The sequence below is a fragment of the Equus przewalskii genome, chromosome 16 (assembly GCF_037783145.1).
Source record: "Equus przewalskii isolate Varuska chromosome 16, EquPr2, whole genome shotgun sequence".
Taxonomy (NCBI): Eukaryota; Metazoa; Chordata; class Mammalia; order Perissodactyla; family Equidae; genus Equus; species Equus przewalskii.
Genome location: NC_091846.1, coordinates 51937340 through 52081518, shown reverse-complemented (window position 1 = coordinate 52081518; position 144179 = coordinate 51937340). Strand labels below are relative to the sequence as shown.

Here is a 144179-nt window from a genome sequence, read left to right as displayed (position 1 = left end):
GTCCCCATGCTTGCAGCTTTTCACTGCCCATGGGTCCTGTCCCCATGCTAATCTCTGAATTTAAAAGAGCACTACTACCAGACCTTGAGAGTCCAAGAAATCTTTCCTTTGACTCCTCGGCTCGCTGAGCCCGCATCAAAAATGTTCTTACCAGCTTACAAAAGCAGCATATAATGCACAAAGAGGTCAAGACTGCACTTTAAAATAGCAGAAAAGCCAAGGACAGAATCTGAAAATGAAGATTAAACATTACCATCAAGGAGGCAAGATGAGTTTGACAAAGCATAGTTCCTTCTTCATGGCACATAGACGAAACCACAGCCCCGGCACCGACCTTTCCAGGTATCCTCTGGTCGTCAGCCATTCCCTAAGGTCACTGAACCTCTCTCCTGGAGAGAACATCCAGTGCCTTCCTCGTCACTCCACAGGTCAGGAATGGGGTCCCTGGCACCCAGGAGAATAACAGTGTTATCTACTTAGCACAATCTCGTAGCAGTTTTTTTCAGAGAATACTTGAATTCAGGTTCAACACAAATTACAGCATAAAAACAAGATGATTTGGGAGGGTAACAAACTATGTTCTGCAGTTTTTATCTATGGTAAATTGGTCCTTTAAAGCCACAAAGTTTATACTAGAACTGCCATGAACATTCATGTAAACAAGAATTGTTTTGTATTTAGGTTTCTTTTCATTGCCTTAATTTGCAGGTAATTATACTCCTTTGTTCCACCCCAAGTAGCACTTTACCTTTCTTGGTATTTACACATCCAAATAATTGCAGATAGTTATCAAGGCCTATCTTTGCTGTCTCTAAGCCAAGGTGAACCCATTTAATTCCTTTAACCTGTCCTCCTAAGTCAGTCCCTCCAACCCCCTCAATCATCTTCCTGACTTCTTGTCTGAACTTTTTCCAAGAAAATGTCTACATCTTTCCTGGTCTCAGGTTCCCAGAACAAGTGTGGTTTTCAGGTGTCATTTCATCTGAATCACTTCCCTACCCTGGGGTAAATCTCTTGAATTCTTCACATCCCTTTGTTCTTTCCCCCTCTTCCTATATCCAGGGTGGGTCCAAGGTATTTCACTGCTCAAGGCAAAATGATTCTTTTCCTTTCCTTCTATGCCACATAATTGGATTCATTTCAGAAAGCTTCACGCTCTCTCCTCCACCCTTCTCCTTTTCACTTCTGAATTATAGATACTCGCTAAATTATCTGGCTACAAGAGACCATAAATAAATCCAAAGTCTTGTAGTATTTGGAAAGGTGACAGGCTCTAGGAGGCAGAACTGTGAAATCTGGCAATTCACTTAATTTCTAAAAGCCTCAGTGTCCTCATCTTAAAAGTGCACAGTAATGAGAAAATGTGTACAAAAATAAGAAAAAGTACACAAAATTATCTGCAACATTTAAGGGGTTACATAAAGTAAGGTTTTTTGTTCTTTTGTTATAATCATTCAGCATTTGTTAGAACAATTAGGTAACAATGACTTAGAAAAAGCAAACATGGTGTAAGGAAGAAATGCTATAGGGAATCCAGACTTCATGCTTCCTCCCTCAAAAGTCTTCAAAATCATGAAGGATCTGTTGTATAAATATATGTTGAGTCAGCTCTAGTCCTACCACGGAAGAGTAATTCATACACTCCTCAGAGTCTGTGTGTTGTCCCTTCCATTACTCCTAAGAAGCAGCCTTTGTGTATCTACCAAACCTCACGTCTTCAAAAACCATGGTACAAAAGCTAATTTTTCAGTCACGGTGCAAAGGGGAAGGAATTTAGAGTATACAGATTATCAGACTCATTTTTTAAAAAGTTATTTTTTTATGCAGAAAATTTTTAAATATAAAGCTGTTTGCTATAGCTAGCTTTAAAAAAGTCAGACCATTTTACTAAACACACTCAATGTTGAACACTCTCGGCTTTTGTTCGAGTAAAAGCATTTCTTTTCCACATCTTTTCTGAGACATTGCTCACTGTCTCTAACACTCACATTGTTAGGATTATCAGCCTACTTGCAATTGCACAGCCTTCCACAGGAGAAAGACTAAACCCAATAGTAAAGGAAGACTCTCTTACCTCTTCACTCTCACTGAATGTTTGAAAGTGCTGGGTGCTGGCCCAGATCCTGCTCCAGGATAGAAGCGCTCACTCTTCACTTACTGGGTGTGTTGATGACCAACAGTTCTCAGTTGCACCTGTCTCCAGTAATTGCCTTTCATTGAAGACGGTCCTCTCACCAGAGGCTCACCGCCCCTTACCTGTGTCCAACGATTGGTCAATTAAGACGTTAAAGGCCTTAGAAGTGGCTGAGGCTTTTGTTGCAAGAGTGTTGTAGTCACCTTCTCCAGGAGCCCAATCTTGCTTCATTCATTCCCTCTAGAGGTTGAACTCACACACTCTCCAATGAACTTCCTGCACCTGATTCTCTGTCTCAGATTCTGCTGCCCAAGACCCCGGTGTGGTCTGAGGAAGGAGACTCTGAAGTGGGATTTTGTATAAGGATGAAGAGTTGGCCTGCCTGCCGTAAGGACCCCCTCACTGGTAGGGGAAGCATGGAAGGCTCCTCGCATAGGTAGCAGTCCAATTGTTAAAACTTTCACCAGTGGAGATCTGGGCCTGTGGACTCGTGGAAGGGAACACACAGGCTGATGCAATATGTCAGCTATTTGGATGCACATTGCTGGGATCAATCAATGATTTAGGGGCAGACAGTAAACAGCTGAGTGATTAATCACCAATTAAAGTGTTTGTGTCCAAGCGGGGGCCTCCTCAGCAGTGTATAAAAATGACTGTCATCTTTTACAACCAGAGGACAAGAAAAATTTGGGATTAGATCCAGGACTTAATTTGAGAGTATCAGAACTCAAGGAGAGGTTTTGTTCTCACTTCGTTGGCCCATTTACTACTCCAAGGTCAGGACCCTGATTGGGAAGTAATGGAAACCTAAGATATGGGGTGGGGATATCTGAGTTGATACATTAAAAAATCACGAGTACCCAGATTTTCCTGAGCCCTCTGGGCCTGCGGAAGTGCTCCTCTCCTCCCTGTTAACGACTAGTGACTGACCTCCCTTTCCTAAAAATTACGAAGAGACGTCTGCCCTACAATACCACACAAACACACACACACACACACGCAGACACACACACTCGCAGACACGTACACACAAAGGACTCTTGATCTACTCCCACCTCCTGGCCACCAGAGCAATAATTAGAGTTAAGTCAAAATATAGTCCCACTGAAGAAGAATTGGGTCTGCTAAAAAGGAAAGAGATTATACCTTAATACTGCTGCAGGATCCCAGGGTGTACCAGCAGAAACTGGAAGAGTACATACGAGACTGAATTCCGAGATTATAGAAAATATAGAATTCTACGTCTATAGAAGCAGAACATACAATTGGCCTAGAAAGAGTTTCTGTTATGGCAGCACTCTCCTGTGATCCAAAATTTAACACCCTGGCAGGATCCAGAGAGACAATACTAACACGTTGCTAGGATGGCTCTGGGAAGCTTGGAGAGAGTGATAGCCCTCATTAAATGAACAGAAATGCCAGAACTATCATGGTTAATAGTGAAGAAGGAATCAAAAGACTCGGAGAGTGGGCACTCTATAGTGGAATAAATAAATGGTAAGAATGAATGAATAAATGACATTGATCTTACTTTCCTCAGTAAGGTATATTTACACATGCTGCCAGAATTATAGTTCTAAAATTCAAATCTGATCACATCACTCCTTATTATCACATACCAAACAAAATTCAATTCAATTGTTTAGATTTATCATACATATTTCTTATTATATGTGCCTGACATATTGCTACTCAAAAAATACTTGATGAATAAATCAACGGACCTAACAAGCTCTCAAGACTCAGCTCTTCCCACTACCTTCTCTTCCAAAGCCTCTCATTTAAAAGGACAGATACAATGACTTTCTCACCATCCCTTAAATACAACAGCCATCATGCCTGTGCCTTTGTATAAGCTGATTGCTCTGCCTCAAATGGTGTTTCAACATTCTTTGTGTTTTTGTCAAATCTAGCTATGTATCAGAATCATACTTTTTTAAACTATAGCTATCTGGGTTACCTACCAGTCAGCCAGATAGATTCTGAATCAACGGATCTGAGATAAAGCCTGAACATCTGGATTTTTTTCAGTTCTCAGGATCATAGTGATGCAAAGCTAGAATTGAGATCTAGAAAACTGCCAAGCACTCCTATCTGAATGAATTTTTTCTCTACCAGTTATCATGCAGGCAGCTATTTTAATGTCCATTATGTGAGATAGAAAACTTCAGCTAATGTTGAAGAGATGGTTAACTTTGTCATAAAGATATACTTAAGAAATGTGACATATTTCCATATCCAAGAGTTGGGGAATTCATGACAATCTGAGAACAGAACCCTCTTGAATGTCAAGAGTCTACTGTCTTATAAATTTTGTTTAAGACTGCAATGGCGGCTACATTATACTTAAAATTATTGAATTTTAGGACTCAGACTTGTGAACTCATTCAGTCTAACTTCCTCATTTTACAGAAGAGGAATCAGAGGTATTGGTATTAACATATTAATGGATTTCATTCCGATGGCAAAAGAACTCTGAAATGTATATTTTACTGTAAATTTTTCAAATTATGCTTTGGTGAGCTCAGCAATCTCCTTAATCACTAAAGTCCTTCAAAAATACTGAAACTGATCCGTGGAGGCCATTGTGCCATTGGGTCAATAAGGAGCTGATTCCATCTATAAGAACCTCTCAGTTGTCAACCATGACTTCTTTCCATCTGTTAAAATGGTCAGTTGACCCAATCATTTATAAAACATCTAACTTGAAAAACAAGGATTCTAGAAATCAAGTTGAAAAATCTTGACAAATTTATTGTGTTGTGTTCCAAGATGGAGCATATTCTAAAACAGGGTGGACCATGACAGGTTTGTGGCTCAGGTTTACTTTCAGGAACCATTCAAGGCTTCTTAAGTTTGATTAGTGAATCTAAGCAGAACACGTAACTTTCTAATCATAACAAACATAATGTTCAAAAAGAATACTAGTTATTGGCTTTCAAGAGAATTCCACCTCAAGTGAAACTGATAAAACATTCTTTGTAGACATGCATACATCAGTTTATCTGTATACAGTGCCAGTTTCTGTAACACCAAGAATAAATACACTGCAAATGATACTAGTTCTTAAAAGTTATCTTTAAATGTTTACTGCCTGCCTAATTGAAGATACTTGTGACCTTAGGTTTTTACAGTACGTCGCTATTTTATATATCGACACTCCAAAGAAATCTGTCAAGTTTAGACTAAATATGTACAAGGCAAGATTTAGTATGAAATATATCCCAGAGGACTTCAGACATCTTTAGCGTACATATGAAGGTGCTCAGAGACAGAATGCCCACCATAGATCTTCTCCTGCAACTCTGTAGGGTTGTGGTTTGGTTATAAAACCTGAAAGTCACATTTAGGTAGCATCTATCATCGGTCAACTATGCTTCAGACTGTGAACAAGTAGGTGAACTGCTAATTTGTAATGGAGGGAGAGAGAGAACCAGGCCTGAAAGGACCAGAGTTCGAAGGGAGATTATTTCTTTTACTCCTTAGTTCATTTATTCAATAATCCTATGTTAAGCACATTCATTACAAACACAAACTGAGAACTTTCCATTGATAAGTTAACAGGTTATATAGTGTAGCTTTGTCTGCTGGAGATTTACTGAGCTGGGAAAAAAGTTATTAGTTCAATCTGAAAATTGATTTAGAGAAAGAAAAAAGATATTCTCAGTTAATTATCATACTATAGAGATTATTGAAACTATTATTTAGGAACCATAGTGAGGCTGCCCTCTGGATGTTTCTAAATAAGGAAAATAAATTGCCCTCTGAGCCTCAAATCAAAACCAAAAAGTGAAAAATCAACAAGCAACAGGTCATCCCATGTATGAAGGAGACGAAAATATTTTAGGCTGGCATGATTCTAGAGGCCATTTGAATATATGGTCAACTCTGTTTTCAGGCAGTGGATAACGTATCCGAGCATTTTTAGGCAGTAACTAATTCACCCTGATTTAAGCCTTAGGGCTGAGTCAGGGGTAACAAACAGGAAGAGATCCTGAGCATCATCTAAGTTTAACAAGAGCAGCTCTTTCCAGGCCCTTCAACTCCCATCAGTTTTTCTAACTGTTGAATTACATGCAATATTAATTAATTTTCAACACAAAAATAGTAAGGTAAGAGTTGACAAGATATTTTTAAATAGTCACATAATACAATGTGTATACCTTCTATTACTTATTTCGTAATTTCATTATATCACATCTGAAATTTCAAAAATAGTAATTTTTTTCTATGCCATCACATTTACTTTTTATTAACTCATGAATCATATCAGAAGTAATAAATGCTGTATTTAGGAAAAACAATGGCACATATTATGCCAGGAAATTCTAAAAACAAAAGAATGGTTTGGAAAAAATAGATCTCAACATCACATTAAAGAAATATTTTTTTTTCTGAAGAAGACTAGCCCTAAGCTAACATCCATTGCAAATCTTCCTCTTTTTGCTTGAGAAAGATTCGCCCTGAGCTAACATTATGCCAGTCTTCCTCTGTTTTGTATGTGGGTCACCACCACAACATGGCTGCCAATGAGGGATGTAGGTCTAAGCCCAGGAACTGAACCCAGGCAGCCAAAGTGGAGGACACGGAACTTAACCACTAGGCTGTGAGGGTGGCTCCCCAAGAGATTTTTTTGTTCTAACTATATTAGAGTAAATATTTGGAGCTTACATGCTCATATTTCTGTTTGAAATTTTTTTTCAACTCTTTCTACTCAGTCAACAACTTTGTCATTCTGAAAGATCTCTAACCTCTCCTAGGCCATATAATTTTTTATGAAAGCACTCAGCTCTCAAAAATTCTAGTGTCCCAAACCTTCATATTTGAAAAAAGAACAAAAGACAAAAAGAGTTTAATCAAATCATTTGAATTTCTTTTTTTCCTATCCGGAAATAAGAAACATTTATAAATAGTTAGTGACATATGGAGAAAACCTTGTGCTATATTGCACAGTATAGAAAATACTTAGGACCTTTATAATACAATATTATGTTACCTTAAAATGTTTTAAGTCCTTTGTCTTTCTCAAAAAAAAAAAAAGCTTGAAAGAACTCACAAACTCACAGTAAAAGATATCTTAACATCTTAACAATAAGCTTACGAAAAGAAATTATAAAATAAAAACTAATAATTGAGGAGAAAACAAATGTGCCAACCATAACCATAAACATAACTGAGAGCAAAATTCATCTGTGATCTTCCTGAGAGAGAGAGCTAAAACAGGAAATACAGTCACCTAGGTTGGTCCTTTGAACAAAGAAGTGGAAACACATCAATTTCTTGACTAAAATAGTAAATATTATTAATATCATCTAGCATTTTATACATGTACATTATGTGGCTTAATAGCTAATGTTCTTGACAACAGTTTTCCAACAAATACAGAAGTCCACTTTAAATGACTCTGATATAACCCCTATTTTCCAGAGAGCACATCCTGGAGATAAAAATAGGGTCAACATAGCAGTAGTCTCCGATTCCATCCCAGTTAAGAAGCACAACCCATTTCAAATTCCCCGACAGAAGAAAAGTTCCCAAGAAGAACCTTCTTGGCCACTATTTGGTATCCACCATTTTCTTTCTCTTCTGTTTCTCTACCGATAGCTCCTATCACTGCTGAGGCCCAAAATGGCAGCTGTATCACTGTAACTCACAGACTGGTCATCAGCAATGGTTGAGAGTGACACTGATATTACTGCTGAGATCCATAAACCTCCAAATTGAGATCACCTCATATCCTCAGTTCTGACGTCTGTTCTGAAACTGCCAGCTCCCATTTCTGCAGAGCTGCTGGCACTACCAGTGATGAATAAATCATTGGGGACTTTATTGAAAGTGTTTACTTTAATTTTTATTGAGGATGTATTAATATCTCCTTTATCCCACAACATGTGGACTCAGCCAGATGATAAGGTGCTACATACAGGATCACCAACGCTCTCCAACTCTGGCCTGTCTTCGGTCAACCAAATGAGAGCATCTTGACTTCTCTTAGGACAGTTCTTTCTCAAGAGGCTTCTGAACACTCACGTAAATAGATCCCCTAAGGAACCGCCCACCCATCCTCCAGGCATACACCAGCGCATCCGAACCCCCAACATCTCCCTCTTTATGCCTCCATGTGGATTTGTCCAACATAAACATTGCCAACTCCACCACAAACTTATTCTTGCCCTAATCTTCCTCATCTCAGGAAACGGCACCTGCATCTACCCAGTTGATCAAGCTAAAAATGTAGAAATCACCTATAATTCCTCTCTTTCCTTTATCCTCTATAAATGATCCCCAGCAAGACCTATCAGCATCATGTCCAAACACATCAAATCCAACCAGTTCACATTTATCCTTCTGTAAGAGTGTCCTGCTTGGTTGTCCTGCCTCCACTCTTGCCCCGAGCTGTCGGGTCTCCACACAGAAAGCAGAGCGATTTTTTTGAAAGTGATTATATCCTTCCCTGCCCTATAATGAGAGAGCATCCGAAGCCATGACCATAGCCTGTAAATCTCTACATGATCTGGCCCTCCCCACCTGTGCTGTTTATCTATTGCTGCGTAACAAATTACCCCAGAACTTAGTGGCTTGAAACAACGGTTTTTATCTTGTAGTTTCTTTGGGTAAGGAATCCAAGGGCAGCTTTGCTGGGTGCTCCGCTTCAGGGCTCTTCCAAGCTGCACTCAAGGTGTTGGACAGGGCTGCCGGTCATCTCAGTGCCGGATCCAGGGGGGGCCTCTTCCCAGCTCCTTCACACGGTGGTTGGCAGGATTCAGTGCATCGTGGGCTGTTGGTCTGAGGGCCTCAGTTCTTTATTGGTTATAATAGGCCAAAGTCCGCCTCTGATTCTGTACCACATGGGTCTCTCCATAGGGCAGCTCAAAATGTTGCAGCTTGCTTTACCAGAGGGAGGGGTAGAAAGAGGCAGAAAAAAAGAGAGAGAGAAAGAAGGGGGTCGCAGTTTTTTACAACCTAATCTCAGAAGTGACATTCCATCACTTCCGCATGTGCTATTGGTTAGAAGTGAGCCACTCAGTCCAGCCCACATACAAGGGGAGGGGATTACATAAGGGTGTGAACACTAGAAGGTGGGAACCCTTGGCAGCCGTGTCAGAACCTGCACACCACAGCTGCTCTAACTTCATCTCAATGCCTCTCACCTTTGTTCTCCAGGCTCCAGACGCACTGGCCTGCATCCTGTCCTGTGAGTACAGCGAGCTCGGCTTTACCTTAGGGCCTTGCCCGAGCTAGTCCTCTGCCTCGGAAGCTTTCTCCTCAGATCTTCATGTGACTAACCCTCGTGAGTCCATGTCTCTGCTCAGAATCCTGCCTTTCTGTGAACCTACCAGCTAAGGTTATGAGCATCCCCCTGTCCCTCTCTGTCCCCTAACCCCTGTTTTATTTGGGGTTTTGGACTAAGTCACCAAAACAATTATTCCTTGTTTCTGATTCTTCCTGGAGGACCGAAAAACAAAACCAATCAAACAAAAACAAAGAATAGAAACACTTAGAACTGGCCAAGTTAATGGGCAGATAGCAGAAAGAATTCCCCAAAAGAGTAAAGCATCAAGTAAATCAAGAACAGCCAATGCTCCACTTCTGTCTGGTCAGGAAAGTCATGCTGACTTCTCTGTTCCCATGGGCCCTGATTGCACCCCGGGAAGCCATACAGCAAAGAGTAAGAATGTAGCAAGTGCGTTTCAGGATTTTTTTCCCAAATTAAGTATCTGCACAAATTAATAAGGTTAATTTATCACTAAGCTTGAATTTTCCATTTGTCCCCAAAGTACAATCAATCAAACATATTAAAAAAATAGAAAACATGCTGATCTCCAGAATAGAGGCGTTGGCATATGTACTGCAAATAGGAATAATTTCAATTAAAACAAGTCCATCTCTAAAAAACAGGCACTCTTAAAACTTAAAGCAGTGAAGAATCAAGAAAGCTTGGTTTGCTGTGAGAGGAAGTTCTTTACTTCTCGGCGAGTCAGAGCACGCAGAGAAGGCAGAACTATTTCATCAGATTTGCACAGTGGCTCCTTACGGAACTGAAAGGACTCTGGCCATAATCTATGTACTTCCCAAAACAATGACACTGTGATTACAGCACAGGCCCAACATTGATAAGGATGTTTTTATTACCCAGGGAGTTGACTTCAAAAAGGTTCGGGTTTCACGTGCAGAATTTAAGACAAGATTTAAACAAGTAAATAAGCATTTGTTTAGGTTGTTCTTTTCGAATGTTGGCAGGAGAGTGAGGCTGGTTATGAAATGTTCATATGCTGCTTGCCATGGTGTCCCGTTGCTGTTGGAGTCCCAAGGCCACAGCAAGGTACATTAATCCTTGGAAAACACAACCACGGGATACATTAGCAGGCAGAACTTGCAAAACACTACTGTGAATGAGCAAGGACTCCTTTAGTGAGTATTTACAGTTTGTTTCATAGCCAAGTCTCTTTGGACAACAAGCAGACTTGGCACCACTGGGATTCACCTACTGGCGCAAACTGTCAGAGACTTCATGAGAGCAAACTTCCCTTTATTTCCATTATAACGTCAGTCACAAAATTGGTGAGTGATTTCAGAGGGACATTTTGACCAAATCTAAAGACCAAAAATCAAAAAATTCAAATTACACTGTTTCCTATTTCCTAAAGACAAATTTATCCTGAGAAAGAGAATCAAACATCTTTAGCTTAAAAACAAAAACTGGGGGCTGGCCCCGTGGCCGAGTGGTTAAGTTCGCGTACTCTGCTGCAGGCTGCCCGGTGTTTCATTGGTTCGAATCTTGGGCGCGGACATGGCACTGCTCATCAGACCACACTGAGGCAGCGTCCCACATACCACAACTAGAAGGATCCACAACGAAGAATATACAACTATGTACCGGAGGGCTTTGGGGAGAAAAAGGAAAAAATAAAATCTTTAAAAAACAAAACAAAACAAAAACTGGACCAAAAAAGTGCAAAGATACACTACCCCCTTTGATAGAACGGCAAAACATCAACAAAGATTTCCTGTTAGTTTACAAGTTTAGCTTAATTCTAATAATCAAACACACGAAATTCTGTGATTAGAAAAACTAAATGAAAAACAAAGAAAAAATTTTTAAATAACTACAAAATTTCTGAAATAATAGCGGTAGTCACAGAGACTAACCCTCCTAGATATTAAATCAATTATAAAGCTACAGTTATTACAAACAGCACGGTACTGTCATATGAACATGCAGATGGATCAACATAACAGAATAGAAATTGCAGAAATAAACGTGCTTAATATTTGATAAAAGTGATACTTCAAATCTATGGATAAAAAATATTCAATAAAAGGTGTGAACACAAATAGGCAGCTAACTAGGGGGGGAAAATTGGATTCCTGACTTCATAACGTACATTAAAAGAAATCCCAGTTCAGTCAAGTATTTAAACATGAAAATAAAACATTAAGAGCATTGGAAAAAATATTGAAAACATTGAAATAATCTTTGAGCAGGGAAATCTTTCTAATATTGATATAAAAAATCCAGAAATCATAAAATAAGGCTTTAAATTTAATGACATATCAATAGAACATTTCTTCATGGTTAAAAAAAGAAAAGAATACCATAAATCAAGTCAAAATGCTTAAGAACAAACGAGGAACAATATTTGCAAATCATGTCAAAAAAGTCTACTTCCTCTAATACCAGGAGCTTCTAGATATCAATAAGAAAAGACTAGTAAAAAGTAAGCCAAATTTAGAAACAGACAAGTCACAGAAGAGTAAATACAAATTTCTCTTAAAAATATGAAAAGGTCTTCAATTGAAGGATAATTTTTAAATGCTGATTAAAACTAGATGGAAATTCCATTTTTTACGCATCAGATTGGCAATGTTTGAAGAGTATGATTGCCGTATGATGGCAATGGCAAGTATATAGTGAAGCAGGAATTCCGTTGCTGCTGGAGTGGAAATGAGCCCAGCTTCCACAGAGAGCAAGCGGCAATATCTATCAAATTTAAATGCACATACTTATGACCCAGAAATTCCACCTCTAGGAATTTATCCTATGGAAATACTTGCACATGTGCAAAATGACATTTGTATAAAGATCTTCACTGCAGCACAGTTTGTATTAGGAAAAGTTTAGAAATTGCCATCAGTAAGGTATTGCTTAAATAAATGACCAGTCATCTAAACCATGACAGATACTCTTACTTGTCTCTCCAATAATCACTCCCTGTCTTCTGTCTTGCTACAGGCCATATTTTGCTAATCCTCTCCCCAGCCCTAGGAGATTAATCTTGAAGAGTCTAAATGGATCGTGGTCATTCCATTCTCCTTGTTGGAATCAATAAAATCTCCAGACCAGTGTCTCTGGGGGAACCCAGTGCCTGGAGGATAAGGACCAAAAGAAGCTTTACTTTTCCCTTAATACCTTTTTGAACTCCGAATTTTGCAACAAGAACATGTATGTATGAAAAAAAGACATAAAGTTTGTAAATACAAAAAAATTAATTAAAATACAAAGAGTTTAATTAAAAAACTGTCCTAAAGAATAATTTTGTTTGTTTGTTTTGAGGAAAATTAGCCCTGAGTTAACATCCACTGCCAATGCTCCTCTGTTTGCTGAGGACGACTGGCCCTGAGCCATCATCCATGCCCATCTTCCTCTCCCTCATATGTGGGACGCCTGCCACAGCATGGCTTGATAAGTCACACTAGGTCCGCACCCAGGATTCGAACCAGCAAACCCTGGGCCACCAAAGTGGTGCGTGCAAACTTAACCGGTACACTACCCGGCTGGCCCCCTAAAAAATAATTTTTGTAGGTTTTGAAAGCAGTAGTAGAAATAAAACCTAAGCCTACTGGACTCTAGCTGTGGAGTGAGTCCCAGCAAGGCCCAGCCTTTTTGGATGTGGGGTTTGCTGTTGTTTGTCTTATATCATCTCTTCTCTTCCCCAGCGACTACGCAGAATGGTTAAGAAGCTGACGACTCTGTCAGGCAAACGAGTTCAAATTCTGTCTCTGTCACTCCTTACCAGATATATGACCTCAGGTAGGTAATGTACTTATGTGGTTCATCATTAAACAGGACAATAATGACCCTCAAGGTTGTGAGAATTCCATTAGTTTAAATGAGATAAACTAGATAAAGCCATTAACCCTGTGCTGGGCTTTAGTGAGCGCTGTAGTAGATGTTGGTTTTTGTAATGTGCTTATTTAAAGTAGATTTCAATGAATTTTTGGTTCAATATTGGGGAAATTTTCAGACTTCTGGAAATAACTGGGAACACGCATTAAGGGTCATAAAACTAAGACTGGCCTAATTCTTGTTGAATTAGCAAAAGAAAAGTATTCTAGACAGTGTTTTCACATGTCTGCCTTGCCTAAACATTGGAATCACCTGGTGAGCTTTTTTTTTTTTTTTTAGGAAGATTAGCCCTGAGCTAACTGCTGCCAATCCTCCTCTTTTTGCTGAGGAAGACTGGCCCTGAGCGAACATCCATGCACATCTTCCTCTACTTTACATGTGGGACGCCTGCCACAGCATGGCTTGACAAGAGGTACCATGTCCGCACCCAGGATCCGAACTGGAGAACCCTGGGCCGCTGAAGCAGAACACGCAAACTTAACCGCTGCGCCACTGGCCCGGCCCCCACGTGGTGAGTTTTTAATTATACTGATGCCTGAGTTCCTTCAGAGATTCTAATTTAATTGGTTTGGGCTGCAGTGGGGGCAGCAGTATTTTTAAAGAATCTTTAAAGTTCTAATGTGCAGCCAAGGTTGAGAACCCCTGGCATAGACTCCTCATTAAATCACCTGCTCTTAATTAAGCCTTAGCTATTCTCATCATATTGGTAGAGGTTTTGAGGGCATAGCCATTTCCCCCATAGATTAAAAGTTTCATCAGGGCAAGAATTATTACCTCTTTCTTTCTTTATTTTTATTATTATGTTTTTAACCTCCACCTTCTATCTTCCCTCTAAGTATCGCTAAGCGCCATTGAATCTCAGTCTTCTCTGTTCATTGATTGGCTATTAAAAATTGAAAACTGTGGGAGCAGCTGGCAGCCTCCTTCCACTAAGGTCTTCCTCCTCAGGTGGTAAACCTGCTCAATAAGAATCGCAATCAGGTTTGCCACATCTGCCGCATAGCTGTTGCTCCTTCCACAGGCAAATATTTCAGAAACAGGTTCCATTCCCAGCCAAGGTGGTTGTGTTTCCTACTGTTTTTCTTCCCAATTGTTTTCAACTTTTACTGGCTTAAATAATGATGCACATGCAATCCTGCCCAGAGGAAACCAAATATTTTGTTTTTGCTTTCATACATTAAGAGAAGGACTACAGTAGAGCCAAAGAGTGCTGGATGTGAGGCCAGGACGTGGCTTCGGGTCCTGGTCCGCCTCTTACCACTGGGGAGTCACTTTACATCACTGCTAGGCCTCGATTTCCTAATCCATAAGGTGGGTGATGATAATATAGGGTTGTTAAGACAACGAGATCATGTGTGTGAAAAGCACATTATAAAATACAAAGCACTTTTCAAATATTAATTACAGCATTATGATTAAAAAAGGAATAAGTGAAAACCTTAGGCTATTGATTAAGTTGATTCTATATAGCAATTACTTAGCATCCCTCATTTAGAATAGAAATAATTTGCCTTAAGTCTTTGCCTAATCTTTCAGATCCCACATCCCCGTCTAAAATTTCACTTGGTTACCTTTATTCCTAACACCGTAACAGGACTAAATTTGTTGTCTAAACTCAAAGCAGGTATGTCATCATTGAGATATTCCTTTTCCCAACAAGCTCTTTGGGAGACACAATACAAAAGGCAAAGTGAGGGAAGCTAACAGGTATTGTTCATTCATTCATTCTCCAGGTGGGTAGTGAGAACCTGCCAGGTGGCAGGCGCTGTGCAAGGATCTGTGGTTGAAGTAATGACCAGGACAGACACTGGTGGAGCTTAAGTCTAGTGGGGCAACATGTGATAAATGTTACAACTGGGAAAGATGGTGATCGTTAGCAGGAGACCTCACACAGTCAAAGGTTAGAAGAGTGAAGCTGAAGGAAGTCTCCAGCCTGAACGGAGCTGGGCAGGATCCGTGCCCAGGCCTGGAGAACGGAAGGTCTGGGCGAGAGAGAACATGGTTCGTTAGAATAACTGAAAGAAGTTCAGTGTATCTGGAGTGTGTGAAGGAAAGTGGTGAGAGAAGAGGCTGGAAAGGTAAACATTAGCCATAAGGCGTGGAACCCTGTCAAGAAATTTGGATTTTGTCCTAAGGGCATTGGGAAATCATTCAAAGATTTGAAACAGGAGAGTGATGTAATCAGATTTCTAGGGGGTTTGTTGTTTGTTTTGCTGTTTCTTTGGTTTCAACGTGGAGCATGCGTTTGAGGGGAGAAGCAGTGAGACGAGGAGACCGGATGTAATACTTCAGGGGGAGAGAGGCTTGTGGCCTGGTCTTGTGTTGTGACAAGTGGGGTTGGAGAGATGGAAGGGATCAATCTTTGTAAAACTCAGATCTGAGCACGTCACCCCCGTGCTTGACACTCTTCAAATTTTTCCCATTGTTCTTAGATAAAATTTCAAAAATTCTTAACATGGCTTGAAGGGCCCTTCGGGAACCAGCGCCCTTCCCCCTGGACACTGACCGTCTCTGTTCCTTCTGTGTACTAAGCTCTGTGGACCTGAGGATGATCACATATGACCTGCCTTGAAACTACACACAGGTCATAACTGTTTGCTTCACTGAGGAACAAACGATCGAAGTGGATGATTTAAGAGACTTGTAGGAGGTCAGACCAATAAGACTTGGAAGGAAGAAGGACACCAAGGATGAAACGAAGGTTTCTGGCTTGAGTAACTGGTTGGTTTAGGGAACAATTAGAGAGGAGGCAGAGAAGATGGTTCGATTTGGCTTACACTGAGTTTGAGGTGATCTCAAGTTATCCAAGAGGAGATGCTAAACAGGCAACCGGATATAAGTACTTAGCATATGCCAGATTCTGTGCCAGGCACTTTCACGTATATTATCTCATGTAACTAACTAAAGCCAAATGTAGATAAAAACAATTACCTATGTGACCTAATTTTAAAGTAGGCCCGACACTAATTATGTTAATCCACACTATGAACAGCCCACACCTATTCATCTGGGGAAATAAGCAATTTATCCCTGGGGAGTTAAAAACCGTCTAATGATTGGAATCACTTCATTTCCAAAGTACCCCTATGGCTCAATTATGGGAAGACTTAGAAAACAAGTATAGATGGGTTAGTGAGTAATTTTATTCCCATGGAGCAGTTTTAGCCTGTCCCAGTCTTTTTCGTGAATAGTCATGGGGCCCAGTTCCTTTTAAATAAGCCCAATAGAGGTAAAGAGGAAAATACTCAACCACCATCACCTCCAACAACACTCCTCATTTCATATTACCTTTTACACCAATTGCTATAAGGGGTCCCCCTTCCTGCTTTTGGCAAGGTATTAAAAGCCAGATGCGTGAAGTATTTCTTCTACCTAGTTGATATATTTTATGCATCTTTGTTGTATGTCTAGGGGTAACATTATGCATTCCAGAATGCATTTCCACTGCATCCTTCACACTTTCAGATTGTAAATTCCTCAGCTATAGAATTAAGTTCTTTGCTCCACAGTGTTTTAGAACAATGTTTCTCAAAGTGTGATCAGCAGCCAAACACACTGGAATCAACAGGGCTGCTTTCTTAAAACACAGACTTGGGTCCTTACCCCGGGAGCTACTAAGTCACATCCAGGAATCTACTTTTTTAAAAAGTTGCCCAGGTACTATTTATTCACACTGAAGTCTGAGAATTTGGATAATTTTTTTTTTCCTTTTTGAGGAAGATTAGCCCTGAGTTAACTGCTGCCAATCCTCCTCTTTTTGCTGAGGAAGACTGGCCCTGAGCTAACATCCATGCCCATCTTCCTCTGCTTTATACGTGGGATGCCTACAGTGTGGCTTGCCAAGCAGTGCCATGTCCGCAGCCGGGATCCGAAGTGGCGAACTCCCAGGCCGCCGAATTGGAACGTGCGAACTTAGCTGCTGCGCCACAGGGCCGACCCCCTGGATAATGTTTTCTTAAGTAAGGTACATGATTCTCATTACACATCTTGCTATCAGAAATAGTTATGGAATACCTTCTCACAGAGAAGCAATATACCAGAACATTAAATATGTTAAATAAATTAACAAAAGTTCGAATCCTTAGGTAAAAACAAGAGACTGTTTGAACACTCTGAACTGGACTCCATGAAAGAAGGTTTAAAAAGATTTCACTCAGCTATTGCTGCCACTAGAATAATTACTGGAGAAATGAGTTACAAATGCTTCACGCAGAACTACTAAATACCAGATAAGTAGTCGCTGATTACAAAAAAATAAGCTGATTGCAGGCTGCTTTATAATGAAGATGTTTTACTGAGAGGAGGGAAGACTCAGTTACAGGGTCATTCCTACGTGATGAGGTTTTTGGTTTTAGTTTTTGTTATCTCTTTTGTTGATTTTTTTGTTCCGCTTTTGGTAAGTGCTTTTCAAAGAAGTTTCCTGAAAGGGATGGCAGAGTTGATCCACTGAATTAAACTCTCAATTATTGCCCACAAACCTTTATTCAATGTCTGTAGCATTACTCATAGGATGACTGTGTGTGTATATGAGCATATGTGTATGTACATATAATATCTCTATTTACATTTATTATATATTTGACTATTATATAGACAAAATATTTCTATTCATACATATGTAATAACTTAAGTATTAAATATATATGTGTGTATATATATACATATAGGATATATATGTACATATAGATAGTAAGTATATGTGTATATATATATTCACACATATATATTTCACACTCAACACAAATAAAGATATTTCAGTGTTGCTAAAACTCTTTTGTTTTTCAAGATACATATTGTTATTTGAAAGATACTGGACAAATAGAAGTATATGAGACTAGATTGCTGCTTAATCTGTATTTCTCAAATTTGAAAAAGAGAAGAAAAAATCATTTCTGTGAACATTTTTCATCCACAAAGCTACAGTCTTTTTTTAGTCAGATACTAAAATATTAATTTTTAAGTACTTTTCTTTTGCAAAATAAAGTGAAAATTTTATTATCCATCAATTAAACATAGGTAAGAAGTAACAGACATTGAATAGAAGAGAGATACATATTACGCATGCAAAGAAAATTAAAACTTGCGGTGTTGGGGGGAGGTGTGCGCTTTGATGTACAAAAGAACCATTGTTAATGCAGGACAAAACCTCCCCAGTATGGAAGAGATAAAAAGGAGGGAGTTTCTAGCAGATCAAGGTCAACTGAGATCTATGAATAACATAAATGCTATTAATCTAGCACCAAATGAATCGCAGTGGTTCAGCAGGGTATGGTTATGTGGCGGAGTTCGTGGCAGGCGTGTTTTATGTCACTTTGTATTAGATAATGAGCATATTCATCAAGATTCCTAAATACTATCCAAACTGGCATAGAAGAAGCTTTAAGGAGCTTGAGAGAACAAATCAAAGAACTAGATCTGAGGCTCAGAAAGGTAATAGGGATGTTCAAACAGGGCAGCAAGTTTAGATATTTGCCCACATCCGTACAATCTCACTCTGCAGGAAATAGCGTGAGAAAGGATTTCTTAGTTGGACGGCTAGCAGCTTATTATGAATAATGTCGCCTCCCTCATTATGCCCTAGTTTAATAGAAGAGATGCAGATAGTAAAACCTTAAAAGACTGTGTGCTAGAAAACATAGAATTCTTTTCCTCTTATGGCTAATTTAATACCCAAAATAGTTGCTTCTCTTTTCTTCAGGGAAACTCAGTATAAAACCACTAAGTAAATATCATTCCTTTTTTTTTTCAGTTTCAAATCTACCTAAATGTTTGAGATCTCCTTGGCCTAAGTCTTAGCAAAATATATATTTGTTGAAATATACATTGAAATATTTATATTTACATTCCAGACCCATATCTTTTCAGAGCACAATTGTGAGGAGTTGAAAAAGGGAAAAGACATGAAAAGAAGAAAAGGAAAGAGAACTGAGAAGAAAGCAGATGACTTGTAACCGGTAATAGTAGACTAATCCAACAGAAAAGAGGAGAAAACAAAAGAAAAAGAAATGAGAGAAAGTAAAAGTAAGGACATAATATAAAGGTGAGTTTTTTTAAAGTAGACTGCAAAGTAATACACTTTTCACTAATGGATTGCATTTCCATCACTCCATAACCCATAGAATCCTATATAAATACATTGGAAACTAATAAAGAGCAAGCACCCTAGAAGTCTGGCCCAGGAACGGTATCTTAGTTTGAATGTAGCTGGCAATGTGTGCTGAATACTTACCACTTAGACCCTATTTCAGCCTTATTCATTCATTTATTCAACGAATATGAAATGCCTTGACTTAGACACTGAGGATACTGCAGTGAACAAGACAAACATAATTCCTCCCCTCATAAAGCGTACTGTTTTAAGATTTATTTGGGTAGTTATAGTGGGTTGAATAATGTTCTTTAAAAATGCATGTCTAGGGGGCCAGCCCGGTGGTGCAGCGGTTAAGTTAGCACGTTCCACTTCTCGGCAGGCCGGGGTTCGCTGGTTAGGATCCCGGGTGCAGACATGGCACTGCTTGGCACACCGTGCTGTGGTAGGCATCCCACGTATAAAATAGAGGAAGACGGGCACGATGTTAGCTCAGGACCAGTCTTCCTCAGCAAAAAGGAGGAGGACTGGCAGTAGTTAGCTCAGGGCTAATCTTCCTCAAAAAAAAAAAAAAATGCATGTCTACATGTAACCTCAGAATGTGAACCTATTTGGATATAGGGTCTTTTTAGATGTAACTAGCTAAGGATCTGGAGATTAAGTCAACCTAGATTTAGGGCAGGTCCTAAATCCAGTGACTGGTGTCATTATAAGAGAAGCAGACACAAGAGAAGGCAGAGATGGGGAGATGGAGGAAGATTGGAATGATTCATCTGCAAGCCAGGGAATGCCAAGAACTGCTGGCAGCCACCAGAAGCAGGGAGAGAGGCACCAGACGGACGGTTCTGCCTCAGAGCCTCCAGAAGGATCCGGCCCTGCTGGCACCTTGATTTCAGACTTTCTGGCCTCCAGAGCTGTGAGAGAATAAATTTCTGTTGTTTTAAGGCACCCAGTTTGTGATCATTTGTCATGGCAGCCCCAAGAAACTAGTAAGGTGGCGAACAGAGTTAACGCAAAAATCAGCACCCGGACTTCAGTTTCCCTTCTCACAGAGTGCACTGAGCATGTGAGTGGCCTGAGGAAACAACGGTGCAGAGGTGGCACTTTATTTATTTATTGTGCATGCATGTTTGTGTGTGTGTGTGTGTGAGGAAGATTGGTCCTGAGCTAACATGTGTGCCAATCTTCCTCTTTTTGCTTGAGGAAGATTGGCCCTGAGCTAACATCTGTTGCCAATCTTCTTATTTTTGCTTGAGGAAGATTGGCCTTGAGCTAACATCTGTTGCCAATCTTCCTCTTTTTGCTTGAGGAAGATTGTCCCTGAGCTAACATCTGTGCCAATCTTCCTCTATTTTGTATGTGGGATGCCACCACAGCATGTCTTGATGAGAGGTGTGTAGGTCCATGCCTGGGATCCAAACTCGTGAACCCTGGGCCGCCAAAGCAGAGCACATGAACTTAACCACTATGGCACCTGGCTAGCCCCTAGCTGTAGCACTTTCTTAAGAATTTAACAAAATTCTTAATAAAGGACCAAAGAGTAAGGGTGGGTTCACTAACAGAAAGGACTCAGATCATTTGGAGTGACCCTATTCATTTTACAGCTGAAGAAACTGAAGCGATCTGCCTTTTGGCTTCCTTTCTCTTTTGCTCAAGCGAGACGCAGATGGTCTGTCCTATCTCAGCAGGAAATCTCTGTCTGGCTGACACCCTGAATGATTCAGCTGGATTCCCTACGTGGGGTGGGGGGAGGATTTCTTGCCAGGAAGATGGTAACTATAAACTCCATTTATTCGACTGTTATTCTAGAGTACCTATTCTGTAAGTCACAACGGGAGAAGCAAGAAATATGAACTCCTGTTCTTAGAAACACAAACACAATCCCAAATACGAAAGCTATTACATTTAGACTGTAAGTCAAGTCACGCAAGTATTATTTTTGAACCTTGGATTAAAACTAAAGGCTCAAAAGAAGGGAGAAGAAAAGAAAACTGTGGAACATTTCCACCAGTGGCATTTAAAACAAGGGCAAGGCTTAGCTATCTGGCTTAAAGCAGACCAATTCTCCTACTTAGAAAAGCCAGAAAAGCAGGACGAAACACACACACACACACACACACAGCCCTCTATTTAATGTTGTTGAAGAACTGTGAAAGTAGCCAAAAACTTGAGAGGGTCAAAGCCCTTAAAAGAAGGAAAATGAATTGAGCCTGGGCAGAGAGGCTGAGAAGCTGGGCAGAAAGTGGCTCCTGAGGTGCAGAGAAACCGAGTGTAGCTGTTTGCAGGATCCTGGGACTGAAGAATCCAAAACAAGTTCAAAACTGTCAAGAGACCCAAGATGTAAGAAACCAAAATCCTAGAGAGAAGACAAACATGGGAAAATCTGCCTGATTGTCCAAGCCCCTTTTCCTCTTGAGACAGCCATCCATTTGTCTGTGGTGTGGGCCGACAGAGAGAAGCTGATCCTGCAAATGCTCCCTAAGAGGCTGAGATGCTAAGCACAGCTTTCGGCAGTCTCAATGTGCTGGGGACATAAAAAAGAAATGGAGGGTAGGGGCCGCCAAAGTGGAGGTGCCCAGGCAAACATTCCAGGATTTCAGCTGAGACTTCCTACACCTCAGAAGTAAGGGCCAACCCCACATAGACAGAGCCTTAAAGACTGAGATGCTGGCTCAAATCAGCTTGCTCCCTGATGGGATTAAGGCGATCTGCTCCTACACTAACTGCCTTCCAGAAGCTGAACAACATTCTCTCTGAAAAAAGAGAAGAGCATCTAGACCTACAATTTTTCGTACACAGTCCAGTCTTCCCTGGAAGATTAGCAGACACACCCAGAGAGACTAAGAAAAAAAAGCCATAGTAGAACCAGACCAAGCAGTGATTCAGATATTGATGTTATCAGACCCAAACTTTAAAACAAAGGCAGATTTTTTCCCCCTGCCACAGATAGTTCACAAAGGCTGACAGACAAACTTGCACCTCATGAAACTAGAATGGGACCTGGCGAGGAATCTCGGTAACTCAGAAATGACCTCCTCTGGAGGCTGTTGTTCTGTGTGGAGAAACCTGGAGTAAGAGCAGGGAACTCTGACCGTCGCTCAGGGCCTCATTCCTTCACCCCCAAGTGATCACTCAGATGAAGCCAGTATCTCCCAAAACTCCCGGAGTCCTGAATTCTTGCACTGTACTTGAATTTTTGAAGAGTACAGCCAAATTGTGTGTGAGGAAAGGAGATGGGGGAGCCTGGGTTAACGGTCAGGTGAAAGAGAGGGGTCTCTGAACATCACCAGAGTTTCCTGTGAGTTGCAGTGGGGGTCAGACCCTGACACAGACTGTGGGAAGAAAGAAAATGGAGTTCCTACAGAGATTTCATTAGTATCTCTTTATTTTTATTAATCGGAGTTTAGGGGAGAACACAGGACAGGGAGCATTGAGAATTTTATTCCCTCTCCTGTCTTTTCCTGCCCCCACACTCATTAAGTCCCAAATTAAAGAATTAATAAAATTCAGACAAGCCTCCCCATTACCTAATTCAGTTTACTTGCTTTGGTCTTTTCTCCTGTGTTTCGCCTTCCCAGATTTCCTCCACGGATACTGCATTTTATCCTTTTCCCTTAAAATGTCCTAAAAGCCACGCATACTCCCCCCTACCCTCCCCTAAGCCCTGGCACAGGACTATTCCTAATTATCAGCTCTGGGACCAAGACTAAGAGCAGAAGGGAAACTGAGGGGGTGCCCGGCTTTCTCCCGGGCAGCATCAAGCTGGCTCTCAAGCGAGGGAGAGAACCAGTCGCTTCATTGTTCTGGGACCGACGACAGGCTTTGCTCTGGTCACCACATCTGTGCTCTGAGTGCCTTTGCAAGCTAAAAACAAAGGAGAGGGGTTTACCCTCTCGCTCCCTTCCCGTAATTACTTTTAGTGGTGAAGCAGTTAATGCGGTGTTCCTCCTCTTGGCTGGAGTTTTCATTTTTTATTGGCACCGTCTTCTCCCCGGAGACAATAGCAGATTGTTTCTGGTGTGTGCAGAAGGATCTTGTTCTGGCAGGCAGGCTTCCAGGCAACAGGCTTCACATCCTCTGCAAAGAACGTGCGTGTGCCTTGTTCGAACCTGACTTTCAAGTGTCTTTTAGAACAACGATCCTCCTAATCACAAGCTGCACCTGCATCAGGAACTTGCACAAAACTGAAACCAAAATCCTCTTCCCAGTTGAAAGGAGCAGCAAAGAGAGAGGGAGCCCCAGAGGGTACAGGGGAAGGTGTCAGCAACTGCAACGCTGGGACCAAAATGCTCCTGACCTCAGAGGAGCTTCATGTTACCTGATTGGAAAAAGCCCTTTTTTTCCCTCATACCTCTGACCTGGTTAACAGCCTTAAAACAGCTATATTGGGTAATCCCAAAGGCAGCAATCACCTCAGAGGGGGAGCTTTCCTGGCAGGAAGGAAAGGAATTCAAAGCAATACAGAACTCCCTACTAGGGCCTGAGGGTCTGTCCCAAGCCAGCTCCCCGCAAGGCCATAGTTCCTCCTCCATCAGTGGCTGCTCCACTGTCACTGACAGTGGAAAGCACCTCATAGATAACCTCCAGGAAAGGCTCTCTTGGGGGACAAGAAATCTAAACTGAGAGAAAAAGTACTATGCCCTTTATATAGTCACAGTTTATAAAGCACAAAGCATTGTGGCCTCCCACGTCTCACAAATTTATGTGAAGAAGACAGATTTTAAAGATAAGGAAACAAACTCATCCAGGTAAAGTGACTAGCCAGAGGTCACATGGCTGGGAGACGACAAACTGGTGATTAAAATAAACTTTCCAGGGGAGAAAAGACAAATCTGTCATGCAGAAAAATTCCAAGTAATTTATGGAGATGCTCTGCCCTCAAGGAGGTGGAACGTAACTCCCCATTTCTTACCTGGGGGCTGTGCATAGTGACTTCCTTACAAAGAGCACAGCAGGGAATGTCGGGGGAGGAGGGGGCGAGGAGTGGAGAAACCTGACGAACACAAGCTCAGGCAGGCGATCAAGGTCAATATTAACAGTGATAAGTCATATTGATAGCGTGTGCCCTTGATTTGACATGATGAGAACAGTATTCTACCTCTGTGGCCTTCCTCCCCAAAACCCATGATGTCAGTCTAATCATGAGAAAAGCATCAAACAAATTTCAACTGAGGAACATTCTACAAAATACCTGACCAGTACTCCTCAAAACTGTCAAGGTCACCAAAGACAAGGAAAGTCTGAAAAAGTGTCACAGCCAAGAGGAGCATAAGAAGACATGATGACTAAATATAACATGGTATTCTAGATGGAATCCTAGAGCAGAAAAAGGAGATTAGGCAAACACTAAGGAAATTTAAATAAATTACGGACTTCAGCTAGTGATAATATATCAATAGTGGTACATTAATTGTAAAAAATCTACCATACTAACATAAGATGTGAGTAATAGGGGAAACTGTGCTGGGTATTATGGGAATGCTCTGTACTGTCTTTGCAATTTTCCTGTAAATCTAAAACTGTTCTAAAATTAAAGGTTTATTTATCTAAAATATCAGGTTCTCTGCCCCAACCCTCAGATCTTTCCATAACAGTACACAGTTCTGCCTCTTATTAAGCGTTTTCTTGGAAGGTCTGTAATTCAGTTAATAACTAGCTTCCCTACCAGACACTAGATTCTGAGAAGCCAAGGAACTATGCCTGGTTTTGCTGAGCACGAGACCCCTAGCACCTTGCACACTGCCTGGCTCATAGAAGGTGCTCAATAAATATTTGCTGAATGAATGAAACTAGATCCAGGAGTGTTTAGAACTGGTTTGTCTAAATACATTAAATTCAAATATTTAATCCTAGGGCAGAAAAGATGCCAAAATATTTAAAGTATCAAAATAAGAAAATAGGATGCCAGAGCCTATTTCAATTGTTTAAGTGTTAATTCCGATGGTGGGGTTGAAGGACATTTAAGAACACAGCATTAGCTAGAGCAAGGATAGAAACATGAGTTGGAACCCACAGTAGAAAGAAGAGGAATAGAAGAGTCAATGAACTTCATGACTACAAATAGTGTGGTGTCACGTTAAAAGTCATTTATATCAGTGTGTACTCACAGAAATACAACATTTGTAGGCCCACCAGTTATTTTCACTCTCTTGACTTCTTGGCTTTATTTAAAACACTGTATACAGAAAGAAGACAGACTATTAAAATGATCACAGAATAGACAATACCCCTATGAAGAAAAGTTACAAAGTTGAGAAAGTTCAGAAAAAGGAAAAGCTATTGAGTGACTCATTAACAGTTACTTAATATATAACAAGTTTTTGTAAGGAGAGAACTGACCCCTTCTGTGGCTAGAAAGAAGACCAGACAAGAGAAAAATGAGCTTAAATTGCCATGAGGCTTTATCACCAGAAACTTCCTCTTTTATATCCTGGATAACTTTAAAATTCGAATGGCCAACTATCTGGTCTCCATGGCCCACCAAGAAAGGTAGCCCTCAAGAAAGTCTTTTATACTCTTATCAACCTATGATTCTATTATTTGACTCTGCCTTGACTCTGCCCTTAAATAAAATGATGGCCACAATGCTTTCTCCCATTGCCAACCAGACCACAATTTTCATGTAGGCTGAAACCATTTCTGTTTTGTTCACCTCTCTCCTCAGCATCTAACTTTAGTGCCTGGCAGTTGGTATTCTATAAATACTTGTTGAACAAACAAATTAACAGGTAAATCAACCTTGAATCATGAAAAATACGACCAATGATATTCTGCTTTTTTAGATTTATGAGAACATGAAGTAGAACAAGAACAAAACAATGTTGCTGTCATTGATTTCTATTCAATCATCTAAAAGAACTTAAAGGGATATTCTAAAGAAAGCCTAGGAAAAGGCATTAACTCAGTGCCTGACACATTATAGGCACTGTGGCAAATGTATTTTCCAAAGATGACCACATTTAATATATAACCCATCCTACATGCTCTACTTACAAAGTGACCTTGACACACCTCCATTAGGGTCTACGTTCCCTCTCCTTGAGCCTAGGCACACCTTGTAGCTGTCCCAAGTATTGCAAAAATGACACTGCTAGACTTCTGAGGCCAAGTCACACAAGGCAATACGTGGCTTGTGCCTCTCTCTCTCTCTTAGGATTTTTACTCTTGAAACCCAGCCACCATCTTGGGAAGAAGCCCAGGCCACATGGAGAAGCCACACATGGTCACACCAATGTCAAGCACTAGACATGTGTGTGAATGAGCATGCAGAAGATTCCAGCCCCAAGCCTCTGAGTCTTCTGCCTGGGCCCCCAGTCATTATGAAGCCATCTGTCTCATGCTATGCCAAAATTTATGACCCACCAAAATTGTAAAAGATAATATATAATTATATTGTTGTTTTAAACCACTAAGTTTGAGGTAATTTGTTACACAGCAGTAGATAACTAATATGGGTACTTACTAAATGTGAGTTTAATTGGTTTAATTGGCTTGAATATTCCCAGTTCAGCTAGACAAAGTTGCTCAATGCCTATTCCCACGTGACTGGCACAGTGTTAGGCCCTGGGAATATACACAATTGAGTAAGACATGACCCCTCCTTTCCACCAGCTTCCTGTAAGGGGAATATACACAAAGTAAAAAGCTAACTTCAGAATAATATGATCTATATTATTTATTCTACTAGTTAGTCCCTCCTGGCTCAAACTTGGATCCTGAATTGGAGAGCTGGCAACCCTTGTGGGCACTTATTTACTTGAACTGATTAGTATGTGGTCTTGTAGCTTTTCTTGTGAAGGGGGGACAAGAGATGCAGCTAAAGAAGGAGGCAGAAGTTATGTTTTCAGTGGGGTGAGGCGCCTGAGAAGAGGGGAAGAGATACTGAATGAGGATTGGTATCTGTCACACACCCCAGACCTGATTCCAAGTCTCTCTGAGAGAGGAGTCAATTGAGAAGCAGAGGGAGGTAAGTTCCTGAAAGATCTTGTGAGACCCTCAGCACGGTCAGGGCTGTTTCAGGGGCACAAGTGGGAAAGGCACAGTCTACAAGACTTCAAATATTATGTTACTGTGTTGGTTATTTCTTTCTCTTTTTTTTGAGGAAGATTAGCCCTGAGCTAACTGCTGCCAATCCTCCTCTTTTTGCTGAGGAAGACTGGCCTTGAGCTAACATCCATGCCCATCTTCCTCTACTTTATATATGGGAAGCCTACTACAGCATGGCTTTACCAAGCCGTGCCATGTCTGCACCTGGGATCCGAACCGGCGAACCCCGGGCCGCTGAAGCAGAATATCCGGACTTAACTGCTGCGCTGCCGGGCCAGCCCCTGGTTATTTCTTATTGAATTAACACATTCAAAATCTGGGGGATTTTATTGTGGTAAAATATACATAACATAAAGTTTACCATTTTAAATCGTTTTAAGTGTGCAGTTCAATGGCATTAAGTACAGTCACAATGTTGTGCAACAATCACCATCATTTTTCATCATCCCAAAACGAAACTCCATAGCCATTAAACAATAACTCCCCCCCACTCCCCTCTGCCCCTGGTACCTACCATTCTACTTTCTGTCTCTATCAACTTCACTATTCTACGTGTTTGTTCACAAACTCGGGAGCTTCCAGGGTGAAATCTGAAACTGGTCCGTGTAGACGGAGGGCAAGGAGAGACTGAAGAAAGACGCAGACCGCTCCACATTGGTACGTGGCAGGTTTCATAAGCAAGGGAACTTACTTGTGAGTCTTGTCTTGCGTGCTGCAGGATGAGATGTCCACATCCGCCCGCCAGAATCTTAAAAGTCTCTGGAGGCCTTAATGGGGTTCAGTCACCTATGCCGTCCAGTTAGCCTCAACAACACATTGCTCTCAAGTCTGTGTCCTTGAAAACGGCTCCCACTATGGAAGCGGTGGGCGGAATGTACATTCGACGAACAGGAGAGGCGGTGCGGAGCCTCCGATGGCCCATCTCGGGTCAGCTGGCGGTCACGTCCTCCCGATGACCTCCTTCAATGTTCCACTCCGTTACCGGCTTACGATCTTACCACGCCCCACTTCCGCAATGTGCCCTGAACAGTCAGCAAGGGGCTTCCTTAGCATGGAGGTGGTTCATTTGGTGGATCTCTGGCTGCGCTGGAGGCAGATACCACAGCAACGACATAGGCACATGCAAGAGAAAAACACAGATTCCCAAAATAAGTAACAGTTTTTTCCATTAAGAGCCCCATGAGCTGAACTGTTGATTTATTAGGTTCCCTAGGCTGGGTGGGAGTCGGACCACTCGGCGTTCACTTGTGTCCTCCTGTGATTTAATAAAGATGATACATTAGCAGACTCATCAGATACAGACACACAGCATTATGTTTGGATAATGGCACAGGTGCCTCCTTGAAAGGTAGTAATAATGTCCAAGGCCATCCCCTTTTGGAAGACAGCTTTTCTTTTTAGAGACATTTTGGTGTTCAGTAAAGACAGGCATTGCTGGCTATCATTTAAGGCTTGCTGGGTGAATTTAGTAAGGGCTTCTCTGTGTGCTGTTATGTTCTCCAAGCCAATAGAGGGGATAAAGATGGTAGCTAAATGATCGTACCACTGGACAAGAGAATATGCCCATCTGGCCTTGAGGAGAAGGAGGCTGGCAATTTTTGTTGTCATGGGGCAGATTTTCCCCTGCGCCCAGGGAAAACCCAGGGTGCAGCGGCCCAACCACCCAGGTGGAAGCAACAGCCAAAGATTTGTGCCACACAACTATTGAATCCCATTCAGGGCTACCCAATAAATACCTTGGCCATGAGACCAGTTAGTGCCAAACCAGTTATTATCCTTCAATGTAACAGAATTACTACACAGTTGTAATGATATCCATCCTATATCACTGGTACAGTTGGGGTGGTTCTGTTTGGAGTGATTTCTCTGTTCCCAACATAGGGCTACCCAGATGTCCAAATGTCCATAACCCAGGATGAGCCACATAGTCCCATCCCAAATCTGAGTGTACACAGCCATGGCTCTGATGCTTGTATTTTTAGGACCCTTCCATTCAGCAGTTTGATAGGCTGCCTGTGTAGTTTGATTAACAGAAATACCCATGCCCAGTCTTATTGACAGTCTGTGCCACAGGCCAGGTTTCTGGATCAGTATTGGCAATGTTAGATGAATTAAGAGTGCTAGTCCTAGCTTATTCTTCCTTAAGGTACTGCTTTAGGACCTTCCAATCGCTTCCCTAGAGTAGTGATACCTACCTTGACAATCTTGACGAGCTAGAGAGGGGCAGCTGCCCACACACCCAACAGCTGGATTGATTCCTTTGCTGGGCATATGAGTGGGCCCACTGTAGTAAAGTACTTCCATCAGGTGCCCATCCCATGACCAACCACCATGGGAGAAGCAGAATTCTGAGGTCGAAAAGACAGATATTTAGTAGGAATTTGTGTGGGAAGCACTTCCCCTTCTACAAGAATTACACTTGTGGCCTGATCCTTAGATCTTAATGTGGCTGCAGCCTTAAGAACTTGACCTGGCTGTGCATACCTTGCATGTTGGTAAGGGGAGGCAGCACTGTCAGGTGTGAGGAGATGGAGTGGAGGCAGGATATGTCAGACCAGGAACCCCACCTTCTCCCCTCTTTCAATGGTGTATGTTCCATTCCAGGTATAGTGCGTTTCAATAGGTCTGACCAGCAGCCTGACAATAGGACCCCTGTGGTTATTAAGTAGTTCCCTCTCACCCAGGAGTGCAAAGTGGGACACCCATTGCAAATCCCAGTAGGTAAACCTGTCTCGGTCATGATGGGGCTTCATGTTCTCGCAGCATAGCACATTGATCACTGTGAGAGTTGGAGAAAAGGCTGTTTCCTGAGACTTCCATACCTTTACAGCACTGGATGTCTTGCAGGGGTCCCCAGTCTGGCATATGGAGCAACAGGCCCTACCGATTGATCATTTGAATGTATCAAAGCCTGGGGTAATACTTTAGTCCACCCAGCCAAGGTAGTTTTACTTCTTAGTGATTTAATCTGTTGCTTTAATATTCCATTCTTCCTTTCTACCAACCCTGCTGCTTGTGAGTTATGGGGGAGATGGAACCTCCATTCAATGTCATGTTCTTTTGCTCAGTCTTACACATCATGACCTTTGAAACTGTGATTTCCAATCACTGTCTATTTGATGAGGTACATGGTACTCAGCTTCTCTAATCCTCTCATAGTGGCAGCCTGGTTTGCATGGCAACAGGGGAAAGCTTGGGTTAGGCAAAGTGTCCACACAAACCAACATATTTAGTACCCTCTCTTGGAGGGAGGGGCTGACATAATCAATTTGCCAATTCCTCACTGGTTGGGAACTCTTGTGAATAGCCCCAGACTCCTTTGGCAGTTGCCTTGGGCATTATTTAGAACACACAGGACATGCTGTTACTGTATTAACCAAGTCATTGTATTTCAAAGGCAATCTGCCAACCTCATCAATATGCCACCTGGGCGCTATGGTGGTAGCTCTTTCTAGACACCCAATTCGCTGTATCTACTGAAGGATCAGGTGCTTATGGCTCATACCTGAGCCATATCAGGTATCATATCAGCTTCCTGATTGCCAGGGTGGCCAGCACCTTGTCAGCCAGAATGTGGAAGACAGTGAGGAATGCCTCAGGATCTTGTAGGCAAACCCAAATGTCTTTCCATGTATCTTGACCCTACGTGGGCTTATTCTGACTGTCCATCCTTCGGCTTTCCATAGTCCAAGCCATAGGCTTAATGCCTTTAAAAGAGCCCACCTGTCAGTGTCATGTCCTCTTGATAACCTCCTTCAACACTAGTATTAACATAAGCGGAATCATACAATATTTGTTCTTTTGTGTCTGGCTTATTTCACTTAACATAATGTTTTTAAGGTCCATCCATGCTGTAGCATACATCAGAATTTCATTCCTTTTTAAGGCTGAATAATCTTTCACTGTATATATATATGCCACACTTTGTTATCCACTCATCTGTCAATGGACATTTGGTTTCATCTACCTTTTGGCTACTGTGAGTAATGGTGCTATGAACATGAGTGTGAAAATAGCTCTTTGTGTCCCCTGCTTTCGATTCTTTTGGGTATACACCCAGAAGTGGAATTACACTGTGTGGTTGATCACTTGGATCACCTTCTCAAAGGTTCCCTCAACTTCCCTACATCTCCAACCCTCACGCAAACTCTTCCCACAAAACCCCACCCTGGATCCAGGCTGCCTTCTTAGTCCTTATTGCAGGTGGCTGAGCTGCTGGGACAAATCTTAAAACCAAACAGATTGACTAGAGTACACAGTCTTATGTCTCCAGCCTCAGCTGGGCCCACCACACTGCTTATTAATTTTTCCATTGTCCTAGAACTCCATGGCTCACCCCTTCAGTGTCTATTCCACACCTTCACCACACCCCTCAAGCCCCACTCCTTCCTGGGCTCTTTTCTCTCAACACCTCACTTCGCCTCTTGTATCCAGTTTCCCCAACCTCCACCATTCACCAACATCTTCATGATTTTTACCCTAATCATTTACCCTGGAATTATCACTTAATATTTTTCTTTAAATCATTGTGTCTTTAATTTTTGATTTATTTATTAGCGATAACATCTAGAAGGTCTCAATTGTGCTATACGAGGTATCTTTTCTATAACACAACTACTAAAAATAGTCATCCACACACAAACTTAAAATTATTACCCTCAGTAAGTATACTAGAATTTGGAAAAGTGTCTCCTGTAAATGAGGAGATTAAAGGCATCGAGCAAGCACCTGCTCAACCTCTACAGGTTCTCCTACATCCATACACAGAAGAGTCCACCACCTGGGATCTTGATTCCATCACCCACTATCCTACTAGGAAACTCGATCCTTCAGGAGTCTCCTCACTCCTCCACCCTCCCATGTCTTGACCTCTTCCAGCTCTCCTGGTTCCCATCTCTCGTACTATGACTTCATCATCTGTCCCTGCTGAAGTCTCCAGGCTCCTCTCCCATTACACCCTCCCTCTGACTCTGCTCCGCAACACTAAACTTCTTGAGTTTTTCACATGTATTGTTTTCTCTCACCTTCTCACCATTGCTCAGGCTCTTTTCTCCATCTGTAACTGCTTTCCTCTACCTCCTCTCCCTATTTAAAAAATAAGAAGAAGGGGCCAGCCTCGTGCTGCAGCAGTTAGTTTGCATGTTCCACTTTGGCGGCCCGGGGTTCGCCACTTCAGATCCCAGTTGCAGACCTACACAAGGCTTATCAAACCATGCTGTGGCAGGCATCCCACATATAAAATAGAGGAAGATGGGCACAGATGTTAACTCAGGGCCAGTCTTCCTCAGCAAAAAGAGGAAGATTGGTGGCAGATGTTAGCTCAGGGCTAATCTTCCTAAAAAAAAAAAAAGAAGAAGAAGAAGAAGAAGCAGCTATGGACCTAGCAGAGGGTAAGAGGTTTTATTTATTTATTTTATGATCTCAAATTTTAAATAGAGACAACATGTGGACAAGTTATATAAGTTTGCTCAATTTTACCACAGTCCCTCATTCTCAGCCACCACTTTTTTATAAAACTCTATTATAAAATGTTTATAATATTTTTTTCCATTCTTTTCTCCTGCATCAAAATGCCTTGTAGTTCTGTAATATTGACAATAACACTATCAAGTCCGGGAACGCGGTTCTGACTTCAAGGTAAAAGAAACGTATCAAAAATTTCTCTTGAGCCAGCCCTGATGGCCTAGCAGTTAAAGTTCAATGTGCTCCACGTCAGTGGCCCAAGTTCAGTTCCCAGGTGTGGAACCACACCACTCGTCTGTCAGTAGCCATGCTGTGGTGGCAGCTCACATAGAAGAACTAGAAGGACTTACAACTATACACAACTATGTACTGGGGCTTTCGGGGGGTCAGGAGAAGGAAGGAAAAAGGAGGAAGATTGGCAATAGATGTTAGCGTAGGGCAAATCTTCCCCCGGAAAAAAAATTTCTCTTGCCACAATAGAAAATCACTCTCAGTAGATATATTTATATGTAACACAAATTAAATCTTTAAACAACATTTCATTACTAAAATAAAAGTTCTGATTTCACCAACATAAATATTTTTAAAATTTATTACACTTATAATGATCTTTTCATTACCAATTAGTAATTATATAATTACTACATATAATATAATGTTTTGATTTGTTCAGATTATTTGACCAATGTAATCTTTCCTAGAAGACTTCATATCGATGAGTTTTGTCATCAAGGTTTTTGTTCATGGTAATATTTGCCAAAAGAAAGCACTAAAATGTAAACTCAAAGCTAATTTTTAAAATAATTTGACAATGTTTATAGGAAAGATATTCCCTATAGAAATCTAAGCCTCTTAAGTATCTTATGAAATTCTTTCCTAAGTTTTATTTTTCCAAGATCACAAAGAGAAACAGAAAATTTAGTCTAACACTTCAGTTTCCAAACCTAGTAGAATGCCAGCAACTTTCTTTCACATTATTAAAGCAGCAGAAATTCTAGGGACTTTCTTTCTTCTCACAGACTTTCCATAGATCCTAGATTCCACTGGATTCTGGACAGTGGTTAATGAATAAGGCACATTTCAAATGTCAGTTTTTCACAGAACATGTCTATAAAAGTATTAATCTTTTTAATATTGTTCATAGTTGTCCCTGAAAACTGTCAAGCTAGTAGTTAGGAAATATCCCATATTTTATGCTTCAAGCTTCTCAAGCTAATAAAGTCTTACATTTTTTGTTCTTTCACATATCTCATGTTGTTTCATCTCCATCATAATCTTGTGAGGTAGACAAGGTTTGTGGCAAGTCCTCTCTTCCCCGTTCCACTTTCTTCTGAGAGAAACTAGCCTAATCCACATTTTGGCAGGCCATGTGCTTTAGAGGAGCTGGATATTTCCCCTATCTTGTTAGCCTCAGCTGCGGTCGTTATATTGCCCTCGACAGTGATTGGTTTAGGAATGGAAAAGAGCGGTGACAGCAAGTCTCTGAGGGGCCTCTGGAGGAGTTTTAAAACACATCTCAGGGGAACAGCTCTCTTTTCCTGTCTCCGGATGTATAGTCACAGAGGAATAGAGTGAGGCCATGAGGGGTCCTGTACATTAATGAGAATGAATGGGAGAGAGTAAACAGGGGGGAGAAATACTTACAAACAGTGGGCAACATATGTAAATATAAAATAAATATACATAAAACATATATAAAAGTATACAAGAACATGCTGACATAGACCCTTAATGCCTCCACCGAAACCACTCTTGGGCTCATCCACACCGAGCTTCTAGCAATCTGTCAATTATAGTTTACGTTTTCCTACCCTCGTACTGCCTTCTGCTCCCATTAAGTTACGATTCTCTGTATTCACCCATCTTTCCAGTTTTTGGGGTGTCTTGCTCTGTGACCTCAATCCTCTGACGGATCCAAGAAGAGTTGTTCCTTTTCAGTTCGTTCAGCTTTTTCTTGTTGTGAGGACAGGAGTGAGGACTTCGAAGCTCTTCGCATGTCAGACAGGAATCAAGCAGCTCACACTTCACTCTGCAAATTTTCACATTTTATAAATAAAATTTTGTAAGTGAGACGCTTACGTTTTCTTCCCTTCTACCTAAATAGTATGTTTAAAGTCCGAGAGAAAAGGAAAGAGAGACCAAATGAAAAGTAAGAAGATTGGCTGAGATGAGGGCAAGGCATCAGACTGCTGCTCCCAGATGGGTCACTCCAGAGGACAGAGCAGAGAACCGAAAAAGCAGACCCATGCAGGAGGATGTAAACATTTTCTTATAAGGAAACACATCAGTAGATATAAATATTCTCTAGAGTAGGTTTAAAATACTGTCAAGAACAGTTTCACTAAAACACACAGACAAGTTTTGGGAAATGCTCATATCAAACAATGTGTACTTTAAGGCAAGAAGTATTTTTGGAGACAGAGATTTTTCATAAAGATAAAGTATCCAATGCACTATGAGCACCATAACAAATATACTACTCTACGTTGCTGCTGGCCCCGTGGCCTAGTGGTTAAATTCGGGCTCTCCACTTCAGTGGCCCAGGTTTGGTTCCCAGGCATGGACCTATACCACTTGTCAGTGGCCATGCTATTGTGATGATCCACGTACGAAATAGAGGAAGATTGGCACAGATGCTAGCTCAGGGCGAATCTTCCTCAAGCAAAAAGAGGAAGATGGGCAATGGATGTTAGCTCAGGGCAAAACTTCCTCAGCAAAAATTAATAGTAATAATAATAACAGTACTATATGTCCAGTGACCTACTTTCACAATATATAAAACAAAAATTAGCAGAGCTAAAATCCCAGGGTACTGCAGCCAACTCACAGGGGGGCCACAGGCTGATTTAAATTTTTGAGAGAAACAGCAACATTTATCAGACAGTGCACAAACTATTCATTCAAAGTAGCTACATAACCTCAACCTTAGATCACACTGTTTTTTCCCATGACACCGTATTTTTGGGAAGCTGTTTTCAGTGATGGCTGTGATAAAAAATAAGCATGGGGGCCAGCCTGGTGGTGCAGCAGTTAAGTTCGCACGTTCTGCTCCAGCAGCTCGGGATTTGCTGGTTCGGGATCCCAGATGTGGCCCTATGCACTGCTTGTCGAGCCATGCTGTGGCAGGCATCCCACATGCAACGTAAAGAAAGATGGGCAAGAATATTAGCTCAGGGCCAGTCTTCCCCAGCAAAAAGAGGAGGTTTGGTGGCAGATGTTAGCTCAGGGCTAATCCTCCTCAAAAAAAAAACAACACACACACACAAACATAAGCATGCACCACTTGAAAAATCAATACAGAACAGGAAACAAGAGTGGTAGCGTTGAATCCAATTCCACGGTTTAAGAAGTTGGGTAGCACCCAACAGGTACATACATGTCATTGGTAAATAATTGTGGTTGTCAAAGAATAAACTGAATAGAAAATAAAATTATTTCTTTTCTCTTAAAAAACAAGACAAGAGCTAGGGCATATAGGGCTGGCTCGAGAAGCTTTGTGAGCTGATTTCAGAAAGAACACTTTGTATTGTTTGTGCTTTGTACATGTTTGAAGTGGGATATGAAAAAGTCAGGGAAATAGAGACCCACATGCGAGGCAAGACCCTCTGATGTCACCCAGGACATTGTAGTCGGGCTTCGTTGCCTGAAGTAGATTGCTTTCATTTCATTAAGTGAGGATACCGTTGTAAGCAGGAGTTAAAAGACTCTTGGTTTTAAGTATCAGAAACCAATCTAGCTAACTTAAAAATGACGAAAAGATTTTAGAAAAGCTCATGAAAGCCAAAGATTCTTGAAAACCAAGCTTTTAAGTCTCCACTCAGACCTTCTCTGAGAATCTCACCACATGAATTTACAGTGTCTCAGTTACCAAATCTCCTAGCCTCTGTATTTTAAGTCCTGACTTTCCAGAAGAGAGAATCCGATTGGCCCAGCCTGGGTGAATTGTGCACCTTTGGACCAATTAGCTATGGCGGGGGATTGTAGAAATGCGACAGCTGGATTAACACCTCCGTGGTCTAGATAGAAAGCTCTTCTCTAAGAACCAGATACAGAGTCAGCTTAACAGGGACCCAGTATTGGGGAGACTCTTTTTCTCACAAAGGGGAAAAAGCACAGTTCTAACCCATTGGCTTCTCTGAATCAAGGTCCTCATTTAAACTTAGTTTTATGTGACAATATTTTTTCTCCGCAAAGGAAACTACTGTAACAGCACTGACATTTACGTCACAAGGACGCTGTTGAAATTAGAGTGGGAACCCCTTCCAAATGTATTAAATCTTGATGGAACTCATCTATAAAATAAAAACCTCCCTCTACAGGTTGATATTTAAACTTTTATATGTGGTATTTTAAGATATTTCATTTTATTTGAATGTGTAAGGTTCTGATACAAATTTTTGACTGGGTCTTTATGCTAATAATTATGAAGAGACATTGAATCTCATAGGCTGCAAACTCAGGTGAGGCAAAAAAATATTTATTTTTCTATAACTAAACTTATTTTCTTTCTTGAGCCCTCATTCCATTAATGACATAAAATTAAGTAGAATTTCCTTAGCCAATTCAGAATGTTTTCCCATCCCTTTTCCATTTCTCCAAGATTGCATCTAAGATACAGAAGGATCTATACCATGCAGGCATAGTGGAGGTTGGAAGGCATCTGGGCCCTGCTGTCATCAGACCGTGCTGGCATTTTCTACTGGTTGTCACTCTGGTCCCTAGGGTGGGACATCTATCTGTGCTGACATCTATAGTCCCATGATCCCATCTGGTCTACAGTCTAAACTCCTTGACAGTTTCTCTGTGTCACAACTGTCCTAATCTTGGGGCTCTGCAGGTCCAACAGCTGTCTCTGTTTGTTTCCATACCCATCTTAGGGACAGGGCAAGGTTTTAAATACTCTTCATGCCACTTTGCCTAGACACCCTGACCTGCACCATAATGTGGCAGAAATCTGGAACCCCGTCCCTCTCCCAGTTCTCACCAGGAAACAAAGCAGAGTTACAGCGCACTCCTGTACCCTCACGCTTAGTGATGGAGTCTTTCATTTCCTCATATCACGCCCTCACCACAGCTCTCCCTGTCTAATCTCTTCTCCCCCCAAAGTGTGGTAACTTTATCTAGTCTTGGTAGGTGGGCTACCTGGATCTGTCCAGTATTCTTCTGTGCCTCTTGCTGGTGGCATAGGGTTATCCTTCCGTTCGTCAGAGTACTGATTTTTCACACTGATTACAAGTCAAAACCCTTTTTCTCTTCAACCACTGTCCCTGCCATGAATGTCAAATGTGTACTTGAGAACGTGAAACTAAACACAGACTTTTTTGTTAGTCAACCCCCTTACTTGTTAATCCTTGCATTGCTGTTCTAATAACCAAACACTGAAAAGTGTTAGTATTTCCTTCCCTGCTGCCTGACTGGGGAGCACATGGCAGGGGTTACAGGAATACCAAGAAAAGAAGCATGCATCAACATTTTAGGCAATTATTTGACTGCACTAAAGAAATTTTCAATTATTTTTGTTATTTCATTTCAAAATGACATTAAAAATGCGAGATGTTTTCCTTTGACTTACCATAAATAAGTGAAATGGAACATTTATTAATGACGTATCAATGAACAGCAAACTTACTCGTGAAAACTCTGATCCATTTTTATTTTGGGGTTTTATTTTAACATATTTTGAGGGTGCTTAGTTAAAGGTAATGAGGTTAAATTAAAACGTTTCTTAAATGTGTTTCCAGTGGGACAGCTATATCCAATGAAAACTCAAAGTCCCAATTTGACCTGGCTAATTTGCCCTGCCTTATCCCCACAGAACACAGATGAGAACTACAAGGATACTGTAGGCATCAACCACAATCCTGGCTCTTTCTGTTGAAGGCACAGTTGCAATTTGCACTGGGAGCTGAATATTTTGATCTATATTGGACCCATCCCGCCCCGGCTGCCTGCATCCAGGGTTTCAACGCAGTTTAATCCAGTCCCTCCATGCCGTTTCTTTGCCTGTCAAGTTACTTTCTTCTATTCTGGTTTCCAGAGCCAGTTGACCTCAGTCAGCTCAGCACAACAGTCCTTCCATATATAAAAACTTGATGGGAAAGAATAACGTCTTCAACTTGCCAACTCATCTCTGCTTATAGCCCTGCCAAATTTTGGGGTGTACTTCACTCTTGGTTTGTTCTAAATGCCAAAGAATGGTTAGGCCATCCCTGGGGCTCCCTCACTCTTTGGTCTTCTCCTCACATTCTGTCTGTCAAGTGAGGCTTTTTGTTGGGACATAACACAGAACACTGAAAGATTATTCAACCTGCTGTGACACTTAGCTTCACCATCAGGGTCCCTGGAGCTGACCAAAGAGCCATGATCAGAATCTTCATCTTTTTGGCTACTGTTGAAAGCATTAACGTCATATTCCATACCTTTTATAGGCCATGATTTACTACTCCTGGACAGTGATTGTATTCATTATTTTATTACTAGCCTGTCACGAACATCTTTATAAAGTATTTGTTTCTTCTGTTGAATTTTTTCCATGCAATAAATTCCCATAAATGAGATTACTGAAACTATTACAAATGACAATTATGACAATTGTATAAAAGTAAAATCTAGGGTAAAACATTGCTAAGAAAAAGAGAACACAATTTGCCTGAAAAATAGCAATGACTATGCATGGGGTCAAGACTCGGAAGAAATGTGCCAAAATGAACATTGTATCAAGACAATGAGATTATGAGTGATTTTTTTCCCCAAAACTTTATAAAATAATGTTAAATTTTGCTGGAAGTTTTTAGAAGACTACTGAAGTTTTCTCATTATAAGGGCACATAAGTTTCTCATTGAAAACGTATTTATTTTTATTGTTTAAAGAGTATATGGGAAAGGAATGGCTTTTGTTCAGAGCATAATAGCTTTTTAATAGCATAACCAAACTACGCTTGTATTATTTGCATTGTATTGCTGTTTCAATATTTGAAAAGTATCTAAAGAGCAATAAGCGCAACAAAAAGCTTCTCAAATTGCCCTGTTTTTATGGTACTGCTCTTTCTCATAAATATGCACATGGGGGAGGGCTGTAATAATGGCTGATCAAACAGAATTGAATAACAGTTTTTTCATATTTTAGTCTTCATTCATTCAGATTTGAATTTCATCTACATCTTGCATGTAAATTCCAGAGGAAAGACAAAATAAACAATAAGAAGGAAATAACACCAAGGATTAAGTGGATTTGCTTTGTGTGGTCAAGTAAAAATACTTCCTCTATTTGTAAAATTGTCTAAAAGATGGCTAATAGCATTAATGCATTCTAGTTGCTGACTTTCAATCAAAATACTGTTGCTTTCGTCCTTTAGCTTCCAAGTATCATTATGTATCACTTTATCCTTATTTCAACAATTAGGTGGGCTCCGGCACTTAATGAGAAACTTTTGTTCGGTGTCTAAAAACTCCCACACAGGCTAAAGTAGATACTATTTAAAAAAACAAAAAATCAAATTCATTTCATTCTGAAATCACAGTACAAAAATACTATAGACTGTTTCTGTGAATGCTCTTTTGATTGTTTTTGGTTTTTGCTTAAGAGTTTATTCTGTATGGGTGTGTGTGCGTGTGCGTGTGTGTGTGTGTGTGTGTGTGTGTGTGTTTGTGTTTCCCCTCTCGGTAGGTCCAGCAGAGGAAATATAAGGAAAAGGAAGCCATAAGGAAAAAGTTCTCTATCAACTTGTATTTGCCAATCCGGAAGGGAGTTTTACAAAAAGGTCACTCATTAAAAGTTTATATGGTAAATTCAGGAAGGCTCATCCTGAGGAGAACAAGAGTGAAGGTTTTATGGAGCATTCTGGATGGGCGGAAGTGTCGGGCAGAACCCAAAGCTTACATAAACCATCACTCTTTCAGATGCTCATCTAGCCATTCAACAGGCATCCAGTTACTACCTACCCTTAAGTAAACACATCTAATCATTTTTTTCCTCAGGAATCAAAAAAGGACAAACCTGGTTACACAATTAAACAAGTTATTCGTTTCTCATACCCCTTTTACAGATGTGTGAATGCTAATGAATGCCAGACCTGGGGGAACGGAGTGATATGAAATAAATTATTTAAGGAATTAGTAATACTTTTAAGATTTTTTACTTAAGAATGTCATCTTTTTATTTCTAAAAATTTTCAAAATTCACCCAAAAATCTGTGGGATGATCGCCAACAATATACACTAGAGATGGAAATTTTTAAGATTTTTAGAGCATTTTACATTTTTACTGATATGGGCAACTAAATAGATGATCTATTTACTTACGAAAACATAAAACATTTCTCTTAGAAAAGCTAAAAAATATTCCTACCCCAAAGAAACTTGCTAGCTTTATTTTTGAGGTACTTTCAGAAAGATTTCAGGGTATACATGTCCCATTGTACATCCGGACTCTTTAGTCTCATAATAAAGCTAGCCTCTTCATGGGTCTCTGGGTAATCTGGTTCTTTCATTTCATTCTCCTTCCAAGCCCTCCTCTCCACGGCTCTATCTTTTACAGGTTCAGCCCAGCATCAAACTCAGGGCTTAATAATCATAAGACTTTGCCTGTTTCCCCCCGTTAGCATTCCTGAAATACATTGAAATAAATAACCAGTGACTGTAATCATTTGGATTTTTCTCCAACCTAAGTTACTTGTAAGATTAAATACTTACTTGAAGAGTCACGTGAGCACTTCCTGATATTTCTTTCCTGGTTCAGATTTTAGTAACTGCACAGTTGAATCTTTGTTGTGACTAGTGATTTTTTGGATGAAACCTGGACATTTCGTATTATGTTATGAGACCCTGGATCTTATTTAAAGCTTCTGCTTTAACTAGCTGTCTCTGGCGAGGGAAAGGAGTTACTGCCAGGCAGAGCAGAAGTCCAGGTTTCTCACTCAGCCCGCATTGACACTCAAGGAGGGGGCCTGCTTGTTACTGCTGAGGAGGGAAAGGTGGTCCAGCACCCCTTGTGGTGTCCACTGACACTGAGGAAGGGTGGCCTTGTTATCACTGGATGTCCAAAGTTCTAACTCCCCACTAGGCCTCCTCTGACATCCAAGTACAATGTCCCTGCTCGACCTTCTCGGCCCAGTGGAGAGCGGGGTGCCTTGTGGAAGTCTAGGCTCCTCACTTTGTGGGTGGAGGTAGGGATGAGACCATAGTTTTGTGTGTTTGGCTGCAGTAGAATGGCTAGTTTTTTTAAAAGTTTTCTGTCTTGTTAGGTCCCTCCTTTCCTGGTCTTTTAGTAGAGAGAGCATTTTACTGGGAGCTCTCTTTGTCTGAGCTCTTTGATGTTTCCAGGTTGCTGCCTTCTTCGGCTCCATATCTGGGATACACAAGGCCAAAGAAAACTCAAGGAGCTCACTCCCACATTGTTCCCTGGGTCCCAAGGTCCCTAGCTGGTCTGCCTTCTTCTCCACCTTTTCTTAGGTCTGTTTTATATAGTGTTCAGATATAAATCTAGCGAAATATGTGTAAGATCTGTATGAAAAAAATTACAAAACTCTGATGAATGAAATCAAAGAAGAACTAAACAAATGGAGAGAATTTCCACGTTCATGGATAGGAAGACTCAATATTGTCAAGATTTCAGTTCTTCCCAAGTTGATCAATAGATTTAATGCAATCCCACCTAGGATGGACTTTCACTTATTTCGTCACAACTGCTTTGAAAGCAAAACATTTGGGCTTGAAGATAAATGAAGTTTGAATGTAAATTTTGGTCATCTCATGATGGTACAGTTTCTTCAGATTTTGTTCTAGGTAAAATAAAACTGGTTAAAGGATTTCAACTGCGGACTCCTGCTTCTAGGAAGATGGAGTAGACGTACTTTTCCCTTGCCTCCCACTATGGACAACTGCAAACCCTGCTTCCAGTACATCCTTCATCAAAATTTTGCTGCAGATTTTGATAAGTTATGTTTTCATTTTTATTTCATTCAAAATATTTTAAAATTTCTCTTGAGATTTCTTCTTTGACCCACGTGCTATTTAGAAGTCTGTTGTTTAATCTCCACACATTTTGGGATTTTTTAGTTATCTTTCTGTTTTTGCTTTCAAGTTTAATTCCATTGTGGTCTGAGAACAGACATGGTATGATTTTTATTTCTAAATTTTTTAAGGTGTGCCTTGTGACCCAGACTGTGATCTATCTTGGTGACAGTTCCATGTGAGCTTGAGAAAAATGCGTATTCTGCTGTTGTTGAATGAAATAGTCTATGGGTGTCAATTACATCCAGTAGATTGATGATATTGTTGAGTTCAACTATGTCCTTACTGATTTTCCACCTGCTGGATCTGTCAAAAAATCCTCCTCTAAAAGACTTCAAATATAAGAATTCAGACAGTCTTGCATTTGAGTCATGTATATTGAAGATGGTTAATGGGACATCTAGTCAACAGCTGATCTAATGGGATGTATATTGTGAATTTCTGAGGATCCCAATAAAGCACTTCTCTTTCCCATCTGGGTTGTGTATAAATAAGAAATAAAACAAAAGAGTGGCACATGGAGAACTAAACTATTATTACTGATAAAACTAGATTGGAGGGCATAGCTTAGTTAAATGAAGTCCAGAACTGGGCAGATGTAGCCTACACAGGTAGGGCTAGACTGTGGCTGGCTTCCCTGGGCAGGGGCAGAGCAGAGCTCGCCCTGGAGAACAGAGCACCACTGGAACTCCTGTGCGCTGCAAGCTCCCCAGAGGAAGAAGAGAAGCTGCGCAGAGCAGACCCCGGTATTTACATTTCAAATTTACCCATCAAATAAATTACTCCCCTGAGGAAGAGCTAATAAAGAGGTGGAGGGAGGTCAGGAGTTACACTAATTTCATTCCCTCCAGATGGAAGAAACATCAAAAGTGGTGGAGAACTTCCTCCCGCTTTCCAACAGTACGTTAAATCCTTGAAAAAAAAAAAAACCTGAAGTTCACAAACATGTAAGATATTAGCATTATTGGAAACATTCTCCTAGAATTTGAAGACCCAGAGATTTGCCAAATGTTGATGAATGGCTGAAGTTAATACACAGGACGGAGCTCATGTTACAAGTAATTTCTCTTCCAGAATTTTTTGTGTTTTGCCTTTACTCTTGACTTCATACAATGATAAACTAGGTTTATGTCAGCAAAGAAATGGTTAGAGAGGCAGGAGGGGATAAAGGAAGAAAGGGCAGGAAGTAAGGAGATAGCAACAAAGAAAAGAAAGAGAGGAGAGGAAGGGAAGAGAGAATCACTGTTAACAGGCAGGTGTCAACAGCCCCAGACTTTCATACGTCTCCCCTGCTATGCAGAGTTGAGAGAAAGTCAATTTCAGAATCTGGAAACTGAACAGGCAAGAGGTCTTTATTTCTGTAGGACTTCTTTCCGTTTTCTTTCTTTGACTCTTCTATGAGCAAAAATTATTTTTGTCTGGGGATAGAGTTTGGAGTGGAGAAATACATATTTCTAACTAATATTAAGGGGGAATGTGAAGCAGCACTCAAAGCTGTAGTCATCACTGTAAACATGTTATAGGGAAGTGTCTGTGCGAGGCTCTCCTGGTGTGGACACCAATGAATCTGAGTCATTTACCCTGCACTAGACCAGAGGGCAAAACTCAGGGCACATGGGAGCGAAGAGTGTGAGTGTCCTTTTGGCCCATCTGAACAGCAAGGTCCTTACCTAGAATCCTCCTTGGCTCAAAAGAAGCAGCAGACAGTTTCGTTTCTAAAACTGAAAACCAAGATCATGCAACTGGGAGCTGGATCATTGTAAAAGTCTGTTTCACCTGGGCCCTTCTCATTTGTTGTGTTACCAAGCAGAGATTTGAAAATGGCACCTGTGTTCCTTGGCAAAGTTTTGTTGATGAACAGTGTGGGTAGCATTGAATGATCTTTGAGAGAGCGGTTGAATTGTGATTGCTGACGTTTTCACCAAGCCCATCTCTAGAAGCAATTGTTGGGAAGTTAGTCACTCTGTGGGACTCCCAACTGGAGAATGAAGAGAATGAAGGGGTGGGAGGAAAGCAGATATAAACTCACTGCTTACACACTGCCACTGCAGTGACTTGATGGACAATCAATAAACCAAGTGCAAGGAGCTTAGATGGTCAGTAACCCCTGTGGGCAGGTAAGACTTGTGACTCCTTTTTCCTGTTGGTGGCTTCTGATGACCTGACTAGCTCTCCTGCCAATTTCGGGGAAATGGATGGTTATGCTTGTGTGTCAATTTGGATCACTCTTAAATATCAGTAGCCCAAAACCTGACTAACAATAACTAAGCAATTATTTTTCTCATTGAGCAAAAAGTTGGAAGGTAGGGAGCTCCAGGGCTGGTGCAGTGCTCTGCGATGTCCGCAAAATTAAGGCTCCACCTTCCTTACCACTCTTCATCCTTAGTCTATCAACTGTTGCCTCAATGGTACAAGATAGCTGCCCCAGCTCCAGATGTCACATGTGAGCTCAAGGCAGGAAGAATTTGGGAAGAAGAAAGAAGGAATTCTAAAGTCTGTTGGTTTAGCTCAGGAGCAGTGACTGCCACATCCCGGGACAGAATTTTGTTCCTGAAACAAGAGAATTAATTTTAAACCCAGAATCATTTTTGTCTTCCCTAAACCTATCCAGTTTGGATATTCTTGTCAACTCGGATCCCTCTCCTCCTGATAACCTGGTTTCAGAGACTTCTCACCAAAACGGAGCTATAAGAAGACCATAAAGCAGGAAGTTTAAATGCTGCAAATATCAGATCCTAGAATAGCCCAGTTCCCAAAGGCCTTGAAGCCACAAGGCACCCTTCACCTAGAGACTAAAGGACCAAGAAAATAAACCTTGGTTTCTCAGGAGAGACAAACTACGCTTGCAGGAAGAAATAGAACTCTCCCCTGAGAATGTCTCCTGGAATACAGAGAAAAAGGCACACTATCTCAGACATGGTACCTGAGATCATCTCACCTTTATGTGCGGCCAGAAGCTATGATGACATCACAGAACACGGGGTCATCCTAGTAAAAAATTTATGTGGAAAAAGTCTGTAAGAGTATATAATAAATAGTTAACAGTAGTTACTTCTGGTGACGCAGAGGGAGTTGGGAGCTACGGGAAAAGGAGAAATCACAATTTATCCTCTACACTTCTTGTACCAGTGTATTTGGAGCACAGGGTGCCTATACTCCTGTTGACTTCCGAAGTTAGTAATACCTGCAGTGGCAAAGTGAGCAGCTCACAATGACATGTGGGAAACCTCAGACTTAATGTCTTATAGGCCCTTCTCTGTGCTGGCACATTGGTGGCTATGAAGTTACACCAGGCGCTGTATCTTGCCCACAAGCATAAGTGATGAGGCATGAATGCAAATTACTGTGACACACAGTAGAAAGTGCCTGAATAATAAAGAGGCTCAAATGAAGTGTTGTGAGAATTGGAAAGACGATTACTTCCTTCTGAGGAGGATCAAGGAAGGCAGAGAATCACGCAAGGGATGGCAAAACATGACAGGTTTATGAAATGTTTAAACATACTGGCACACTTCTATTTTTTAAGGTCTAGTTCCACCATCACCTCTATAGTGAAGGGGGTCCTGGTTCTGCCAGAGATCGATTGCTTGGACTCATGATTTTTCTTCCTACCTCACATTAGCACATTTTCCTGTTTCTAAATCTTCCTCAATTAGACTCAGAGTTAAAGTGCAGAAAGCATTCTATGCGTCCCGGTATACACACAGCCTGGCACTAGCAGCCATCCCATTCATCACATCCATCCATTCATTCCATTTATTGAGCTCTGTGCTAGGTGTTGGGCTAGGTGTTGGGGAGGCATGCAAAGCTGAATAAGATACAATATCTACCATTGAGAATAGTAACACAAAAATCAGTGTCAGTGCAGTGTCATAGCCACCTTGACAGAAATAAGGCACAGGGCTAGGGGAACCAAGAGGACCAGAATTAGAGTGAAAGGTTGAGAGAGAAAGGCTTCCCAATATGCAATTTTGGATGAAGGTGGAAAGAGGAATAGGGTAGGGGATGGATTTCATGTGGAGGCAACAGCATCGCCCCTTCAAGAACTATGAACAGGCACTCAAAAATATTTAATTGACCCCAATTACCATCAGGGTAGAGTCTAGGGGACTTAACTCCCATCTAAGTATTTCCCTTTTGAAGTAATAGACATTTTTGAAAATAAATCCGAGATTAAGAACCCATGATTATGAGAAAGCTAGTGAAGTAATTTATCCTAGAATCAGAAACAACCTGCCCTCCAACTTTTTTTCTGATCACTTCCCAGCCAGGATTTCAGTGCACTGGCTCCCTGAGCAAAAGCAATGAGTCACCAGTTCTCAAGCAGTATCTTCTCATCAATTTACAGTGAAACCCAGGGACTGGCCTCTGGGGCCTCCCAGCTTTGCCCTGGGGAGATCTGTGTGAGCTTCCTCGCTCCCCACCACCTGGAGTGCCTTCTTGCTTGGTAAATATGAAACTCCCTTCCCCTGTTTGCGTGATTGTGTCCCTTAAAATCAGCTGTCATCTAAGCAACTTTTGCTTTAATTCCACTTGCCGCAGAGAAGATATAAGGAGCCAATACTAGGCCAACATGATCCTATTATAATCACCCTTTTCAAAAGGACTGGCAGATACAATGCCCACATCAGGCAAGAGTTTATTTCAAGTCCTGGAGGCATCTGCTAAGACTAATAGGCAGCCTGGTCAGGAAGCACACTGAGCAAAGATGTAATAATGCCTACCTTTTTCTTTTATATAAATCTCACCTAATCCTCAGGTACGTATTGTGCTTCCCAACCACCAGGTGAGGAAACTGAGGCTTTGGTTAAGCAAATTGCCTGGACTTGCCTGAGAGTTGATATTTGAGTCCAGGGTTAATCTGGCTCCAAACTCAGTCTTTCTGTTACACAAAGCTCCCTCTCTGAAAATCCATAGGCTCCTCCAGGATAGAGAAGGGAAGATGCTAGTGGCAAGAAATTGTATTTTTTTTGAGACAAGAAAAATCAACTGTATGATAATTAATCCAATTCTGTTCGCTTTGCAGGATCAGGGAGAAAATACCTGCCTTCTCAGCACAAATGGCTCCATTCTGTCACAAGGCTCCCAGCACTGCCCTGGTGATACAGCACTGCAGAGCCATGTTGTGTGTGTAAAGGCATGGAAACCAGAAGAGCTCTCATTCAGGGAGGTCAGAAAGCAAGAACTCAAGAAATGCTCATTCACTTGTTAAGATGTTTTATGTGCTTTTTCCTTTCCCTGCAAAAAGTCTGACTGATACATTGATCCTAACACTTTTAGCTTTTTATCATGTCTACACAAGAAGCTAGATATAGAGAAGACACAAGGAATCAGCAATACTACTAGACCAAAATCCAAGAACTTCAAACTACGGGAAGGAAATGTGCTGCATGGCGCAGATGTATTGCATTTGAACCTCCGGAAATTGAAGCTGGAATGTTAATTCTCCCAGAACTCCCAGTTGATTACAACGTACCATATTGAAGAACAATCAAGTTCTAGAGAGAGGTCCTAAGAATCATTCGATCAAGAATTCATCCCTGGAGATCCCACAGGATTACGGTAATGTAAGACTCAGATGTCTTTTAAAAGTTCTTAACTCTCAATGAACTGATGATGTTTTCCATAGTCTGCTCATCATCTTAAAAATCTGGATTTAGGAAGTGATACTTCACACTTACTCCATCACCACCTATTATATTAGGATGAATGGTCACCTATGCTTGCTAGCAATTAAGAATCTTTAGGTCTTATCTCTGAATGAATTAAATGGGAATTAAAATTTTAGAGCCCAAATCCCATAGATTGCATAGCCAACTGAAATCACCACGCAGGAATTCAGATGGCTGGGAAACTAAGTTTAATGAGAAAGGAATAATAAATATATTTCCACACTAGAGATTTATGCACAAGTACTGTTCTTGTACCTCTGAAGAGTTCATACGTTCCAACAAGGTTATTTGCTACTTTTCATATTTTGAGGGCAGAGGCTGCCCTCCAGATTTCTCCTGAGCTTTGGGCAAACTTTTGTTTTACTTGCTGATCTTGCTATGGCTTCTGGTAAAGGTAAAAGTAGAAAAGAAACTATGCTCTAAGGACAGATAGCCTATGCCCCTTCTTCTTGTGTCACCGAAGGTAAAGTGTTGATTTAATTAAAACAAACACAAAAGGAGTGGGAAAGTAATAAAGTGGTTCTTTTTGCAAGTGTGAGATAGGAAAACAACCTCGAAGATTCTGTGAACTGGAAGTGTATGATTTTGGCTTGCTATAAACTCAGCTGTTAAAGGGGCAACACTCTATCTCTTCTCTATTTAGCTACTGGATTTTTTTTTTAACGGTTTTCATGAAAATCAAGAGGGTTTTTTAGAAGCGGGTAGCTCAATCTCTCAAAACAAAGACAAAAAAATGAAGCTAAACTGAAAACATTAAGGTAAAACAAGCAAATATATTGAGTTCAAAATAGACATTTTTTAAACTTTTATGAGGTATGGAATGAAGTTTTTGATTTCCTTTTTTCTAAATAACTTGAGGGAAGTTTTGCACTTTAGGTGATGAGGCCCAAATAATAATACAAGCCCATAAGCAGGTCTGACCTAGGGTGACCACTGATCTTTTGCAAAGTAGAAATGAACACAATTTATTTCCATAAAGCTGGTTTTTTGCATTTATTAAAATTAAACGGTAATCTATCTCCTAACATACAAATTACTGTGACAAGTTAAATGATGTTCCACACTCCAAACTAATTCCACGCCAGTTGGTTTCATCTCAAATAAGGTCTACCAGATAAACACTTTGTGAAGCCAAGGTGGTGGTGACATATTGTGGATCTTACACTGATTTTCAAAAAGAGGCATCACAGGTTCACATTTCCACATCTATAAAACTTTATTAACAAGTAAAACACGTCAGCATGTTTTATATATGGGCAAAGATATCCTATAATACTAAATGGCACATTATCATCTAACAGTTGAACTTTATCAAGGATGAGGTTTTAAAAAATAATACACTAATATTTCATATGACTTTTAAGAATTAAGTAATCAACAATTAAAATAACATTTAACAGCAGTTTAAAAATATAAGATCTCATTGTTTACCGTTTACTGTAAGCTGCAATCATTCCAATACAACTTTTATCAAAAAAGAAAAGATACTATGCGTGTTCTACAGGCCAAGTGGTCGGGTTTTAGGAAAGGCTGTGACGACACAAACTGGCTCCTGCCCCAGTGCTCCAGTTCCTTCTCTCAAAAGGTGATGGGCTTAGGCAGTCACTGCTCAGTACAGTGCACAGAGGTATACAGGGCGATCACATATAATTTAGCCTCCACAGTAGGACACTTTCGGGAGAGGAGGCACTATTTAAGCTGAGAAAACAGAATAACCAGCACTGTTCTGAGCAAAATCAGGACACATGCCATTCTAGTAAAAACGGGATCAGATGGATTATCATTACTTCTGTGCTTTGGGGGACGGTATAGAACAGCTGAAAAACAAGTTAAATTAAGGAACCCTGAATTTTTCGGACTCCACTTTTCCTATTACAAGAGGTTTTGCTGGAAATATTAGTGATTATTAACAGGTTAAAATTTGTGAACAACCTCAAAGACGTGATATATCTTACAGACGCAAAATAAAGGGCTAGAGATTAATATTTTTTGTTAAACAGAGATTCTCATTTTAACTGAATGTAATAAGATTTGTATTTCAATTTTAAATTTATAAAATCCATTCTGAACACACTTTTTAGAAAAATGCATTTTTATCTTAGATTCAGTTTATAAAAATGAATTACCCTGGCCATAACTAGCTAATTCAAATATAACAGAAATAATTTAATAAACTTTTGCATTACTCCCAAGGCCCAGTTCACATTCATTCAAAAATTGTTTATACACCCAACAAAGATTATGATTTTCAATCTTTAAGGTACAGCGTAAGTGTGGTTAAGTGTCCCCAAAACACAACAGCAGCTCACAGGAAATGAGGGGAAGGATGCAGGGTTTGAGAAATCTGGAAGAGGTTAGGTTTTTAAAAATAATATTCTGATACCCCTGAATGGATGATGAGATTTAAGGCTACCATTGAATTGCAACAATTATGAAGGATCAGGTAACACGCACAGTGAAATCTTATAGATTTAGAGGGAAAAAAATCAAAACAAAAAGTAAACTTTTGATGTTGAATCAAAAGTGACATACTCACATTCAGAAACCAAATATAAATACCACAAAATAAAATAAAATTTTAATAAATTGATGTGTTTATAGCTGATTTAGTAATTTAAAATTACCATGTATCATAGCTTAATTTCATTTAAAAATTAATACAAAAAACAAAGTATATGTCTATAGGAAATTAACGAGATAAAGAAGAGATCCAGCATGAGTTTACATTTCTTATAAGTACATTCAAATTTTAATTTCCAAATCAGAAAACGACATTCAATATTTTGTTTTCTTTCCCCCATGCTATTGTTTTACTGCCAGGGGTGTAATATGGTACTTTAATCAACCATAAAATTCTATGCAGGAGAGAATGAATGAGAGAAAACAAAAAATAGGAGGCTCAATTAGCAAAACAAAGCTGCATGTTTTATTTATCAAAGACAATGAAATAAAATCAGAAAATACAGAGAAATACAAAAGAAGTTATAAAGCATAATAAATTTTATTTTTTCAGAAATGGAAAAATGTCCCTGAATAGTTTTAGATGTATCTTTTAGTAGTAGTCAGTGTCTAGTAAGAAACAAGCAATTTTATATATTCTATATAGCTGCATTAAATGATTTTTAAGTTTAAAAGATGACACAAGTCCCATCATTTTTAATGTTGGCATTCAAAAGCAAAGATATAACTGAAAAGAAAACAGATGAGACATAAAATGATTTGCAAAATGTAGTAGCTTATGGATGTAAAGTCGATTCCAGTTGTAATAATGGTCACATACACACATACTCTCGCAACACACACACCCCCCATATCCCTATATTCCACAGACATATTTCCAGAACTTTAAAACAGATATTTTGCATATCTCAATTTAGGATATGATTTTTACAAGTTAATCCTACAATTACAATGCAAGAAGCTGTTAATGTACAAGTTTTTATTTGCTAAGTTTCAGAAACTAAACATCTAAAGGAAAAAATTATTACAATGATGTTGAAAGATACTTTTATTGGCTTTTTAAAAGATAAATGCAAATGAGAATATCTTATCAGAAAATTAATTTTCAAAAATGTCTTAAATGAAATAAATATAATATCTAACACAATCTCCTCCTGCAAGAATCTCTACAATAGGCAATGCTAAAAACCAAGCTTCTCATTTGAGAACCCCTAAAACTGGCAAGTCCTTTAAAAAAAAAAAAAAAAAGATTATCTTGTAAAGGACATATTGAATACCCACATTTTCTTAAAATTTGTCCTAAAACAATCTATCTTTAACACCCAAATTTTCTCTATATATTAAGTTCACTTAATTTAAAATTAACGAAAAGATATCTGGACACAATTTCTAAGAAAACACTGCAGAAAGTAATTTATGTATGGTTATTTACAGAAAGAATTTTGCTAAATAATGATATAAATATCATGTTCAAAAATCTGACAAAGCCTTTCTAATAGTCAGCAATGCACGTTTCAAAACCCTTGTATATAAGAAAGGATGCTTCACGTGTGGAGTTACTACGTGAATCTAAGAGCCAGAAACTAAAGCATTCGACATGGGTAATAATTTTATTTTTATTATACTAAAAGTCAGGTCAGAAGTCAATGGCATTTCATGCTGGAAGACTGGCTATCACTCAACTCTTTCAATTATATCAAACACTGATTAACCAAATGTGATTGGACTTTACTGCTACAACTTTACGGTCTCTTCCAAGTATATGCAAATCTTTTAAATGGGCACATATGCAAATGTGCAAAACAAATGAAATACAAATATTTAAGAGAATGAACAGAAATGGCTTTTAAGCGTAAACCACCCTGCCATTCAATTTGGAAGCTCTATCTTTTCGTCACTAATCGGTCTTCTGTTTTTAGTAGTCTTCTATCCCATTAAAGTTGTAGGTTTACAGATGTCTGGAAGTTTCACATTGGTGTAAGAAAGGAATGTCTGGTCGATGCAGTCTAGGGACAAAGAAAAAATTAGTCTTAAAATGTCTTAAATTTCAATTATCTAAATGATAGTACAACAAAAACCATTTTATAGCAGTATTACATCAAGTATATAATGTTCTTTTGATAAAGATGACATAAAGTAGCATATATCAGAATATATTCTAAAGTTTAAGCTTCCATAGGAGACTGTCTAGAAAATATTTACATTATATTTTAGACTCTTGAAAATGCCAACAAAATAATCCCACTGAATACTCACAGAAGATCATTTAAATTAGTAAAATGACTTTGCTTTTTATCTCACAGTTAATACTGACAAACTCAATGTTACTGATTGCAAAGACATTTTACTGGTTAAAGAGAAAATGTGACATCTAGGGGGAGGAAAAAACCCTAATGGAACATTAAAATTGATACTTTAATATGACCTAGAAATGTATTTGTATTCATTGTACTCTTCAGCAGAAATAAGTAAATTCTGTTAGCTTATGTAAATTCATCTAAGTTATAAATAAAATTTAAGCAACCAAATCACAAACCATACAATTTATTAAAAGAATATTTAATGTTAGTAACCTTGAGCCATTTTGTACTTGTAGACAGATCGAGAAGTTAAGTGTTTTAGAAGACATGCTTATGCAGTTCAAATACTTCAAAAGTTCAAATCATTTATAGATATAAAGTGTACGGTACTTGCTTTAAAAATCGTATAAAGAGTAGAGATATGAGGTCTCTTAATGTGAAGACATTACTAGGCGCACAATAAATAAACACTATTAATATATATACTATATCCAGAAACTCACTAGATAACTAGCAAGACAACCTCTGCTCATTTCTTTATATTCCCATTTATTCAAGTTATAGCTTTCATTATTGATACAAATTGGCACACACTAAAAAAAACAAGAACAGCTCCTATTTTCTTCACACAAATTTTATTCCTTCCTCCAGTTTGTTAAGATCAGTGCATGGTAAATTGCTTTTCGATCACAGATTTTTTTATTTCTTTCACCAGATGTCTATGTGGATTTCACATTGTTTTATGCAAAATGCCCAACTCTTCTGGTTAAGTGCTTTGTCATATATTGCTTTTCAAGCTTTCAAATTTTGTGCTGGTGCTTACTCATACACATCTTGTGGTCAGTCTTTAAAAAGAAGTTTTAAAAATCTGATTTAAAGTTTCAGTTTACTCATAATATATTTAAAAAATTAAAATTTATGAAATTCAATTTTAAAAATCAAAGTTATCTTTAAAAATTCACAACTTATTAAATTTCAATAGGCTAATTAACAGTATAAAAACATTAATATGCTAAATTTGAGTAAATAATATGAGTACACATTAAGCATTTAATACGCATCTGGTAAATTTGAATACATAAAGGGAATAAAGAGAGTTTAACATATTAATATTCTTACCTCTATAATAAGAAGAAATATCTTGCTCTATGAGCAGCTGCCATGCTTTCAGACATGTTTCTGACTTTTAGATAATTAACAAATCCTCTGAAGAAAAGAAGCAGACCTAAGAAGGTTGAAATAATACAGATGTATTATGTTTTTATAGAGAGAGGGGGCATGATAAATTTAAAACAGACAATTATAAACAAGATCTTTCTGGCTTAAGGAATTTAATCTGTAGGGTTCCATTCATTCCATAATTTATTTTACACTATAATAATAATTCTATCATGAGGAAGTATAACAAAATTTTACTGCCACCCAAAACTTATTCCAATTTGTTAAGCCTCGATGTATCTAAAGTAAAGTAAAAATTGAAGTAAAGCCAATCCAGCCATGAAAATCCAGAATAACACAAAAATATATGTTTATTAAGTGATTTCCTTAAATGGCAAAGCTATCTAATGCGTTTAAACTGATTCACCTCATAGAAACCCCATATTATACCAAACTTTTCAATAACTATAACCACTAAGCAAACTAGGACATATTTACTGATATATAGTATTGAAGAAAGAATACATGCATGCAATTGCTAACAACTGTGGGATAAAACCAATAAGTCAGTCTAGCAATATCAATGCCTGTCATCTGTGAAATCTGTATTTGAAGATACATAATGTAAATAATTTTAATTATTAGTTCTTATTTTCAAGTAATAAAAAAGATAAACTTATAATAAAAATTAAGATGAGAAGAATCAGGAAAGAAGACTTGGGAAGCAGCCACTCTAGTGATTTCTTAAGTGATAAGGGATATTATCATATCTATCTCAGTGCTCCCCTTGTAAAAAAAAGTATTTTAAAATAATAACCATTTACATTATAGCTATCTTTGGTAATTAATAAGATAATGGCCGTCAAAAGCCTCAAATGAAAAATATTACCTAAGTATAGGAAGCATTACCACTATCAGTAGAGTTAAGTCTTTGATATACTTAAGCATACAATTTTAAGGGAAACATTTATTAACTCCAGTAACTTTTTAACCAGGTAATGGTGGCCAGCAAAAACGAAAACAGAAGATATGTATACAAGCAACTTTCCTCACCAGGAGGAAGAGTCTGTCAATTTAAAATGCAAAGTCCCAAACTAAATTTGTACCCCAACTCCAAGACAGTAATCACAGCACTAAAAAGAGACACATGATTATGATAGATAGGGAGATAGAAGAGAGATACAAATAATGACTTGAACAAATGGTAGAAATTTCAGCTAAATCTGATCCCTTCTGCTTCTTATATCCTAACTCCTTCCATTTCGGACTCCCGCTCTAAATTCCACCCTCATGCCCTTCCAGATGCTGTTCAAAGATAACGGTATTGTGATCCAAATGCAAAAGCATTACTGAAAAACATAAACCAAAATTATTTGTGAAATCTCTTCATTTGTCTAAGAAGCTGCTTTTTCTAAGCAAGGCATGTTCTGCTCAGGCATTTTTCTAAAATAGCCCAATTTATATCTAGAAACCAATCACTCAGCAGCTATCATTTCTCAGCATTCTACAATGTGCAACATCCTTAGGAGTATATGTGAGGGCAACATTTTTTTCATCGATTAAATGTTCACATTCCCCTAAAGGCTAGACTATGGCTCTGATGTGGAACTGGGGTTGTCCTCTGCATTTCACTCTGCCCCACAGTCCTCTTCCTAAGACTGCTCAATACCTTAATAATATTTATAAGCAGAAATGCTCATTTAATATGCTGAAATACCTAAGAGACTTCGTACATTTTTTCACTTTTAAGTAAGAGAGTCAATAAACGAGCATAGAATTCAGGTAGTCAGAACACAATTAACAATATAAAAAACTGACTAAACCCTTGTATGAGTCTGACTTCCCAAGAAAATCACAACACTAGAACGATTTCACTATAATTATTAGAGAAAGAATCCAAGCTCTTTAAGGACCTTAACTGACCACTTAGAATTTGTTTCCCAAAAGATCCTAAAGATCCAACAGCAGAACTAAATAAAAACTTAAGGAGAATACTGCCACCTACTGAAATGCTATTATTTTCTGGTAGAATGATGTCAGCGGAGAAATGTGGGCTTTTAAACCTAAGTAGAAACAAAATGTATTCTTCATGTCAGTAAACAAATTGGAAAAGTGGATTAAAGGTACAATGTGATTTTAAGGTTAACTCATCCAAAGTGAAAAACATAGGGAATAAAAAGTGGAAATCCATAAAATTCATCAATATTAATAAAAAGACATGCCTTGTAAGAAGAAATCTGAACAGAAGTCTGTGATCATTAGGCATGAAGCCCTTCCTTATGCCTGGCTGATTAATGATTAATTCAGGGTACATTTCAAACGTATAAAGAATGCTTCAATGATCCAAAAATAAGAGAATAGATAAAATATCCAACTATCCTACTCTCAACATTTCCTATGATCATTAAAAGAAATTATGCATGTACATTTTCCAAAATAAATGCTGAAGACAATTATTTTTTAATCATCTGAAGATTTTCAAGTTTTGCAGCATTCCCTTATCATTCAACCACTGATTCTTTAAACTGACAGCCTCTGGATTTTAAATCAGAAATCTAGAATGCTACGTAGAATCAGTTAAAGAGCTGAGATGATATAAGTGTTTGGATATGAGAATTTTATAGTTGAAAAATTATTTCCACGTAAGTTGTAACACAATGTATTTACATCTTACAGTTTTAGGAAAAACCAAAGTTAAACTAAATGCAAATTACCAAACTGAAATGCATTAAGAATAAACTTACCAAGTACAAGAAATATCCACCAAAGCCAATACTGTCCATTGAAATATCCAGTAAAATAATCTGAAAACTATGGAGTGAACATAAAAATATTAACATATTTATGTACCAAAATTTGAAAATCATAGATTAGCCTCACTTTCAGAATGATTTACCTCAAATAATCTTTAGCACATAAAACAGCATAAAAAGAAAAATAGAGAAGGAAAAAAATACTTAATGACATAAATAATTATTTGAGAAAAGAATCTCTTATATAATAGCAAACAAACTTATGCAAAATATTTTAGAAACAAAAATCAGTTTCAAATGTTTGTAAGAAAGAAAGGTAAATGCTATACATCTGAATCCAACACTTTCTCATTAAAGAGTTCATATGTCAGTTCTTTTTTCATAATCTCTCAAAGCCACAACTACCATCCCAAACACACTACTACAGCAACCCGCTGCTTTAGATATTAACACCAAAAGCCACATTAGTTTAATCTTATCAGATGGGGATGTTCTCCCGACCTCTAAAAAGAAGAGCTTTTGACCTTCTGTACACCCCCTACTGTTAATCACTGCCAAGAATACTAGGCACATAAAGACCTCCAACTCATTAGAGTCTTTTTATTTTCAAACTAGATGCTCCAGCATTCAGTTCCCAGCAGAGAGCTGAGAACAGCTAAATGAACCTTGAAGTGGCATTTCAACAGTTCCTGTTAGTGGCCATGGTAGACAGTTACACGTTTTCTGTGAAATGAGACTATGAACAGGCAGATGGAAGGCAGAGTTTGATGATACTGGACCCAGGTATCTTTTCCTTGATTAGACTCTGGACATTGTGATCACTATCTTAAGAAGTCAATCTAATTTTCTTCAGAGTTACTTCAGATAATTCTTCACTATTACCCTTTAGCACCTAAACAATGCTCCAAAACAGTTGGTTTTTAAGACTGTTTAATATAATCTAAAATTGCTAAAAATTAGCTTCTTTTATCTACTCTGATTCCATTGGTCTCCAAACTGAATCTGATTTAAGTAAAAATGATTTTGTTAAATGCAGATTTGTCCTCAAATTTGAAATTAATTAAAAGAATTTACTGCCAACTTCAGAGGTAATTATTTGCAACTATTCATTGGTAATTTCCATAAAAGCTTAAAAATCCTATAGCTTTGGTTATAACAAAAACGCTTACAAATTGTAAATAATGTCACTATTGAGAAAACATATCTATTAAAGATTATCTAAATCTGTCTTTTTAAAGCTTTTAAGTACTTTCAAAGGAAGTACTACAATTAACAAATGAACCATGATCTAAATTTTCAGCTTAGAGTTCTAGAAATTTTAAAGATTAAAAACTTCAAAGTACTTTTATAGATGCAAATCCCAGATATTTCTACACCCTTAAAATATGTACAATGAAGGGAGAACTAGAAAAATTAGAAAATATAGCTTGTAAAGTAGGACTGCATTACATTACTTTTTAATCAAGTGACTAATAATTAGAAATTAAAGGTTTTTGTGTAGGTTTTAGAGGCTATAAGAACAAAAAAGAATAAAGAACCAAAGAAACAAATTTTTAACTTTCTAATTTTTAAACATATTTTAAAATATACTTACTATATAATATTACCTGGCAAGAGGCAACCAGAAAATTAAGAACAATGTCATCCTTGACCAAAAATATTGACCTAAAGCTATTCTTTATTTACTCCAAAGCGAAGAATATAATTACCTCCACTTTGAAGTCAAAGAGAAAGACTCACTATGTAAAAAAGATAAAGTGCTAAGTTTTTGGGGTCATTCCTGAGTTTATCAAAAATGTTTTAAAATACTAAAAATCATACGGCTGAGCCAAGTTGTTGTTTGGTTTTATTTATTTATTTATTTACTTTTCTGAGGAACATTAGCCCTGAGCTAAGATCTGCTGCCAATCGTGCTCTTTTTGTTGAGGAAGACTGGCCCTGAGCTAACATCCATGCCCATCCTCCTCTACTCTATATGTGGGATGCCTACCACAGCATGGCTTGCCAAGCGGTGCCATGTCCACACTGGGATCCGAACCAGCGAACCTTGGGCCGCCAAAGTGGAACGTGTGCCCTTAACTGCTGTGCCACTGGGCCGGCCCCTGTTGGTTTTATTTTTAAATAAACATATCAATAATATTGATTGGCCAAACTCAGGCTGCAGAAATAAAATTTTGAAAAATAACTTAACCAACAATAAGAATTTATCTGATTTTATTTTATTAACACCAGTATTTTATTGTTTACCTCCTGTCTACTTTCAAAAAGACTTGTTCATTTTTAATAAAACATATGTGTTTTTAAACTAACAATAAAAACATCAAAAGCCTTAGACAAAAATAATATCAGAATCTTGGGATAAATATATTTACACTAGATCTGAGGTTCACGGCACCTCAGAAACAAAAAGAAAAGCAGCAGTAATGATTTATAAATTACTTATTGTCTAATAAAAGGAAACAGTAGGCTTTTGGGAGTAAACCTTTCCCTCAGCGCTGAACTCCAAGGGGAGTTTACTGCTTGGAGCATTACAATAGAAGTCAAAGTACAGTGTCACTGTCAGAGGCAGCACAGAATTAGGAGAATGGGCACTGAAGTGCGACCAGGCTACATCCTACCAACAGTGGGACATACCAACTGTGGGACACTGGGCAAGTTACTAGGCTATTTTTATTCTCAGTATCATCATCAATAAAATGGCTGGATTAACACCTGCATCACTGATTCAGATAGGCTTAAAAAAATTAGTGTTTGTAACAAATTATGCCTGGAACATAGTAGGTACTCAATGAATGGCAGCTACTGTTATTTTACACAAAAGATTTTTAAAAATCCTTTTCTTATATCAATTCTCAACATACAACTAAAGGTATAATATTAACCTTAATTCAGTAAAGGTATTTTAAAAGGAAACTAAACAGTCCTGGTGATGAAACTTGATGCTAGTACACACCTTACAGCATTGAGAAACTCCAGTCTTTGAATTTAAGTTCCCCATCTTAGCACATGAACTGATGTTGATTACTTATAGATAATCTAACCCCTTCTCAACCTGCGGTTCTATGAGAGAATCGGGCCTTAATACCCTAATGGCATAAGCTGCATATAATAGACTAACATCTTTTTTATGAATCTAGAATGACACTAGCAATTTACTAACTTTAGGAGAATTGAGAAAACTGTCTTCAAATCATCTTCTGTGTTCTGTGACTTGGATGAGAAATCCCATTTGAACAACTGTAATTAATTCTACTAACAATATAACCAAAGTGGGACATATTTAGCGCCAAGACTTTTGAGGTTTTTCTAGTAAGAGCTTCTGCAAGGGGAGGGATTGTCTCTTTATCTTTGAATGCTCCATAACACCTAACAAATTCATGCTAATGGTGGAAACCCACTTTATATTTTCGAAAACAAAACTAGAACAAGAACCTGTCAGGGGCAGTTCTTACAACAGCCCATGTTTTAATCATCTTAGAAGAAGCCAGTCCACAGATTCCCAACCAAGAATCAACTGATTAACAACCAAAACTCATAATCTGGTCTGAACAGAGACAGGGTCTGACAAGATTACTGAAACCCTGAGAAGTGATAAAATAAGTTTAAAAATAATTTAAAAAACCACATTAAATCCATAGTTTTAATATTTTGTAATGGGTATTTTTAAATCAATTTGATAATGTAGGCACGTAACTGAAGTGTCTGAAACACTTAAGAGAAGCTGACATATTAGTATGTGATTCTACTGAAAATTTCAGGAGGATTTGACTCATTCAATTAGAAATCAATGTTTAAATAAACATGATATGCAGAAATTATGTATTTTACTAATTGTATAACAGCATTTAAGTGTGCAACTTTTTTTTTCTTGAGGAAGATTGGCCCTGTGCTAACATCTGTTGCCAATCTTCCTTCTTTTTTTTTTTTCCTGCCCAAAGCCTCAGTACACGGTTGTATATCCTAGGTGCGAGTCATTCTAGTTCCTCCATATAGGATGCCACACAGCATGGCTTGATGAGCGTTGTATAGTTCCTCACCCAGGATCCAAACTGGCAAACCCCAGGCTGCCAAAGTGCAGCACGTAAACTTAACCACTCAGCCATGGGGCTGGCCCCTAAATGTGTGGGTAACTTTTAAAAGAGGACTTCTTAAAACAATAAATAAAGCCACTCTTGATTGTTCTCCTAAGCCTTATCCTAAAGAAACTACGAAAAAAAGCTTTGTAAAAAGGAGCAAAAAAGGGGCTTGAGGAGGTAAAGGTAAAGAGTTGGGGAGGATTATGCTGACAACACTAATGCGTGTACAAGAGTTAAGGAAAATTATTTTGGGGTCTAGAAAAGTTGTTGAGCCGGGAGAAAGAAAAGGATGTGTTATCATCTCCCTACACACCATCTTGTAAATGACAAGAAGCAGACAGAGGGTGACTTCCAGGACCAACAGGAAAATGAGAAGAAAGGCTAACAAGGAACATAAAGGAAAATAACGGGCTCTGATAGCCACCTCAAAGGCTTCTGCTTTACTTTTGAGCTCTTAATGTTACTAAAAGAAGTGAGAAGATATTTAAGTCCGTGACAACTTTACTAACCAATAGAAACGTTGATGTGTTAACTGATCTGAGACTTGCCTGCACTGTGCTACAACAGTGGCAGTCATGACTTGTTGAGCACATATATTTGAGCAGCAGTTGGGCAAGGTATTCTGATTTTATGTATTTCTATAACTCATAAAAATCCTGAAAGGCAGCTATTATCAGCCTATTATAAAGAAACTAATGCTCAAAACAATTTAAAAACTTAAAGTTAGAACCCTAAATAAAAAAAACAGAAGATTTGAACTCAAATTTTTCTGATTTCAAAGCTCTTTCTATGTACTAACAAGCTCTCCTATAATTATAAAATGTTCACACTACAGAGATCATTACAATAATTAAGTATATAAGTTAAGTCTTGAATTAATTGAGTTGATATACATTAAATGAACATTGATGAACCACACAGGAAATTTCACATATTTTAATTTTAGAGATAAAAGTGGTAGAGGCTATCAAGACACTCACCCTGACAATGAGGATCCATTTGATCAATGAAAGGCCAAATCCACAGATGGCACCATATCTTCCAGCTATGGTATTGGTGATACAGAAGGATAAACAAAATCCAAGCCAGTTGAAAATAAATGCCACTAAAAGCAAGAGAAATAGCTCTTTTACAAACCATACTTTGGAAACAAATTAACAGAGAGATAATATTAACAATACTTCATTGCTCAATGGAAATAACAATTCCCCTTCTTTGAACTCTTACCAATTAAGTCTTCTTTACAGACTACAGTTTATGTATTAGTTATTTACTATATGTTAACCAATGAGTAAGCTTGATTTCTTGTCAGTTTGGTCAACAGGAAACAATTCCTTAGAGCTTACCACTAACAGGTGAAACTGCATTTTTAAACCAGCTAAACACCCAGTCACAATGTAGCTCCCATGTGATCCCACCCAACAAGTCCAGCCTAAGCAATCAATTAAATTAGTTTTTTTTAAAGCAATATTAAAGATGAGCCAAATAAGTTATGAAATATCTTTCCCAGAGCAGATATTGTTCATTGCCTCTTCCTCCTACCTAACAAAACCTGTTTTCCCCCTCCCCAGGAACCCACCACCTCTACAGAGTCTTTATTTCAGGGAAGGCTGACCCCATACTTAGCTCCAAAACGTAGGTCCTGAGTAGTCTGGGAAAAATCAGAGGAGGAAGAAACTCTCTGCCCATGATATTTTTTTCAATAGGACTTGTAAAAAACATTCTTTGGCTCTCAAAAACACAGCAAGAATGGGGCCAGCCTGGTGGTGTAGTGGTTAAGTTTGCGCATTCCACTTCAGCAGCCTGAGGTTCGCGGGTTTGGATCCTGGGTGCAGACCTGCCCCTGCTCATCAAGCCATGCTGTGGTGGTGTCCCATACACAAAATAGAGGAAGACTGCCACAGATGTTAGCAATGGTCTTCCTCAAGCAACAAACAAAGAGGAAGAATGGCAACACATGTTAGCTCAGGGCCAATCTTCCTCACCAAACAACAACAACAACAACAACACACACACAGAGCAAGGAGAGGGAAGATGGAAAATAGGTTAAATAACAGTGGCTCTACATTGATCATTGTTGAAGCTGGGTGATGGATACATAGAGGTTTATTATACTCCTGCCTAGTTTATTTGAGAATTTCTACAATAAAAGCTTTTAAAAAGAAAAAGAAAAGAAATGGCTCCTCCTCTTCCACTGGATGTCATGCTTGGATGTAATACTTGGAGCTGTTGCAGGGATCCTGCTTTCAGCCTGAGGACTAAACCATCGCTCCAAGTGGGAGAGGGTGAGGAAAAGTGAAGACACGCAGAGCCACGGCACTGATACTTTCTGTGCCTGAGGTCCGCGCATCAGTGGACTTCTTGTTCTGTGAGATAACCTCCTAACTATTTAAAACAGTCGAGGAGGGTTTTCTATTACTTACAGCAGAAACCATTCTGATGCAGGTCCTTGAGATATAATCAGAGTGCCCTATTTGTGTCCAAGACATCAATATTATCAAAATAGTAAACGTAGTAATAGTAAAACTACAGATCAATTTGAGCCTAGGTTCAGTGCCCATCCCTAAATATCTTCAGCCAACACTAAGAGAGAACAAAGTAAATTACCTAGAGAAATTCTGATTTCTCAGAATTCTAAAGAGAGGAAACACGTTAAAGTTTAAATGAAATAGCTATTTCTTCGAAGCCATTCTCCTACCCCTGTAATTTCTTCCTTCCTCATTCCTTCTAGTGGCAGCTTTCTTGATCATTTATGGGAAGCTGTATTATGTGGTACAATAGTCAGAAGAAATCATTTTGAAATAAGAGACTTGTGTTTGAGTCACAGTGTGCTCACTCACTAGATACGTGCCCTTGGACTCACTGCTGACTTCTATGAGCCACAGTTCTCTGATCTGTGAGCACCTACTCCACAAGGCTGATAAGGGGATTAAGTGACATATGAATGTAAAGAGCACAGCACAGAACCCGGCACATGGTGACTGCTAAAGAATGACTGTTAGCCATCATTACTACCCACATGAAATGATCTCTTTACCTTACAGAGGAGGTCCTATCTTGTCTGCAGAAATAAATCGAGGAGACACTGCTGGAAATAAAGCTTGTTTACTCTCACTTTTTCTTTTTATAAACCTAGATACTGATCAGTATTGTGCTATCCTCTGCATCTGTGTTATCCAATGCCACTAGCCACACTGCCTCTTCCTCCTGACCCAAGAATTCAACCTACTCTACAAAGAAGGCTATTTAAATTTAAATTAATTAAAACTAAAAATTTAGTTCTTCAGTGGCACTAGCCACATTTCAAGTGCTCAAGAGTCAGTCATATGTAACTTGTAGCTACCATATTGGACAGTGGAGACATGGAATATTTCCATTATCACACAATATTTTATTGGACATAGCTGCTGTATATCTAATTGGCTAATATTTGTGTTGGCCTTGGGGAAAACATATAACGGCCAATCAAAAGATAATTTTCTATTTAAAATAAAGAATTTACACTAACAAATAGCAGCAGAGGTTCCCAACTGGTGTACCAGACATGTGCTAGTGACAGGCTGAGATATTTCTCTCCTCAGCCCTCAGGGCAGGCAGGTGAGTTCTGGGGCAGAGGACAGACTACCACCAGCCTTAAGCACCTTATTTCTTTATCTTGGTGTGCTACAAACATTCTATCGTTTTGTAAACATGTCATGTTGTTAAAACATCAGAAGCACTGATGGAGAAAATCCAAAACAGCAAAATACTTCAAAAGTGTATTTCTACCCTTGAGTATGTGCATGTTTAGCTTGGAGAAAAAATAATTCAAACTCTGTCCAATTTTTTCAAAATTAGACTTACCATTAACTATTACACATATCATTGTACCCACACCAGTAATAAGATCCAAACAACAAACAAGGACTTAGTGAGCCATCATGTTTTCTTCTGGCTCTCTGCCAGAAGAATAGATTCCTATAAGCTGTGCTCATGCAATATAACTTGTTATGGACTAAACTGTGTTCCCTCAAAATTCACAGATTGAAGTCATAAGCCCCAGTGTGACTGTATTTAGAGATAGGGCCCTTCCAGGAGGTAATTATGGTTAAATGAGGTTATAAGGGTGGAGCCCTAATCTGATAGGATTGGTATCCTTATAGGAAGACAAAGAGATTCCAGAATTCTCTCTCCATACACATGGAGAGAAGAGGTCATGTGAGGACACAGCAAGAAGACAGCCATCTGCAAGCCAGGAAGAGAACCCTCACCAGAAACCAAATTTCCCGGCACCTTGATCTTGGAATTCCAGCCTCCAGAACTGTGAGAAAATAAGTTTCCATTGTTTAAGCCACCCAGCCTCTCATATTTCACTATGGCAGCCCTGAAAGACTAATATATAACTTAACCATCTTTACTTGGTTTAAGCACCAGGAAAACAGTGAAGCTCGTGACTACTTGAGCACAGATAGATTCACTTTTTATGCCCCTTGGTCTAAAGATAGAAAGTAAAGCTGAATAGGTCTTTAAGGTAGAGAAAGGGCAGAAGCATTCAATTCTGGATCCTCTGACATGTCTGAGTTGGCAAGAAAGAGAATTTAAGAAGTGTACACTAAACCTTAAGTGTGTAAAATCCATAAAAGAAAGAACATGCAGTAGAGGCAGATGAACATATACATGCCTAGGAAAGAAGACAAGAACACTTGGCTTTCAGCTGTACTTCACTCATGTTCCCCTGGAAACCCAGGACAAAATAAGGAAGCTTAAGAGGTATAGGACACCTATTTCCCACACAGTGAGGCCCAAGATGGAACCCAAAGAAGTAACAGGCTTCAACAGCCTATATCGCTTGGGAAAAGTAAGATTTGGGAGAGCAAGCAGCAGGGAAGCAGGGAATTTAACTCAGAAAAGTTGGTAAAGAATGCTTAGTGTTGCTCTAATTACACTTCTCTGCATTCACTGTCAGAGTACCCTTGTCTCTAAGAAAGCAAACGAGGCAGGTTCAGACAGGTTAATGACATTTGAAAGAAGGCTGCTAATCACTTTAAATAATACTACTTATTATAACTAAAAGGTGAATTCCCAGTAAAGAATGGGGAAGGAGAACATTACCACCACCTTCCCTAAATAGCACTCTATAATTTATGACATTTCATATATTCTAACTCATTTGATCCTCACATTAGCCTTTTAAGATGGGCAAGGTCAAAAATAATTCCATTTTATGGAAGGGCAAATTGAGACTTAGAATGGTTAAGCTCCACATAAAGTCACAAAGCTACTAAGATGTATATAGCCAGCGATCTTTATCATTCTATCCAGTGATCTTTTGATTATATGTACCTCCCGCTCACACAAAGAGGTTAACAGGATAATCTAGAAAACAATATTGTACACTATTGTTTATCCATTAACTAGTAGGGCTATACTTTTAAATTTTCAATAGCCACGAGATACTTATTAATTACAAAGGGGAAAACATTAACTCCATGATGAAGAAGGCAGACCACCTTAACCTGATGAGAATTAACATCACCAGAAACAAGACATAGGTAGCTACATCACTGCCTCCTGATACGACACACTGAGGAAGGTACACCATTTCTGTGGTATTCTTGCAAAAAAGAAAACAAAAGAAAGAGAAGGAAAAAAAAAAAAGATAGGCATAACCTGAATCTAATCATAAGAAAACATCAGATAAATTCAAATTGAGAGACATTCTACAAAACAACTGGCCAGTACTCTTCAAAAGACTCAAAGTCATAAGAAACAAAGACAGACTAAGAAACTGTTCCAGATTACGACAGACTAACCAAACATGGCAACTAAATATAATGTGTAATCTTGGATTCCATCCTGGACCAGAAAAAGGACATCAGTGTGACAACTGGCAAAATCTGAATAAAGTCTGTAAACTAGTTAGTAGTAGTTCATAATGTTAACTTCCTGATGTTGATCACTGGACTGAAGTTACATGAAATGTTAACAATTGGAAAAGCTGGATGAAAGTTAGATAGCAATTTGTAACTTTTTCCTAAATTTGAAGTTATTTCAAAACGAAAAGTTAAAAAAGTTTTAAATTTTAAAAAATTTGATAATTGCTTTGAAAATAAACAAATGAAAATCATTAATGAATGTAAATAATATTAATATTGAGCACTTATTAATTTTTTGGAGCACAGAAAAATTCTCATTACATATAAATGCACTAGGTTTCAAAGACAATAAGTTCCCAGACAAGAATAATCAATTTCACTACACTTAATTCTGAACTGCATAGGGATTAATTTCTGTTGTATCCTTACACAATTCTCTTTCTTTAAACTGCCAATCATTAAGAAAGATAAGAAGCAAACAATTTATTAGTTTTAAGACATTTCCACTAAACGATAAGCAAGGAGATGACAGATTTATTTTTCTTGTAAACAAAACATATTGAATAAACTTTAATACTTTGCAAATTTTATATGAGTTTCTTAAGGTAAAATTACAATTCTTAGATGTTCCCTTTCTGGATGTACTTACAGTATGTAAGCCCATCTAAAAGCTATATAAAAACACAGCTTTTATGCACAGAACAAGCCATCAATGTATTGTTTTCCAATGTGCGGTGCCCAGACAACCCTTTCAGAACTGTAACTTTTATGACTTGTTCATGGTAGGTGCTCAAAAGAATTTACTGAATAAAGATGCTCAACATCATTAATCATGGGGGAAATGCAAATTAAACCACAGTGAGATACCACCACACACCTATTAGAATGTCTAAAATTTTAAAAAAATTTTCAATACCAAATGATAATGAGGATCAGAGCACAAGAACTCTCATTCACTGCTGGTGGGAATGCAAAAATGGTATAGCCACTTTGGAAGACAGTTTGGCAATTTCTTAGAAATCAGAATTCACGTTTCAAAACACTCTTCTAATTCTTTTCAATGTTACAAATAACTTAACTGCTCTTTCATTATGTTTCCCTCAAGTCTAAAATGGGAATAATGCAGGTGATCAATTATTACTACAGCACGCTGATGTGAAGATGCACACATGGTACAAACGGCTAAACTTCAGAAGAAAAGTTTTCTAAACAGAGTCCACTACATTTTTAAACCCTAGAGTTCAAGGTCATTTCTACGGACTGTCAATTATCCAACGAACCAAATTTTAATTTCTAGCTTTTAATTAACTGACTTCCATACTCTTAGAGAGAAAATCTGTTAAAAATAAGATCAGGTACAAGCACGTTAAGCAGGTATGAGGCATTCTGTGGTGACGCTTCAAGGGACTATGAGAAGCAAAAAAATTATCAGGAATTATATACATGTACTTCTTTTCATTTTCTGAACAAGAAAATGCAATTACCTTACCAAATTTAAGAGTAAACTTTTTTTAGGGTTATATGTGCTAAGAGACTGAAATGTAGATGTTTAAAACAGAGAAGGCAAGAATTAAACCAATAAAAAGTTTTAATGAAAATATTCTTATTGATATTCATTATAGTTTTATTTGCATAACTTATATAACCTGAAATGTTTAAGTTATAAACCACATTAAAGAAAATCTATTTCTGGACCTTAGAAAAATACAATAGAACAGAATCTAGATAATAGCTTCTATACAGTTTAAGGAGCATGGAAAATACAGTAAGTTGCAATTTGTAGAACAGCCACTAGATGGTAGTGATTACAAATAAATCCATGCTTATCAAAGCAAAATAAGCTTAAACACTGGCCCACAGACTCTCAGAAAAAATATATCAGGAAATGAAAGTGAAATATAATTCATAATTTTACTTCTATAATATTGGTGCAATATTTGTAGAATAGGAAGCATAAAATATAAGCTGCAGAAACATAATTTAATAAAAAGGTAGTAAAGGTCAGATAACTGACAGTAAATAGCTTAAATATAAATATATATTTACATTTTTATAAAGTAATATACCATCACTGGCCAAAAATAAAGCCAACCAAGAGTTTAGGTTATCATGCATTTAAAACACTGTTAAACCAGTAAAATCTTTTTAAATCTAAAAAAACAAAGATTAAACAGAAGATAGCAGGGTTAAGTGAAATACAAAAATAGAGAAATAATAACTAAGCTGAGTCATTTAGATAATATCAAATAACATGGGGGTTTTTTTTGTCGTTTTTGTTTTGTGAGGAAGATTGGCCCTGAGCCAACACCTGTGCCAATCTTCCTCTGTTTTATGTGGGATGCTGCCACAGCATGGCTTGACAAGTGGTGCTAGGTCTGCACCTGGGATCCAAACCACAAACCCCAGGTCACCGAAGGGGAGTGTGCAAAATTAACCACTATGCCACCAGGCCAGCCCTTCAAATAACATGTTTTTATTCCTAAGAATCAGGTAATTATCCTATACAAAGTACAAAACATTTAAATTCTTTCTTTTCCAATTAAGATTTCTTAAAAGAGGGGCCAGCCTGTGGTGTAGTATAAAACTAATAGTATAAAACAGTATTTATTTGTAGCCAAAGTGTTCATTTCCTTTTCATTGCACCTAACATCATATTTAACTACAAATTGTTACTAAAACCACAAGATTTAAATTTTGCATATACATTATTAGCTGGCTGCCAACCTGAATATAATCTAGCACATTTGAAAAGAAAAATATAACTGCCTGCTGATCCACTCAGCCATTTCTGAGTGGTTATCCACTTCTATTCTTTAGCTGATGAAATGAAAGGAAGCAAGAAACCACTTCAAAATAGAGGAAAAAGTAAGTGAATTTCCAGACTCAAAAGTAACTCAACTCAGGAAGTATGTATTTTCTGTATTTTCTATTTTTAAAGTTGAATGTGGTACTTTAAATAAGTAAACTATTCCTCAGTTTTATTATCAAAATAAACCTTATAGTTAAAATGAATTAAACCAGCATTCTATCAAAGAAGGTATGAAAGCTCGATCATTTAACCAAGTTGAGGACAGAAATTAACTACATCATAGTCTGATAAATTTACTTATATAAATATTGGGTTTCCAAAACTGAGTTTAGCAATTTAAACAGTTTGAGTGTCATAATATTACTTACTGAGTATACTACATGCCAATCCCTGTGTTAGGAATTGATATAATGAAGACTAACACAGTCTTCCCTCCAGTAGCTTAAGTCTACTCTATAAGTCAAATATTAAATTAAGAACTTTACGAGATGTTAAAAAATATCACTTAGGTTTCTAGTCTTCTAATTACTCACCATTCCACCCAAATAAGACATATTTTCTTACTTTTGTGTCTCAAATCACATTGTTCCAGTTGCCCAAAATATCTCCTTTTCCAACCCTTCCTCCTGCTTAAAGACTCTACATGGAAGTCCTCTGCTGCAAAAGCAGAATTTCGTTTCATTCTCCATGCTCCTACAGCACTGAACGGACATGCAGCATTTCTCATGCAAAAACATATTCAGCTTAAATATGCTTATATATTTCTATACAGTCAGCATCTAGCACGATGACTGCAATACATAGTTATCTGATAAGCATTTAATAAATTCTAGAATTCATACTGTAACATATGATCACACAATACAGAATCAGAAACAATTTACATTTTAAACAAGGTAGACACCCACTAACAATATTTACCTTTCCTCACTGTCTATGTTACTTTAAATACACATACAGCCAACATAACGCAAAAAAAAGTTTGGGAATGACAGATCACTTACTGAAAAACGCCAGCATAAAAATCCCATCATTACCCACTCTGAGCTGGTCTGCATCACTGAAGTCATCTCTTGGTGGACATTCTTCCTCCTGAATCTGTGAAACATATAACATTAGAAGAGCTTGCTAAAGTAATTACAACTTTATTACCTTAAGCGTAAAGATAAGAATTTAAATAAAATTTAGCATCCTCAATTTGCTGTAACATAGGCAAAATGAGATAATGACTACAATGTCTGGAACAGTATTTACTCAAAAAATACTAGCAAATATTAATTTTTCATGGGCACCCTTGAATAGTTTTAAAGATAAACACAAAAAAGATAAAAATTGAATAGCATTGAATTAATGAAAATGGTATCTAGAAAGACAGATGTGACATTGCCACATTAGTGTCAAAGGGAAAAGAGGAATTTTCATAATCTGTGGTAGAGTCTAAATTGGTAAAACCTCTATGGTTGACAATATTTACCAAAATAAAAATGCACACACCCTTTGACTCAGCAATTCTAGCTCTTGAAATATATTGTACAAATATACACATATATTCCTACCTGCAAGAAATGATGTAATAAAGATAATTCATTGCAGCAATTGCTAATAAGAGCAATAGATGAGACACAATATATGTCCATCAATAGTGGACTATTGTCAGGAGATAATTCTCCAACAGTCTTTGATGTTTCTGCATGTCTTCCAGATAGAGGCACTGGCTGCCTTTTTTCTGTACTTCCTTTTGAGGATGTTTATATAGCAGATGGCTTCGGAAGAGACAGTCTCTCCCTCCAGAGCAGAGATGTGGGCATGCTTATTAACCATTAGAAAATATTGGGTTCCCTAAACGCAGGGTTCCACACTGCATGTGGAGGCATCACTTGGCCCTCTTTGAGTTGCCCTATGGATAGCGAGGCTCAGGAAACTGGCGTGAAAAAATGCTAATACTCTGGCTACTACTACTTCTGTGAATAATAGAGTTTTTGTCTCTGATCCAGCAGTCTCATGTCTTCTGCCAGCACCCATAAAACTCTGACAAGCTAATCAGTTATTTTGCAAGTAGGATAAAATCTCAGACTGTTCATAATTCTTGACAGACCAATGAAATAAATTATTGCATATCTATACAATGAAATTCAAAAAACAACTTAAAAATTTAAAAGTAAATAAAAAAGAGAAAAGTTGTTAATATTCTAATGACAATTTCTAAAATATACTGAGTAAAAATCATTTGTATTACAGCACGGCATCTTTTGTGTACAGAAATAATATACTAACATATTAATATATTTGTTTATAAATGCAGAGAACTTCTCTGAAAGTATACACAAAACCTGTTATCACTGATTGCCTTCAATATTTAGCAAATCTTGATGGAATATCCCTTCTACACAAGATTCTGCTTCCTGGTACTGGAGATATATGAATGTAGATAAAACAAAGATGTTTGTCTTTCTGGAGCCTATATTCCAGTGGGGGGAGCCAGACAAGAAGGATATAATAAATTATTTATATAATTACTAAAAGGTATAAATACACTGCAAAAAAAAAAAAGTAAGAAAAGGATATTTAGGAATGCTACGAAATTAAGAGTTACAGTTTTTTGGTCTTTGGGTTTTTTTGCTTTTTTGGTGAGGAAGATTGGCCCTGAGCTAACATCTGTTGCCAATCTTCCTCTTTTTGCCTGAAGAAGACTGCTGCTGAGCTAACATCTGTGCCAATCCTCCTCTATTTTGCATGTGGGATGCTGCCACAGCATGGCTTGATGAGCAGTGTGTAGGTCTCTGTCTGGGATCCCAACCCACAAACCCCAGGCTGCTGAAATGGAGCACACGAACTTAACCACTATGCCACTGGGCCAGTATCTAAGGATTACAGTTTTAAATATGTTGGTCAGATAGGCCTCAATGAGGTGACACTTGAGCAAAGACTTAAGGGAGAGGTAAGAGAGCCATGCAGATATCTCATAGAGAAAGTATTTCAGGTACAGGAATAAGCCAGCACCAAGGTCCTAAGACAGGATTACAGCTGGCATGTTAGAGAAATAGCAAGGAGGCTAGTATGGTTGAAGCAGAGTAAATAAGAGAGGAAATAGGAAGAAATGAGGTCAGAGAGTCCACTTAAGGACCTTGGATTTTACTGCATGATTTTGGAAATGTTACAGGGTTTTGATCAGACAAGTGACATGATCTGATTTACATATACATTATCTCCATGTTACATATACATAATCTCAGTTGAGTGTTGATGTTTCAATTTTGTGTTAGTACACACAGAGGCTCAGAGAAGCTAAGTGCCCTGCCCAAGAGCACATAATTAGTCAACGCACGACTTGAATCCAGGACACTGATTTCCTTTCCATCCAATCATGTAGGCTCATTACACATGTAGCTTTCCTAGAAGAAAAAGATTTTCAAAACCATATTGCTCATTATTTGGGCAAAAAGATCCCTTCACCTCTGCAAACATATATCCTAGGCAACTCACTTATAGTAAACAGAATGATTGGCAATAATTAAATATATAAATAAAATTTTATAAAATTTCAAGTTTATTCAAGAAATAAACATTAAAGCACAGTATGAGGCCCCCAAAACCACTGTCAATATGATGGCAAGAATATAAATATTTCATACTCTTTTGAAACACTAGTCCACAGATTTTATCATAGGACATCATTTTAAAAACTATAGAAGATATATGCACAAAGATGTCCTTTACAACATTAACATTGGAAAACACTCACACACACAAACACACATTTGAAAATAATCTAATTGTTCACTAAAGAGGAATGGCCACTAATTTATAGTATATTGATTCCATGGAATTTAACTCATGCATTAAAATAACAGAAAAATATTTATATAAAACGTTTAAAGAATAAAAGATGGTAATTATACAATAATTTCAACTACATTCAACACTGATTTATAAACCCTAAAACTGGTAAAAGACATCAAAATATTTTAAAATGAAGAGCTGTAATAGAATCACTGTGGTATTTTCTTCTTCCTAATTTCCCACATTGGCTAACTTTTTAAAAAAGCATTCATTAACTTAATTAACTGTCATCTATTAAGAACCAAATATGTGCCAGATAAGAGCCAGGTGCTGGAAATATAAACACAAGGTCCTTGTCCTGAACTTGCTCACAATTCGTCAAGTGCTAGTTTTTATGTCAAAAGACAAGTTACTGACATACAATTTAAAACAGGGTACAAAAAACAAACCCTACCCACTATAAAGTTATAAGACTGATGAACAAGCTATGTTTTAAAAGTTTTATAAAGTGAATTATCTGGAATTCAAATATTTATCATAGAAATATTAAAAATGAGTTCATTTCCATATGTCTATTTAACCAACCATAACTATACATGCAACCCTATACATTAGAAATAGGAAACTGTAGAAAACAGTATTTCCAGGTCTCCTGGTTACCTACAGTCTCTCAATGACAATCCAGCTGAGATTCATTTACAACTGAATATACTCAGATGCCAATCAGGCCAGTTTTTTATCTGAATCAGGTACAGAAACTCATACTCAATCATACTTTGCAGAAAGAGGGTCCTGGAGCACTGAGTTACAAAGTGATGAATTTAAAAGATTGTTTACAAGGACCTCTCTCGTGTACAGTTCTGTTTTGCTTTCCATTAAACTTTCCACAATCCTTACAGGCTCGAGTTACAACGCTATGAGAAGCAGGTGGAAACAGAACACTTTTCTCTATGGACATGTTCCAATACAGGCTGGGGATCACATTACTTTCTAAAACAAGACACAGGGAATGATGACAGTGAAGGGAAGGAATAGTAACACTTCAGAGTTTTCTCTCCAAAAGGTAGAATCACCTTTATGCTTTTCTCAAAGCACAGAGAGCAAGACTTAATGCTTTCTACCTTCTCTCTCGAGTTCTAATCTATTTTGTGGAAGTTAGGGCAGTTGAGGACCCAAGGTTTCTAAGATCCTTTAAGGACCGTTGCCATTTCCAAGATCTCTAGGGAAATACTCCATGAGAAAAGGAGTTACTGTCCTTCTACTTCACTGAGAATGTGTGCATGTATACAAATTCATGAACAAATACATATGCACTGAGCAATCTAGAGCTGATTTTGATAGAAACTCCACACTTTATAGATCTATCCTCCTCTTCTATGATTCTCCCTTCCCAGTATCAAAAATCCTTACTGAATGATATATATTTATGCCACTGTTTTAACAGAGACTTACTTCCCCCTCAGAGGGAAAAGGCATAAATAACAAATTTCAGGTTTACTGTCTTTACTTATGTGCCCAAAACTATTGTTGACATTTAACTGTGTATGTGTGGGAGGATGGGCATGGGAGTAGGTATGGAAAGGGTTGTAGCTGATGAAAGAAACCCATCCAGGAAAAACTCTCACCCATAGATAGTCTACTCGCTAGGCACTGGCTGAGGGCAGGAAGAAGAGAATGCTGTACACAGCAACGCCTTTCTCTCCCTCTGCCCCTCACCTAATTCTAGCTTTCCTGTGTGAAGTGATTTTTTGTGTCCTTTTCCTGACGACATGGGATGAATCCAGGGATCTGAAATGCTATTTCTAAAGTTTGAAGCAAAAAAAAAGGGCAACAAACTTGTCTTGCTTGCAGCCCACTAAAATGTAGATAATTTCCACCTTTTACCTGCCTGTAGAATAGCATACATGCATCTCAACGATTCTTCTATACTGAGACAGCCAATCCTTTTCATCAGAATGAGTAATAACATACATGTGTATCACTGACCCTATTACTAAGACAGGAAGATGAGGAAAAAAGGGCAGGTGGAATCCTTGACTATTATTCCAAAATTCTAGGATGGGAAGTGTTAAAAGGAAAAAAACAACAAAGACCCAAAGTGAATTGACAAACATAATTTAAAGGCTTGTACATTATTTCTCTTGTAACTTAATCTACCTTGAGTTCACACATAGTCAATAGACCAGCTATGCTAATACATAAGATACGAATAGAAAAAAAGATGATCTATAATTACTTATGGACCACAAAATCTAAATTATAAAAGAAGGAAAATAAGGACACCACAGTGAAGAGGTTGATGGGATGGGGGTAACTAGAGTGAAGGAGTCAGAATGGGTAGTAAAGGTCAGGACACAAGGTGAGAGAAATCAAACTTTAGCAAGTGATAAATGTATCGGTAAAGATAAGGTCTAGGATGACCACAAGCTAAGATGGGGTGCAGGGGAAGATCAACAGAAACAGAAATGGAGATAGAAACGAGGAGACCAAGGAACGCAGAAGGTGAATGGAGAAGGAGAGTGCTAATTTCATCCAAAAATAATGACACACATAAGTGGTAGCAGAGAAAATACTAAACAAAATCTACGCACACAAACACAAAGAACTATTTTTGATATTATTAAATGTACATGTCAATTAATAAAAATAATATTCTCAAAAGGAAATGATAAAATCTTCTTACTCTTTGAGATGTTTCTGCTGCTGCAGCTGCCATTGCAGCAGCTTTGGCCTTCTCAGCTTCATCATATGTAGGAAGAGAGGTAGCAACACTGTAGGGAGGTGGCACAGGATAAAACTCACTGTAAACTTCCGTATCTGAAGAAAAAAGATTAAAAAAGATATCCATTAAAATAAAACTATTTAATACAATTTTTATAGCCAAAAATATAATTTAATAATTTACAACAGGCCACTAAAGATTAATACTGCTATTTGTAGTCCTATAAGATATATAACATACAAATTACTACTGCAATTATACATATTATTTTAATCTTACATTTTATCATAAACAGAAAAGATTAATAATATCATCTAAAGGCTGAAAGACAAAATAAGAACATCAAGAATGAGACGTGGAAAATTTGTGCAAGACAGTGGAGGTAAAAAACTCACCACATGTGAGCATCCTCTATAAGCCTATTGCCCTGGTTAAAGAATTTACTTGCCCATAACCTCACAGCAAAAAAAGTACAAATATCAGAAGTAATAACACTTAAATAGTACTAACTATTTAAAATACCATTTCTATAGACATTAATCTTAGCAACTCTGGGGTTCAAAAAGCTAAGTGATTTGCCCAGTATTACACTACCAGCAAGTGGCAGAACCCAGGGATTTCCTCACTCCAAGCACTTTTCTCTGATAATATATGAGGTTAATCTTCTACACATGTCAGTTTTAGCAACTGCTCAAATCTCATAAGCAAATTCAGTACTTGTCTTTTTTTTTATTAGTTTTTTTTTTTTTTTTGAGGAAGATTAGCCCTGAGCTAACTACTGTCAATCCTCCTCTTCTTGCTGAGGAAGACTGGCCCTGAGCTAACATCCACGCCCATCTTCCTCTACTTAATGCGTGGGATGCCTACCACAGCATGGCTTTTTGCCAACCGGGGCCATCTCCGCATCCGGGATCTGAACTGGCGAACCCTGGGCTGTCGAAGTGCAACAAGCGAACTTAGCCACTGCACCACCAGGCCGGCTCCTCAGTATTTCTTTCCTAAAAGATTAATTTTAAATTCTTCTTCACTCTTGTCCCTTTCTCCTCCCGTTTTTTTCATATCTACCTTGCTCTTTAGACTTTTCTTTTATGAAGAATTTCTTTCTCCTCAATTTGTAAACTATTGTTGAAATATGATCTCCAGAAATATATTACAATAGTAAGTACAAATTACTAATTTAAAAAAAAAAAACTGAACACTTAGTGCCAAACTTAAGTAGTGTAAGCAAAATGATACATACAGGTCAATCAACTGATTAAACTTACGGTAGAATCACGGACATGAAATACAGGTAGATTCTTAAAGTAGTATATATCACAATGTTCAACATCACTTCTGTGATTTCCTCTATTATAACAGCAGTATTTTTATATTTTCTATGTTGGTTTATAATTTTCTCTATCTTTATCAGAATTTCTTACATTTCTAACATGAAAACACATTTCACTCTAATAATATTTTTCCTATTATGTTTTAACATACAGGTTTTAAAATAAGTTTTTTTAATGCTATCAATAAGAGCTAAGGAACTGAAGTTAGGCAATTTTTAATCTAACGACAGGAAGTGGTAGTAGAAGTATAACACTGAATGTTATCCACCACAGGACACAAGAGTCACAAATTCATTGAAAAGACTTATTATTAGGATGTAAAAACACCATACACAATCAAGTAGATTTCTTTAGTACTGAAGACAACAGAAGAAGCAAAATTTAACTGAAAACAATGGTGACGAATTCTAAGGCAAAAACATTAATAATGTAAATTTTAAAAACTGGAACAATGACATACATTCCTAAGGAGATGAGATCTTTTACATTAACAACAGTTAATGTAAGTTTGTGAAAAGTTTTAACACCCAAGATGGAAAAAATATCCTCACCAGTAAGAGATGAAAGTTGGGAAGGAGCCTAAAATGCTACAGGTTTAATTTTTACATGTTAGTTTTACTTATTTTTCTTCTACCCTTTAAGGCAGTGGATCTCAACCATAGGAGTTAAAGTCTGGGGAGCTCTGGTTCCAGCTCCTCTTCTTAGAAGCTGTGTGATTTCAAGCAAATCACTTAAGCACTATGAAGTTCCACTTTCTCATCCATAAAATGGACCCAGAAAGGCTATCACTTGCTATTATGGGATGAAATAGAAAAGTATTCAAGAGGACTCTGTAAACTGTGAAGCATTATACAAATGTCACTTATTATTACTGACGTTGCTCAGATCTATGAAACCAGCCATAAAGTGACCTCCTGAAGAACAGTCTCCACAGAAAACCAGCACGACCTACGCTTCAAATACAACAGTACTGACCAAGAAGCTGCAGAAAAACAATATCAATAGTTTTCATTAAATAGAGACTCAAAATTCTAGAATTACTCAGCTCTTGTGCTCAATTATAGTTATGAATGGCCTTTTAACACAGGTATAAAAAATAAAAAAGACCAGTGATCACAGAGGAGACTGTGAGAATAACTGAACATCTAGGTACCAGGCTCAACTTGCTTTACAGTTGAAATTTATCTAATCTTTAAAAATGCCATGCCACATTATGAAAACTATTCCAGATCACAGAAAAATGAGAAGCTTCTCAATTCATTATACGTTGCTTCCATAATAATTAATACCAAAACCATAAAGACAGTACAAAAAGTTACAGATCCCTCTAATAAAGCTGCAAAAACTCTAAATAAAATATTAACAAATCTAAATCCAGAAGAGACTAGAACATGATGACAAACAGAATTTATTCCAGGAATACAGGGATGAATTATCTTAAATAAGAAATGTACTAATAATATACTTCATTATATCAAAATTTGAAGGAGAAAAACCACGTAATTTTATAAGGTACCAAAAAGATAAGTCCAAGCTTTCTGGCCTACTGGAGCCATTTATTGAAACGGGGAAGACTGCCAAAGGAGGTTTGGTGGTGGAGGAAGAGGCAGTGTGCAGTTGTGGTAGTTTTAAACCTTAGTCTAGTCTTTGAAACTCTTCCCATCAAGAGGTGGAGACTAATTCCTCAAGAGTCTTGAATAAGGACTAAATTAAGTCACTCACTTCTAACAAACCAAATGTGGCAGATGTGACACTGTGTGACTTCTGAAGCAATATCATAAAAGGTAATATAGATTCCACCAGGCTTTCTCTCAGAATGCTTGTTCTTAGAACCCAGCGTCCATTCTGTGAAACCCCAGGCCACAACAAGAGACCACATGCAGGCATTCTGGCCGGCAGCCACAGCTGAGGCCCTAGCTGAAGCCTGCATCAACTGCCAATAGGTGAATAAGGAAGCCTGAAAGATGCCTCCAGCCCCAGTCACTATCAGACGACAGTCATATGAGACCCTGGGAGAGAAGTGCATAATTGAGCCCAGTCCACCCCCAAAACCATGAGAATTAATAATAATCAATGATTGCTATTTTACTCCATTAGATCTCAAGTATTTGTTACATGACAATAGCAATGGTAGCACAACAAAGAGATTGCAATTTCACTCTTACATCCTCCATCATTCAGACACAGACATCATTAGGATTTTCCTTCCTCAAGATTACCATCAAATTTTTTTTAAAATCTAGGGTAGCAAATTCACTGCACTATACTCTGTAAACTTGAAAAATAATGAAGAAAATTTAGCCCATAATAAATTTTAGCAACCACCAATCTATCTGTTAAATATTATGGGCAAAGACCCATAAAACTGATATAAATCAATATAAAAACTGCACCAAACTGGGCACAGGACAAGCATATTGATCAACAAACATTATATACAAATAGAAGGAGTAAGCATTTACTAATTTAACTAGTGAGAACACCATGGAGATGATTTTTCATAACTGCATAAAAAAGGAAATAGATTTGGTGGAAGGAATATTAAGTCTTTTTACACATCCCATATGATCTTGATAAAATTTGGACAGGCAAAAAGGGTAACCAGAGAAAGCTGGCATGAGGCAGAGGTTATTTATAATAGCAGAGGTTTATTTATAATAATGCAGAGGTTTATTTATTTATAACAGCAGAGGTTATTTAAAATAATATACAAAATTGTATTTAAAATATTATACAGTGATTAATTTCTTAGCATTACTGGGAAAATACAAATTGTGGCCAAAGAAATAGATGAGGGCAGTTCTTTAGAATGACCTGAAAGGACAGATGAACAGTAGCAAGCAGGAATCACCGCCCTATATCTAAGAATGATTACCATTTGTATGGGATATACCCTTCATCTCCATTCACATATACTCACCACATTCCCACTCACACTCATCATCTATAACTCCTTGTTTTACGACTATGTAAGTAGATAAAAACACACACACATATATGCATGTATGTGTGTATATTTATATATGCATGTGTGCATAAATGTATATATGTTTATTTATTTCTTCCAAAAGTTATATACTAGTCCATTGGGAAAAGATTCTAGTGAGAATAAGGAAGTTTAAATAGCTACACTTTTAAATTAATTTTTAAAACAACAATATGAGACAAGTAATGTATGAAGTAAACATTTTAGAAACTATCCTTAGGAAAACCTTTTTTAAAAAATCATAAACTCAAAGAACCCCATTAACAGACTTGATTTAACTACACAAAACTACGTTTAAAAAAAAAGCTAAACTATTAAAAATATTACTGGTGGTTTCACACTAAAAACAACAATACCTGAAGTTGTAGGTACTTCCACAGTAATACTACTATAAGGTGGAGGAGAAGAGTCAGTTTCTAGTACTGCTGCTGAAGGGGTGCTCTGTACAACCTGTGGTGCTGGGTTGGAAGTTGATGGTTGCTCCACAGCAGACGATTCTGAATTATCCTCTTCATTGTGAAGCTAAGAGAACAAAGCAAAAAGGAAACATTAAGGTGACTCTGATTATTACTTTTTAGAATTTTAAGCTAATTTATGAAGATCATTTCAGGCAAGGGTCACTTTTTAGTTAAAAACAAAGTAAAACAGCAGTTAAAAAGATGAGCATAATTTCAAGAGACCTAATCAGTTCTTAAGAAGTTTAGAATTTTGAGTTTCTTTACAATAAAGATGAAGTTCAAACCATTAAGAATTTATAAAGAAAAAACATTCATGATTACAAATAGATTTAAATTCATTCAATATTACTGTAAATATTGTCTATCATTTATCAATCACTGCGTAGCGCAAAGAAAAGTAAAATCCTAATAATACAAGTACCACACCATTTCTATTACACTAGTATCTAGAATAACTGGGAATATAAACTGAATTAACGAAATGGAATAACAATGTTTAAACTTTCCAAAAACATGGAATATTCTAACAAGGTTTTCTCAAATACCAAAAGAACTACTTATAAGCAAAAAGAGTCAGTATATATATAAAATTCTGGAAAATGTTCTTCATCACAAGAAATTTACTGAAATCTCAGTAAGTGCTAGATAATATGCTGAGATCTTTTTGTTTTTTTTTTGTTTTTTTTTAAATTTTTTTTTTTTTTTTAAGATTTTATTTTTTCCTTTTTCTCCCCAAAGCCCCCCGGTACATAGTTGTGTATTCTTCGTTGTGGGTTCCTCTAGTTGTGGCATGTGGGACGCTGCCTCAGCGTGGTCTGACGAGCAGTGCCATGTCCGCGCCCAGGATTCGAACCGACGAAACACTGGGCCGCCTGCAGCGGAGCGCGCGAACTTAACCACTCGGCCACGGGGCCAGCCCCAATATGCTGAGATCTTTAATAACTTAACTCACTTAATCCTCACAACAAACCTGTAAAATAGAAACTGCTAGCCCCATTTGACAAATTAAAAGGGAAAAAAAACGACAGTACAGAAGCTTAAAGTAACTTTCCAACATCACAACAGCTAGGAAGGTAAAGCCAGGAATCACACCCGAGCAGTGTGGCCGCAGACCTCTTACTTCATTTATGGCCATCTTTTAAATGGTCATTCTTTAGGAGGCAGTAGTAACTACACACAGGCAAACTAATCCAAGGTCAACCAAAAGCATCAATACTCTAAAAAGTGACTCATCAAAAAGGTACTATAATTGAGCCTTAAATATATTTGGAAAACAGGTCTTATTAAAATATCTTTAAGATAATTTAAAAATAACTAAAATCTTGGTTTGAATAGAAAACACAGGTTTTCAACATTATGCAACTTTTGTATCTTAATTTATTCCTGTTATTTTAAGCAATTCAGTGCTAAAAATAATCCCCCCAAAAGATTTTGTCACAGAGCAAATCTGTACACATACAAATCCATGTTGTGATGTAGTGAAACGGACATGCATTTTGGAGTTTAGAAAGAGGAGCATGCAAATTCTTGCTCCATCTTTTAGGAACTTTGATAAACTCATCTTCTCTGTGCCTCAGTGTCTTCTCCACCTGTAAGTTCTGAAAGCAGCCAAACTCCCCACAGAACGGTAAAACAGTATTTAGAAAGCATCTAGCATAACACCTAACACAGAGAAGGCATTTAATAAATACTAGTTGCCTCTTCTTCCCTTTTATTTGATATACTTTATTTCATGGACTCAAAAACAGAAATTTTGTGGTGCTCTCTACCAGTCCAATAAGTAGTCATTCACTTGCCTCTAAAAACTAAAAGATAAATATGCAAAGCAAAATAGGAGGTCAATTTACTTCATTGCTGTTGGCATGTGTCTTGGTAAGTGATCACTAACAAAACACTTTTGTGAGTTCATAAATGTACTATAATTTTTAACAAAACTGTCATAAACATAGCTAAAATCATTTCTCAAGTTAGTAAGACAACTTTTTCCACAACATCAAGGTTTATACAATAAAATCCATTCACAAAGACTGAATTCTAAGGCCAAATAACCATAAAGTGAACTTTGTATGAGCTTAACGTTTACTTGCAGCACTTTTCCAAGTAGGCACTAAATGACCACCATCCTGACCAGCAACACTCCACCCCGGTGTCACAAAGCATCTTCCATGTTTCCCATTACAAGCAACCCAGGAGAATTTCTAATTTAGTCATCTTGATGATACTTTTAGGAACAAAAACGTTAGATGAATAAGTTAAGGCAAATAAAAGTAAAGTACAGATATATACTTAGCAATATCAATTAAACAAGTGACTAACAGTGAAGGTGTCAAAAGAGGAAACCGTTTTTCCATATCTACTATTATGCTGCAAAGGGAGATGAATCACACTACAGAAAACAATCCTACATGACACAACAGCTCTCCTCTAGTTCCTCACAAGAAACACTCTTTATCACATCAAATACATAAATGTGCTCTCCAGCACGGCCAACTCATTTTTAAAACCTGTCAAATATATTCAAATAACTACAATAAAAAGAATAACTACAGACACTTTTACATATGATCTCAGAAGTAAAGCTTTGGAATTTGTAAAACATACCCTATGTACGTATGTAAAACTGCCCTATGTAACACCTCCAGTTTTATTTTTCCAAAATGTCCAATTGTAGCAAAATTACTTTTGCTACAAGTCAACAGTAAAACCCAACAGCAGCTCAGTCAACAATCTCTACCCACTGCAGCATAGAATTTCCAATTTACTTTAAATGCAATATTGTAACTTTGATATCTTTAGTACCTCTATAAATTAACCTACTCTGAATACTTGGTAACTAAATCCCTACAAAGGTTCAAATCAAATTACATGTTTATCAAATTAGACAATCTATATGTGAAAATTTTTCCTTAATCATGCTGTCCAGTGGTTCTATTTTACATTCTTTAATGATTATCTAAACAGCGAAAAAAAGGGGTGGGGGGAGTAAGGTGGGACCTACATATATACAGTAGTGGACTGGGCTCTGTGTCCTCTCCACACCTCACCTCAAGTTATCCTCCCAGCTTGTCCTATTTATGATCCTTCTGAAAAAACGTGGGCAATAGCACATGAAAATTAAAATATGTCTTTAATATAGTGACTAGGGTGATGAAAAGTTGCATATTGAACCATGATTTTTTAGCCTGAAGGATGAAAGGATGACAAGAAGGCTTTCTTAAATGTATCTGCAGTTAGTCTTTAGAGATGTATATTGAGTATTTTTAATGATAAGAAAACTGTAAGCATTATGATTAACTCTAGCTGGAAGTCTAGCATTCCTGTGTATAACTATTGTTTCTTTTCCTTTAACAGGCCTGTCTCCTTTACTATAGCCCCTCATTCTATGTTAAGGTGATAAAATATTAATGTAATAACTGGAAGCTTTGAGAAGCTAGAGACCTCACTGAATGTTTTCTAAATGTACCAAGATGAGAATGTATGGAAGTGCTATAGAGTGGTGTTTGGTGAACAGCGCCCTGTAACAGAGCCTGGTGGGCCCGCCAGTTAGTATGGCCTTTTTTTCATTTTTCTTCTCATTTCTTTTCTCTTCTTTTCTGCTTCAATTTGGGCATAGGTCATAAATACAACAAAAGAACTAAGATTTTTGAAAAAAAAATTTTAAGTTGTGTTAAAAAAAAGGCACCAGAGTGAGGGGGGTTGAAAAGGGTAAAGGAGCACATACATACAGTGACGGATGGCCACTAGAACTCTGGTGGTGAACACAGCATAGTCTTATAGAAGCTGAAATATAATAATGTACACCTGAAACTTATATACTGTTATAAGCCAATGTTACCTCAATTCAAAAAAGGTATCTGAAGAGCTAACATATTTTGTATGCTACCATATTATGACTAGGTTTAGTACTACAGGGCAAAACTGGAAGAAGAGTTAGGAGCTGTAAGGAGACAAATTTTAGTTCTATAAAAGGACTTTTTAATTTTTTAACTACTAGTCCTAGCTTTTCTGTGAAGCAACAAATAATTTCAGGCAAGGCTGATGTATAATTAGGATGACCATACAGCTGTTTTCCCTAGAACAGTCCCACGATATGCCTGTTGATCCAGGGCTTCATTCAATTTAGCATTTTCTCCATCTCTTCATTCTCAAAAAAAATTATATGGTCAACCTACATATAATGGAATTCTTGTCCTCTGTATGATATTAATAGATGACAAAGGTTCCTTCCAACTCTAAGATAACATAATTCTAATAAAAACTTATGTTAGTCTTGGGGCTGGCCCCGTGGCCGAGTGGTTAAGTTTGCGCACTCCGCTGCAGGCGGCCCAGTGTTTCCTTGGTTCGAATCCTGGGCGCGGACACGGTACTGCTCATCAAACCACGCTGAGGCAGCGTCCCACATGCCACAACTAGAAGGACCCACAACGAAGAATATACAACTATGTACCAGGGGACTTTGGGGAGAAAAAGGAAAAAATAAAATCTTTAAAAGAAAAAATTATGTTAGTCTCTATCATTCTATATTGCCTTATTAATACCTAATTTAGAGAAGAAAACAGATTAGAGCTGCAATAAAAACCTACTGGACGAGTCAAGCGACTCATTTTCATCACCCAAGAAGAAAGTGAGCTACCTTATCTATGCTCCCGAGGACAAGGTAATAGCAGGTGCTGAGAAATCTCTGCAGATAGCCCCAGGGCTCTAAATCAACAGCTGAAGAGACAGATTCCCACAAAACACTGCTGCTTGACAAATGGAGCTAAATTTTCTACCAATAAAACTGAATTACAGCAGTCTTCCTCATGTACACACACATGCCACTAAGCAAATTAACAGAATTTTCTTAAATTTAGGGTTTTTTCCCCAAATATGGTTTCCACTAAACCTTTGCTGTCTCTGGATACTTTTCTATAAATGAGAGCTATCACATGACAAAGAAAAAATACAAACAATTAGGAAAGAATGTCTAAGCAACAAATGACTGTTAATGAAAAACCTCAGAGTTGGCAAATCATGCCTACTTTTCAGCTGCTTCTTTCAAAAGTATCGAAGTTTGGTTGTGGTTTCATATTTCATAACATAGGCATATTTCTGCTAGCAAACCTTTCTTGTTAGCATGAAAGAATATCATTATCTCATGGTGCTCCACAAAGAGCATCATGAGGTCCAGATACTCCATCACCCGAATAAGTTTACAAAACAACTGTTTAAAAGCAAGTGTCATCAGATATTTTATCAAGGCAAAACTAAGTTGCCTTTTAAACAAATAAGAGTTTCTGTTTCATTTTAAAACTGCTATTGTCTGCTTACAATATGTCAACTGAAAGAAAGGTGTAGAAAAGTATATAGAGAGCATAATTGGATTTTTTAAATAATAAGAGAGATGTTATTTGGGTAATACATATGTACAATCAAGAAAGAGCAAGGAGCCGCAGGTAGGGGAGAGAGACTTCATAGTTCTCTACTACTTGAATTTGCCACCCTAAACATAAACTAATTTGAAATTTTTAATAAATAAAACCAAAATGTAATAAAATAAAACCTCTAATTTCTGGTTTGGTATGTCTTAGAAGCAAAAATGTTAAGGTAAACACTATATTCTATGATAAAAACCTTCTCCAACACAAAATACATTTTATAAATCACTACAATAGCTTCCCTAGGTTTATGTGTATGCGATTTTCTGTTGAAAATGACACAACATGGAATTGTAACCAAACAAAAAGTATATTTGAAGAATGCAAATCAGAATCTGTATCTGTCTTTTTAAGGAAAAATAAAGAGTGGCATAATTAGAGGTAATAGAATGATTAAAGAATAGAAGACCAAATTTATATTGTCAGACCAGACTGTTTTTCTGAGCTTCAGATCTATATATCTACTCATTAATTCATTTCTTAAAACATTAAACATAACTCACATATAAAAAAGGGCTCTGGGCTATCTATGTTCAATTCTTTTCCTCCCATATTGCACTGCCTAGCACATTCTTCAGATTTTAGCTTAAAATTAAGTTCTCAGGAAAGCCTATGTTCCCAAAGTAGATTAGGACTCTCAGACGTAATCTTAAAACACTCTGTTCTTCAGAGCACTTATCAAAATAGCACTTATTTATGTAATCAGTCATTTACAATCTGTTTTGCCAGCTAAAGTGAGAGCTCTGGAAAGGGGAGGTCATATCTGTCTTGTTGAACACTGTCAAAATAAAAGGAGGCTCCAAAGTATCTGGATTCAGCCTTGGTAAAAATGAAAGGAAAATGCAATACAGGTCACCAGTCACAGACCTGAGAGAAAACAATGCTGCTAACTTAAGTATTTTGAAGTCTCTTAACAGCTAGTTATTACCTTAGTAAGTGAAAGGAGAAAGAGTTAGAGCATACTTGCATCCCAAAGACCTCCAAGGAACAAACAAGCCAAACAGATGGGATAAAAATCTTATATAAATTTCTATTTTCAAAAGAATTCAACCTCTTGTTAAATTCTTTTTTATATGCTAAAACTGCAATGTAAATATACTGGATCCTAAGATTCCCTCTTCGAAAACAAAGTGCTCTATATGGCACATTCATTAGTTGTGTTCATAGTCCTTTAATTAAAAATGACAAATACTTGACCTGATTCTTAAATTGTTATAAAATATCAACAGAAAGATACTTTTTCAAAATTCTGTTTAGCTTACTCAGATCTTACCCAAGAAAATATGTATTTACAAATCTGCCCTACAATTTTGCCTCTTTATCAATAGGTCAATATATTCTTAACAGAGATTTTTAACAGCTTGTGATCTTATAGACCTCAAAGGAAAAAAAAGAGAGAAAACAAAAAAAGAGGAGAGAAAAATACTTGAGTGTGCTGGGTTGGCACCTTCTCATACTTTCATCTAAGGTTGTCCAGCTTCAGGACACTGCTCTCTGCTGGCCTCCTCTTATCTTCTCAAAATCTCTTCATAATCCAACAATCTAGCTCACACCAATTTCTCATGAAAAGACCATAATGTATGCCATAAATGTCTATATATTTCATCACAGGAAGATGTTCAACCACACCTTTTGTGGTTTTATACTAAAATATCTGTTACATATAACATATTTTAAGTTTACTTCAAAGCCTGGCCACTAACTTGGGTTTTTGTCTCTCTACAATACAAGCAGCTTTTTGAGATATACTCATTAGTGACTGTGTTGAGGTCTTAAGCAATTAGGTTATCTGTGGAGACATGTAAACGTCTCCCTAAAATCCCTTCCATCCCTTTTTCACTATAGATTTACAGTAATCTGGGTAGGACTGAACCCACCCCATTCCAAGACTAGGCCCTGACTGTCTCCATCGGTCAGGATAATACTCTCTCCACTTTGGCACAGCAACTAGTTCCCAACCAGCATGGCCCTCCTTCCTGATGGTAGGGGGAGAATTGATGACTAGAAAAGAAACAGATAAAGTTGGGAGGGAGATGAGACCCTCTCTTCCTTCCTCAACACAGCTGAGGAAACACCATGGCACTTTTTAGTATTTGAATAAATTAACATAGATGAATAATTTCCAAGACAAACCTGCCTTCCACCCAATTATGCTTTATTAGAAATAACGATACAGAGCAATTCCAGTGTTTAAGATTTCCATAATGGCGTGGGAACCATAATTTAGAAATCCCAACAGAGAAGGTGCTCCCATGCATTTTGTTGAAGCAAAAGAAATTTCAAATGATAATGTTTGAATTTACAAAAACTATTCAAATCCTGAGTTTTCAAAATATTCCAGTGCTTTGATTTTTACGAGCTAACACACTGATATTCTATTCAACATAGGCATTGATAAATATAATGACAATGGCAACTTGTAATGAAAGGTTTAATTTGTTTCTGTTTTCATAATCAAACTAAATAAGAACACTTTGACAGATTCTCCAGAAAGTTTCTGATTTGCATGCACCAAAATAAGTCAGAAAATGTGGTAACTGGTAAAGTTTAAAAAGCACAATTGACTGAAGAGTATACTCATACTAAAGAACTGAGATTCAAGACATTAAAGGACAGTAAAAATAAAAGAAGAGATATGAGACTTGCAATATGCTCCCTTTCAGCAACCAGAATCGAAACATTCAAGAAGTTTTAGGGGCCGGCTCCGTGGTCGAGTGGTTAAGTTCGCGCGCTCCGCTGCGGCGGCCCAGGGTTCAGATGCTGGGCGCGGACATGGCACCGCTCATCAGGCCACGTTGAGACGGCGTCCCACATCCCACAACTAGAAGGACGTGCAACCAAGATATACAACTGTGTACGTGGGGAGGGGGGGGGCGGTTGGGGAGATAAAGTAGAAAAAACAAAATTGGCAACAGTTGTTAGCCCAGGTGCCAATCTTTTTTTTTTAAAAAAAAAAGAAGTTTTAAAAGCAAACCTATTCAGGCAAAAGAACGGAAAACAAGAGCTAGTAAATTCTAACTGCAACCATTTCCTTCCAGGAAACTACCACCTGTAAGTTTGTGTTGTGCTTCATGAGGCCCTGGGGGCTTAGGGACCCTGGCAACTTCTAATTAGATTAGGGAATGTTTCTACCTGCCAATCAGTCCTCAAGCTTCCGAAATTTAGAAAGTATGCTTTATTCATCTTGGTATCCCCTAAAACAGAGAGTAAAGTTTAGGGCACAGAGTAAGCTTCATATTACATACAGTCCTCTAAGCCTCCTGCAGTCTTTCTTTTACCAAAATGCAGTAGCGAGCTGAGTCAAGTAACGGATTCACTGAACATCTCAAAATCAAGAAGCACACCTCATATATTCCTAGGACTCCCACCTGCTTTACACATAGTAGAAACTTGAAATATTTAATCATTCAATTTTTGTAGGCAGTTACCATAACTTAATAAGCAAATATTTCCCCCCAAAAGTTTACTGAATAAAACTGTTTTTCAAAAACCATACACAGATCACTGAATTATACATCCTAAACAAGAATATAATTCCAGCTGCACACCACCCAGTCTTTATAACAATGACTCTAAAGACAGTCGTTCTTACCACAGCTAGACAAGAAACCCAACAGTAAAGAATGTCACAAAAATCACCAGAAGCCATCCTCACCAACCACAAAATAGTAGGCAAGGCTAAGCTTACTGGATTAGAGATAAACTATCTGACGCTTTATACACTGATGAAAGAAGCATCAGTGACTTAAAGCACAGCACAGTAACAAATGTTCATACACAGGACTTCTTTTATTCATCAAAAAGCAATTTACTGTTATAATTTATATTTTTATACTATTTATATTTTTTACTACTATAATTTTTATTTATATTTTTGTATCTGTCTTGCTTACAAAATCCAAAAACTGGTTACAAAAGGGGTGATCTTTTGATACAAGTTAGTAAAAATGAAAACACTGGGAAAACCAAATTTTATTGAACAAAAGAAATGAAACAGCACACAGAAGGCACATAAATTATTAATGAAAAAGAAAATATTCCCAATTATTAAAGAAGCAAAAACTGTGTGTTAGAAAGGATGGAGTAGGAGTTGAATTACTGCTAGGAAGAGTATTCATTCAACAAAGTTGAAGCACAATTTCACAATTCCTGTTACAGCTGAAAGTGTGGAGGACCCAACAATTCTACTTCTAGATGTCAACACTAGAAAACCCTCACACGTGGACATAAAGGGACACATACTAGAATACTCGTGGCAGTACTACCTATAATAGTGAGACATGGAAAACAACTGTCTGGTCTGCAAGAAATGAATAAATATTATTCCATGATTGATATAATACAAGTCAACATTTTAAATTGATGAATTAGATCTATATGAATCAGCATAAATCTTCAAAACATGCTAAGTGAATAAAGCAAGCTAAAAAAGTATAAAACAGTAAAATTCTGTAGCAAATATATTTTCATGTAATCTAAAACTAAAGTATCTATTGTAAACAGACACACATATATGTAGTAAAACCATTCACAGAAACTATATACACCAACTTCAAGACAGTAGAAGGGAAGGAAGGGAAGAGGAAGGAATGAATGTAAGGCTTATCTTGCTTTAAAAAAAAGTAAAAATGTTCAAGACCTGAAACAAATATGGCAAAATACTAGCATCTATTATCCACAGTGGATCTAGAACTATCTTTTACATTATTTTCTGCACTATTCTTTCTGTTTGAAAAGTTTCATAGTTTTTTTGTTCACATTTAAAAAAAAAGTCAAGCTAGCCAAGTTGTCTTCCATATATAAAGTATACATAGCACCTATGAGTCCTTAGGAAAAAACTACTCCATGATGAAAACCGGGCAATCAGGAAATTAATCAAATAAAAATCAAAGAAACAGAAAAACAGTGGGAAAAGATCTGGTGTTTAGCACTGAATCCTTTTCAGTACAGCACTAATGCTAAATATAGAGCTGAAGACTAAATGGCTGCTGACAAACAGAAAGTAAACATTATATGCCCTGAAAAAGAAAAAATATAAGCAACATAAAAATCAGGAACCAGGGAAAGAAGAGACGAGAGAAATCTCAGTACCACTCACTTCATCTTTCACAGCATACACTTAATCTCTAACATCTAAAATTAAAACATGCAGTTTTAAAAATTACTCCAATTTCTTACCAGTTTTCATACTTTTTTCTTAATTTTAGTGAAATTCCACAGAACTGCTAGGTTCTGAGGTAAAGAAACCTTTATCTAGAATTCAGCAGTTTTTTAAAGTTTTTTTCCTTGCTGTGAAATTCAAACAAAATCATATTTCATATTTTCATTTTTAAAAATAGCATTATCCCATTCTTATAACATTATTCTTGTCTATAAGCACAAATGGAATGATGTTCACCAAATGTTAACACAAGCTATTTCTGGTTGGTGAGATATGGGTGCCTAGATTGCTTCTTTCTTTGTACTTATGCTGCCAGAGTTCTTTAAAATAAGTACATATTACTTTTTACAGAAATAAAAAAGATCATTACAAAAACACACACACTTTAGCCTAGTAATCGCCATTTTAAGACTACACCCAAGAAAACTAATCAGAAACTTAAAACAGGATTTCTTTATGAAGCTGTTCATCACAGTGTTATAATAATGGAAAACTGGAAACAATCTATTCGTCCAAAATAGAATAAACACACCATATAAATATAATGGAATATTTTACAGCCATTTAAGGTACGGTTTCAAAAAGATACTTAATGACATAAGGAAATGCTCATGATACAGTGCTAAAGAAGTAACAAAATTGCGTGTGTGTAAATCATATATGATTTGAATTTTAAATAAGACAAAATGTTAACAGTTTCAAAATGACTGTTAACAGACAAAATGGGCAGCATGGGTGCTTGCAAGTTGTATTTTGTTTGTTTTAAGCAAGTTCTCTAGAACAGAAATAAAAGAAGGAAACATTCTTTTTGTTCTTAATGTAGGACAGAATGTATTATGTTAAAGAGATTTCCATCTATACTTAAAGGAATAAGTTTCTATAAATTAGAAAACTGACATTTGTAAAATCTCTCGATAGTTAAAAAAATTGTCACAGACTCTACATCCACTTAGCAACCTTCTATAACCATTATCATCTTTACAAGAAAACAAAGTCAGGTACATAAGCCCAGAAGTGATCGTGCTTGTTATTTCCCATGAATCAGCTAACAGTACTAATACATAAAGTAACACCAATATGTATCTGTTTGAGTATGATGATTTTCTAATGAAACTCATTTAGAGGTCAAAATGATTCATAAGGGCTTTTTCTTTGTCTCTTTCTCACCTATAAAAAGAGTTTTCTTCATGGTGCCCTTTTGCCTTAACTAGTTTTTAATCACATTATATATTCATCCCCATAATCTGCGAAGGCATTCTGTTTTTACAGAATACTCTCTTTTCCTTAGAACTCCAATTATAAGGATGGCACACTAACATTGTGAGCAACATGCCACCAAGGTTCCAACAGCTTTATTTAACAACCCAGTTGATAAAGGATTCTGCAAACTTTCCACAAACAACTCTGCAAAAAATACTCATTAAGCACCCAGCATAGCAGCAGTAAGCCTCTGTGGCAATGACGATTGTGTTGGTCAGTTTTCTTCCACTGCAACGTTATGCATTAAGTGTAAACAGTACTTCCTTAATGCAAACTAAACTCTAGAAATCAGACACTTTCACACTATATAGAAGTTATATGGCAGGAAAATGCAAAAATGATAGGGATATGTCACAAGGACATAGGAGCAAATTAAAGAGACTCTACTGGGTCAAATCCAGGATGATCTGAGCTTCAAAATAAATGAGGATAGTATCAAATTATAACCAAGAGAATAAAATAAAAATCAATGAATTCAAACTGACACAAATGACTGTAGTTTTTAAGAGAATGTCTTTCTTTTTGGAAAATAGACACTGAAATATTTAGATGTAAAGGGATAGCACGTCTGCTATTTATTTTCAAATGTTTCAGAAGAAAATATAGCCTGCGTATGTGTGTATATATACATACATATAAAAAGAAAATCACAAAGCAAATCTAAGAAAATGTCAACATTTGAGGAAACTGGGTGAATGGTATACAGAAATTCTTTGTACTATTTTTTCCACATTTTTCTATAAGTCTAAAATTATTTTAAAAGAATGAAAAAACAAAATGGTATATGTAAGAAAATCAAACAATATATTGTATAAAAACAAACAGATTAACCTAAAACTCTACAATCCAGCTTCCAACAATTTCCACTCAACGCTAGAAACCCTATATGATCATTAAAAAGCTCTATACCTTCAGTCACTTTACAAAATGATCTACCCACATTTAATCGAAGTCCAGCATTCCCTGGATGGCACTACATCCCTCAAAGGCCTCTCAAACAAAAATGTTAATCCTCCCCCTACTCCTCCTTATGTGGAACAAGAAGACATGGAAAATTTTCCTGGATATTGCCAATTCTAGATCAAGAGCCTCTCTTGAAATTCACGCTGTACATCCTACCAGACCCTCTCTCATCCTATTCTTATAATTAGTATTTACAAGAGACCAAATCATTCCCCAAAAGGTAAGACTTAGAAGCCAGCCCCCTACCCTCAACATCATTCCCTCTACCTTAAATCCTACTATAACACAGGATGGCTAAACCAACTTAACACCTCAGCTATAAAACAGCAAGTACCGACATCCAGTAACTACCTCAGTTCTCTACTTCCCTGACCTAATACTCATCCAGAACTACTTCTACTAAAAAAGATTAGATTTCTACATTTTAGTCCCTGGTCACAACCTTCTGGCCTTTACCTTTCTCACTCCCTTACTTCTACTAAGTCTTCTTTGGGCCCTACATTCTCTGCCACCTGGTTTTTCTTCCTATCCTATGTAACCTGGACTATAAAGTGAAAAAGTTGCATGACATTCACCCTCAATTTCCCAGTTCCCAAATCCTCTGCCACATCTAGCCCATCAAGACCCAACTTGGGATGAGTCTTTCTACTATCTTCCAGTAGGAGAGAAACAAGTCACACGACTGTATAGATTGGTGCCACTACGAATTTAGTTTCTAATCCCAGCAGGGCCATCAGAACTAGTCATCACCATGGCAGGTGTTTCAGCCCCTCCACTCTCCTATTTGCCACCTCCGACCATGGAACTCTCAGTCAAAATCTTTGCTTCCTACTTCACAGAGGAAAACAGGTTTTCAAGCAAAAATTCCTTCAACTTCTCTCCTCTGCATCTCTAAATTTAGCACCATGGCATCCATCCTAACTTATATTCTTTGCTCCCAAATGCCAGACAACTGCACAGAGAAGATTCTGTCTCCCAAAGCATCGTTTTTTCTTTAAACTATGTCTCTCTTTCCTTTTCTCTACTAACTAATGCTTTCTCTCCACCCACATGTATATTCTATTCATGTCATAATTGAAAAAGAAAAAATCTGCCCCCAGCGACAAACTAACGATCTTTTTTCCTCATGTTTTTTGAACTATTTCCACCTCTCCCTTCTTTCCTTCAGCGACAGTCATCTCAAAAAGAAAAACGACAACAACAACATATCTATTCTCATTCTGGGCACTTCTAATTCTCATCTCTTCCTCCATCCATTACCGTCTGGCTTTCACTCAAACAGCTCTTGCTAAGAACACTGACCTTCTAATTGTTAAATCCAAAAGCCTTTTTTCAGTCTTCATCCTACTGAAAAATCTTTAATACATTCAACACAGTTAAGTGTACTTTTAACTGTTTTTTCTTTAGTTTCCAGAGAACAACTTCCTTCTGGTTTCCCTCTGACCTGTGACTATTCATTCTGTTTCTTTTGTAGGGGTCCCTATTTTCCTCTGCCAACTTTTAAAGAGTCCTCGCTAAAACCGAATCCAGAGCTGTTGATATTGCCTTGACACAGACGGAACTGACACAGGATGTTGTATAATTGGCTTCATTTAGTCTCATTTGCAAGGGCATAAGGTAACTGACCTCATGTAATATTGTTCAAGTTACTATTAAAAGCATTCATTTGTTATTTAAAAAATTAGCACGGGTACTATCTTGTTTGATTTCGTATTTTTTCAGATGACCATGTAGTTGCTACACAAATAAACTGGAAAAGAAGATAATTTGATGCCAAAAGATCTAAATTTAAGACACGGATCTACCACCTCCTAGCTGCATAACGCTGACTAGGTCTTTGGGCCTCATCTTTTTTCTGTGATTCATTCGTTTTCATTCATTCACTCAGTTATCAGTCACTCAATGAACATTTACTATACGCCTAATATGTTCTAGGTACTAAGTTGGGTGCAGGAAATAGGTAGGAAACCCATCCCATCAATCCCTAAAACTTCTGGCTTCTAACAACTGGGAGCTCTGAGGCAAGGCCCTAATACAGTGTGACTTAGGGCTGCATTAGGAGGAATAAAGGAAAATTAAAGTGTGCTTATTTTATCATAGGTAAACCAAGGAGCCAAGGTCAGTAAGGACCAGTCCTGAAACACCAACTTTCTTCAGAGAAAGTTTCATTCTTTCCTCAGCAAACACAGAGAAGCTAAGAACAGAATCCTCAAGCCAAACTAAATGCAGTAATACCAATTACTAAGACATGCTGTTGATGATTCATCCAGGAAGCACAGCAAATGCCAGATGCCACTGCAGGCAATAGTTAAAGGGCTCATCCATCAGTGTTACATGCCAAAGCAAACCCTCAAAAGTTAGCTGATAAATCTAAATACACAATCTGAATAAAACTTCATAAAATATCAGAAGCCAAATATATACATACCACACACACGTGCAAGCACACATGCTCCCTGTTTCTCTCTCTCAAAAAGTTAGCAATCATGTGCCCTATACATTTCTTAATTCCTGCATAATATTTATTCTCATGTTACAATGATCACTATAATGACACATTTCTAAAGGCACTAGTCAATACAAAAACACCAGTACGCCCAGGTTTTCCACAAAACTTGACATGACTGGCATTTTCTACTAATAATTTACACACATGAATTCCATTACTGCACTGATTTGCATTAAGAGTAAAGACGCATAAGACAAAAATGTGTTATAACTTGTGCCTTTGAAGAAACCAGAGCAAGATTACTATCCAGAGAGAAGCTGAGTAGATGATTCTCTATGGTACTCAAATTCCAAATGTTAGCAAACCTAATAAAATGAATTTACCAAACATTTTTGGAGGGGAAAAAAAAACCCTGGCAATCTACATTTTTAACTTTACTTTTTTTTTTTTTTTTAAAGATTTTATTTTTTCCTTTTTCTCCCCAAAGCCCCCCGGTACATAGTTGTGTATTCTTCGTTGTGGGTTCTTCTAGTTGTGGCATGTGGGACGCTGCCTCAGCGTGGTCTGATGAGCAGTGCCATGTCCGCGCCCAGGATTCGAACTGATGAAACACTGGGCCGCCTGCAGCGGAGCGCGCGAACTTAACCACTCGGCCACGGGGCGAGCCCCTTAACTTTACTTTTTGAAAGACTGAATTTTGCTTAAAGAGAAACCTTTAGTTAGCACAACCAAAACTATGATAAAGACTTAGAAGTATTTCATTATACAGTAATTTTCCTTTTAATTAGGTCAATGAAAAGCACTGTGTAGGAATATATTAGGTACAGATAAATGAAATAAAATTCTGGCACAAACAGTGCTGAGCCTATCCTCAATCATCCACATGGGCTAAGAATAAGACGCACGCTGGTTAAGCACACAAATGTTGGAATCAGCTCTTCCAGACTGACACCTAGGCTCCAGCACTTACTAACTCTATGACTTGCCTGGTACTCATTTTTATCATCTATAAAATGGAGACTATTTTCTCACAGGGTTTTTGTAAGGATTACAAAAATTAACACCTGTAAATATTTAGAATAATGCCTGATGTACTGAAGGCCCAATAAGTCTTAGTTTAAACGGACAAAACAAAGGCACTTTATATATATCATCTACTTTAGTCCCTACAACAACCCTCTGAGGTGAGTATAACAGAACAAACTTTAAATAACTGAATAGACACACCTAGTTAGGGGCAAAGTCAAGATTCAAATTTAGGTTTTACTGTCTCTAAATTCAGGCTCTTTCTATTTCAAAATGCCTTCAATACAAATTCACGAGTAGTAATCTATTTTGCCACAAAATCACCTTTATGAGTACCTCTAATCCTGATTGGAGTACACATATACATACACTCCACGTATCTTCGAATTCACCCATCTACTTTTCTTCAATGCCACTACTCTAATCCAAGCCACGATTATCACTTACCTAAACTACTGCCATAGCTTCCTAACTGAACTGCCGACACTGACATTGGGAGGCTCCCAATGAAAAGGTTGGCTCACCAAAAAATGACACAACACTGAAGCCCAGAGATCAACATGTCAAGAACACACAAACACACCTTACAGAATATATATAGGCAAAGAAGGAAGACCCAAATTTAAAGAAAATGTCCACAATGAAACAAAAACAAAACAAATATATTAGGAGGAAAGTTAACGTAGGGAGTAGAAGAACAAAAACCTCAAAATCTACAGTAGATTCTAGTTCCAATGCAGCAGCATAGGCCTCCTAAGTCCAACACTCCCACTGACAGCAACTATAAACTTGGAACAAAATATAAAAAAACAACTACTTGAGCATTCTGAACATTAAAGGAAATAGAGATGTAGAGGGAAGTTAACACTTGGAGAAACAACCTGTACAAAGGAGAGTTTCCCCTTTTTTTCTCTTTTTTGCAGCTTTGCTCTGAGACAGAACCACAGTTGAGGAGAGGCACCGCAGCTTGAGCTGCTAAAACCCCAATAGAAACCCTGCTATTTATAGTCGAAGGAAGCATGGAATGGAGCCCAGGCAGGCCAGAAAGTGAGGGGAGATCACTAAGACCCAAACCATGCATGTGTAGGACTGACTCAAAGCAGATTAGCAAAGGCCTAAGGAATTCAGAGTGAGACAGTACTTACAATCTAAAGCGGAGTTGACTGCCTCTAAAACAAAACATCTACATTCTCCAGAGGACCAAAGCAAAACACTCAGAAGATCCAGGATAAAATCCAAAATTACTAGAAATACAAAATATTAGAAAATATAAATCATTCTCCAGGGAAAATGCACTCAAGAGATGCCAATTCCAAGATGACTCAGATTATAGTTACCATACAAGGATTTTAAAGCAGCTATTATAACTATGTTCCAGGAAGTAAAGCAAAATTACCCTGAAACCAATGAAATGACAGAGAATCTCAGCAAGTAAATAAGAAACATACTAAAAATAAAAAATGAACCAAGTAGAAATTTTAGAATGGAAAAATAAGATACATGAAATAAAAAAACAACTGGATAAGATCACTAACACATGAAGATACACAAAAGAGAGAGTGAATTTAAATTGATTGATAGAATTTATCCATTCTAAAGAACCGAAAGAAAAAGGACTAAAAAAACAAGTGAACAAGCAAACAAAGCCAGAGGGACTTTAAACCTTTAAAAGGTCTTAAAAAAAGAGCACATAATTTGAGGCTCAAAGGAAACAAAAATAAAAGACTGGAGCAGGAAAGAAATTTGAAGAAATAATGTCCATAATTCTTTAAAGTAGTGAAGAACATAAATTTACAAATTCAACCTCAGTGAGGCTAAAACAACAAATTCAAAGAAACCCATACCCAGAAACATTATTATAAAACTCCTAAAAGTGAAAAATAAAGAAGAGTTATTGGAAGCAGCCTGAGAAAAACAATATATTACACACAGAGAAACAATTATTCAAATAACTACAGGTTTCTCATCAGAAATCATGGTCATCAAAAGAAAATGGAACAACATCTTAAAGGGCTGAAAGAAAAAAACTCAGTCAAGAATTCTACACTCACAATATCTATCTATATACTTCAGGAGTGAAAGCAAAATAAAGATATTTCAGAAAAAAGAAAGATAAGAGAATTGATTAGCAGCTGATCTGCACTTTAAGAAATGGTAAAGGAAGTCCTTAGACTGAAAAAAATTTGATAACAAAGAGAAACTTGTTTCTTTGGGAATTAAGAGACCACAGGAAATGGTAAATGTCTAAATATATGAAAGATTTTTTCCTCTTAAGTTTTCTAAAATACATGTTGCTATTTAAATAAAAAATTGTAACATGGTCTGTTGGGGTTTTCAATGGCCTTATAGGTAATACAAACTACAAACAACAACTATAACATCAAGGTTGGCAGGAGGTAGGGAATACACAGACCAAATGGTTACAATGTTCTACATTTTACATGAAGTGATATGACATTAATGTTAAATACATAGAACTAAATTTTCACCATTTATTGTAAAAAATAATGTAAAGAGGAATAGCTAAAAAGGCAATAGATATATTACAAAGGACACTAAAAATTTTTTTGTCAAATGATCCAAAAGGCAGGTGAAAGGAGGAACAAAAAAACAGAGAGGATAAACTAAAAACAAATAATACAATGGTGGGGGCCAGCCCCAAGCCAAGTCGTTCAGTTCGCTGGCTCTACTTCATCGGCCCAGGGTTTTGCTGGTTTGGATCCTGGGCACGGACCTAGCACCACTCATCAAGCCATGCTGAGGCGGTGTCCCACGTAGCAGAGCCAGAAGGACCTACAACTAGAATATACAACTAGGTACTGGGGGGCTTTGCGGAGAGGAAGAAAAAAAATAAAAGTAAATAATACAATGGTAGACGTAAACCAACCATATCAATAATTACACTAAAAATACAAACACTCCAACTAAAAGGCAGAGGCTATCAGAGTGAATAAGAAAGCAAGACCCAATTATATGCTACCAACAAAACAGACACTTTAAAGATTCAGATGGGTTGAAGGTAAAACAGAAAAAGATACACCATGCAAAAAAGTAAGAAGGCTGGAATGGCTATATTAATATCAAATAAAATAGACTTGAAGACAAAGAGCACTACCAGAGATAAAGAGGGGCATTTCATAACAATAGAGACTCAAAGTATAGGAAGCAAAGAATGAAGATAAAGGGAAACAGACAATTCCACAATCACAGCAGATTTTAACACCCCTTGCTCAGCAACTAACAGAATAACACACAAACAAAAATCAGTAAAGACACAGAAGATCAAAACAATACTATAAACCAACTTGATCTGACATTTATAGAACACTATATCCAACAACTTAAGAATACACATTCTTTTCAAGTGCATATAACATTACTGAGATAAATATACTGGGTCATAAGACAAGTCTCAAAAAATTTAAAGGGAATGAGATCATACTTAGTGTGTTCTCTTAGCACAAAAGAATTAAATTAGAAATTTAAAAAAATCCCAAATAAATGGAAATTAAATAAACTTCTAAATATGTGTGGTTCAAAGAAGAACTCACAAGTGAAATTAGAAAACATCTGAATTGAATGATAACAAAAATACTACATATAAAAATTTGCAGGACACAGCAAAAACACTGTTAGAGGAAGACCTATATTAGGAAGAAAAATGCTTATATTACCAAAAAAAAGCCTAAAATCAATCACCAAAGGTTCCACTATTAGAAGATAGAAAATAAAAAACAAAGTAAGAGGCCAGCCCGGTGGCACAGCAGTTAAGTTCGCATGTTCCGCTTTGGCAGCCCAGTGTTCACCAGTATGGATCCTAGGTGCGGACCTATGCACTGCTCATCACGCCGTGCTGTGGCAGGCATCCCACAGATAAAGTAGAGGAAGACGGGCATAGATGTTAGCTCAGGGTCAGTCTTCCCCAGCAAAAAGAGGAGGATTGGTGGCAGATGTTAGCTCAGGGCTAATCTTCCTCAAAAAAATAAATAAATAAAAAATAAAAAAATAGGCAAAGCAAACCACAAAAAAAGAAAAGAAACAGTAAATAAATAAGGTAAAAGAAGAAGTCAGTAAAATAGAACACAGAGACATTCAACAAAGCCAAAAGCTGGTTCTTTGAATAGGCTGACAAAATTGACAGAAATCACAGCTAGACTATTCAAAGGAAAAAAAGAGAAGGCAAATTCCTAATATTAGGAATGAAAAAGAGTTATCACTACAAATCCTACAGACATTAAAAATGATACAAGATTATAAACTTGATGCCAACAAATTCAATGCCTTATTTTTATTTTTATTTTTTACCTCCAGGCATCTTTCTTGGGAACCTATTAGAAAACACGTTCCACTAAAATAAAGGAGTAAACCAAAACCAGAAAAAGACTTAGAATTCAAGAACTAGAGAATCCAACATAGCAAGTAATGAAAGGAAAAGTCTCAGTACGACAGCTGTGCACCAGGCTTAGAGAACAAACAGCACAGACAAAAAGAAACAAACAGGACGATGGAGGGCTCCAGGAAGAATGTCTTCAAAGAAGAAAATAAAGGAACTAATAATTAACCAATGCATTTGACCAAGCAAAACATATTGCTGAGAAGCAAATTTTGGAAAATCACCAGAGGATATGCAAAGAATTAACGGATACATAGAAAAATAAAGAAATAAAAACTAGACAACTCCACAAAAAATTTTAAGATGTTATACATATATATCACTGACTCAGTAGTGAACATTTTCAGTCATAAAACGTAAATACTAATTACTGATTTAACCAAAAACTACTGCTTTTTATACATTTAATCCTCACAATAATTCTATGAGGTAGGTATTGGTACTACACATACTTTACAGATGAGGAAGCCATGGCACAGAGAGGTTAAGTAATTGGCCCAAAGTTACAGTGCTTGTAAGTGAGGAGCCAGGATTTGAATCTAAGAGATGAGACTATAGAGAGCATGATCTGGGAAGGAAAAGCAGGTCATGTAAGAAAGGAAAGTAAGATTAACGAATCAACAAAGAGCTGAATATACAAATATGTCAAAAAGAGAGTTAACAAAGCAGCTAAAAGAGTTAAAAACTGTTTTCTTTTGAGGAGAAAGGCTTGGAAGACAAAGGGTGGAAAAGCAGACTGCTGCTTCTCATTATTTCTATTTTGGTACTCCAACTTTTCAAACTGTATACCTGTATTATTTTGATTTTTAAAAAACATGCTGGTCAAAGAAAACTTGTCTACAAGCTGAATCCAGCCCACTGACCAATTAGTGAGTTAAGGGTTCTGGATAATCAGCCAGGTTCACTTATGAGCTAGGTGACTACCCGACTCATGCTATACCATCCGTGCTCCCCATGTCTGCCATCACCACAAATAAAAGAAAGTTAACTATAACGGAAGTTCTATTTCCCAGGGTTTTTCATATATTTTAACTCAGCTGATACGTTTACAAGTAATAGAATAAAATCTGTCCTCTAAGCTTCACCGCATAACCTTGAGCAGATCCTCCCTCAGACGACCGTCTATAAAATGAGAAGGCTAAAGAACATGATCACGAACTACGTCCACATCTGGAAACCGTTTATTTTCCTTCTTTCCATAGGTAGACCAAATACCTTAACCATGGTTAACTATCTTGCAAATGCAAGCCACCAGTCAGATGAGGAATTATGTAAAAACACCCAAATTCATCTAAACAGATTCCTTGGCACTATTCTAAAAGCCAAGTACACACCCTAATTACGAACAAGAATATCAACATTGTACAGGGTAGGGAACACACTGGTACTTTTATATAACAGAATTCTGGACAACTGTTCACTTTATAGATATAAGATAATATACCAGTAATCTCATGCATACACTTGAAATCATTCAGAAAATGCATTCATTTATTTCTTCAATAAGTATTTATTATGCACCTTTAATGGGTCCAGAACTATACTACATACTATTACACACCAGACAGGTCTAAGCCTTACTTCTCATTGAGTTTACAAAATACAGACCATGGAATAAGGACTATGATAGGGATAAGTGCACAGTGTTAAAAGAATACAGAGAACTTGGTAGTAAAAGGTGGGAAATGCAGGTGGGAGGTAGAGGGTGAGAGAAGGTTTTCTGGAGATAAGAACACAAAAAGAGATCTAAATAAAGAATAGAAATTAGTCCTGGAGGAAGGAGGGGAAAAAAAGAACAGGGAACTAAATGTTCAAAAGCCAGAAGGCAAGAGACAGCATGGTTTGAAGTGATGGTTGGAGAGAGGCAGGACAGAAGAGCAAAAGTATTATAGTTCAAAATACGGCTGTGTGCAGTGCAGTAACAAATCAAGCAGATAAGCAGAGGCTCATGTTGCTTCCTAAAGGTTATAAACAAAAACTTAAAAGGGTCTCAAGTGTTATTTTAAGACCTTTCCCCTTTTGGGGAATTAACACAAAAAGTCATACTGGTATAAATGAAAGTTCTACTCAAGTGAGAACAAATATTCCATAAAAACTGTGACTACTGCACTTCTTCAGTCCAACATCCAAAAGGCTACAAGTCCTAAGAGCCTCAAAATTAGTAAAGAGGTAAAACTATCCAGTTTATTTCCTTATTCTCAAAGCCTCTGCCACACAGCACAATTTCTTTACATAATTTAATGGCTAATTCTGGAAAAACATCATAGACAAAACTAAACCGCAGCACATTCCTAAACTTTTAAAATATTAAAACTGTTCATGTTGAAACAAATCTTAAAAGTAAGCAAGTCAAAACTTTGAAATAATCGGATAGTAAATCTCAGACTACTGCAGCATTTCCCAACTTGCATTTGGCATGTCTTTAACAAGAATTTTACCCACACCTTAATTCCAGCTAAGTGATCAAACTTTTGGAAGAAACCATTAACAACATGGCATGAAAACAGAGGATGATTTACAATCACAAGGTAGGTAGGATAGCCTTAATTACAATGATTTTTTTTAGTAAATTTACATTTAATAAACGTCAGCAGAATGTATCCCATAATTGCTTAAACTTAAGTCAGGCCTACATACATAGAATATATACAAAATTCTAAAATAATATACTAATACACATAGAATCAGATAATGTTTTAGAATGTAGGTTTGACATTAAGGAAAGAATAAAAATAAAATTCTCTAAGTAATCAATATAAAACAGATGAGGAAAATCAAAGCAATACCCATAACTCCACAGTTAATAAAGGTACTAAGTGGGGCCACTGCATATGGCTTCATGGACTTACTGAACGACTCTAAGGGGCACGATTCAGAGAGAGAGAGACTAAGCAATATATGTTATGCATAACATATATGTTAAGTGCATAACATATATGCTTATAACTATGCTGGAAGGTAATGCAAACACACACACACACACACACACACACACACACAACGACCTTAGCTAGCCAAAGTCTCAGTAGCAATGAAAAAACAAATATAAAAATAAAAATTAGAATAAAATAACATAAGCAAGGTTTTAAGTCTATGAAATTGGTCTTGAGCTAGCACCATTCATTCATTCATTCTTATCAAATACTTCCTAAGTGCCTATCGTATGTCAGGTACTGAAAGATACAGCAGTGAACAAAATAGACAAAAATCCCTGTCTTCATGAAGCTTACAATAGAGGGGGAAGGGGAGAGGTAAGCATTAAATAAGCAAAATATTTGGAATACCAGTTGCTGATAAGTAGTATGGAAACAAATGAAACAGGGAATGGGGCTAAGGAGTACTGTGAAGGGAGTGCAGTGATTTTAAATAGGGGGGGTCAAGAATGGCCTTGATGAGGTGACCACTCCAACAGAATGAAGATTCTACCAGACACGAGAAACTTGTCTTTGTCATTCTCACAGGGAATTTTATACCCTATTCCACTACCCATTCATCTCTACCCCAATTTTTAGTGACAAGGTGCCTGCCTGATTACCAAGTACAAGTAAGGGATGAAAAACAGGTTTGACCACATTCCTAAAGGTTTATTTCTACACTGGGTGAAATAAAAAACTAATTTGTCAGTAGCATCCTGCAACAGGCCCAGGCTTCAGGCCTGTATGAGGTACATTCCTATATCATCTACAGGAGGATGGGGAAATTATAGCCAGTAGGCCAAATCCAGCCCACCGTCTGTTTTTGTAAATAAAGTTTTATTGGAATACAGCCACATTAATTTGTTCACATATTGAGTATGGATATTTTTGTGCTATTATTATAGATTTGAGTAGCTGTGACAGAGACCACACAGCCTGGAAAGTCTAAAATATTTACCATCTGGCCCTTTACAGAACAAGTTTGCTGAGTCCTGGTCTACATCATCACCACCGCTACCATTACTTCCACAGTGAGACTACTTTCAGGCTATCTTCACAAGCACATGACAAGTGTAGTTACAAGGACCTTGCTTCAGGGGGGCCCCATGCTTGGGGTTTAATGCTCTGTAGTCACTGTCTTGAAATTCTTAATAATGTTATCTTTGGGGGCTGGTCTGGCAGCATAGTGGTTAAGTTCCAGTGCTCAGCTTTGGTGGTCCAGGGTTTGGGGTTTCAGATCCCAGGCACGGACCTATACACTGCTCACCAAGCCATGCTGTGCCAGCGTCCCACATACAAAATAGAGGAAGAGTGTCTGTGCCAATCTTCCTCAAGCAAAAAGAGAGAGACTGACAACAGATGTTAGCTCAGGTCAATCTTCCTCACCAAAAAACAATAATAATAATAATAATTTTATCTTTGAATCTGAGTTTTATATGTGAACTCCAATGAAACAGAGCATGTGCCAGGGTCTTGGAACCTCAGCTCATAAGCAGTCTGCCTTCTGAGGAAGGATTCTCTATCTGAACCCCCTGGCTCAGCTCAACCTCCCCATCCTCATCCCATGATTAGGGGTATGGCAAGGTGGTGGCCATCCCCATCCCAGGCTGGCATCACATTACACATTTACAGGCAAATCTGCAGGGTCTCTTACCAACCACCAATTTGGGTATCGAGGAAGTCCTGGCATGGAGGTTGCAATCTCTTGAGGGTTGTCTCTGTGCTGTGGGCTGATACAGTAAGCCTGTAGGAAGGGGAGATTGGCTGCTCTGCCCCAGGCCCAGGCCCCACATTTTCAGGTGGTATTGGGCCTTGCAAATTATGTAACCGGACTTGACTCTTTCATGAAACAAAAATTATAAACAGAAGTTATAAATGAGAGTTCCATTATGCTATCAAATTCAGCATAAAATTTATTTCCATGTCTTTTCCCATTCCACTGAGCCATGCCCCCTCATCTTGCTCTAGGCACACAAATTTCCTCATATTTCTTAAACCAACAAACTCATTTTCACCACAAGCCATTATCACAACTGAAATATTCACCAACTAGAACATTTCAATCAAGTCTCAGCCTGAGTATCACACCTTCATAATAGATGGAGTTCCTGATTATTCTGATTTCAATCAACTGAGGGGTAAAACGGACTAGTGTGGCACATGGTCTCCAAAGATACCCACCATCAATTTCTTGCCATCATGTATGTTCACGCCTCTCCCTCATTGAGAAATGGAGCTTATTTCCTCTCCTTTTGAATCTAGGCTGGACTTATTACTGCTTGAACCAGCAGAATGCAGCAGAAATGACATTCTGGACTCCTAAACCCAAGCCTTAAGAGGAATGGCACCTTCCTCTTCCTCTATGATGTGAGAAGCCAAGGGCACAAGAAGAGGGCACACAGAGGAGAACTGAAATGATCCAGTCAACAGTCCCAGCTGAGCTCCCAGTCAACAGTCAGCTTCAAGTGGGTGGGCAATCTTAGATGTTCCAACCCAATCAAGCCCCAAAACGGCTGCAGCTCCAGCTAACATCACAGGGAGCAGAAGAATGGCTCTGCTGATCAGAGTCAACCCACGGAATCCTGAAACATAATAAAATGCTTGTGTTTGGAGTAGTTTGTTACAAAGCAATATAAAACTAAAACACCAAGGTTTGAATACCAGATCCCTTACAGCTGGGCCTATTACTTAACCTCTTTATGTCTTACTTTTCTCATCTGCAAAATGAGCATCACGATATTATCTATTTGACTACTACTACTATCCGAAATTATGCTTATTTTTTTTTAAGATTGGCACCTGAGCTAACATCTGTTGCCAATCTTTTTTTTTTCTTCTTCTTCTTCTCCTCAAAGCCCCCCCAGTACATAGTTGTATATTCTAATTGTAGAATATTCTGGTTGTGCTATGTGGGACGCCATCTCAGCATGGCCTGATGAGCAGTGCCATGTCTATGCCCAGGATCTGAACCACCAAAACCCTGGGTTGCCAAAGTGGAGCATGCAAAGTTAACTACTCAGCCACGGGGCCGGCCCCATATGCTAACTTATTTATCTGCCTCTGCTGCACCAAAGTATGAGCCATGAGACAAGAACTTAACTGTCTTGTTCACCAGCACCTAAAACAAAATTTGGCAGAGATCCTTCATAAATTACTATTTATTGAATAAATGAGTTACAAGACGTTTGTTTCATAGTTAATCAATAATGATATCTAGAAACTGCTCCCATACCTTATCTTAAGTATAAATCAGACAAGAGGCACTCAAATAAACTAAAACATATAAACTATCTATAATGTGGTATTTTCGTGATATAATTCCAATGCATTTACTTGTTACTGTACAAATATTACACCATTACTAGATCAAGTACTGCTCAAATATGCCTAAGTGATGGCTAGCATTTGATTCAGCATCATTCAGGTGTGCTAAAGTAGTTTACTCATTTGTATAATTTTTTAAACAAATGAGCTGCACCCAATCAATCCAATCAACGACACACTTACAGTTAATATCACTACATGCACAGAAATACCCAGAGAAACTTTAATCTGGGGTCTGTTCAAAAACAAACTACCCGAGCAACACAAATTAACATAATACTAGTCCTGGAGCTGTGAAAACTTGGTATAAAACACATCTGAGCGTGAATTTCCTCAATTACAGTTTTTTAAAAGTTTAAAACTTATTTTAAAGATGAAATAAATATCACACATTCACACAACCCTTAAGCACCTCTGAGGAAAAGCACCAGTCTAGAAGGTAGAAAGACATACAAAAACATAATTCAGTATCACAAGTTCTCTAATGCTGTGATTCTCCACTTTTCCTGTCTTGATGTAGATGACAGATGCAAGAAACTCGCCCTGCCTCCCTCTTCCAATTATAGTTTCGTAGGAGTTTTTACATTCAAGAACAGGATTTTATGAGGCAAACAAACCAGAAGGGTGTGGTATAGAACTTCAGATGAGAAATAAACATATGTAAAATCAGGGAAGTAAGAGAGAACGCATTATGGCTGAAGAACTAATAATAAGTAGGTCCTGCTGGACTCCAACAGTTGGTGCCTAAAAATTAAGAAGGAGGGTTGCTAAAGTATGGCACTGTACAAGTATAGGAAGATCCATTCTAGGAAGCTGAATGTTACGAATAGAAACTTACACTTTAAAAATCCAATAAGCCCACTAGAACAGCTAAAATTAAAAAGACTGACAACACCCAAATTTTGGGAAGGTGGTGAAGCAATCAAAACTTTCACACATTGTTGGTGGAAGTGTTAAATGGTACAATTAGTTCTGAAAAAAGTCTGGTGGTTTCTTATAAAATTAAATATACACCTACCCTATTACCCAGTAATTCCACCCAAGAGAAATGACAACATATGCCCACAAAAAGATTTGTACAAGCTTTATCTATAATAGTCAAAAAATGGAAACAATCCAAAGGTGCATCAACAGATCAATGGATAAACTATAGTAATAGCCATACAATTTATACAATGAAATACTATTCAGAAATAAAAAGGGATGAGCTACTGATGTAGACAATAAAATGGGTCAATCTCCAAACCTTCATGCAGAGTAAAACAAGCTTTGTGGACTATATGCTGTATGATTCTAGAGTAGGCAAAACTAATTTGAAGTGAAAAAAAATCAGAACAATGACCTAGGGGGTAGGAATCAACAGGGAAGTGTCACAAGGGAACTTTCTAGGCCGATAGTAATGTTTTCTATCAGGGGTCAGTAAACTTTCTGTAGAGGGCAGAACAGTAAATATTTCAGGCTTTGTGGGTTCTGCCTCAAATACTCAATTCACCCATTGTAAATGAACGGGCACGGCTGTGTTACAATACAACTTTATTTACAAAAACAGGAACTGAAACACAGTTTGCTGATCCCTGCTCTACATTTTGAAAGTGATTTGGGTTACACAGGTGTATGCATTTGTCAAAATTCATCCAATAGGCCATGTATGATTTGTACATTTCATTATATGTCAATTTTATCCCAAAGAACTATAAAGAAATACTGAACTCTAGACTAATGATAAGCACGTAGTTTGCAGTGAGGTACATTAATATCTGCAACTTACTTTGAAAGCATCAAGAAATAAGATGGCTTGACAGATATACCATAACTTGACTACATAACAAACTGTTGGTAACTGTTGACCCTATATTCTTTCAACTTTTCTATACATTTGAAAGTTTTAATATTAAATGTGGGAGAAGAGGGAACTCACTAAGAGGCCACTGAAGATTTCTGAGGAAAGAAATGAAAATTAAATTTATATTCTACAAATACAACTCACGTAATGCAAACAATACACTGAGGGATGGTCACACGAACGAAGAAAGTACTAAGTAGGCTATTACAATAGTCCACGCCACAGAAAGCACCAACATTTAAGGAGTAGGTACAAAATGAGTTCATGAACAAAAGAAGTCAGAGAAGTAAAGAGCAGAAAGCTGCTTCACATCAGGAATAAGGAAGGAGTTTCAAGGAGAAAGTACACAGCGTCAATGTAACAAATCAAACAAAACAAGAACTGAAAAGTATCTATTAGATTAAGCAATAAGCAAACTTGATGATGTCAAAGGGGTGTGGTAAGAATATAAACCAGATAAAGAATATTGATAAATTCAAAGGAAACAAACAACTGAAGACAAAAGGAACCAAGCTGGGCCAAGAAAAGAAGGCAATAACAAGAGAGCAACATAAGGTAAAAGACTGCAATATTTCTTTAAAATAGAAAGCAAAAGTAAACGACTGCCCTAAAAATTGCATAGATTATCTCATCCAGAACATGTACTACTGAGTAAGGCAGTCTGCCATGGACCTGAGTGCCCCTGCACATTCTTGCTGAGTGTGACAGTCTGCAAAACTTAGCCATTTCCTGATACTGAGTGGATTCCTGTAGTAAGTCACATAGACAACAAAGAAGTTCAAGGTTACCACAGCACATAACTGCCCTCCCAGGGAGAGGTGAACTAGCTTGTTTGTTGTTTGCTACAATGTTTGCTGCTTGCTAAAAAAGTGCTGGACTCTTGGCCCTGAGTTCCTCAGCTGTGACCAACAACTATATCCATTTAGACCCAACACCTTCATGGGACCTGCTTGCAAGGAAAACCTACACAAATACACTGAAGTTATGCAGCTTGCTGTCCCTTGAATAATAATGTCACTTGTTTCTGACCTGGGAGTCTCCTGTTTTCTGCCAGCAACCATGAAACATTAATAGACTAACTTATTAGCTTTATACATGTGGTAAAAATCAAATCTTAACACTTGTCACAGTTCTTGACATGGACAGTAAAGAACTAGTTGATACTCATGTTGCTAAATAATACAAGAGACACAAAGGTGGTGACCAGCAAAAACTGAAATCTATATAGTATTTTATGGTTTATTTACCTTATGTTATTCATAATAACATTTATCATTTATCCATTTCTATACTATATCTTTTACATATATTACATTATATAATTCTTATAATAATCCTAATGAGGTAGGTGCTAAAGGAGGAAACTGAAGTTTCAAGATCTTAAGTAACTAAGCCAAGGGCTCACAAATTGTAAACAGCACAACCTAAATATAAGCCCAAATGACTTTAAAACAGGTAGTTTTTTAAAGCATTAATAGTCAGCCTCCTTTCTAGCTGATTTATCAAGGAAAATTCTAATTCTCCAGATACAAGAGCTAAGTATCTAGATCTTTGCAGTATGAATACTTCATTATGTTCACAGAAAACTAATATTTTGGAAATGTTAGTAAAATCTTAAAATTTTTCTTTAGAAGTTTGTAGTTAAGGTTTAGCAAGAGCTAGGTCAAACAAATCCAAACCACTGCCTTTACTGCAGAATTTCTCATGGCTTTAATATACAAATACATGTTTTAATATGCTAATATATGCTATAAATCTTCTAAGACCATCTATTATCAACATTCTGGAATACAGTTTGGGAAACTACTGCTACAATCAAGAGTGTCAACCCAACTTGTACACAGAATACCTTTGAAATTTTAGTAGTCAGCTTGGTACAGGTACATAATCCTTTCAAATATAGAACATCAAAGTTAGAATGTGGCCTAACGCTCCCAGCCAAGTCAACTTACTTCCTAGTTTGGCAACATTGCTCATTTCCTACCAAACAAAACTGAATTTCCCATAATACAATGAAACTACACATCATACCTGGCTTTTTCTGAAATCAGAAGGGTAACAATCAAGGCTTTTTGTACCTCTATGTTGTTATCCACTGCTTTACTTAACAAAATTCAGATCCTTTTAACAATGGAAAAGAAGAATAGAGACAGAAAAGCAGTTTTACATAAAGCTTGTGCCTTGATCAATGGTAGTAAGTCACTCTGATGGTCCTGGGCATTGCCACTAACTTGCCAAAACGAAAAGCTAAATTTTTAACACTAATAATAAGTGATAAATTAACATCATATACCATTTCATCCCTAAGCATTCTTGCCTGCCTCCTACTTAGTCATCTCTTAACATTCAACAACTGAAATTGTTCACTGCTCAAGTTTATTAATCATACCAGAGTTTTCAAAAGAACTCAGCTAAAGGCCACCACACAACAGTTGTGTTCACCATATAAGTCAGGGCTGCAGATTGGTCTCTAGCTAAATAGTCCACTGGAAATCAATTCAGCTGCTTCTCTGGGACATACCTAGAAATAGTTATTGATCTGACCACTCTCAACAAAACCAAGAGTTACACTAGACAGATGAAATTACTGTAATTATACAGTAACAGGAATTAAAATCCAAATTTAAACTGCGCTAAGATTCTCAAACACTTTGCCTTACAAGGAAAACAAACTGGTGTCCTACCTACTGAAAGTGAGTAGTATCTTTAGAAGGACTGAATTTTGCCCACTGCTCTGAAAGAATACCTCCACCCATTCAAAGTCTATGTACGACACATCTCCAGTTTGAAAAAAAAGAAATAAAATATAATATTGTCCATTTATTTTGAAAGGAGTTGAAAAGAAAAAGAAAATACCTTAAAACTGAGAGAACAAACTTCAATATTCTGGTGTCAGAAATTTTTCAAAAGAATAAGTCATCTTAACTAGTCATAACTACTGAAAGCAAATATGACAAGACGATAAATTATTTTAAGGCACAGCTACATCAGGTAAAAATGTTTTGAGTAGTAACTTGTGTATGACAATATGGTTGATTCTAACAAGCAAAACCCCCAAAGAGAAAGAATTTTAAATCAGCTAATACCATTAAAGAAACAAATAGGAACAGGAAAGAAGAGATTAGGAAAAAAAACAAGTCTTGCTGATAAGAGTATTCGATATTTAGCTACTGCATTTTATTATTGCTAACATTTACAAAAATAAGAATACCTTTAAAAAATAAAATCAAACCACCAAAAACGTATACACACTGATAACTTGAAAAATGCTTTCCAAACTGGCAGCAAAGATATTTTTCAAACCGTTCTGAAAATACTGATAAATTTTCACAGAATTCAGAATATGGACCATTTGAAGGTTTTACAGGACGTAAACCATATGAAATGGAAGCATCATGAGCTTTTATCTTAGAAAAATGCAAAATTACATATATCGGGATTTCAAGATTCAGTAGCTTTCCTATTTGTCAAAATGTGCTTATTGAGAAATTCTTAGTTCACAACTCTCACATGTGCAGATCTGAAAGGTGAAATCTGCAATAACATATCTACATTTGTAAAATTTCACATAGTACTATTAATTGCACCATCAGTGCTCATATTAACGTTTTTCTCCTCTCCCTCAGTAAAAAGGTTAAACTAAATTACCACCTCAAAGTTTATAGTATACACTACCTCGCTGCAACAAAATAGTCAACTATTGCTGAATCCATTTTTTAAATAAGGCTTACAAGAACAATCTCCAATGACATCACCAGAATACTAGAGGGAAAAATATATTAGAAAAATTGACACTGAAAATATAGAGGGACAGTTTTCGCTCATTACAACATACAAAGGTTTATATGATTAAACAGGAAAACTTTGTATTTAATGAAAAATAATTTTTCAAACGAGATTAGCATGTTTTCTAGCAAAATCTTCATGTTTTCCCTCTTGCCAAAAAAATGCGCGGACAGAAAAAAAGAATAGAGTCACTTTAATATTAACAGAATGAAAAAGGACAAAATGACAAGGTTAACAGGCTGAGAGACAAGATCAGCACCATGATCCCTCTTCACAGTTGCACAATTTTTAAATCCACATTTTTTACCAAATCCAGGTCCCATCCTATGTAGTACTAACATCTGCTCCCCACTAGTCCCCCACCCCACCCCCATTTATGACGGCGATCACCTTCGACCACCTCGGCAGGTATGTGAACTCTGCACCATTTCCAAAAGACAATCCACGGGAATGTCTCAGAATGCCTCTGGCTTACGGAATAAGGAAATGATCGAGAAAGTGAGAAATAAAACAAATCTAAGTTTTAAGGGGGTGGACGGGGCTATCTTACAGCGGGGTATAGGGTGCGGGCGAGGGGTGAGGAGCCAGGAGGAGACTTGGGTCGACAGGGAAGAGTCTCGAAGGAGTCCGAGGCAAGATCCACAGGAGAGGTGTGAGGGAAACAGGTCCCGCCAGAAGAGCCAAAGAAAAATTCGCCAGCACGTCCCCTCCGCGAATAACCTGAGGAAAGGGACCCTGGGAGCCACAGTGGGAGGCAGTCCCGAGGTCCCCGGCGGCGCGGGAGGCCGGGGCAGGGGCCAGGAACTCACCACCTGGTAGCGGCCAGTCCCGGGCTGGTGGTGATCCATCCTTCCCGGCTCGGGATCCGGCTTCCGAGCGGGCGACTCCCCTCGGCGCTCAGCCCCCTCGGCCACCCCGGGGGACGACGTCGTCGCCGAAGAGCCCCTTCCGCTTCTGTTTCTACCGCCGCGGTCGCCGGGCCCGGCCGCTTCACTTCCTGCCGCTCCCGCAGAAGCCGCGGAGACCTCCGCGTCGACCGCGGCTCGGTGGAGGAGCTCCGGGGCGCCTCGCGCGCTACTGAGCATGCTCGGTATGGTCGCGCATGCTCGGTGGGTCTTCCGGCGGCCCATCCGCGTCGTGAGTGTGGGGTTAAACCGAGTGGGAGGATGTGGAAAAGTAAAGACAAGTCCGGGGGAGCTGTCTAGGTTGTCAGCCTGTCGGGAGTGGGCGGTGGCAAAGAGAGGGGAAAAAAGATATCACCGTCCTTGATTGGTCTTTTCTATTGGACGGGTTTCGCGCAGGCACAGGCGGGTACGCAATCACACCACGCAGACTGGTGTGGAGGAGGGAGGGGACGCATTCCTAGGACACCTGAGGACAGGTCACTTATTTACCCAGCATTCCTCCTATTACTCACCCAGGCTAGGACAATGCAGGGAGATCCGTCTTTAGGACAGTCCTAAAATGCTCATTCAAAATGATTAGTGAGTTAGGGGATATCTTTTTAAAAAATCTTTTTTGTCCCCCTCTTTATAGTAAGAGATTTAAGAATCAAACAGGGACTCTTCAGCCGTGCTCATGTATCTCGTCAAGAAAAGAGGCCTCTAGAGCCCTAGGTTGCTGAAAAGATACAAGAAAATAATGAAATAAGATAGGAGTATTTTGTGGTCATACATCAAAAATTCCGAAGTGTTTAACAGTAAGGAATCACTTGGTGTGCAGCATTGTAAGACTGTCTTAGGTCTGGTTAACCGCACATGACCTGCTATGTGTGAGTATCTCCAAAGGGCAGGAAGAAGGCCACTGGATGAGCCTCATCAGCTGGTTAAAATAGCAAAAATACAGTAACAACAGAAACTCATTGAGAGATCATCAACTAAAATATTTAAGCCTTCTTGATAGTTTTATTCAAAGCATTAATCAATTCTTGCTGGTTTTGCCATCTTGACATATCTACTGGTAGAGAGCATTAATAGACTAACATAGGCTAACAATAACAGGCAGTAATATCCTACTTAAATTTCTTTAAGCTTGCTGTCTTTTGATCTTAATGTATTTTACATTCTAAGACAATAAACATATGACATTTTATTGTATTACTGTACGAGAGCTTACCCTCACAATTTCACCCCAAATGGTATCAATGATCAAAACAGCAGCCGGAGTCAGCAAAATGAAATTAGATTCCTACATCACTTATGTTCTATACAGTTCATTTAGAACTTAATTTTATATACACTTGCCTTTTCATGAATCATTTATATGTCCATTTGTTTTTCAAATAGACTGCTGCTCAGGGCAGAGGCCGTGTTTTACACCTAGCACACCCTGAACAGTACTGAGAACATAACAATGAAAACCAAAGACCTAAACAAAAGCAGACATCCTGAATACTGTTAGAATAAGAGATTCTTTCCATTTTACCCTCCTCCTAGGTTTTGTGAACGTTTTGCTAGTCTAGAGAGCACATGACACAATTCAGCAGGAAAGGGTTTTTTCAGTGAAGAGAGGACGAGACAGAGGGGAAAGAGAAGTAGAATAACAGCTAACAAGTATTGAGCCCTTCCCAAGCCAGGGACTGCATGCGTTAGATCATTTCATCCTCACAACAGCTCCATGACGTAGGCATGTGTAATCCTTGTTTAACAAATCAGGAAACTAAGATACTGAGAGGTTCAAGAACTTATAAAGCTAAATCGCTAGTAAGTGGTGACAGATTCCAGAACCTCCGCTATATTAAGTGCTATGCTATAATACATCCCCCTCCTCCCAAAAAAAACCCCCTTGTCTCTTTCTGTCCACCACGATTGTGGAACTTGTGAAGAAGACCAAAAAAAAAAAAAAAATAGTGATGCATCACAAAGAGCTAACCTGACTTCCTTAAATCTCACCTTCTTCATCTATATGAAATAAATGATTCTTTTTCATCATCCCCAAAGGAGCCATTCTGAGCTCCTTTTGCCCATTCCACAACTAAGCCAATGTGACCTGTAACAGGACATCACAAGCAGAGGCCCTGAGTTGTCCCTCTAGGAGCAACTTGTGGGATGAAATGGGAGTAACAATATTATTTTAGAGGCCTTAAGCAACGTCTGATATTTTCAATCCCTAATCTTTCAGTAGTGACAACCCTGGTTACCTAAGGAATAGGTAGCTATAAACTACCTCAAGTGGATTTTAGAATTCTAGTACACTTCACAGACACCTCTTGTTCTGGCCTAGTCAGTGTTCATCTCTAAATACACAGCCACCAAAATTTTACTGGTGCCACACTGCACACTTCAGTACTGGGGAAGACATGGAGATGAGCTGCCTGGATTCTCTGTCAAGAAAGGACACTCTGCCCAGCTGCAAGGAGTGTGATTAACCCACAGCTTCCAACTTTTAGTTTTGTTCAAGAGTCTTTCAGCTTTCAACCTGAGGTCATGCTATTTTCAGGGTGGCACCAGGCCATTGACTAGACAAGGCAGCGGTACGGGTCTAGCCACTTTTACCTGACACTGGACCCTGTGGAGGAGCAATCTTTGCTTCAGAGCTCCCTGCTGAACTGGCAGAGATTTTGTCAGCTCTGCAGTATTTTGTGATAACTCTCCCTGACCAATCCTTTTTCCTTTCACAGAATTTAACTACCCAATAAATCTCTTGCAGTCGTAACTTCACATCAGCATCTGTTTTGTAGAGAACCTGACCTAGACAAGTACCAAGATATAAAGTGATAGAACATTGTTAATATAATCAAAATTGTTTTAAATGACTACAACCGTCCTTTCACATGATTGATGTTTCATCTGCAGAATAACCCTCAATACCCTCCATTGTTACCATTTTCTCATGTGGATGTAACGTATCTACAGCCTTCCCACATTGACTTTGATGTTGTTCTGTTCTGTGATGTTGTCAAGTCATAGGGACATGCTTCCCATTGGGAATCCCTCTTACCTTCCCAGAAGTACAGACATTCTCTTCAGAGGTAAACTAATTTCTTTATCATCCTCCATATTCTCCTCTTACTTCTAACCAGGTATGCTAAACTGCATAGACATGTGCCAGGATTCTTTGTTAAGAGCCCCACCTGTCAGAGAGCAGTAGGCATGCCATTGCCTGCAAATGGCCGTCTACACCAGCCTAAGTTACTGGTGGGCAATGCTCCAAATTTTCCTTTCTTCTTCAGTGATTTTTAGTTTTTTCTTACTCGCTCTACAACCTAGAACTACTCCTTTAAGTAGCTACTGATGGCTAATGTGACCACAGATCCTAACAGTTAATTGCACTTGGAAGATGTATGATTTTGTGTATTTACCTAGAGAATCATTGAAAAGCAGTAAAATTACTTTCTCTACCTGAAGATTTCTCTCTCTACCTAAGAAATTCAACAGCCGTTATTTTCTTTTCTTTTTTTTTTTTTTTTAAGGATTGGCACCTGGGCTAACAACCGTTGCCAATCTTTTTTTTTTCTGCTTTATTTCCCAAACCCGCCCCGGTACATAGTTGTATATCTTAGTTGCAGGTCCTTCTAGTTGTGGAATGTGGGACGCTGTGTCAACGTGGCCTGACAAGCGGTGCCATGTCCACGCCCAGGGTCCGAACCCTGGGCCACTGCAGCGGAATGCGCAAACTTAACCACTCAGCCACGGAGCCAGCCCCAACAGCCATTATTTTCTAAACGTTAAGTTCTAAAGTAGATTTTAGAAAATACAAGAAATACTGTTCATCATTTTAGCGAATGGAAATAAGCATAATTCTTGCTGCAAAGTTGTATCTCTGCTACCATGTGTGTGGATCTTTTAAACAGTTTGTAGGCTTCAGCCTCAGTTTAGCTTCACATAGGGTTCCTTATTTAACTGGTTCTGAGATTCTTGTCGTCTGTTCAGCTCTATAATTTTAGAGAGAAAGTCTTCTAAAGTGAGCAGTTTGACACTCAGGTATCTACTTCCTTTCCCTCTCTTTATTCTTGTCTAGTGTGTTAGAAGAATCTAAAGTGCAGCTAATGTTTTTGATCAGTCAGGGTTCAACCAAAGAAACAGAACCAATAAAAGGTATACATTAATAGATTTATTGCAAGGGATTAGCGTATGCTGTTGTGAGGGCTGACTAGGCAAGTCCAAAATCCATAGCACAGGCAACTGGAACTCTAGAAGGCTTCTGGAAGTTTCTGTCTACAGGCAAAATTTCTTCTTCCTCAGAGAAGCCTCTACTCTGCTCTTAAGGCCTTTCAATGGATTGAATCAGGCCCACCCAGATTATAGAGGATTGTGTCCTTTACTTAAAGTCAACTGATTTTGTACTTTAATCATATCTATAAGATACCCCACAGCAAAGCCTAAATTAGTGTTTAATTGAATAATTGGGACTATAGCCTAACCAAGTTGACACAGAAAACTATCACATGTTTGTTTAAATACTACAAGCTGAAATTGTCTCCGTATAATAAAGAACAAACAGCGAGAGAGGAACAGAAGAAAGGGAGGAAGTATGTGAGAATTAGCTTTGAGATTAAAATAAATTTCCGTATTAAGTATTTCCTATTGGCTTCATTTTATATATGTACTGTTGTATATGGAGGCACCACCAGGCAACAATTAGAGAAGATTTGCATTCTAATAAGCTGCATCTCAGTCTTAACAATATTTTTATTTAGCATTTTCATTTTTCCTTTGTTCATAAGCAACAAAGGTGAGCAAATCAAAAGCTGCTTGCCTTAGGGATTACCTGTGTTAAACTGGGCCAAGTCATAAGTTATTACAATGATCTTTGCTTTACCTTGAGTAAGGAAGGCTGTTCTTTGACCGTACCAAAGCTGGACTTTAGATGTTGTTATTTGTCTCCGTTTTTCTCTGCAAGCCTGATAATCACTTTCATCATAGAGGAGCAAAGCTGGCATTGAGTATATTGCCTATTATGACAGGTTCTTCTTGACCAATTCATGTATGACTATCGTGTAAGTAAACAAACAGTATATGTGTGCATGTGGGTGTGTGTATAAAATACTAGGAGAGAATGATGTCTTCTACATGTCAAGATTTTCTTACTGTGTTAAAGATCCTTTGCTCTCTTCTTCTGTGTTAGGAACCAGACCTCATTTGTTAAACAGTCTGATGTCAGTATGCTGCTTCACGATTAACAACATAGTACAACATTAACAACAAGGTCACCATCTAGTAAAGTTGGCTGATCTCAGTACTGAGGATAAAGGGCATTCAATATCCAAAGGGACAAAATGATGACAGTTATCAGATGGAGTGATTTACCAGATGCTGCCTTTCCAGAACTAGGAAGACATTGATACCCATTTCCTGGCCTTAAGATTCAAATAGGCAAAACCTAATGGCCTGACAGAGCCAAAGTAAGCCAAGAGAGTGAAATATGGGAGTTCCTTTTATATCTGACAGTTATATCCTAGAATAAATAAAATATTTATACTGTATCCCACTTCACTTGTCGATAATATGAAATGTCTATAAATTCTGCTTCTGAAGAATGATCGCTGAAAAATCTGGCATGATTTCCCTAATGAAAGTAAAGACATCAAGCTCAGATCTTCTTTTTTATCCAGTATGCTAGTCTGTTTGGGCTGCTATAACAAAATACCATAGATTGGGTGGCTTATAAACAACCAAAATTTATTTCTCACAGTTTTGGAGGCTGGAAGTCCAAAATCAGGGGGCTAGCATGGTTGGGTTCTAGTGAGGGCCCCCTTCCAGGTTTCAGATTCCTGACTTTTTATTATATTCTCACACGGCAAAAGGGGCCGTGAAGGGGTCTCTCTAGGGACTCTTTTATAAGGGCATTAATCCCATTCATGAGGGTTCCGCCTCTGGACTTTGTCACCTCCCAAAGACCTCTCCTCCTAATACAATCAACTTGAGCATTAGATTTTTTTTTTTAAAGATTTTATTTTTTTCCTGTTTCTCCCCAAAGCCCCCTGGTGCATAGTTGTATTATATTCTTTGTTGTGGGTCCTTCTACTTGTGGCATGTGGGACGCTGCCTCAGCGTGGTTTGATGAGCAGTGCCATTTCCACACCCAGGATTCGAACCAACGAAACACTGGGCCACCTGCAGTGGAGCGCGCGAACTTAACCACTCGGCCACGGGGCCAGCCCCTTGAGCATTAGATTTTTGACATTTGAATTTGGGGGAGGGGGCACAAACATTCACACCATAGCATTCAGATACTGACTTTTAAAAACAAAAGTGTTAATGTTACGAGTATACACACATACACACAAAAATAGCACGTACAGTAGAAAATAAAATTTAATTTTTTTTTGTTTAAATGGGACAGATGATTTGGTTCATCATAGGCCCCTGAAATTTCCTTAAAACTCAATTGTCTGGGAAAGAGAGAAATGTATGTTTCCATGGAGCCATACCATAAAACTTTAGCATTTGTGAGGGACTTCCAGATCACCCATCCCAACACCTTCATTTTGGAGATATGGAAACTGAGGCTCGGAGAGGTAAATGCAGACTTTGAGTGATATCTGTGAAACTATCACTCCACTTGCAGCTTGGTTCAAATATGATAACTCTTAAAATAATCCAAAATACTCCACTGACTGTTCCTACCACATCTAACAAGAAACAGCCCTCCAAAACAGTACTAATGAAACTAAAAAATATAGAACTTCAGCACATCATGAACTCTACATGTCAAAATTTCTTTTAGAAGAAACAGTCAAATGCATTACCACCAAAAAGGATAAATTCTAAGATAGTTACTAATCCTCTCAAGGTGTGCTGCTTTGTGACAAATAGAACACCCACTTTTTAAAATACAATAATTGGCCCGGGGGCCCAGCGGTTAAGTTTGCATGTTCCGCTTTGGCAGTCCAGAGTTTGCCAGTTCGGATCCCGGTTACACACCTATGCACCACTTGTCAAGCCAAGCTGAGGCAGGCGTCCCACATGTAAAGTGGAGGAAGGTGGGCATGGATGTTAGCTCAGGGCCAATCTTCCTCATCAAAAAAGAGGAGGATTGGCAGCAGATGTTAGCTCAGGGCTAATCTTTCTCAAAAAAAATAAATAAAGTAAAATACAATAAATAGGCCCTCCAAAAATATAATCTTTGAAAATATAATAGGTACATAACATTAGTTGTGTGAATGCAAGCTTAAAAACCAAACAATCCCAGCCCAATTCATACAAATCCGCTCACGGAAGGTGGGATATAAGATGACCTAAATATGTGCAGTGAATGGGGTGCTAACTCTGTTAGCCCAGCCCCCACTCCTTGACCATGGGACGTTACGATGACTCCTGAAACAACACAGTTGCACATACAATACAGTAGTCCCTAGCTACATGTGGCCATTTAAATTTAAATTAATAATATTAAAAATTTGGTTCCTCAGCGATACTAGCCACTAATGTTTAGTCTCTACAGGGTTGGACAGTACACATAAAGAACATTTGCTCATCACAGAAAGTTCCATAGGACATCATTGCTCAAGCCAAGATTCTTTTACTATTCACCTTAAATTACCCTTTGTGTTTTACTCCTGAATTATCTTTTGTAATTTTCTAATAGCTTTGGTGCCAACTATGCCATATCTCAGCAATGTCGTTCTGAACAAGTCACTTAACCTGCTGAGCTGGTTTGCTCATCTTTAACATCAGAATGCTAATTCCTTCCCTGTCTGTCTCATAGGTTGTTGTGAAGCTCAAATGAAAATGTAACCATACAAATATAAAGTGTTATTATTCCTGGAGGCCCTTTTCCTTTTTTCATTTTCTAGTGACTGCCAGAAAAAAGTGATGTTTAACACCTTTTATACTTAAAATGTGGAAAAATATAATTTAGGAAAGATCAAGACTACTTAAAAGAACACAGAAGCTGGTTAGGCCTCTCAAGTTGGCCACATCGTATTTTTTCTAGGCTAAGTGACTGGGCTTCTACTCTACATAATGAGTCTTCGTAAAATAAGTTATAGACTCCAATGTGTGTAACCATAGAAACTATGTCAGTTGTTGTTTATCCAGCAGTAAAACTATTCCATAGTATATTTGTCAATCCTTATAATTATAGTAATAATAGCTAACTTTTATTGAGTGCTGTCAGCCATTTTGCTAAGTGCTTCATATGTATTATCTCACTATATTTCACAACAAACATATGGAGTAAGTACTATTGTTATTACCATTTTATATAGCAGAAGTTGGAGTCTTAAGAAATTTACGAAAGGTCACAAAGCAAGTGAGAGAAAGGGGATTTGCCGGATTTTGTTTTTTACTTTAACAACTTTTTATTTAAACATACATACGTACAGGAAAGTATGAAATTCATAAGTATACGGCTCAAAGATTTTTCATAAACTGAACAAACCCATGCAACCAGCACCCACATTAAGAAATAGAGTATGTCCAGAACCTCAGAAAACCCCTTGTCCCACTTCCTGTCTCTCCTCCCATACAAAGAATAACCATAATCCTGACTTGTAACACCATAAATTAGTTTTGGCTAATTTATAGGTTTGACTTTATATACATAGAATCATATTATGTGTACTCTTTTGAGTCTGATTCTTTTGCTCAACTTTACATTTTAAGATTTATTCATATTGTTGAGCATAGTTGTAGTTAGTTCATTTTTGTTACTGTACAGTATTCCATTGCCTGAAATACCATACTTTGCCTGTTTGACTGAATAAATACAGCTGATAGACATTTAGGTTGTTTCTAGTTTGGCGCTTACAGCGGTTTCCTAGGGCTGCTGTAACAAAGTATCACAAACTGAGTGGCTTAAGCAACAAAAATTTCTTATCTCACAGTTTTGGAGCTTAGAAGTCTGAGACCAAGTAACAGCAGGATGGGTTCCTTTGGAGGGATGTGAGGAAGAATCTGGTCCATGCTTCTCCCCTAGCTTCTGGTGATTTGCTGGCAATCTTTGCTGTCCCTTGGCTTGGAGAAGCGTTACCCTTCATCTTCACATGGCATTCTTCCTGTGTGTGTGTCTGTGTCCAAATTTCCCCTTTCTAAAAGATCGCCAATCATATTAGATTAGGGCCTCACCCCAATTCAGTGTGATCTCATCTTAACTAATAACTCTGCAACAGCCCTATTTCCAAATAAGGTCACAGTCCGAGATACTGGGGGTGAGGACTTCAACATATTTATTTGGGAGAGGGGACACAATTCAACCCATAACAGGACTATTATGAACAATACTGCTAAGAATATTCTTTGCATGTTTTGGTGAATATATGTATTCATTTCTGATGAGTATATTCTTGCAAGTGGATATGTTGGATTATAGAGTATGTATATGTGCAACTTTCATAGACACTGACAAACAGTTTTCCAAAGTGGGCATACCAATTTTCCCTCCTCTCATTGATCTATGAGAATTCCAGTTAAACCAAGCCTCACAAACATTTAGGATCATCTGTCTTTTATTTCAGCCATTATGATGGGAATATTGTTGTGTCTCATGGTGATTTCAATTTGGATTTCTCTGATGATTAATAAAGTTGAACTCCTTTCCATATCCATATTGACCATCTGGAGATCATCTTTGCTGATCTGTTTGTTTGCCTGTTTTTCTATTGAATTGCCTGCATTTGTCCTGGATTTACAACAACTCATTATTTTTCCAGAACTAATGGGTCTTTTATCACATATACGTATGTATATCTTTTTTCACTCTTCTTGGCATTAGGAACCAGGCTTCAGGCAAGTGAACCGATGTAAGAGATTTGCTTCACTTTCTGCCTCCTTTTTTTTTTTTGAAGATTAGCCCTGAGATAACATCTGCCTCCAATCCTCTTCTTTTTTGCTGAGGAAGCCTGGCCCTGAGCTAACATCCGTGCCCATCTTCCTCTACTCTATATGTGAGATGCCTGCCACAGCATGGCTTGACAAGCAGTCGGTAGGTCCGCACCCGGGATCCAAACCAGCGAACGCTGAGCTGCCGAAGGAGAACGTGTGAACTTAACTGCTGCACCACCAGGCTGGCCCCTCTGCCTCCTTTTCTTATGCATGTTTTTAAAATGCCAAAGGTAGGGGGGTATATCACACTCTAAAATAGGGACAGTAGGATACACTAAATTAGTGCAGAGCTATCCATAAGTATCTGGTCTATTTGAATTTTTTCTTTTTAATCTGATCTTTAGTTTTCAGAGAGTGAGAGTGTGCATGTTTGTCTATGTGAGTGTCAGACTGTCTATCGCTCCGTCTATTCCATTCAATGTTCCCTTCAAAAGGCTTTAGCTGTTTGGCTTTCTCACTTCTCTTTTTCACAGCTTTTTGTCTGGGCTTACTTTGCATGCCTTCAAGCACTGACTGCAGAGAAGGGTAGGACGTGTTCACTTTCAGTACCTAACATGAGACCTTCCATAAGGTAAGCCCTCATTATCGATTTGTTGACTGTACTTGACTGAAGCCTCCATTTCATTGCTATGCAATAGATGCATGGCATCCATTCACAGGATGCTGTCTTATTTTTTAAGAATTTTTAATATCAACAAGGAAATATTTCGACAGATAACAAGAATACCCAACTCTGTAAGTGAGGTTTAGGAAATCTCTAATATTTCTCCATGAAATATTCCTCGATTTACTCTAAATGTAAAAAGAACTAGGTCTGATCACTTAAGTGGCATCTCACTACTGATCCCCTTCCCACTTTCACCTATTATTACAGACAGAGTCTCTTATGATCCTCAACCTTGTATTGGTTCTCTAATGGGCTAGAACTCTGCAAAGAGTTTTCATGAGTTACTTTTTATTATGGTAAAATATACGAAACATAAAATTTACCATTTTAACTATTTTTAGGTGTACAGTTCAGTGGCGTTGATACATTCACATTGTTGTGCAACCATCACCACCACTCATCTCCAGAACTTTTTTGTCATCCCAAACTGAAACTCCCTAGCTGTTAGGCTGAAACCCCCGGTCCCCCTCTCCCTCTGACTCCTGGCAACCACCATTCTAATTTCTGTCTCTATAAATTTGACTATTCTAAGAACCTCATATAAGTGGAATCACGCAATATTCGTCCTTTTTTGTCTGGCTTATTTCACTTAGCATAGTGTCCTCAGGTTCATCCATGTTGTAGTCAGAATTTTAAGGTTGAATAATATTTCATTGTATGTATATATCATATTTTGTTTATCCATTCCTCCATTAATGGATATTTGGGTTGTTTCCACCTGGGTTATTTTATTTAATCTTCACAATTACTACCCTTGGAGACCTGAATTTGAAAGCTGACTCTCTCACTTACATAGCAACTGACCCTGGCCAAGTTTAATTTTCTCTTTGCATATTAGGTTCCTCATTTTTAAAATGGGAATTACCCACTTCACGGGACTGAAGTGAGGATTTAATAAGATAACAAAATGCCTAGTGTGGTGCCTGCCATAGAGTCGGTATTCCATAAATGACAGCTAATAACATAATGATTCATGTACATGGTAAACAATCAATAGTCTGTTCCATACATCTCAGGAGAAGTCCATACTAATGTATGCAATGTTCCCCTGATTTATGAAAAAGTCATCTTAGGTCATATATGTATGGCATCCCCAAAAGGAATTTTTGGCTTCTAAAGTAGTCAAATCAATGAACGAAGACAAGAATCATTTGTGAAACATGTACTTTTTATTCCACCCACAATATATTTGCCAACCTCAGAGAGGTTAAAATGTTAGTTCAAAGAGTTTAGTTTTAAGGAGTAACAATGATTTGTCTCTTCAGGGAACAAAAAGGTTCATTTTTTTATCTTTAAGAAATATGGACTTAATAACTTAATAGAAACAAAACATCTTCAGACTCAACTAGGACTAATCTAATTCTCAGAGTAAGCCGCTGGGAAAATAAATAGCCAAACTTTTTGGAAGAATTTTTTATGAACTTTTATAACAATCTAGATTTAGGTTGCCTCTAATACCAAATATTAATATAAACCATAAAGAGGTTTTAAATATGCCCTATAATTTTAATACCTAAAGCTTTAAAATAAACATTTTTCTGCTTATAGAAGTTTTGAACATGCAAAAAGACAGACAAAAGATTTGTTTCCAATCTTTTTTCCTAAGCAAATTTTTTTTAGGGGGGAGGGGGTGTAAACATAGTGAATGATTCTCTATATTCAATTTTATATCCTTCTTCACTTAACCTTATAATACAATACACTACATAGGATTTTTGCAAAGTAATGAGAAACTCTTTATAAACACATTTTAAACAACTAATTAATAATTTTTTCTTAATCCTTTTCTAAGCAAATATTTCAAGAGAGGAAATATAGCCAAGTGATTAAGAATGTGGACTTAAATTTCTGGGTTCAAATCTCAGTCCTACCAGTTGCAAGCATAAACTTGAGTAAGTTTCTTCTTCTCTGTGTCTCAGTTTCTTCACTGAAAAATGGGAATAGTGATAGTATACCTACCTGATAGGGTTGGTATAAGGATTAAATGTACTAATCTTTAACGTATCAAATACATATAAATTCATTAAGTACATATAAAATGCCTTAATAGTGCCTCACATATGCTAAGCATTCTATAAATGTTGCCTATTATTTCTATTAGCTATTAAAAATCCTGGGGCCGGCCCCGTGGCCAAGTGGTTAATTTGCCATGCTCCACTGTGGTGGCCCAGGATTTCGCTGGTTCAAATCCTGGGCACAGACGTGGCACCGCTCATCAAGCCATGCTGAGGCGGCATTCCACATGCCACACAGCTAGAAGGACTCACAACTAAGAATATACAACTATGTACCGGGGGGCTTTGGTGAGGGAAAAAAAAATCCTTGGTGTGGTATACTAGATACTGAAATCTTAAAACAAGATAGATATAATAATTGACTGACTATATTTAAAATCCATAACATTGTTTATAGATAACTTATTTATAACGCTTTCTCAGTTTAAATTTTAACATCTATGAAGTATTTCAAGTCAAGTAGTGTGACTTCTAATCCCCAATTTTTATTTTATGAATTAACTTTATGAATTTATTTTTCACTTGTCAAAAGGATATACATATTCAATAAAAAATATAATTTGTCAGATCTTCTAATGAAAAGTGCTTAATAATAGAAGTGAAAATCAATAAAATTTAAATTTCCATTCCCCAGTCCCACTGGCCACTTAGTCATACCAGCCAGCTTAATAGCCACATGTGGCCAGTGGCCACAATATTAGACAGAGCTGATACAGAACATTTCCATCACTCAGATGGTTCTATTAGACAGAGACATATTATGTCCTTAGGCAGAAAGTGGCAAGTTTGGATTATGCATCAATTCATGAGTAATGTGCTTTTGTCCTAATTTCATTCAACTAACTCTGCAATTTTTAGTAATTAAAATTTTTTTCTATATGATACAAGCTTAATATTATTTGAGAGCTGGATCAGTCATCTACGGTGAGGATCAAAAGCAAGAAAAGCAATATGTGAGTGTAATATACACGTTTTATTTCACATTTTTCTTTTCTGCATTAAGTGAAAAGCTACTCTCACCATACTTAACAAGTGCTATCTTTTTAAATACTTAATTTAATAGATTAAATACAGCTTAAAAATCTTTTCATAATGAAAAATTACAATTTGCTGAGCAGTGGAGAGACTAATATAATAAACCTTCCTGCATCTATTACCACCCTGTTTCAACAATTATCAATTGATGACCAATCTTTTTTCACCTATAACCTACCTGTTCTCTCCCCCGACCCTCCACTAAATTATTCTGAAGCAAATCTCAGACATTATTTTGTTTTGTGTGTAAACATTTTAGTGAGTATCGCTAAAAGATAAGAACTCTTTTTTTGTTTGTTGATTTTTATTTTTTTCGATTTTATTAAGATATAATTGACATCCAGCACTGTATAAGTTTAAAGTGTACAGCAAAATGACTTAACTTACATATCGTGTGAAATGATTGCCACAATAAGTAAGAATTCTTTTTTAAACATAACCACAATATGCATTATCACAGCTAAAAACAAACAAACAAAAACTTAACAGTGATTCTTAACGTTATCAAATATACAGTCATTAACCGCACCCCCCGCCCCCCAGAAAAAAAGTCCAGTTACTTTTTCTGATTTTAACATCAAATTTCAAGGTTGGGAAGCACATGTGGTATTGTCATCAATTCAAGGTCACTGATTTGGTGTCAGAAACACCATAGATCAATATTCAGGAAATGAGAGCAGTATGTTTTATCTATTATTTGCTAATGACAACAAAAAAAGCTTAATAAACAAATTCAAAAATAATCTGTAGAAACAAAAATACTTTAGGCTATCCATTTATTCAAAATAGGCTAAATAATCCTAATAATAAAAACAAGTTACTACCTCACATCCATTAGAATGGTTACCATAAAAAAAAAACAAAACAGAAACTTAGTGTTGGCAAGGATGTGGAGAAATTGGACTCCTTTTGCACTGTTGGTGGGAATGTAAAATGGTACAGCTGCTGTGGAAAGCAGTATCACAGTTCTTCAAAAAATAAAAATAGAATTACCATATGATCCAGCAATTCCACTTCTGGGTATATTCAAAAGAATTGAAAGCAGGGTCTCGAAGAGATATTTGTATACTGATGTTCATACAGCATTACCCAAAATAGCTAAAACGTGGAAGCAACCCCAGTGTCCATGGACAGATGAATAGATAAGCAAAATGCCGTATATACGTACAGTGAATACTATTCAGCCTTAAAAAGAAAGGAAATTCTGATGTGCTGCAACATGGATAAACATTGAGGACATTGTGCTAAGGGAAATAAGCCAGTCACAAAAAGACAAATACTGTAAGATTCCACTTATGTAAGGTACAGACTTAGAGTAGTCAAAATCATAGAGACAGAAAGTAGAACGGTGGTTACCAGGGACTGGGGGGAGGGTGAAATGGGGAGTTATTGTTAAACGGCGTAAAGTTTCAATTTTGAAAGATGAAATGAGTTCTGGAGATGGAGGGTGGTGATGATTGCACAACAATATGAATGGACTTAATACCACTGAATCATACACTTAAAAATGGTTAAGATGGTAAATTTTATGTTACGTATTTTACCACAATAAAAAACTTGGGAAAAAACAAGTTAACACACTACTCTATACTGCTTGCAACAGAAGACAAACTACATAAGGGTGAAACAAGATAGAGTAATAAATATTTTGCATATGTGTTTGCAAATCTAGCATACGCAAATACATGAGTGATCCCACTATTCTTGAAGAAGGACAATATTATTCATACAGGAACTCATTTTTTTTTTTTTTGAGGAAGATTAGCCCTAAACTAACATCTGCTGCCAATCCTCCTCATTTTGCTGAGGAAGACTGGCCCTGAGCTAACATCCGTGCCCATCTTCCTTTACTTTATATGTGGGATGCCTGCCACAGCATGGCTTGACAAGCAGGGCTTAGGTCCACACCTGGGATCAGAACTCGTGGACCCTGGGCCACCAAAGCGGAACATGCAAACTTAACCACTGTGCAACCAGGCCAGCCCCCAGGAACTCATTTTTGCTTGGAGATTTTATAATTTCTACTTAATGTTGAGAAAATGATTAACAGTAAAAATATGAAGAAAACATAAAAAATTGATGATAAATATCTGCACTGGTAGAAGAAAATAAGTTGTTTCACTCAGCTAAAATATCCTACTCACAGGCTAGAAGTAAGAGATAGAGAATGGATTGTGAAACTTTTGACCTATTTAGCACAGAGATTCAGATACAGGGATGAATAGACAAGACATACTATCATCCAAATTGAGGTTACTAGTTGCATTTACTGGATGCATTAGGAAATTTGGTAGCCATTGTAGGATTTTATGGTGAAGAGAAAGATAAACGAAGGCAAGGCCAAAAAAATCAAGGAAATGGGGGGAAAACCCCCTACAAAACATAGCTGAATATAGACCCAGTTGCTTCTGATGAGGTATGTGTGTAAATCTGAGTTACATTTAATTTTTAAATTTTTTTTAATCTGCAGGCATTTACAAAATGGACTATATGAACTCTGAGATCCTGTTCACTTCTAAACTTGATATTCTAAGTTTCAGTTGCTTTTTGAAATTTTAATTTGTATTCTAACACTTCTTCCCTGGGAAATAACTTGTTGGTCTTTTAATATTTTTTAAATTCAATCATTCAGTAGTTCATCTAGGCATTCTTTCTTTTACAGAGTTACCTACAACAATATCTTATGACATTGTGGTATATAGTGGGGTCACAAAAATGAATCAGACACCTTGTCTGCCCTCAAGAAGCTCACTATCTCTATGGCAAGGGTATCCAGGTCTACTGGTAATTTCTTTTTCTTAAAGGAGAAGGAGGAGTGAGGTTAGGAAGTGGGCTAAAGATGTTTCAGGTAGGAGGAATTTTGAAGGTACACAAGTAGAACCTGGGAAACGAGAATGCCTGGTGCCTGGAGACATTACAGGTAGTTGAGTATCCTGGGGGAGAAGGGTGGTGAGTGATTGGGCTGTGTGGGTAGGAGGGGCTACATAATTAGGCACTCTATTTTGCATGCTAAGGAATCTGGATTTTGTCCTGAAGGCAAGGGGAAGTCAATTAAAGACTCAAATGAGAAATGTGATAAGATAAAATATGAGTTTACAATTAATCTAAGGATCAGGTGGAAGTATATTCAGATTAGAGGCACAAAAGTCAACTGAAAGAGAGTTATGGTAATCCTGGCCGGAGTCACACTTACCTGGAGCAAAGCAGGGACAGTGGGCACTCAGAGGCAGGGCCAGACCCCAGAGATAATGAGGAGGTAGAACTTGCTGGACATGGTGAGAGTCCCACCCAGGATTTAGCAGGTATAGAGGAGGATCTTGAGACCATAGTTTAATAAAATTTCTCGGGTAATGTTGTTGATTAGTCAAGTGTGGGACCCACCAGAGCAGACTGCTTCTCAAAGAGCTTGAGTGTCAAAGAAAAGAGGAGAGAGAGAACGGCAGTTAGAGGGCCAAGGGGAGCCTTTGGTTAAAGATGAGAAGGCCTTGACTGCTCACATGCCAAAGCCTGAGAACCAGCAAGGAGGGAGAAGCCAGAGGAACTGAGATCATGGAATCCAGCTCATGGGGGAAAGACTTTCAACAGGAGGAGGATTTCAGTTCTGAGATGAGAACTAAAGAAGAAAGGATAGGAACATAGACGCAGACGCTTGGAGAAGGAGGGGTGGGGACGGGGTTGAGGGAATTCAACCTTAAGACTCCTCAGTGTAGCAGGTGGTGAGCATCCAGCACCTTTTCTGAAAAGACTAAGGTGCATGAAAAGAAAGGTAAGGATCATGGAGATGAGAGGGACCTCACAAGAGAAAGATAGAGTGCTACTGGCTCTCAGAGAGCCCTATTGAAGAAAGAAACTGTGTGTTTGTACTGGTACCGATGAACACATTCTGTGATTTTCTTCCCGTAGGGTTGCCAGATTTAGCAAATAAAAATATTCCCAGCTAAATTTGAATTTCAGATAAGCAATGGATAATTTTTTAGTAAAGAGTGTTTCATGAGATATTTGAGATCTACTTAAGCTAAAAAATTATTCATTAGTTATTTGAAATTCAGATTGAACTGGGCATCCTGTATATTATCTGGCAATCATATATGCGAACTTGAAAAATCAGATGTGAGGATTATGACCTAATAGTTAAAGTTAAGTTGAAGTTTACTATGAAAATCCTCTTCATTTATTAATGTTTATTTCATTTGCAAGCATGACTCACTGTCAGCAGCAGACTGGGCCACAAACACATGCTCATCACATGGCAACAACTACAAGCAACACTGATTAGCTCATGATTGTCAAGCTGTTTCTTTCCTACCTGCTCTGTCTCATTTCCAGAAACATCCACCTTCACTTCTGACTCTGGGAATCAATGTTTTTTAACAGTGAATCATCTGTTAGGTTTTGTTATCCAGATCTGGAAAAATTTAATCATTTCTCTTACACTATCCTAAAGCAGCTACCCTGATATTAGCTAAAAGTAGGGTAACCAACTGTCCCAGTTTGCCGAGAACTGAAGGTTTTCCAGGACTTGGGATTTTCAGTTTCAACACTAGGAATGTCCCAGGCAAACCAGGATGGTTGGTCATCTGCCTTGACCATTATAGATTCCTTTAAGCCAGTGATGTCTCTATTTTGATGATTAAGCTTTCATTCTCACAGGAGAATTATAATTTTTGTCCTCAAGAAACCTCATCTTCATTACTATAATTATCTCTCTCTTTTATATAAAATGTAAGAATTTATAAAGAAAAATGTACATTTTTCATATTTTATGCCATATCAAGTTTTAGTTCTTAGAACATTCTCACTGGAAATGTATGTCAATTATAAGATCATATTTTTTCTAGGCTAATTATTAGTGGTGCCATTTTTAAATGATTGAGTCAAGGAAAGAGTTGATGCTTATACATAGGCTGACTTCATCCCTTGTGTACCAATTTGGAGATATCCTATGATCCATGAATAATATAGAATGACAAAATACATGTATATATCTGTATATATTTGTATACTAGATGCAAAATATATATGATTGGCAATATCTTACTTTCAGAACTCAAAAATCTTAGTTTTGTACCTTGAAGTGAATTACCCTCATATAAACTTCAAGGAAACTCTCATTCCACTGGCTAAAGCATATCTTTAGCACAGGGCAAAAACAAAGACAACATAATTTTGGAGTCATGCTTAGGTCAATTAAAACCCTTATTATGGTGGCAATGTTAGGGTCCTGATTTACAGTTGTGAAAGAGGCTAGCTGCCAAACCAATATTGATTCTCTTCTTCTTACTTAATAACAAAACCTTGATTTTATTCCAGGTAGCAATATGATGAGCTAAAAAACTCCTTTTCACAGCCTCCACTGCAGGTAGACATGGAATCAGAAAGCCTCCTTAAGAGAGGGACAGCCAGCTTGCATGAGTCCTTTTAACTTTCTCTCCTTTCTCTTGCTTCTTGCCTGGAAGTCAAACATGGTGGCTGGAGCTTTGGCTGCTATCTTGGACCATGAGGAAACCTTGAAGATAGAAGCCATGGCTACAAAAGACACAGTAGGAATATGGAAATAGGCTAGGTCTCTGATGACTATGGCACCACCCTATGAGATCTAGACCTTCCATCCCCAAACTTTTATCTGAGAGAAAAGCAAAGATCCTGTTATTTTTATTATTTGCTACTAGCTGCCAAATGTAAATCCCAACTGATTCAATGGTTAATTGTGAATATAAATAAAGGTGAGGTATTGCTTGAATTAGTAATAACAATAAAACTTATTGAATGCTTACTGTGTGCCAATTTCTGAAATAGTTTCTAAACATTGTCTCATTTAATCCTCATAAAGGCTCTATGAGGTAGGTATTGTACATTCTCCATTTTTCATATGAAGAAACTGAGCTCAAGAATGTTAAGTAACTTGCTCGAGGTGAGACACTAGAAAGTGGTGGTATTGGGACTCAAACCCAGACAGGTTGCCGTGAGAGCCCTGGCTCTCAACTTTTCAAACGTAAAAGTTGTTCAAGCCTAGTGCAACCTAAAGAAGATTTTATAGTTTTTAATACAAGTCATTCATTTGTGAAATTATGATTGAGTGTTTGAGTTTTGCTGTTTAATAGAAGCTGACTATGTAGAAATGAATAAGGCACATATCCCATCTTTATAGCTCCTGAATGGGGGGGAAAGAATCCACGAAATATTCCTATGAATCTGTTTAATAATCCTAAGGAAATTACTAAACAGGGAAGGCTTTCCTTCAGAGCCCTCACAATCCTCATCAATCCTTTCCACACCTCCAGTTATAGCCAGGACTGTTGCCTGATTATGTGACACAGGATTCTAGAAGGCTCTGTTCACATCCCTAGTCACTGCTGATTTGTGTATTTATTACTATGATTTTCTGGCAGATGGCAGTAAAATGTCTTGAGAAAGTCTGTTTTTTTATAACTTGCACAAGGATGCTATTAGGGCTAGCGGCAAGGCTGATTATGTCCTTCTGACTTGTGATCTCCCACCCAAAGCACCCCAGAGCCTAGCCCCAATCATATCCTAACCCTAACCCAACAAGCTGTGTCCCAGAGAGCTTCCAGTGTCCTGGAATTAACCCTGTCATCTCCATTCAAGGTCCTGCTATCATTTAGCTGTCAAGGCAATGAAGTCCGTAAACTAAGTCATGATAAATATGGAAATCAATCTTTATTTTTGATTTTCTCTCTTGTCAAGACACACTTGGACACTCAAAGTCTTAATGCATAGAAGTGTGTGTGTGTGTGTGTGTGTGAGAGAGAGAGAGAGAGGAGGGAGAGGAAGAGGGAGAAAGAAAGAGAGAGAAATTTTAATAAAGTAATAGTCATTTAAAAATATAGTACTCTTACTATAATCCCTTACCCTTCTCTGTCTAATTCCCCAGGTGAAACTCTTTTTAACGCTTACACTTTTTTTTCTGGTAAATACCTCCATATTTCTAAATAATCTGCTTACACTGGTATATCTTATTTATTAATTTCAAAATTATTTATTAATATCCTGTTATGATGAATGAGAATTTACATCCTTTATACCACCAATATCACTTTCCTTACATCTGCCACTCTTCCAAGATAGTTATATGGCATTTTTTGGTTAAATCACTTCTCAGTATTTACACTTTCATGGCTGTGTAAATATTGACACTTCAGAATCATGTTCTATCTTGTAAAACATTGTCATTCAGCGTTAATAATTGCCACATTTTATCATTTCTTAACATTAATAACTGCCTCATTTCTCATGAGAAATTTTTATACATGCTCCATCATATCCCTCAAATATCAATATTTTTCAAGTACTCAAACATATCAGAAAATCTGTCCACTCCAACAGGCTCCCCCAATCCTCCTGCTCCAGGGTTGAATGGTTATTGCTGGGTTTGTTGCACAGCTGTCCTTTAGGTTGTCCTTCCGCTATTACTCGGGGACTTTTCTTTGCCTCCTACCTGTGTTGGATCCCTTCCTTCCCGTAGTCCCTGAAGTTTGCTGTCATGAGTGCTCCCTCAACTGTTGGAGTATATTCTCCAGCAGTTTCCTCCAAAGTTATGTATTTGAATTCTCATATTTCTGTAAATGTCTTTATTTACCCACATACTTGACCATTAATTCATCTAGGTGAAAATCATTGTCTCACAAATGTTTCAAAAATGGCTTCATTGTCCTCCAGGGTGTTAAATTTTTGCTGACCAGTCTGATGTCACATGGTTCCTATTCCCTTGCATGTGAACTAATTTTAAAGACACTTTCAAGATTCTTTCATCCCTGATGTTCTGACCATTTCATGACTATATGCCTTGGTATGGATCGTTTTTTTATTTATTCTGCTGCTGCTCAATGGGGTCTTTTCAATCTGAAAACTGATGGCCTCAGTTCCAGGAAATTTTGTTGTTCTTTTTTTTCTGGAACTCCTCTTTCTTCAGATGTTCTCCTAGATTGATACTTAGAATCTATTACAATTTTTGTACTAATGTCTTTTTCTTTGTCCTTCTGTCTTATTTTTCTGATAGGTTTTCTTAACTTTATCTTTCAACTCTCCAATTAAAGATTTTATTTTGCCTATCATATAGTTGATTTCTAAGAACTCTACTTTGTCATTTTTCATTTCATCCTGTTTTTGTTTTTTAGGGATGCAATATCTTAGGGAGGTTAGGTATGCACCAGGATATTAGTACTTGGGGATCAGGTCAGGAAAATATGGTTGGAAGCCTTCTTTGGAGAAACATGAGGAACTAATTTACTAACACACTTTAAGAAGATCATGAGGAATAACACATGATCAGACTTCTCAAAGTAGTTTCAGGATTGCCCTTATTTAAATCTATGGAACAACAATATTTTAATTCAGAGACAACTCAAATGTGTGGATTAGGTTATAGTAGGCATTAGACAATTTAATGGATGGAGAATGATTTCTAACAAAATAAGAGTATTTCTTCATTATTGAGCTCACATCAATACCAAAAGATCAATTTAGATTTCATCTCATCTTCCAGCTTTGCCTTCCAGCTGGCTAGCCAACATTTTTATACAGTTGGAATTACATTTAATGTGAAAATCAGGACAACCGAAGTGGTGTTTAAGAAGAATAAAGTAGAGGCAGTGCTTCCTCTTCATCTGAAGATGGTGGAGGCAAGCATGTCCTGATTATCCAGACAGATCTCAGGCCTGTCTCTAGCACTAGCGGAGCCACTTTCTCTCCTTTGGAAGAGAGTAACTGCCCTGAGTCACTTCCCTGCTGTTGCTAGGTGATCGTTTGCTAGGTAGTAACACACTCCGCCCCCACCTCCCCACACAGAGTTCTGGGGAATTGCCCCAATTTTCAGCTCTGCTGAGGTGGCCTGTGACTCATCCTCTTTTCTCTTTAGTGACCTTTTAAAGGGATGGGAATAACCCCTATTTTTAAATTTTTTTTAATTTTTAGTTTTCTTGGTCATTTCTCTTGTAGGCCTCTCCTTATTTATTTGAACACAAACTATAATGAAGTCTAAAATCAGTAACCTTGTTTGCATGCCATTTATATAAAATTGGCTTTCTATTCTGCTTCCCAGTTAAAATATTTCCTTTCTATTGGGGAAAAAAAAAAGTGCAGCAGGATCTTATTTCCTATGGGACAGTTGACTACATTTCCCATTAAATGCTATCAGTAGTTGTCCAAAATAAGGTGTAGAACTGCAATCGTAGGCACTCTATTTAGGATCTGTTTATTCATAGCTGCACATGCAATTCCACTCCTGGAACAACAAGGATTGCCAGCACAAGCAAAGTTACAGCATCTGATCTTTGCACTGTTCTGCAACGTCAAGTGTTTTTTAAATCTTAATTCCAGTATATTTGTTTCTTTGTTTTATTTTATTACTATAGTTTAAAACTGTTCTCATAATTAAATACCTTTCACCTTTTAGAATTGAAAGCCCATTAACCAATATTTTATGTTAGAGTTCTTGACATGCTTATTAGCAATTTAACCTCCCATGAGATGGAGAAAGCCGTGTGGATACGCTATGGAAGATATGTCTTTGTCTATGTTCTTAACTCCTATCACTAGCCCTGGAACCAACTGGATTAGAGAATTTTAAGCAGCTCGATTTTGTTGGAACATAAGGTGTGAAGGTGGGAATGGCAGGAGATGATGTAGAAGAGACAGTGTTAAAAAGCTTAAATTTTGTTATTTTAGCACTCGTCATAGGTCTGGAGAGAAAGGCTGGGCAGAATTTAATTTTAGGGAGTCTAAGATCTAAACTAGATAAATTTTCCTAAATTTAAGAAACTATATTTCAAAAAATTCCGAGGAATAATGTATAAGGCTCCTAAGCAGTTCAAGAGGGTTTAAAACTCTGGAAATGTATTCTCATTATATAATTCAAATGGCACTGATAATCACACTGATACTGTGGAGATGCTTACACTACAGTGTCATTGATTTAGTATATTCATGAGTGAGCAGATGGGGAGATATGGAAAGAAACAATGTGATTCACAGAGAATTTTTTGGTAATCTCACATTTAAATTATATATATACACATACACTCACACACATATATATAGTTTCAATGTGAGACTACCTATACACACACACACATATGCATGTATGTACATACATGTAGTGCAAATACAAAGCACATAACTATGGACAGTGTCAAAGGGCAGCAATATGCCTAAAGAAAGAACTGAGATTATTTTTTAAATACCGTACATAGCAAATTGTTTCTTTCTTTCCTGCTTGCTCCCTCCCTCTGCCCTCTCTTCCCATAGTCTTTCCTTTTCTGTTATATTTGACAAAAAAGAAAGAAAGAAAGAAAGAAAGAAAGAGAAAAAGAAAGAAAGAATAAAGGAGAAGACCAAGTTCCATCACCTGAGGCTGGCACCTGCATGTTATGGGTCTCAGCCAGGCCTGACATGCCTCATACATGTTTGCAGACTGGTCACTGCTGCATAAGGCCACTGTACATTGATAAGCCCTAGTCATTTTTATATAACCTATGGACCAGGTAGCAAGATGGTATCTATGACACAGTAAAAAACTGTACCTAGAACCAGGATGAGATGCATGTAATGTAATTTGCTTAAGACAGTTTTAGAAAGCATATAAGGTAATTATCCTGGAGTTTCTGGTGAACATGGTTTATGTAAGAAGAGCAGCAGCAGATCCAGGTTTTGTGGGGTCTGAAGTGTATTCAGTTTGGGAGGAGGACTCTACTTAAGAAGAAATAAAAACTGACAAATTCCAAATTTCTATGGTCTCTCCCAAGGCCTAGGGAAAGGCTTATGCAAGCAAGGGACCCTAAAGTTTAAGCTTAAATCTGCCTTTGCTCCAATGGGGGATTTTCTTTGATGTGGCAGGAACTTACCCTGGACAATCACAAAACCATTGCCACCACTGAACACATGTCCTCTGTGGGACTCAAGAAATCACATTCTCTGCCCATCTGAGCCAAAGAACGTGGAAAAATGATTTGAGTGACAATTTTCACAACTATCCCAGGATGGTTACATAATTAGTACCACTCTAGATACAAAAGAGAGAAGTTAATTCATTGCATACAAGGGATGCCTTTGTGCAATATGCCCTAATTCTCTCATGGAACTAGTTGAGAAAGGCTGCCATAGCTTCATATCTTCTGTTGTTCTTTGCTGAAAATTTATCACTGGAAGTTACCCAAAATTTATAAGATATATATGCTGGAGTGCTCACTTTTGCTACTCGTTAAAGCTAATTTCTATGAGACTAAGTCATTACTTTAGACTATGGTCCCAGAAATAGGACTTAGAGTGGACAGATATGATCCTCTGATTAGTATCAGAGGAGTAATATCAATCATTAGGGCCAGGGGGCAAAGATGAGGTCATATACAGAAAGTGAGGAAAAGCTTCAGGAACCATGGTGGTCAGGAAAGAAATACCAAGTCTAAACATAGAGGAAATATTGCCACCCTGTTCTTAACCGGTGCTACCCATATGACACAAACACAGGCTTGACAGGATGGGTCCAAAGTGAGAGCCAATGGTGTGCTGATGACACAGAGAAAGCATACTCCTTATTTCCTATGCTGTTCTAATATTTTCCCTCAAGGAGAACAATCTTTTGAAGGACAATCATAAAATGAATATTAGTGAAGAATAGAAATGTACAGTTAAAGAAGAGGTTGCAAAGTACATGTTGATACTCTAAATGAGATGAAGTCTCCTAAGTTACTCCAAGTTGGGTAAGTTCCATGTCAGCTGTGGGATATAAGGCATAGTTACATATTAGCTATGCCTATGGGGAGAGGGCATCTAGGAAGGATTCTCAGAAAAGGTAATGCTTGAGATGAATCTCAGAGGTGAATAGAACACTGCAGGTGGACAAGGCAGGGTAAAAAGGTAAAGTCGTGTGAACAAGAACATTCATGAGTATCAGTAATGCTTGAAGGGCTGTGAAAGATGGATGCAGAGCAGGAGTAAAATAAAGATTATACGACATTCAGAAGAGATAAGAAGATCACTCCAGAAATTTCTAAAATGGTTGATCCCAAGGAGGATTCTAAATTAGATTCTTAAAGAATGCTTCATGTCCTTCTAGTTCCCAGTGTGAATTAACTTGACAAGATCAACACTTCCTAAACTCATCTCTCCTGATCCCAACCTACGATTCATTACTGATGGGAGAGGAGTGTGTCTGTGAGCCTAAAGGAGGGGGAGGAGGAGAAGGAGAAGAGGGGCATTGGCTAAGAGGCTGCCATGAAAGTTCATATAACGCCAAGGACTAAAGCAGGCAATGGGAAGGCTATGGCAATGGGAAACGTTAAGACCAGATGATTGAGGAAATAAAAAGAAAAAAATGTGCCAAGTTTTCAAAAATGTTAGAAAAAGAGTTACAGGAATTGAAGGCAGAATATGGTACCAAAAATATGGATCCCAGGATAATAATAGCAAGTGCAGTTTGGGATGAAATAGAAGGAAAGAGAGAGATGTGAGAAGACAGAGGAAGTAGGTCCTGAGTGGTTGTCCTAAAACATTAGTTCTTAAAGTGTGGACCCCAGATGAGCATTATGTGAGCATTTGTTACAAAAGAAGATCTTCAGGCCCTGCCCCAGACCTATTGAATCAGAAACTCTTGGGTGGGATCCAGCAATCTATTTTAATAAGCCCACCAGGGGATTCTGGCACCCACTGGAGTTTGAGAATGGCTTCCCTAGGATGTCAGCTAGAGCTTGCAGTTTGCTCTAATGGGAGCAGGGAGCTCAGCCCAACTCCAAGGGCCAGTTTCTGTCTTCTTATATATTAAAAGTTTTCATTAAAAAAGCCAACCAAAATTTTTGCTTTGTGTTTAGAATTTAAGGATCAGTTATAAATCTTTTTGTTAAAAAGATCTGCTGCAGAAAAGAAGTGTCAATTTTTTTCTCTAACCACTGGGAGTTACAATGAGCTTTTTATAGCTCTGAAAATAAAAGACCTAAAAAAAGAAAACTTAGTGAACTTGCTGCTGATTCATTTGTACCAACCAATAAAATTTATGAACCATCATCACTTTTCACTCTAGTTATTATATCATGGCTTTAGACAATTATTTACAGCAATGCTTCACAAAACCTTAACAGTTACTTAAGTACAAAGATTCCTACTGTGTCTTTCATAACAGATAAAATCATGTTCCATAGCACATCCTCTTCTTTTGGGGGACAGGAGCTTACAGAACAGAAAGTACACCATAAAACAAAATGCAATCTAATTTAGGACATTTATTCCTATTCTAGTGAGTCCAATGAGCAAAAGGCAATTTACTTGATAAAAAGATAAATGATTTCCTTCTCAAAGGGTTTTGAGTCAGGGTCCAGTCAGGAGACAGAAATCACACCAGTTATTTGAACAGGAAAAGTTCAATGTAAAGAACTATTAGATAGCAGAAGGTGGTCATCTACCAAAATGAGTAAATGTCAGGCATAAAAAAGTAACTACTATCTGTAGGCTGTGAAAACACAGACAATAAAGAAACTAAGCACCAGGAGAAGGCTGCCTCCTACTGCAGGTGGAGATTCTGACCTCTTCAGAGAGAAACTGGCTACCACAGTAACACATGGTCTGCTGGTGGGTGAAGACGTTGCCAGAGGATAGCCTGGCACTGGGCTGTAGAAGAGGCCTACCATTGCTGGAGGTTGTGTGGGCTGGAGACGGTCTCCAGAAGTGACATACCATTGCCAGAAGGTGTAGGCTGACCAGAGGTGTGCCAATGTGGCTTCTGGTAGGGAGATCATGGCCTCAGAGCACAGCTGAAAGCTCATCTGCACAGCTGGCTGCTAATTGCGTGCTCTGAATAATAATATCTGAGGTTTGGAATCTGGAGGACAAGTGTCTTCTTACTGTTAGCGTCTGGAAGGTCACACTAGTGCCCCCTACTGGCAAAGTCTAACATTCCCCTAATAGGTGAACAAGGAATGTTTAGAGTCCAAGAGCAGGAAGTATCACAAAGCAGGGCAACGAATGATGGATTTGGAGCTGAGAGACAATAAATTGGTAACTGTACCGCCCACCCTTTGGCTACTCAGCTTCCATATACACTTTCCTACACGCATTTAGACTTCCAGTCAACAACAAAACAGCTCAGGTTTTCACCCAACGAGATGCAGTTATTCTTTGAGCACATGAAGTTCTCATCCTCTTCCCAAAATGAGAGACACACAGTTCCAAGGGTTACTGTAATTACTATATTGTAATTCAATCACAGTCCCACTGAATATTCTGTTACCTAAAGGCTAAATTGTAAATTTCACTTTCAAAAACTTGTTTTAAAAAAATAAACGAAAGAAAGAGAAAGAAGAAAATCACTAATATATAAAAAGAAATGCATACACATAGCAAGCAAATAGAAAATATACAAAACTATTACAGTTCTTGTTTCTGTAATTGGCCATGAGGCTGTAGTAGATATCTATGACTTTTTTATTCTACTCTCCTTTCCATATTTCCCTTGTTCTCAGGAAGAATATCAGCTGGCTGGGCTCTTTGCCTGATGAAATGATCCAAAACTTAATTCCTAAGGGGTCTATATTCCCATAATCTTGTCTTTTCATTTATTTATTTGTTTTTGGTTGCTGAATTTTCCATTAACCTTAGAGCATGAAATTACTAAGAGGTAGCCCAGAGAATTCCCTGGATTCTAGACATAGTACTCCTTGCCTCTATGTGTATTAGCAACTCAATTTCCCCTTGGTAATTGGAATTAGCTATACTACACAGTAGAGTAACTTTCTTTTCTTCCTGTTGGTTTAGTAGCATAAGACCTTCAAATGACCAGGTGACAATAATTATCCAATTCAATAGAACTGTTATTTTGTCTTCTGGTGGAAGCATTGCCTCCTGGAACCAAGACTTCCAAACCAGCGGAGCTCAAAATTGCTGGGACAGGAAGCAAAAATTCTGTAAGTGGGTTATTAGGTAGAGTAGAAAGAGAAGCTGCTTCTACTTCTATCCCTTGATTCTTGTTACCATATATTATGAGGAGAGAATGCCATACAATAGTCCCTGATTCAAAGTGTATACTGTATTCTGTAAGACAGACCCCCTATCTTCAGGGTAGTTTTTCTCCACCTAAACTGGAGCCATAACTGAGTTTTTAGGAGGTCATTTACTAATCAATTAGGCCAATTGCTTCTAGGCCTCTGATTTCAGACATTTTTCTAAAAGAGAAGACTTACAGTTTAGTTCTTGGAGCAGATAATGAAAATGGCTTGGATCTAGTGTGGCTTGAACCACAGTGGAACATTTGACAAGCAGATCATGATAAATTTATGGACTATTTAGGGAAATAAGGGTTAAGTAGATAGCTTGATTAGAAAATGGCTGAATAACCATTCCCAAAAGATTCACAGGTAAAAGTCACCTGGGAGGGACATGTCTAGTGCATCAATGCAGAAGAGTATCCTTAGCCCATTAACGTATCACACTCTGATAAATGGCATGGATCATGATGTGATGTTGAGGGCATACTCTTCAAATCTGTGATGTTACAAAATTGGAAAGGATATAAAATAAATTGAATGAGTCAGGATACTTAAATATTTAGATCTTAAATTTGGGACTTAGTTTAACAAAATTAAATTTAATAGGGAAACAATACAAATACTAAGAAGTTCTTGCAGAGTTAGACAAGTTGATATTAAAGTTCATATAGAAAGATGAACAAGCAAGAATAGCCAGAAAAATGCTGAAAAAGGAAACACATCCAGGAGGAATTAGTCCTACCAGGCATTAAAACATAGTACATACAAATCCTGTACAATTAAAAGAGTGTGGTACTGGCATATGAATAGATAAATAGGCCCACTGAATAGAATAAAATAGCCAAAATTAGATCCAAATACTTATGGAAATTTAATATACGAGAAAGGTGACTATTCAAATCATTGGGTTAAAGATGAACTTTTTAATACATAGTCCTGAAA

At 37.8% G+C, this 144179-nt stretch overlaps 1 protein-coding gene and 1 long non-coding RNA gene across 3 annotated transcripts; one reads left to right on the top strand and one right to left on the bottom strand.

Moving 5' to 3' along the window:
• Positions 1 to 49739: 49739 nt before the first annotated feature.
• NDFIP2 (Nedd4 family interacting protein 2) lies at positions 49740 to 116607 on the bottom strand. The gene is made up of 8 exons (XM_008518631.2): positions 114577 to 116607; positions 81129 to 81294; positions 76417 to 76550; positions 70958 to 71051; positions 62270 to 62394; positions 57205 to 57271; positions 54422 to 54527; positions 49740 to 53008 (listed from the first exon to the last, which is right to left on the bottom strand). The coding sequence occupies exons 1-7, from the start codon at positions 114895 to 114897 to the stop codon at positions 54424 to 54426; spliced, it is 1011 nt and encodes a 336-aa protein (XP_008516853.2). The 5' UTR covers positions 114898 to 116607; the 3' UTR covers positions 49740 to 53008; positions 54422 to 54423.
• A 2959-nt stretch (positions 116608 to 119566) lies between these two features.
• LOC139076494 (uncharacterized) lies at positions 119567 to 134023 on the top strand. 2 transcript variants are annotated; one of them, XR_011528186.1, is made up of 3 exons: positions 119567 to 119705; positions 125007 to 125104; positions 133707 to 134023. It is a non-coding gene; the product is annotated as an uncharacterized lncRNA (long non-coding RNA). The 2 variants fall into 2 exon arrangements; XR_011528187.1 differs by lacking the exon at positions 119567 to 119705 and adding an exon at positions 124626 to 124763.
• Positions 134024 to 144179: the final 10156 nt, after the last annotated feature.

What these genes read in the sequence shown, in the direction of transcription:
- NDFIP2 (XM_008518631.2), bottom strand. Translation starts at nt 114,897, where the DNA reads ATGGGCCGCCGGAAGACCCACCGAGCATGCGCGACCATACCGAGCATG. An exon ending in TTTTATGCTGGCGTTTTTCA is followed by an intron (nt 62,395 to 70,957) that starts GTAAGTGATCTG and finishes TCTTGCTTTTAG; the next exon opens with TGGCATTTATTTTCAACTGG. An exon ending in GTGGATATTTCTTGTACTTG is followed by an intron (nt 54,528 to 57,204) that starts GTAAGTTTATTC and finishes CAACCTTCTTAG; the next exon opens with GTCTGCTTCTTTTCTTCAGA.